The 144179-nt window shown below is 40.1% G+C and overlaps 1 protein-coding gene across 4 annotated transcripts; it reads right to left on the bottom strand.

Annotated features, from left to right (window-relative positions):
* Window positions 1-50347: 50347 nt before the first annotated feature.
* Window positions 50348-141709, bottom strand: ATXN10 (ataxin 10). 4 transcript variants are annotated; one of them, XM_053944039.1, is made up of 11 exons: window positions 141617-141709; window positions 135269-135460; window positions 133748-133830; window positions 116672-116768; window positions 115617-115781; window positions 105495-105575; window positions 98701-98866; window positions 94861-94969; window positions 92933-93102; window positions 67609-67672; window positions 50348-51070 (listed from the first exon to the last, which is right to left on the bottom strand). In XM_053944039.1, the coding sequence occupies exons 1-11, from the start codon at window positions 141697-141699 to the stop codon at window positions 50883-50885; spliced, it is 1398 nt and encodes a 465-aa protein (XP_053800014.1). In that variant the 5' UTR covers window positions 141700-141709; the 3' UTR covers window positions 50348-50882. The 4 variants fall into 4 exon arrangements, 3 of the variants coding, with proteins under 3 accessions (XP_053800014.1, XP_053800015.1, XP_053800016.1); XM_053944040.1 differs by lacking the exon at window positions 141617-141709 and adding an exon at window positions 138667-139112; XR_008431197.1 differs by lacking the exons at window positions 50348-51070; window positions 67609-67672 and adding exons at window positions 71237-71563; window positions 71699-71946.
* Window positions 141710-144179: the final 2470 nt, after the last annotated feature.

Below are 144179 nucleotides of genomic sequence, written 5' to 3'. Positions count from 1 at the left end.
CTGATGACCACCAGCACCAGTCTGGGTGTTCTTTGGGATTTTCTTTCCCGTAGCTTTCCCCACGAGCAGGCTCTGATGAGATGGCAGGATTAGGTGATACCACAATACATATTAAAACCTGCACTTCCAACCTCCCCTTCCCTTCTCAGGAACCTTCCAAGCTTGCCATAATACAAATTGACATAGTATTTTAACAGATTGCCTGTATCTATGTGGACAACCAAACATATGATTGAAGGAATATTCTAATATTCAATTAGTCATATTTTTCAACTGGTATGAGCCTAACACTGTAATCATGACATTACAGGACACTTACATAGTTTGATGTGGTTGTTTTATAATAACATACAAGGCAATGGCATCATTTTGTCCAACTGAAAATCTACGTGGTGGCACTGAATCTAAGTTTTTCCAGTTATCAAAATGAATCTCACTACTCAACAAGAAGAGATGAAAAAGTCCTCAAGTGAATTGCATTTCTGATTTATTGAAAGCTGCATATAAAAGAAAACAACCTCTCACCCAGAACCCTGCAGATTTATCCAGTTTTCCTTGAATGTAAAGGTACAGTCATGAAACAACTGAATTATTCAGGATTTCTCCTTACTGAAGAAATGCACATACTGAAGTACAGAGCAGTCTAACTGCTGCAAAACTACTTCGAAATAAATGAAATAAAGTGATTGAATAAAATGGGAACCAACTTTACCAGTGGGATGAGGTAAGTACACACTGATATACTCCAAATTCTGTCAGGTTTTTGACAGATTTGCAGGGCAAGTCACTTATGCTGTGATACAGGAAAGAAGATGAACACGAAAACAACCCTCTGAAACAACAGAGCCCATTCATTTACCTAGGGTAAAGTTGGAAGTCTTAGAGGGTATCCACCTCCTAGGTGAGTCCTGTAGAATTTTAACGCAATATAGCTTTGGAAAACATCCAGTTTGTGGTTGTAACAGTCTATTCAAGCTTGTTCTATGATCAGAAAACTTGTGAAAGAGCTATTTGGACAAGGCCAGTGAGACAAAGTTCTTCCCTCAGAGCCAAATAAGCAATTCAACAGGTACTTGGCAGCCTCTCAGCCCCACAGCCAGTCAGCACAGCCAAACACCCCTGAACTACTCTGCACCTGAGTCTGTAACTTACATCTTTTCACTGCTCATCTTCCAGAAGGAGCTTTGTCTGAAGACATCAGGAGACTGGGGACACACCAGTTCCTTCAGACTTCTATTGCAAAACACAATTACTCTCATTTAATAATTTCCTTCAACTGCTCTAGTGACTCATTATAAAATCAGTGATACTCACCCACATAAATGTAAGCTCACAGGACTTCAGACAAAAATATGCAAAGCTTTTTATCTCTGCTTTTCATCTGCAGCTGACTTCTCTGCAGCCTTGCTATGGCTGCTTTGATCTCACATTGGCCAGCTTCCATGCCATCTTTCACTTCATTTGGGAAAGACTGCACTGAGTCATTGTCAGTGTGGTTTTATGCCAAGCTCTTTTTGTTCAGAGATGAAACTCCCAAAGTGGTGCCCAATTCTCCTTTCCTAAATTCTTATTTGAGCACGTTGTTACCTGGTTTTGGTTTTCAAAGATTTGGAGTAAAAGGCATCTTCTGACAGGAGCTTTCAGGCGCAAGCCCAGCTTTATGGAAAACATAGATCTTGTTTTCATGTTCCTAAATAGCAAATTAGAATTAGAGGTTTTCATTTGTGGGCTCAAAGATCTTGACAGGAATGCCTATCCACTGTTTATGACCCACACCATTTGGCAATCCACATCATTTGGTAGCAATTGCTCAAGTTGCCATGAGCAGTTTAAATCTTCACCAGTCACATAATTTGCTCATTGGAAAGCAAGTAGCTGGGTAAAATCAGATGGTGCAGGATCAAGATTTGAAGAGGAGTCCACATAACACAAAGCTGGGTCTAATACAGTTACAAGACCTCTAAATGATACCAGAAGTAGGTGAGTGCCACATCACAGTTCCATAATTTCATTCACTTTCTAAGGATTTCTGGACTGCAGCATATTGCTTCAGAGTGGGATTCCAAACTTTCATTCATCTAATATATGCCTGTTCCACCACCATAAAATCTATTTCAAAATATTTAATATATTTACCATTAACTCTGTGAAACATGAACTTTTAGGGTTAGCCTGGATTGTTAACCTGGCTGTAGAGCAAAACTCATTCCTCTTCTGGATTGGCAGTTCTCCAGCTTCTAAATCCAATGGCATTCCGCAGATTCAATGGTATCAACTTAGCCACTTCAAGTGGCTAAGTAATCTGAACATTATCGAGGCACAATTTCCTCTATGGACATTTAGGGAAAAGCACTTCAGCCCAAGGGAAAATAAAACATGGCCCAGTACTCACAGATAGAGTAGCAGCAGGTAAAAGCTTTGCTGTGGAAATGCTCCTAGTGGACTATATTAATTTAGGAGTTCATTTCCTGGACTAACTTGACTCCTGTACCTTGATAAGGACTTTTGTGATTACAGAATAAATTTGCAATGCCTGAAGACCACCTATTTCCCTTCTTAGCCAGTGTCTTCCTTTCTGATCTATCCTTCCTCAAAACTATCCCTGCACAGCGCCACTTCCTGTCACCCAAAACTGCAGCTTCAGGACTGCTGAGCCAGCCAGCAGAACCTTTACAAGGATGGCAACTGAGATGCTCCCAAGACTCTCAGTTTCTAACTCTACCCAAACAGAGGCTTGCCCTCCTGATGCTCCTACTGGGCAGCGTCAACCAGGAAAAGGAGCATTCCTTTGAAGTCCAGCAGCCACTGTGTACCACTGTGCATCCCCCAAGGGACTGCCCTGCACAGGGATGGGATGATTCAATGATGTCACCTGACACTGGCTGCACCTTGACCATTGGGAGGCCTCCAGGAGAGTGGTGATGAGAACAGGACAGCAATGTTCCCACAAAACAAACTGCAGTCCTCTCCATCAGGTTCTGCAACACTGGTGGGTGTGTAAGACACTCTTGTAGCCAAAGCCTAAATTAATGTAAATGGCCTCAAATCTTGTGCTCTTTTTGTGCTACTGTTGTCACTCAGTCTTGAACTGACTAACACTAGACATAACAACCTGACAACTCTCCCCATGAAAAGTGGAAACTTTGTAAACATCCCCAAAAATTTACCCTTAGGGGTAACCTTGTCATCATCTATGATGGAGGCTGTAAGTTAGAAAGCTGCATTAGGCTGATTAGATTTCCTTCAAATCCCTGCCTTTCTCCTTGTTAATCTAAGGTAGCTAAGGCCAATGCACAAAAAAATCTGGTGGAAATGTTAATCTTGATCTCTGCCTGCCAACAAACACTTGTAAGCTGACTGGTACAAGTTTAGGACATTTCCCATATGCCTACTAAAATTAATGGCAAAAAATCTTCTACAAGCATATTCACTGTAGTTTTTTGATGGGAGGTGTGATTTCAAACCATATTGTATTTAATTTCAAAAGCATTAATTAACATTTAATTAACATAGAAAAGAAGAAAACTCTTTACTTATAAAAGAGCCACTGCTCTCTTCTGTCTGAGCTGTAGGTGAGAGGTTTGCTATCATCTCTGTGATATGGGATAACACCTTCTCCCATAGGAACTGGAGTAATATGACTTTATACACTAAGAATTGTCCTTCAAAGCTGGACATTCTGCTCCTGAGTCTGAAAAAAACTGTGATGTTACAAATTGCAGCCAGAGGGACACGGTCTCCATGCCTTTGGTTCCCTGCAGCCATGTCCTGTGTGAATCTAGGGCAAGATCATGTTACTTGAATTACTGGAAAGCTTCACAGAAGTCAGGAAAAGAATTGCCAGTGTTAAGTGAAAACAGTCTTGAATCAATGTTGTGCTACAGCATCAAGATGTTCCAGATGGATTGTAATGACCAAAAGTGCAGCTGTACTGACTGTCAGCTGTACTGGGAGCCTATGCTGAGTCTGATTTGTAGATTTCTCTTCTTCACCCCCACCTTATTTTCATCATGTCCTTTTAATCGTGTTCTCAGAGATCTCCATGTGAGTTTGGTTCCTTTGGAACGGAGCCCTGAACATAAAATTATCTAAAGCAATCTTTCTTTTATTCTAATACTGACATTCATAATCCTCTAAGGACTTAGAAGAAATAGAAGGAATAATATCAATTATGGGAAAAAGGCTTTCATAAACTGAAAAGGCGTTTTGATCTATTAAAAAAAAAAATCAGTCATTTGCATTGCATTTCCCAGGCTAATCCCTATAATTCAAATGAGATGGTTTAGCACACAGAAAATCAGAGAAATCCTTTTTATGGGACAAACCCACAAAGTTTTGTTTACTTAAGATAATTGCAGCTGTGGGATAAAGAACTTTCACTGTACCAAATGATCTTCATTCAGATATTGCCAGAAATTGCTTCTCCTCTTCATTCCTTTTATAAGAGAGAGGTGATTACAAAGACAAAGAAGTCCAGCAAATCTTAGTTGTAGACTATTACAGCTCTTTGGAAGACACAGGATCACCTATACTGCCTTCAAGGATACAGGAAGGAACAAAAAGAGATGCCTTGAACAGGTAAGAGGAGAACATCATCCTCCTGCTTCTCCTCAGACAAGTGTATTAATAGCCCTGGGTGAGATGCCTTTTGAGAACAGGCCTTTTCTTTTATTTTTTTCCCCATTTTTTTTTAAATTAGCTGATAACTAATGCTCCAACTGCCCAGCTATTCAGCTATACCATCCAACCCAGGGAGATGCTCTTTGTGTGGTAGGTATGGTCCTCCAACATATATAATAAACATAATCCTTGGCTCTAGACTGCCTCTTGAAAACACAAGTATTTTAGGAATAAACCTAAAATCATGGTTCTTCTCCCCACTTCTACCTTTGCTTTCACTCTAGCACATACCAACAAAAACCATCATACTTGCAATTTCACTAATGGGTTAATATTTGGGAGGACTTAGCTTAATTCTCTGCATTTTTCCAATTTTTACATTCTTCCGTGTTCACTGAAAGAATTTGTAAAACAAATAAACAAAATATTTAAGTCTTTTTACACTTCCCTGAAGAACAAACTAGGAGCAGTCATGAGGTCTGGTAGCCATATGCTTTTTAAAGCTGGGACAGCTTGAGGAATCATGAGTCTAGATTATACTTTTATACCAAGGTATTCTCATTAAAGTGAAGAGCAGAGCCTTAATCCATCTTCTGGGCATCTGCAGTAAGAGTCAGGACTGGGACTAGGATTCACATTTCTCTGCTCCAGAAAGGGCACTTTCTGCTCCTCTATATCAAAGCACAACAGTCTTAGAATTGTGCATTTGCTGTCAGACCAATTACATTCCCAAAGCTCATGGACCCTGCAAGCCTGTCTCTCTTCCCCTCAAGCCCAACTTGGAAAACTCATGTGCAGTTTTATGAATGCTGAAAAGGGGTGGTGAAACCCCAAAAGAGTTGCCCTAAGCAATTTTTTTTTCCTTTGACTGCTGGACCCAACTTGTCCAGCTTTTCTACTCTGTCCTTCTGTAATTCCCAAAAGAATATCCTGTTCTTGTGCCACATCTACTTCCAGCTGAAAGACAGTTTCCAGGGCAAATACAAAATGGAAAAGTGTGGGAGCAAGGATTACAGGAACTTTCCCAAAGTTCATGCTTAACTATCAACAGAACAAACAGCAGCTGAGGTGAAGGTAAGAGTGATGCATTCACTTTTCATGAATAGATTTCAAACCAGCTCATATTTTGTGAGGGTTTTATTACAGTAACTCTTTAATTACTTTGAAATACTGTCTCTAATTCTAGCATACTCCAATAAATTATTATAAAGTGCGTTCCTATATTCAAGTGAACACCGACTGCATAGCTGACAGTCAAACATACAAAATTAATTGGCATTACCCTATTTCTATGGAGTTGCACTGACACATCTCACAGTATTTGATGTCGATATATTTTATAGCAACTAGGAATTTTTAGAGAAAAATGTATTGCTGAACCAGATAGCTGCAAAAAAATAGCTAAAAAGTGTAACCAGTGTTTATGTCCAAGGGTCAGCCCTGCCAGTTTCACACTTGGCATTTCACATTTTTAATCCAATCATCTTATTATTGTTAGACTCATGAGTCCTGAACATTAAAGGTTCCACAAAGGATTCACAAAGCTACTTGACTGTTGAATTTCTTCCCCACCTTTCACCCACTTCATTGCTATGGAGTAACCAGAAAACTCACTTTTGTGCTGCCACGTATCACACACAACATAGCATGAGCCACAGATATAGTCAGACTTTGCTTTTTTCTTTAACTTTAGCAAATGCAACACACTTAAGAAGCACAGGGCCTTAAAAGTGCACTGCTGTATTATTAGTTTCATCTATGAATACTCTGCAGCCAACTAGGTTCCAATCACTTGCTCCAAAACCTATCAAACCTTTAGATAATTTAAAATGCTGAAGATTTCAGTAAGATTCAGAAGTTCAACAGCACAGGGAACATAAGCAAGAGGAATTGTCTCCATCAAAGGCAAACAGATGTTGCTATAACCTTTTAGAAAAAACCCTTGCTCTTGGAAGTGCTATAGTAAATATGTAAATACACTTTGAAATTGAATATCCTTCCTGAAGTGGAAGGCCTGGAGTACAAGAGCTCTTTGAGAGTGTGTTTTGGTTTCATGGGGTCATATGTATGCAATACTGAGCTGTGCCCGGCAAGGCCTGGAGTCATTGCTACCATATCCTCTGGCAAGAAGGTTGCAGGGAGGAGAGCTGTCCCAGAGAAAGGAACAGGTAATAAATGTGTGTGCACTGTGATGGCATCCACATGCCTCTGACCAGGCACCCAAGAATATATATACCCCCATAATTCTGCCTCAATATAAAACAATCTGAAACATTTTATATTCCTCTTCCAATTTCATTCATGTGGAGTCCATGTTCACCTCACACAGCCTTTCACTTGTCTGTTTCCAGCAATAAAAGCCCTTAGAGCTGGCTGAAATTGCATTGTCATAAATTATATCTGCACTATTAGAAATTAGTTGCACTTTCTTTGTTTACTCTGAAAGAGAAATGAAATTTTTATTCTTTTAACACAGAATCACAGACTGGGTAAGGTTGGAAGAGATCTCATCTGGTCCCACCTCCCTGCTCCAGCAGGGCCATCCCAGAGCACAGGGCACAGGATTGTGTCCAGAGGGGTTTGGGATATCCCCAGTGAGGAGACTCCACACCCTCTCTGGACAATCTGTTCAGTGCCTGGTCACTGCCCAGGGAAGAAGTTCTGCCTCCTGTCCAGGTGGAGCCTCCTGGGATCAGTCCCTGCCCGTTCCTCTGGTGCCATTGCTGGGCCCCCGGAGCAGAGCCTGGGCCCTGCTCGGAGCCCTCCCTGCACACAGGGACACCCAGGCCTGAGGGCCCCTCTCAGCTGGGGCTCCTCTCGAGGCTGGACAGCCCCAGCTCCCTCAGCCTTTCCCTGCCAGAGATGCTCCAGGCCCTAAATCATCTCCACAGCCTCCGCTGGCCCCGCTCCAGGAGCTCCATGGCCCTGCTGTGCTGAGGAGCCCAGAGCTGGACACAGCTCTGCAGATGTGCCCAGGGCTGGGCAGAGGGGCAGGATCACCCCTGACCTGCTGGCACTGCTCTTCCTGATACACCCCAGGGTTCCACTGGCCCTCTTGTCCCCCAGGACACTGCTGGCTCATGGACAGCTTGTCCAGCAGGCGTCTCAGGTCCTTCTCAAACATTTTCCCTTCTCAGAGGTTTCCCTCAAAGGGTTCTGGCTCCAGCCCACCCATATGCTGAAGAAGATTGAGAAGTAGAAGCAGCCTTTGGTCTTTGTCCCCAGGAGACTGTTTCCAACTGTGGAATATGGTGCTGCTATGGTGAGTTATGCCCCAGGTGAGATGCAGGAAAGGACATTTCTGGGCCAGGAGAAAAACAGAACAAACACAAATGTTTCACAGTCTTGGGGGATTCAGGAAGAGCAGAAACACAGGCACCAAGTGGAAGAGACCACATGGTGCTGGGATCAGAGTAAGCTCTCCAAGGAGATGGCACAGGATGATGATAAATTGTTTTCTGTCCATCCAGTGCACTGAACTTAAAAAAACTCTTCAAGGGTGATATCTTCCCTTTGCAAGCAGCCAGTCTGAACAGTGGGTAGCTCATGATCAGCTCAAATGACTGAAATCAAATCATGTTACAAAGCATTTCATCTTCTGTTCAATTCATCTCGTACATTTGAGGCAGGGGATTCATAAGCTACCCATTACTTGTGAAGTATCTTCCACAAATATTCCCTTGGATCACCTCCCAGGGAAGAGTGTTCTCTTTTTCAGTTCTGTCTGTAGCTCCTTCAGAAACCAACAAACGGCATCTGGAGGAGTTCAGATGCAGAAAGATCTAACAACCCTTTGCTTTACGGGTGTAACCCCAACATTTCAAAGGGCTTCTCAGAGGGATTGCCAAAACTTTCTCTTTGCAGACAGGGATCAGGCAGTAACACAGCAGTGCCCACAGCTGTGGGACCAGGGGTGAGGGCTGGGCTGAGATGTCACCCTTGACCAGTATGGGGAGGCTCCTGGCACGACTCCCAGGGCCCTTCTCTGGTCTGTCCCACATCAGGGCTGGGCTGCAGCTCTGGCAGGCAAGCCCTGAGGAGGAGCCAGGCGAAGGAGTTGAAGAAAAAGCTCAAGGAAGAAAAAGTGACTGTTTGGTTTTGCTTTGGGACAAAACACAAGCAAGATAGGAAACAACTGATTTACCTAGCCATGTTTCTAATTATCACAACAGAAACACAGGGCACATTGACAGTGCTGAATAATCAATTGCAGACCAAAATCACCCAAACTGCAGCCTCATCTTTTATTTTTGCCTTTTCTGCACTCATAGAAGGACTGGAAGTTGATAATGGGGGAGGGTCCTCATCTGCACTGTACTAACTTGCAAAGGCAGTCATCCAAAACTAATATTCTGGGTTGAGTTCCTGGAGAGGGATGTTGGGGTTTTGTGGTGGGGAAAGGTTGGCAACCTTGACTCTGATCTGTAAAATTCCTCCTTTAGCCCTTATACATTTATTAGCTTGTTTTCACACCTTGCCCTCTTTGAAGGATTATATGCAGTAACATGATGCAGTCTGGAGCCTGAGTTTTCAAAAGTACATTAAGCTTGAAGCAAACCCTGGCACCCCATAAAATCCCCCCACTGAAGGTCAGATCCACATTGACTGGCTTCCTAAATTTTCCCTGCTGCTCTGTTTTTTGTAAGAACTGTGCAACTTATGTGTGTTCTAACACATCCTTTTTAACTCAACAAAAATGCCATATCTAAAGCTTTAACTGCCATATGTCCTATATAGGCATATGAAGCATATTTCTTTTTAATTCATATTTTATTGGAAGCCTTACAAAGCACACAGAACAGATGCCAGTACATCAAATTCATCATGCCGAGCCTTGATTATACAGACCCAGAAGCCCCAGCACTGCCATACAATCCTTCCTTTCAGGAAATAAAACCCAAAGACCAGTTTTCCCACAGGACCACTTGTGGGTAGAAGCTGAAGCCCTTATTACTGGAGGTTCCTTGGATACGATTTAAAGTTTGAAAGTTCCTCATATAGCTGTTCACTCATCACAGCGCGCCTCTCAAAGCCTAGGCATGCTGCTCCAAGGAATGCCCGTCCAAAACCAGGCAAGCACTCGGCCAAATATCTTCTACTTCAAGCTTAGTAGCAGCAGCCTTCTCTTTTTCTCTGAGTAGGAGTGCAGCAGATAAGGAGGGATATAGGAGAGTGCAACATCACAAACTGTAGCTCCACCAGGAGCTGCTACTATGTGTGAGGAAATGCCATGTCAGTCACAACGAGACAGGGTTGTCACCTGAACCAAATCTACTTTGCAAAGAGGAGATTTAAAAGTTCCCTGAGAGCGTGACATGCTATGCCATGACAAAATACCAATTAAAAATAAAATAACAGAGCAGATTCTCACTGGCCTGGAATTTCCTCCTATAGTTTGTGGTGTAAATCAAAGCATGATATACTACAAAGTATTAGATATGTTTACATGTGTTTGGGCTGACCATGTTTACTCATTCAGGGTTTTCACTCCACCACTTGTTAATGCATTTGGCATGGTCTCATGTAAATACATCTAGGATTTCAAAGGAAGGTCATTCTCTATCCCCCCCTCCATAGAGAGGGAACATGCCAGAACTACACTGAGGATATGGAATGAGATCACTCAAGATCAGAGTCACTGTGGGTGGGTAACGATGAGGTTACCCCTATGGCATATGTCAAAGTATTCCAAACCCTCATTATAGTTATGATATGTTCACAGGAACACAACAAACCCATCTTTGAAACTGTTCCTTGATTTCAAGTCTACTTGCTGCTTTATGGAAGTCACTCCTGCAGTAATTTTCTGCTGGTATAATGCTAAATGCCAGCAAGTAGAGAAAAAAAGGCAGCAGGGGTCGTGAATGGAGGAATATTCACAACAGAGGAGTACAGAAAAGGGAATGCAAGGAAAGGATGGTGGAGGAGAATGGGAGAAAACCAGGGCACCAGCAAGCATTTGAGGGTGCAACTTCAGAACAATTCTAAGCCCCTGTTTGTAAATCACTACCAGGAGTCACTACTAGGAGTCAGTTGTGTGTGTGATGCCAACACCCACATGCCAGGCCAGGGGAGCCTCCCTGCACTCGGATTCACTGCTTAAGAATCAGACTCTGTCATGTCCTGTGCTTCTCTTTCATTATTTAGAGCTTTTCAGTCAAAGCAAAGCTTCTTGAAACTCAGCCAAGCAATGAAAGTTGCAAAAATTTTCGCGGTTTTTGGTCAGAAAGATTTCAGTGCTATATAAGAAAGGAGATGCCACTATCAAATATAAAACCCCTGCATCAATTTTTTTTCCTGTGTGTGTCCAGGCAATTGCCTATTTATTATTGCCCTGGTCCTTGCTCAGGCAACGCTCCTGCAATGCACAAACATCAGTTCTGATCACATGTGACACAGATTTTTTTCATATTTATTCTAAGCTATTGTGGAAATAAAGTCTATGTTGTTTTTTAGCTTTATTTTTTAGACTTTATGGTAAAGAGTTTTGAATTTATTTTTCTTAGAATAGAATTTTATTTCTTTAAAATACATCTGGCTAGTTGGCATAAAATGAAACTATAGCTGGCTCAGTCCCTAGAGTTTAAAGGAATATTTCTGGTCACAGGAGACTTAGCTCAAAATTTATTTCAGGATCATGCACTTGAGGATTAAGGCAAAATACAACCCATTCAACACTTACTATTTTATATTTAAAATTTAGAACTGTTTTGAAAAGTCCAGCCAGAATTTTTTTTTAACTTGTAAAGATTACTGTTAATCTTTCAAATTTTAATGCTGAAATTATCTTTTTAGGAACTGTACATATCTGTGAAACACCTCTTTGCATAAAATGACAGAATTTGTTGAAGTCATACTTCAAAAGGGTTTCTTTGTTTTTTATTTCTTTTCAAGAATGCACCACACTGACACCCCTAACTCTTCTTCTGTACTTAGGATGGGATTTCTGAAAACACTTTTTTTTGCATCTAACTCTAGTCCACCTCAATCCCAGTAGTGGCTTAAATGGGAGCAGGATTATGTCATTTCAGAAGACAATTGAAAATCCAAAATTGATGACTATTATTACTTAATTTAGACCACAATAAATCATTTTTGCAGGGTACTGAACTAACCCTCTTAAGAATACAGTTTTCCATTACTCAAGAGAAATCTAAGATGGAACTTTGACATTTGGACATATTGGGCTTTCACGCAGGTCTGTGTGTGAGACCAGCTGTAGGACGGATGCCTGGTGCTGTGGAGCTCACAAGGCAGGTTTTGAGGAGGTGTAAAAAACCACAGCTCTTCTGAGGCATAATTTTCAGTGAAACTATGGCAGCTGAGCTCCTCATGTCAGGCTTGAAACAATCTCTATCATTTACAGAGTGGTTTATGTTACTCAGGGGCAGTTGGTACCCTTAGGTGAGACCTTACCTGCACAGTGGCCTCCAGCCCTGGGGTCCCAGCACAGGAAGGACATGGAGCTGTCAGAACAAGTTCAGAGGAGGCATCAAGATGACCACAGGGATGGAGCAGCTCTGCTGTGAGGAAAGGCTGAGAGAATTTGGTTTTTTAGCCTGCAGATGAGAAGCTGAGGGATGACCTCATTGTGGCCTTCCAGTACCTGAAGGGAACCTGGTACAAAGATGGAGAGAAATTATTGACAAGGGCCTGGAATGACAGGACACGGGGAATGGCCTCATACCCACAGAGAGCAGGCTTTGATTGGCTGTTAGGAAGAAAATCTTCCTTCTGAGGGTGGTGAGGCCCTGGCACAGGTTGTCTGGAGAAGCTGTGGCTGCCCCATCCCTGGAAGTGTCCAAAGCCAGGGTGGATGGGGCTTGAAGCAACCTGGGAGGTGCCCCTGTCCATGACAGGGGGTGGGATGAGAAGAGCTTTAATGTCTCTTCCAAGCCAAACCATTCAGTGATTCGATGATTTTGACATCCTGATGGTCCTCAGAAGGCACTCCTATAGAGAAGAGCACAAAGCCTGTCACTGACTTCAGGGATTCACAGAAAGCAGGGTTTCCACACCATGGCAAACCTCAATGCTGTCTTGTCGCATCCTCTCCAGCCTTGTGTCTCCCACGTGTGTGTCCAGCTCCATAGCCAGCCCTAAAACTCCTGGCCACACAGTCCCCAAGAGCAGCATCAGCACCTGTGTGCACTTCAACCAGTCCCAGCTAACATTGCAACAGAAAGAGGGTACAGTCAGAATGTCTCTTCTCTCACAAAGCTACACAGCAATGGGTCAACATCATAGAGCAGATCAATACAGGTTTATGAGCTGATTTCTAAAAACCAAGAGCAGAAATGTCAAAATGAACTTGTTTTCTGCTTTCCAGTGTAACACCACTTTCCCTACATCACATTCATATACTATCTTGCCCTTTCAGCCAGCTCCTACTTGAGCTGACCACAGCAAAATAACAGCTCTAATGACCTTTTTTGCCATATGTCAATTCAGCTGAATTAAATTTTTGTATGAAATTATGCAGCTCAGATGAGGGGCACTTTCAATCATCCTTGGGAAGGCAAAAAGCTCTGCTAAGAAGGACACAGCAGTTCCAGAAACTAGCAAAAATTGGAGAAACTCAGAGAAGCTCATCACACCAATTGAGCAGTGTGAGACTTGACAAACCCGTGTTAAATGGAGGAACCATGGTGGCACATTCAGCTCATTGCTTCCCTTCAGAACAGACATTCCATTCTGTAATTTTTTTTTCCTTATCTTTTACTAGAGTTTGATTGAAACTCATCTTAACCAAGTCCATTCACTCACCCACGGCTTCACAGCACAGTAGTTGTGTTTGAGAAGCACAAGTGGTTTTGTGCAGGGTTTGTGGATATATCCGCCATGGGAGGAGGAATTATTTTTAGACATATCCTGATGCATCATTGTGTTTATGTAGAAAATTTAAAAACAGTTGGTTAGAGAAAATTTGATTTCTCTGTTAGCACATGAGTGAGAGCTGACTCACATTTTTATTATCTGAGTGGTTCTCATCTACTGGAACCACTGTTTCCAGTAGTTGTATCTCGTACTTCTCACATCATCAGTTCTTCCTCTGCATGTCTCTCCCACACATATTTAAACGTTCGAGTATCAAGAATAAGGGAAGTGAAAACACCCAATTAATTTCAGGATGCAGAAATAACCACTCTTTTGGGGTTAAAATCAGAACAGCAATTTCAGGATATAGTTACTAGTCAATTGGCATCTCACAAGTGCTTTGTGCAAGGGTTTTCTGGAAGACCAAAATGAAGCAAAGGCTGCCATGATTTTAACGGGGAAGTCTTTGCTAAGCTATGCCAAATAAAGTAAATTATGAGTGATCTTTAAGATATAGGGCTTTTTTCAGTATGATATTTTCACATGAAGATTAATACACTTGAGAATTTTGTTGCATCAGACAAGTAATTACAGAATCGTAAACCTGGAAGCCATTTGATGACAATTTATAATGCACACTCCTATCCTAGGATCAGCCCTAAATTTTTCAGTTCTCCAAAACCTTTATCTAGCCACTCATGTTCAGTGGTAGAAATGACATCAATTTCCTAGGCAGTTTGGTCCCAGTGATTCAGATTCTTACTATTAGTTTCTTTTTCTAATGTCTATTTAAACCCAGTCCTTCTTCTAGGCCCCTCTGGCATAAGGATCAGAGTTTTGCTTCTCTCATTGAGACTTACTACTATGGTAAAACAAAATTTCAAGTAAGAGGAAACATTTCCAGACTGTTTTCCAGAAAACAAACCCAGTGTTTGAGATTGCAAAACATGAGGCCTTCTTAATGTTTTTTCTTTGTTTTAATGTTTGCATGCATGTCTTTTCTCACTGGTTTTAGTCAAAATCATTATGGAAAAAAAAAAAAAAGTTGGTTTTGTTGGTGTTTCAGAAATGGAGTCCCAATCTCATTACGCAATAAATCAGAAAAGGCAAACTACTCTCATGGGACTGAAATGCTGCTTTCTGGACCAGAATGGTTTCAGAAAAGCTTAACATTAAGATTTTTATCTGAACCAAGCTATGTGAGGCTCTCCCATCACTTGTTAGTAGCCTGGTTTTTCACCTCCAGAGACTTTAGTTTAAATCCTGGTTTAAGTCACAGTGAGAATGTGAGTTTGGTGGTTTGCATCCTAGTGGACTTCTGTCAACAGTGAAAAACCACTGTACAATCCTGCACAACCAGAAAGTTCTGCTTAAGAGAAAGCCTGGACTGGAATATCAGAGGTCCTTACAAGTCAGGACAGAAGGGTAATGTCACAGCTGCATGGAGAACTGGGAACAGTACCTGACACAAAGAAGTCCAGGGACAAGCACTATAAATTTGTTGCTGGCTTAAACTGGGACATATTTAACGTTTGTCTAAACTCAATGAGTTTGTCAAACTCATTGTGAAACAATAACTTCACCTATTATTAAAAAAATCTGATGAGAACCTCATACTGAGCAATGGTGACAAGGAAAGCAATCTCAGGCACTGCACTTTAAATTAAGTGGCTTGGAATCTGCTTTACCATCATCTCCACAGAAAATAGCTGCTAGAGAAATGATTTGTTGTACGAAAAGCTTTCTACAGGAAGGACCGTTGATCTCAAGGGAAGTACAGAAAATAAGGGAAATCATAGAAAATGCTGAATTGCAGATCAGAGTATGGATTTTACATTTACCATGCTTAAAAAAACAAGCCTAAAGTAAAATAAAAAACTGCAAATAATATCTTCTTGCCTTTTACTCCCATTGCCCTTTTCTCCTTCAGTCACATACACAAGAACAAGTTCTTCTCAGCTGCTCTGCAAACACATAGACACAAAAAGAAGTAGAAGCACTCTTGGTAAAGGCAGATGCCAAGCACAAGCATCCAAGTGCAGGTGTTCCAAAGCTGCAAGTGAAAGAGCTCACTGTCCTGTAACCCAAAGGACTAAGAGGATTTCCCACCAACTTTCAAAAAAAGTTCACAAGTGCATTTGGACTAGAGATGATAAGTTTCTTTTCCCCATAGGAGTATCTGAGGAAAAAACCAAATGGAAATGAACAGTTTTTTTGCTGTGAGCGTGGAAGTCACTTCAGGTACTGGCAGAAGGCTGGGAATTCAGTCACCTGTGCTGGGCTTTGCAGCTTTTATTAAATAAAACCAGAACAATTGTGGTTTTTTTGTTTTGTTTTGGTTTTTTTTTTTCCTTTTTTTCTTTTCTACCACAGTTGCACTAGATGTTTATACTCCCAATGGCAGGGGATTGGAACTATATGGTCTTTAAGATCTTTAAGGCCTAACCAGTCTATGTTTCTGTGATTTAGAGGACAACATAAATAAGTAAAAAAATAGTTTTATTGAGTTTGTGGTGCGCCAAAAGTGAGACTGGAGTCACGTAAAAAGGCACATGCAGCTCAGCAGAATATCAGCCATGAAGAGGGAAGGTAAGCGTGACCCACATCACCTTTCAATCAAATTTATTGAAAACATGAAAGCAACCCTTATGAGAACTATGGCATTGATTTTATCATTCATTTGCAAACATGAATTCAAAGTATCTATTTTTCTGATGCTGTCACAGCTTTAGCTATAGATTATTTTCTGAAGAATTCAAGTTCAAAATACATTCCACCTTGATAACAGCTTTCTCATACAGTGAAACCTACTGCATAATACAGTAACCCTAACAAACATGTTCTTACAATAATTTTCATCTACTGTTTAAATTTCACATTATTAACATCCACAGCCCATAGCAGGATGTCAGCTGTGGGACTGGACCAAAATTCAATTCTGCAGTCCCTTATGAACAGGACCATAGATATTCAACATGTATCAGCTGAGGAGAGGTAAAAGAGTTTGTATTCTCAGCAACAAGACCGATAGATTTATGCAAACATTGAAATGAAAATTAACATAAATGTAACAAGAGTTAAAAAACATACATTAGTCTATTTAAAATGGAAACACAAGAAAGCAGACCTTGATAAACAAGCAAAACATCCCTAAAATGAAAGGCTCTTGAAAGCCTCTTCACAGCAAAAGCAAAGGTTCTACACAGCTCAAGTTCCATGTTTGCTAATGTCCACCTCAGAAACATCAGGGATCACCTCGATGCATTTGAAGCCAATGATCACAATCCCATTAATTGCTGTAACAGCTGTGTGCACAATTTAAGATCCTGAACCTAATCAGGCCTCAAGCCTTCAAGGAGAGGATTGACCCCAGTAGTGAGCTCCTGCTTCATCACCTCATTTAAAGCATTTGTTTTTGAATGAAAAGTAATAGAAGCCTCGATTCTTTTGAAGCATTCAATTCCTCATGGTGACTTTTTCTGCTAGAATATAAATTACCAGATGGGATTTCTGCACCAAATTCCACTTCAGACAACAGCAGCTTGAAGAGTTAACTTGCACTTTTGGGTTGAAATGCTATTGCCAATGCCTTGCTGTGCTGCCATTTCCAGCTTGGAAGTAGACATTTCAGGAACTGCAAAATGTTCTTGAGCATTCAGGACCTGCAACAATCTGTAGCATGTAGTAATTGAATCAGCATGGTAATCTTCTGTTTGGAGCCCATTAAAGTCAAACTTACAAGAACAGCCTGCTTCCAAATACAATACAAATGTAGATCTAATGCAATGATCAGATAATAAGATCAAAAACACGGAGGAAATGCTTTCTTCCAAAACACATAATTAAATTGTAGACCTCACTGATACAGCAGTCTTTGGGATTGAGATAAAAAATCCCATCAGAGAAGTACAATGACAATGCATATGTCAGTAGCTATAAAAAACAGGAGTGCAGACTGAATCTCTGGCTGGGAGAAGCACCAAGAGAAGTATTTAAAGGAAAATACAAAATTTCAAGGGGATTCCTGTGCAGAGACATGTTCTTTTTCCTGCTGTCCTGTTCAGGAGCAAGTCAACAATCAGAAAGGCAGCACATTGTAGTATGGAAATAGTTGCATAAAATTGCAACCTCCCTCCTCTCTTAGTAATTATGGAAGTGCTAAGCTTTTTGCCTCCAGACCGTAGCTGTCACCTGAGGAGGGGTCATTGGAAGTGACAAGCTTTGTCTTCGAGCCAGGAAGGGTTATAGCAAAGATTACAATTGGCCCCATCATTACTGGCTGTACACATTAGGAGAATTGTCTTTATAAAACAAAAGCATGTGGGGACTAATTGGTTTTTCTTCCCCTTGCTTATCAGTCACACCTGCAGCTGGAATCAGTAGGAACAGATGGGATTGTCACTACCTGGGGCTCCTCCAGTAGCCAGCAGGAGTAAGTTACACACTGTAGTCACTATTTCCTGCCTGCAAGGCACATTTATTGCACATTATTTACAGAATTCTGCAAAGGCAAGAGAAGTCTGGGTCTGCACATGAATTCACTCAGATAAATATACCATGCTACTTCTTTAAAGCAACTTTTCTACTACATTTACTCCCTGGGCCATTCCACAGAACCACAGATTCATTCAGGTTGGAAAAGACCTCCAAGGTCATTGAGTCCAGCCTATGACTGATCCCCTCCTTGCCACCCAGACCAGAGCACTGAGTGCCACGTCCAATTGTTCCTTGGACACCTCCAGGGATGGGGATTCCACCATCTCCTTGCATAGTCCCTGCCAATGCCTGACCACTCTTTTGGTGAAGAAATTCCTCCTGATGTCCAGCCTGAATCTCCTCTGGCACAGCTTGAGGCCATTTCCTCTCATCCCGTCCTTTGTTCCCTGAGAAAAGAGACTGACACCCCTGGCTGCATCCTCCTGTCAGGGAGCTGTGGAGAGCCAGAAGGTCCCCCTGAGACTCTTTTTCTTCACACTGAGCCCCACCAGCTCCCTGAACTGCTCCGTATAGGACTGACTCTCTAGACCCTTTACTATACTCCTAATGGGATATCACAGCTCTTTCAGAATAAATGAGAAAAATCTATAAAATGTAACTCCACCTATATTATTTCAGTGCAGACTGGATGCTGAAGTGTCAGATTAGACAAACAATTAAGATCCTGTAGGCTTTACTCCCAATTATAGAAATGGCTGAATGAGCTGGATGGGGAAAAATCAGAGCATTATGCGACTTATGTTTGTCTTTCTGCAATTACAGGGGAGAATTTAGATGAAACCATTCTGCTGTCTGTGGCTTTAATGAAGACCACTTGCCTTGCCTAATCAAAAAAACAAAAAGTATATAGTTGAGATCCAAAAATATCTTGGTTTAATGACGCACACAGGCAGAAGTTTATAAGTGGGCAAACTTCCTCGCTGCACAGCCTCAGTGCACCTGTGCAACAGCTGGGTTCAATCTGTCGAGGACTGTATTTTAGGAGCCATTGCCGGATTTTATGCTGGAAACTGAATAGTGCCCCACCCAGCCATGTTCCAGTCCACAAACTTTTAACATTTCAGTGAGGGTATAAAAATTGTATTCTGTGGGTTAAAGAAATCCAGGGATGATCTATGTGTTGTTGGGTGTTTAAAGAGAAGAAAAGAAAGAAAAAAAAGAGGGCAATTCAGCTAACAAGAAAACAACCTAATCACCTGGCCTGGTGCAGCAAACAGGGCACCTTGAGTTACCAATAAACATGATTGATACTTGTGCTACATTCATTACAGGACAGTATGGACAAACAGGATTCTGATCAATACCAGCTAGGTTTATAATTTTCAGAGTTTCATTAGAAATACGATCTGCACTTCTTTCATATCTTTCAGCAGTTACAAGTATTAATAGTCTGCACCAACAAACACACAGACATAGACATAAAGATCAAATATTCTGTCCAAAGGCCACGCACAAATAACTATCAGCCAAACGACAGAAGGGTAAATAAACAAGGCTCTAAAGCCTACAGGCTTTCCCAGCAGCGATTTAGGAGACCTATCTTTGGACACTTTTTTCTTCCTCCCCCTCCAGTCGTGGGTAAGATCTTGATACCACTGACCTAAGTGGAGCCAGGTTTTTAACCGTTAGCCTTGCCATACACACCCATCTGTTAAACAGATGGTATGAGATCAGGGTATGATCTCATACCTTCTCAGGCACAATATCAAACCCCAAAGCATCTAGAGCAAAGGATCTGCATGTGACAAGACCATCTCAACACCACTGCTTCATAATGAAGATGAGCAGAGCTCTCTTTTCCAAACTTGCACAAGGCAGGTTTTTCAAAAATGACCATAAAAATATTGGTTGGCCTGCTCTGTAAGATCTGACACTGCAGGGCACTATTCCTAAGGCTGGATACACTCCTTTATACACTGCCCCTTCTCCCTTCTATTTTTGAAGCCACTCTTTTCACATTGAAGATTGCTGGAGTGAAAAGTGAAACACATAATAAAATTAACCAAAGTTATTACTGAAAAAATAAACCCTCCTTAAAACTGTGATTAAACCGTCAATTTATGGCCATGTGGAAAAGTTATTCCACCAACAGTCTACTCATGCTTCCTACCAATTCAGAAGTTAATATAGCATCTCAGTGCTATTTGGCAAAGTTCTCTTCTATAAATCACAAAATCATTTAGGCTGGAGAAGATCTCTAAAAAATGTCAAGACCAATTGTTAACCAAGCACTGCCAAGGCCACCACTAAACCATGACCCCAAGTACCATATCCATGACTTTTAAATATGTCCAGGGGTAATGACTTTACCATTCTCTAGCCAGCCTTTTCCAATGCTTGAAAACCCTTCCTATGAAGAATTTTTCCTTAAAGGCCAACTGAACCTCCCTGGGCACAGTTGAGGACATTTCCCCATGTCCTGTCTCCTGTTATTTGGGACCAATCCCAATCTGGCTTCATCCTCCTGTCAGCAAGTTGTAGAGAGCCAGAAGGTCTCCCTTGAGCCTCCTCTTCTTCAGGCTGAGCCACCCCAGCTCCCTCAGCTGCTCCTGGTACCCCAGACCCTTACCCAGCTCCATTCCCTTCTCTGGACATGCTCCAGCCCCTCAAGGTCTTTCTTGTAGTGGGGAGCCCAGAACTGCCCATGAGATTTGCACTGTCTCAGCAGTGCCAGCACAGGGACACTTTCCCTTTCCATCAGCTACAGATCAACGTCCTCTCATCTGTGGCTCATCTCAGACAAAGTGAAGTGCCTCCTCTCAAGGGACTGATGAAAACTTATTCCGCAAGCCATGACATTCCATTGGTTAGACATCCATCAGGGGCTAGGACCCTGGATTGTGCTCCTTGTTTTGGGGCCTAGTTATGTGTGACCTCAAGTGCCATTGTGACCACAGAAATTAAGAATCCTCCTTAGTCCAGTGACCAGGACCAAGCTCTGGGAGAAGCTCTGCTCTAAAGCTCTGCTTTAGATCAAAAAGGTTGAATGAAGGGAGAGCACTTGCTTTTCATTTTAATGAGTGAGAGAGCAACTAGCTGCAGCTGACCTGAAGCAAATGTTTTTTCTATAAGTTTTGCTGAACTGGAAAATCAACTTTTCACAAAGCCCCTAATCAACACAGGGTTTCATGTTGAATACAGATGGATAAACTCCCCCACTGTATATTGCATTTTTTTCCTTAGAAATACTATTATTTTCTTCCTCAGTTTCAATTTTTCTCAGGAATCAGCTTCGCTTACACTAACTAAAAAGTTTGAGCTTAGACACTTAGAGGTGCAAGATAAGATTCCTAATCCCCCAGTGCAATCACTCCATGGAGATTAGAAACCCTTCTCCTTTTAAAGATTTATCCAGGAGTTTCAGTTAATCAAGCACAATAGAAGGATCTCAGCCTGCATAGAATTTAACATTAGAAGGAAATGCAATTTACCAGACACATGCATTAAAAATTAAAAAATAAGCAAAACCCCAACCCTTTGCCCAAACAAACCAGCAGATTTCTGAGTTGTCAAGGCTGTGGGGCGAGGAGACAATGCTGAATTCCCATGGTGTGAGAATATGTGTACACAAATTACATCTTGAAACATACAACTTGTGGTATTATTTGGAGGACAAAACAATAGAATGTGAAGAGGGTCTTTCTGTCAGTGACAAGCCCTTTCACATGTCTTTACCCTGAAAAGAAAGGAATGCCAGCACACCGAGTCACTTCTGTATCTCCTGTCACCATATTTTTCTTTCCCATGCTCATCTTGGCCAGCTGTGACATTGTCCCAGCTCATCTTTATTTGAACAGCTTGATGGTATTCTGGAGCAGCAAGGAGGCCCTGCCAGGCAATTGCCATCCTCACCCACAGCTCTTGCTGCTCTTGGCCATATTTCATCACATAAATTTACAGGGATAGACAGATAGCTGCCTGACTGACTTACAGACAGATAGCTGGTGGATGGTAGAGCTCTGAAAGTAAACTCAGACTCTAAACTTCATTTGTTTGTAGTTTAGTTCTTCTCAAGGGCTTCAAAGCAAAAAATTATCACATTTTCTCACAAGATTTCCTTAACAACAAGCTCTGCAGAAATTCCTTTTGCACAAATTCCCAAGATACAGTTTCAACACAGCTTTATGCAAATCTCATTTCTAAATGGCAGCTCTGATTCTTCTACTCACCTTTGCTTTCATGAAGCAACTAGAGATTTTGACAGTTGACATTGGGGTGCTCACCATATGTCAGCTGTGACTCTATATTACCATGCTATTTTTTTTCCCCAAATATTTATCTTAACAATACCCCTGAATGGTTAAGAAGTGTTTTGAATTTCCCATCTGTAAAACAGGAATTAGGAAACCTTCCCCAACAAACCCACAATAAAAGGCAAAGTCTGAACATAAGCATCTAATGTCATCAAGGTGAAATTTGGACTTGAAATCTAAGCACATCTTTCTCAAACACATTGTCTAGACAAAACACTTTTCAGTAAAACCAATAAATAAGTAATATAGGTTACAATTAAGTAATGTAAGTATAAGTAATAATTATTAAGTAATATTTAGGGTTTCCCACTATACTTGCACAAGACTGAAAACTTTCTAAAACCTCAGAAAAGAGAGGTTTTATTCTTACCTCATGGAAAAACCTGTTTGGGAGCTACATACTAGGAGGAGCCTTAAGGTCTAAAATCCTTTAAGGAATCTGAACATACCAAAACCATGCTTCCTATATTGAGTTCAATCCCAAACCCAACCAAGTTTGTTTTCAGCATCTAAAGAAAATGTATTCAAATTTGTTCCGTTTTATCTGAACAGGAGACATTGGACATACTTGGGTTGAATAACTGTGATGGGACAATAATTGCATTGACCTGAAGAAAAAAAAACAAGGCTGCATTGCCCAGAAGATACAGGCACTGTAGGGATGGAGCTATAAGTGGTAGATTCTCTGGCCACAGTCAGGTGTAATAGCACGTGTTACTGACCCAAAGCTCCCACCATCAGGATGCTCCTTCCCAACACAGGAGCCAGAACTCCTGTAGAAAATTACTCCCAGATTATTTGCATCTACTCAGGAAATCACATTCAGTACACAAAAATCTTGATTTGCATTAAGAAAAGCAGATCACTTTGGCCAAGACCTCCCTTGCCAGAAGTGACAACTCTGCGTCTCTCAGCTCCTCCATGCCTTGCTCTCAGCTCTCCAGCTCAGTGACAGCTCTCTCTGTATCTCTCAGCTCCAAGCCTTGCTCTCAGCTCTCCAGCCCCTTGTTGTGCCATAGGTTCAGTTGTGACAGAGGTAAGTTGTGTTGTCAACCACCAGCCCATATCACTGTAATTCCTGTGCAGCTGCTCAGAACTCCAGGCCTTTCTACAGCACTGAGCCCTCAATCAAAACAAATTGTTTGTTTCTTTCTGACCACAAGAAGACGTCTGGTTTCATCGTTTTCTTTGGCTACGTGGTCTGACTAAAAACATGCTATAATGCTAGGATCTCCATGCAGCCCTCTCTGGAGCTAAAGTCATACAGTTGCAGTTTACAGTTCTGACTGACAAAGCAAAATAATTCAAAGCTGCTTTCGAGGCCATGGCACTCACCAAGCAAGCCTTCTTTGTAGCTCTCACTTATACATGGAACTCCCCCATGAGCATGAAGATGAAGATACTCAATAAAGGGTTTTGAAGGATGGCATGAGAAAGAGTTTCGAGGGACCTGTAGTGCACAACATAGGAACACTCGAGCTAGCATGGGAAAATGGAATGCCACCCAGCTGGCACAGCATGTGGCATCTGTTCAGCCTGTCCACAGCACCCAAACCTCCTTGGCTCACCCTAGGTTGCACTGCAGATTAGGCTTTCCCAGGCCGAAGTGATCTGCTTCACTATGCTGACAGCAGCTTGAGAACAGAAAGAGAAATTACAATGTTTGGAAACATTATTTTCCAAGTTTATGCTCTTCCTGGTTGCTGGAAGAGCTACCCTGAATCCTCCTTGTTCTTCATACTTTGCTCACTAATGCTGCTGCCTTTGTCTCCACAGTCCCCAGCTCTCTGGCACATCTCGTGCTGTAAAACAGAGCCCACCATCAGAAATCTGTGATAAGCCTCATCACGGGTCCAATCCTGCACTTAATAGAGACAGACAAAAACTATACTGAACTGGGACAAATCTGTAAATTTAACTCCCCATCTTTTGTATTATCTAACAGTATGTCAGAAGACCATAACACAGTCTGAAAGAGGGTAAGACAATGTGGCTTCCTGAGACTGGGAGGGATTGGAGCCAGTGACCCAGGAGGTCTCATCCCTTCCCATGCTCTTCTTTTCTTTCCATGCTCCCTTCTTGCTGCTACACATCTAAATTTAGGCTGTAAACTAATTTTAACTGTAAGGGGCATGGGGTTGACTCTTTTGAGTGTCTGACACATTGTAAGAGCAGGGTAACTAAAACACAAATGCTTATGTAAATCCATCTTTGATTTTGCAATCAATTTAGTTCAGTAATTTGTTGCAGGGATTGGCTGAAGTAACATGCCAGAATTTTTACAGCCTCTCTGCCATAAAACTGACAAGCATAGGTTTTCTGGTTTTGTTTTTACTTCCTTTCAAGTGTAATAACTTCCCTTTTCATAAAATGCCAACATATTCTTTTAAAACTGTCAGGCTGCCATCAACCTGGTCATGATCCAGTGCCAGGCCATAGCCAGACAAGATGAGTTACAAGGTAATCTTTTCTCTGCCAAACAATACAAAGATATTGGCACCTTTTCTCACTGCTGCAAATCAGCTCAAAGGGCCACAGAAATCAGAAACTCAAGAAGGACTTCTTCCGTTTTTTGGGGTTTGCCTTGCAAGGAAAGTGGTGTTCTGCAAGGAATCTAATGTTTTCATTAATAGCATGCTGGCTTCTTCCCTTTCTCCAAGACTTCTCCTCCACAGAAGTCCTGGATATAATTTTAATGAAATTGAGGATACCCTCCCCCTCTCCAAGTTATACACTGGATTCCTGAAGACTGGTTTCAAGGAAATGCTACTCCCGAGATGAAATACAAAGCAGCTGCACAACTTTGGCAGGGGAGACTGCATAAATGCCACCAAAAAGTGAATCACTACCTCAGCCTAACTGGAAGTGTATCAATATCCCTGCTCAGGAAGGTCATGCAGCAGTGGAGACCATCCCTAATATGTAGAAAAAATAGTACAAAAGGCCACAGAACCAGAGGACAGACCCCATTTTCTCATGTAGCTGACATGGAAATTGAGGTTTTTCAAAGCTTCTCAGCCAGTAAATTAATACATGAGCATGGTCAGAGTTTTAAGAGAGATCTATAAAGCAGTGGTATTTGCATGTGACTTCTCAAGACTGCACCTACATTCTTTGCTGCTATAATCCCTCCAAATTTGCTTTTAAATGATTTAAGACGTATGTGGATGGTACCAAACTTCCACCTCCTTTCTCCATCTCTTGCTTGGGTATTCAAAAGAGGGCATGCCAGCCTCTTAATTAAATAGCTCTGGAAGGCCATCAAGAGTTGTGATGAAAACAAGTGTCTCCACGCAGGACTTGCTGGGATAAATTGCAGAACCATCAGGTTTGCACATGCAGACACCAGGTAGGGATTGTAAGAAGATCCAGTTAGTGCTTCTGGGAAAATATTCTTTTTTTAAAAAAACATTTTTAATTGTATGACCATAAAGTATACAGTCAACCTAGAGACATTAGTGTATCAATCCTTCCTCATACCAATCTGTTGTGCAACACAGTACTTATGTTTTGCCAAGCTGAGAAAAGTTCACCTGGACACTGACAGGAACCAAGCTGGTTTTCATTTTGCCTGCATGGCACCACTGGGAACAGAACTTCCAGGAGTCAAACCCTGCTTTCAACTCAATGTGGACAACTCCCTGTTTCCCACAAGGCAGAACAATGTGAAGTTAAAGACAGGATTTGCATCCACAGTAGCAAAATAGTTAAAAATGCCAAGGCATATTTGAAAACTGAGACATCCACACACTCTGGCCATGCTTGTAGCAATAAAAGTATAAATATTAATTTATTTCACAGCAGCAAGCATGTAGGGATATATTATCAGGTATTTGCTGATAATGGTTTGTTATGGAGCGATAATGGTATAGAGGAAAGGTGAATTTTTTTCCAAATGACTTCTCAAAGTAGAAAGCACTGAATTAACTAGTCTATTAATGGCATGTTTTGCTATAATTACTTGATATTAGAACAAATATCCACATATGGTACTTGCAAAAAATCTCATACCATTACAGTATCCATCACACACATCCTTTTTGAAAACTGACTAGGATTGGAATTTAGTCAGCTTTGGGCTCTACACAAACTATTTAGCAACACACAATAGCCATTTATCAGAGAATTCCAGCAAGGTATTATCTTTGGGAAACCTGAATAAGAATCTCCAGCAGCAGGTTACAGATCCCCAGACTGGTAAGGGCACATAACTCCAGTATTCACAATTCCAGTGTTTGCACCTTTTAATCCAACACAACTATCATTGGAAAGGTAACGTTTGCAGTCATGTTGGAAATCCCAACCCCCTATGCATGCAATATTAGAGAAATGGTAGCTGAATATCAAACACATTAAATATTGAGCCATGAGGTTTGAGACAGGCACACAGAAGATGATAGGAAATCTTTCACAGTACTTCAGCTCATTCCGGAAGCATGAAAAGAGTGATTAAAAAATAAAAAAGAAAGGTGACACAGCTCACTGAAAGCTTGGAGTGATTTAGGAGTTTGTCTAGTTCTGCTTAGAAAGCCAAATGAACCACTCACCAAAGGGAAATGATAACCAGTAAGGAAAGGAAATCAGATGAATACACAATTTACACACCGTCTAGATAAGAAATATTTACCTTCAGATAACTTTAAATTCAACTACTGAAATCAAGCATTTCCGGTCTCCAAAACTCTTGTGACTTAGATCAACATCTTTATAGCTCTAATCCATGTACTTGGAGATGAAAAAAAGAAAAAGAAAATTAAACAGAGCTTGAGGTACCTACACTTCAAATTGATCTGTTACTGGATACACAGCAAGATAAGGTACAGTCAACAAGGAAGTCCTCAGGCAATCTTCTGCCTATAGAATACCCCAAACAAAGTAGCCCTCTTTTTCTTGCTCAGTATATTTCATTTGAAATGTTTAACTAGAAAATGGGATTAGATCAAAAACAGATTTACAAGGAGAGCTGCACTTCAGCTGCACTCCAAAGCTCACTGCAAAATATTAGACATGCAAGACATGATGATGGAGAAACAAAGTTTCCACTCTTAAATTTATATAGTGTAATTAGCAACAAATCTACTCAGAAAAGTATTTTAAATATATTTTGGTGGTTAATCAGCACTTTCCTATGTGATTACATAATGCTATTCTTACACCAAATCCAACTTCACCCAAGAGTTGCTTTTCTCTTAAAGTGGAGTCTAGTAGTATAAAAGCATATTAAAACTGATGTGAAGTTGAATTTTATATGTACTTCAAGACATCTTGAAAGAAGTGGCAAAGGTTGTCTTGGTGGTATTGGAACCCAGTTTCTTTGCTAATACATGAAAAGCCTTTCAAGGTTCCACTAAAGAGAACCATTTAGGTTGGGAAAAACCCTTATGTCCCTTGAGTCCAACCACTTCTCCCAGTCTTTCTCTTCTCCTTCCTCTTGTTTCCTGGAAAGCAACAACATACCACCCTAATACTTATCAGTGGATCATGTAAATCAAATGAAAATGTACCCTCTGGATCTCAGTGGGCCAGGAATCAGCACCTGAATCATTCTCCTCTCAATCTCCACAACATGGCCTATCACAATGCCACAACTCAGGAGAACGAGCCCGCAACAACCACATTTTGCACATGGTGCAACAGCCTTGAGATTTTTGGACAAAGACATGTGGACAGGTGTGAGGCAAAGGGGAGAGGCTGCAGGTGCATCCTACCAATGAGCTGGACACCCCTTTCTAGGTGAAAACTCATGTAAAGGGAGCATTGGTTTGATGCCAAAGCTCTAATAACATACCAAGACAATAACTAAGCTAAAAGACTAATCTCATAAAAGACCAACCTAACTCCTCTCTTAAGAAAAGGACTCACTCTTCTTAGGAAAAACCATGTGCTGCTGGATGTATAGAGAGTGAGCATTATTGTGGGCAAGGATCCAGGTGCTGTATGATGTTCTTGCCTCAGGGGACTCCCAAATAAAGAGGTCAAGAGACAAGATACATATTCAGGCAGACAGTCAAAAGACAGAAGAATAGCTTTGTAAAAGTACCTGCAACAAGCTGTAGACGAAACTGTATTTGTAGGCACTCCTGAGGTGCAGGTTCAAGGAAGATTTTGAAGGAAAATAACATAATGTGATTTTGTATAACTATAGAAGAATCCTCTAATATATGAACAGCAGCAGTAGAAGGGCAGCTTGATATATTCAGCATATGGCAGTGCATAATTTTTAAGTGAAAAATAATAAAATAGGTCATGAAATGTCACCAACCTACCTTGAGCACAGGGTGATATTTTTAAATTATCTGTATTTGTTTTGATATTTCTGTATTTACTATTTACCTACTCTTTTACATTAACATTGAACCAATCTGACTTCATTTTAGCAGGCAGCACTTTATTAACACTCAAACTTCAAGTTTCCTCAAAAATGCCTTCAACAGGCAATTTGGATGACAGCCAGGTGTGAAAAGCCACCTCTAACAGAAAAGTACTAAGAAATGGAATGAACTTTGGAATGGAAAATATGTTAAGTTCAGTTATTATGAAAATACAGCAAACATGAAGAGTAGCTGGTGTGCCACAGGGAGAAGTCTTACACAGGCTGATTGCCTAATCCACATTTTTTTTTTGTGGACTCCTAATCATAACATACTGGTGAGTAAAGCAGTGCCAGTGCTGCGAGTTACATTCACACACCAATCCAAACTTTAACATATTTGCCTTAAAGAAGAAACAGTCCCATGGTAATCTCACAGTCTGCCTCAATCCCCCAACCCCAGCTACCCCACAGGTAGCAGAGGATCAATTCCTGCAACACAAATAAGAGTGGGTAAAGACTAATACACATTGAAACATTTAGCTAGTCCCTTTTTAAAAAGTAGTTTACCTTGAATGTGCACCCCTTTCCCCCTCAATGCTGGACGCACATGGCTGAGCTCACAGCACTACTGCAGTGGCTCTCTCCACTTCAGCTCCAAGGGTAGCTGCACACCTTCAAAACCATGTTCTGCCCTGGGTTGTTTGCTCCAAAGAGTAATAAAAAGGGAAAAAAAAAAAAAAAAAGAAAACATAAAATCCAAAACAGGGCACAGCATTAACACTGTCCTTTTCCCTCCAGTGGCTGAGCAGGACCAAGGATTAGCTTCTTTGCAGAAATCCTCTAGAGGAGAAATAATGAAATTTTGCTCTTCAGAGGAGTTTAAAACATGGCCAGATTTTAGGAATTGTACCAGCAGGAGAGGGAAAGTGTTCTCAGAACTGTGTGCCTTCCTTGCATTCTTCCCCAGCATTCATGGGACAGAAAAAGCCCAAAGAAAAGTAACTTCCCTGCCTCACCTGGTCATTATTAATTACAGAGTTAATCAAACTGGAAAGGCCATGCAAACCCATTTAATTAGAAACTTGGAGAGAAATCACTCTTTTTTTTTTTCACTGTTGCTTTTCCATTGCTTTTAGGCAGGGGGACAGTAATCAGAAAGTCTAATTTTCTGACTGCATGGATAGGCAAAAACCAGAACTCACTCATTTAACATGGGAGGAATAAAGGTGAGATTTCTGGTGAATGGTAGGAAAAAAATTGAACATCTGTCACATTAGCTAGAAAGAAACCTGCTAACTACTGAAACTCTGCTGAGCAGAGTAGCATGACCCCACTTACACAAAGCTTGAATTACAGGACATTTGTTGTAAGAAACAGAAAAATTGCAGAGAACCCAAGCTAGGGGTCAGGCTGGGCAGGCAGGCAGGGCAGTATGTCACAGCTCTCTCCCCAAGCTGACAACCCTTCCCCAGTGCAAAGACCAGCCCTGCCAGGGAAACACGTGTGATTTGCCTGGCCAGTCTCCTTTTCCTCCCTTGGCCACAAGACTAGGAGGAAGGCAGTTGTCCTGCTGCTCATCCCATAGGAAGCTTCAGGCTTTCAGGGAAAAGGGTAGGCCTGTTGATGGGAAGAAACTGTAATACACATAAAGAGTCAGTGGACAGTGGCAGAGGGATGTGAGGAACGTCCTTGCTCCTTTCCTGTCCTTCACCTGAAAGAAAAGGAAATTACAACAATGTTGTTAGCATTTGTGCAAGGTGAAAAATCCTTTCTTACCATCCTAAGTCTCTAAATGATCATCTAGAGAAAGCTTCCCAGTCACCAGCTCTCAGCTGGGGAATTTATGACCTCACCCAGCACAGTTCAGGGCTCCTCAGGACAGGAAAGACCTGGAGCAGCAGGTCCAGGGGAGGGTGACATGATGAGGGGACTGGAACATCTCCCTGATGAGGAAAGGCTGGGGGAGCTGGGGCTGTTCAGCCTCGAGAGGCGACACAGCTGAGAGGGGACTGCTGCTGCCTTCCCAAGCACTGGGGATGATCCATTAGAGAGCTAAGGTAGCACAGAAGATGGAAAGGCCAGGCACTGCTTCCCACAAAGAAACTGCACATGCTGTAATTTAACTAATCTTCCTACAAATGAATTGAAACATTTTTTTAAGGCCTAGCTAGTCCTAGGAAGCAATGGCATATATAAGCCACAGCTTTAGTGTAGACTACTTTCTTTCCAGTGTATTTAGGTACCATTATCAAAAGTGGATGCATACAGCTGAACGACAGAACAGCTATAATTGAGGGGAAAATTTGGCCTGGTCTCAAAGATCAAGCAAAAATTATAGTTATGTCCATATTAAGTAGAAAAAAAACCCAACCATTAGTTTCCTAGCTTAAATCTCTTGCTGAAAACACACTTTAAAATCTGATACTAAACAGCCCAGCCATAGTCCTGATACAAAATACAGTACTACAGATGACACACTAGGAAAAATAAAACAAAATTAACATACCAATGTTTGTGGCTGGACCACTGTACCATTACTGGCATTTTGCTTATGTAGTGATTCCATTGGTGTTTTGCATTACATGGCAAAAACATAGGTTCCCCTTCTAAGAAAAGAATTGCTTAATGTGCCAAATGGTACATCTGGAGAGAAGTACTGCCAGCCTGCAATGATAACAACAAAAACAGATTATTCCAATGCTTGCTGGCTAGGTTTCTAAATTATGATATTGCTATTAAGAATCATATATTGGTGTATTACTTAAAGCTTTCAGGCTGGAAAGCATCCTTAATCCATTATTTGATGGCTTTTTATTTTTTTCTTTTGCAAATCCAACAGCTGCAGGGGAGGTGACTGTGGGTTTGGTGAGATATCATGTATTATTAGTGCTTTGCTTTAGCTTTTAAATTAAATTATTCTGTGACCTTTCACTGTCAAAGACACTACCAGGCACAAAAATAGTTTGATCTTCAAATGAGTAACTTAAAATGAAGCCTTCTGCCTGATAGTGTGGATTAAGTGTCATGTGGTATTTAAGGTCCAGCACATGGATAAGGGAAAACAGGCAGAAAGGACCTACTGGATGGCACGTGATCCATTATAATACGTATTTCCAAAGCCTGTTACATTACTACCATATAAAGTCTAGCAGGCCCTTACAAACAAGCAGTGACTTTGCTACTCCTTTGGGAGGTTCCTGCACAAATCAAGCTTCTCCTGGAATGGGTTTCCTGCAGGAGAGGCCTCAGTGCCCCTTGTTTAATTTGTTGCAGGGCTCTGTGTGGCTGAAAGTCTACAGCTGTGCAACTCAACATGAAAACCCACAGTGCAGCACACCTCAGCTGAAGCCTTAAATTTAAATTATGCCTCCTTTTTAACAGTATTTTCTTCCTGACAATTTCACTGAAAAAAAAGACATCCCAAGCATTTTAGATTTCAAAGACTCAAGTTTACACAGAACGATACAAACCATAGCCAGATATGCTGATTTAACCCCAATAACACCAAATACAACCTCTGCCAGCAGAAGGAACACAGCAGATGTTGTTGAAGATGCTACTGCAGTAAAGAACACGACTAATTCAGGGTAGGTTAGAGACATGACCAGCCTCATCTGTCCCTGGAGGTGCCTCAGAGCAAGGCTCTGCTCTGCGACAGCTGTACCAAACCATCAAAGAGCACAACCAGGCAGAGATGCAGCTGTTTCAGCAGCTGGAGGAGGTCTCTGGTTTTGAGGTTTGTGACAGTCGCTGCATTATAAAAGGCCATCCAGAGAATATGGGTGATTTTTTTTTTCCACTAAAGGGGAAAGGTTTTCCAACTGAATACTTCCCTGATTTGGAGGCTCCAGGCAGGCTTTGGGGGGCTTATGGAAAGTGGCCTGTCCTATAGATCTTGGAGCAAAAGTTGCTCAAAATATTGTTCTGGAGTTGTTCACAACCAGTCTGAAATAGCCTGTGGATAATTTTAAATACTCAGTGGTAAAAAAAAAAAAAAAAAAGGTGATTTGAGATAGCTGAAACAGGATACTTAACAGGGCAGTAGAAATGTTTCAGGGATGACATATCAGTGCATGTGGCAATGCAGATACAACACAGGTGAAATATTTGAAATTCTGTAAAAACCTGTGGGTTATTATTACGCTCTGCTTAGAGCTGGAGGGGAGAGAAAAGATGTGGCTTTCAGGGTTCCATCCTTCAGAAGCTGCCTTTATGCTGTAAAACTTCTCATCAGCTAGAACAAAGACTCTGCAGGGTGGGACTGGGTGCTGGTTTTGAACAGCATATGGATGGCCCCACGTTGCCCAAATCCCTTGCCTGTTTGGGTGTATGGCACAGTGCTGTAGATGTCTACCTAGGAGTTACAGTACTCCAGACTTCAACTAGGCAATTACCACCTTGCATAGTATCAATTAATACTGAAAAACACAATTAAGCCCAAACTGAACTTCTCAAAAGTTGCCATTCATTCTCTCCCCAACATGGACAAATTACCAATTGTCACAGGAAGCTTCCATGTTCCATTATGTGAAAAATGTAAATAATTTTGATGTTTACCAGTGCTTCCTAAAACTGAAAGCACCTCCTCTTAAACTGCCCATGCACTTTCAAAGACAGACTTGAAGGTTGCATAGTTTGGCAAACAAACTCCTCCAAATGTATTGACATTTTTCCTCTCACACAGCAATTCCTTTATTTTCTCAAAGATCAGAATTTTTCCATTCCAGCAGATATTTTTCAGGACTGCTCTTTAGTTCCTTCCTGAAGAAACATGTCTGACAATTGATCTTATCTAAGTTATTTCCTTGTCTGACACAGAATATTAATGGAAGTTTGAACAACAAATTCAGAGCAGCATGCCTGTCACCAAGGGGATGAGGAGTGCCTAAAGTTAGACCCAAGTTATGGAACTTTACAAACAGCTTGGGAAGGTTGATCTCTACATAGTCTTATTTGTTTACTTTCAATGCCCAGACTCGTGCTTCATTTTATTGAACAACCAGCCCTGAAGTCTTCCTAGTGGCATTTAACATGCATCTCTTATTTTAGTGTCAGACATCAAATCTACAAGTCTAGCTTGCACAACATACACCACGAATTTCTGCCTTATTTATATGCAGTGAAAACACTGTTTTTCCAGAAAAATGTAATGTAAACAAAATGTAATAGCAAAAGAACAAAGTTCACAGTGAAAATGGTGTGTCATGGTTTTATCCTGTGAGAACACAACAGTTCTTTAATATTTGACTTTGATAACAACAGCTGAATTAGATACATGCTTCCAGAGACACAAACTGTTCCAAGCCTGGCTGCTTGGATGGTGGACGCAGAGATTGACTGCCTGAAAGTAACACTGGAGGTCTGTGGTAAAGTAAAAAACCAATCCAAGAACTCCCAATTCCTCTCCATTGTGTGCACCTCAGGGCTATTGTGCCTTTTGACTAGGGCTATTATTTTGTACCTATCATAGTGTTTGTCCTCACCTGGCGTTGTTAAAATCACTCTCAATACCATTAGAAAACAGCAGCTCTCACCTCCAACAACCCCCATGTTTGGCCTCACAAGTCCTAACCCCCCCTCAAAGCTGGTGGAAAGTCCGGGAGCATCTCCCAGCACAGCTCCCAGACACACAGAACTGACAACTGAAAGACTGTATGGGAGGGATTCAGAAAAAAACAACTGGCTGTTAACCACTCGTGTTACTGCATGTCAGTGGGAAATAAACACCAGACATGTGCCCTCCAAAACTTCCCAGGTGTGATTTGTCCAGAGCTGCAATACAACCAGAAATACAATCTAGGAATTGCACACCAGTGTGTCTTGGCAGTGATCACCACAGAACAGCCACTGCACCTCATGTTCACACAGGACTGCCTCACTTAAGGCCTTCCTAAGTGAAGAGAAATCATCAAATCCAGCTTCCATAAATCTGCTAAAAGTGCTGAAGGAAAAAAATAAAACATGAAAAATGTTTGGAAGGAGCAGTAAATGAATATGGAAGTCTACAGTACATAATAAATCTAAAACTAATCACTATTTTAAAAGCAGTGACAATTTCCCTTTTTAAAACTCCTTAGTTTTCACAAACACACATACCTGTTTTTATTGTTGCATAAACCAGCTCATCCAGATTTGTTCCTATTGTCTAGATTCTATAACTTACAGTAGATGAAAAACAAAAAGCTGGATTCTGTCAAAGGATGCAAGATAACTTGTGATTAAAAAAGATTTCAGGGATGAAGTTTCCCAAGTAACCACGGAAAAGCCACATATTGATCATTTGTGCTCAGAGTTCTCCCTTTCCCAAGGGAAAGGACATAAAAACATGCATCTGTTTATATCAGTTTGAGAGGAAGTGGTAGAAAGGATGACTGTAACAGTGCCCTGTCCAACATTATTTCCTGGCGCTCATCTGCTGTGTTTGAAGTGCATCTGCACAAAGTGTACCTTTGCTAAACTTCTCAAAATACATGAACCCTCAAGTATACCAGAACAACAAAATCAAAATTAGGTGATAATAGATATGTAAACCCAAAGCCACCTTCTCCCTCTCTCTCAGTCCACCTGCAGAAGTCAGCAAAGCATATCCAAATTTGTGTTTGAACCCATCAGCACCAGTGCAAACATGTTTTTCAGAAATCTCAGAACAATAGCATTTATTTCATTAATTTCTAGTCCCCGTCTCCAGTTGGAATAATTCCCACAGCAAACTCCAGAAGCTTTGAAATGGCAATGACAGCAGAGAAGGGAAAGAGGATTACCATCACAGAGACTTACCCTATAGTGATCACTTGCCAATATTAGCATAATACTTTTAACATAGACATAGAAATGACAAGGAAATATTCCTTTCAAACTATTAAGTTATCCCCAGGGTGATGGCTTTGAAAAAGTAGAATACCTTATACTATCCACTAATTTAATTGCACAACATGGAAAACAGCAATGTGATTTTCCCAACAGGCATCAGGCAGAGGGGCCTCTTGTGGAGACTCACGCTGCTCATTGGATTGGTAGTCCCTGGAAGACACTCTGTCATTGACATATACTCCTGTTCAACAACACATTGGACAGCTCGCTGACAATTTCTTTCTCTGAAAACCTGCTGTCACTTCAGGGTGTGCTGGGCAGCCTCCAGCACATAACAGGCTCCAGAAGATGCTCCTAAACTCCCAGTGCCTTGTAGGCTTTGGCAATGATCAAAATAAGAAGGGACAAGATGCTGAGCATTTTCTGTGAGTGTTCTGCATCTTAGCAATTAAAAAACTGGATCTGTAATCCCATTCATTTACCTCACCAATAAGACAAGATATTTTTTTGTTTTAGGTTTATTTACATTGAGTGATAGAGGATAGCAGGATGTCAGTGAGTGAAATTGAAGGCACCTGCTTGGCGTTCAGTGCCTGATAGTTTCTAACGCCATGGGTTGGAAAAGCTTAATCTAGAATTTGTTTTAAAAGAAAGAGGGGGAAAAAACAGTTAAATCAAAAGAGATATATGGCAGTGGTGCAGGGAGCCTTGGGATCTGGCATTTAGAGAACCAGCAGTGGATTTGGCACCCAAGGAGAAGCAGCACTACTCTTGCCTCCATACCAGCTGTCACCAAATCCTCCCTGCCATATCCAGCACAACCTTCACAGTAACAAGTTGTCCTTAGTATGACCCATAGGACTTTTCCAGCTAGTAAAGTCCTCCTCTCTTCAGTCTATTCCCTCAGAAGGCATCAGTTTTCTATTTTAAAAATATCAAGTCACCCTATCTCAGCTGCATTATAAAAAAGACAAACAAAACAACCCAAAACAGTTTCGTGTGTGTGGAACAAGAAAAAAAACACTTCAAACCCAAAGAAGTTTCCAATAAGTCACTCATTGAAATTCAGGAAGAAAAAACCCCAAAGGGTAAAAATACCCCCACGTATCCAAGTTCTCTGAGGCCATTTCTTTCCCTCATCTGTGTTCCATCATCTTCTTCCTTATCCAAAAAAGTTGTGGTGTCCGTGGGAGTATGAAAAAACATTGGTGTGACCACGGAAAGGAACTCTGTGTCTGGCAGCAGAAAGCCATGCGTTATCCCGTCTCCAGGAACTCAGCCTTCCTTCGATGGTCATAAATATTCTCTGATGACAAAGCAGAGGGTAGTCATTCAACCAGACTGAATAATACTGTACAACCCTGAAAAGCACACTGGGATCTGTGTTCTGTCCCCAGCCACAACAAAGATCCACAGGAAACAACTCAACTGGCCTCATGTGTAGGACACCCTGTGCTGTCACATCCACCTTCACGATGATTCAGGCAGGAGTGCTGGACTTCCCTCTTTCAGAGGTCTCAACACACCTGGTGGCCATAAAATTTATCTGAGGACAGTGTCATCCAGAGCAGCCCTTGGTGAAGTGTGGCAAGCACATTTCTCTCTCTCTCAGGATTTTTCATAGAGGTGCACAGAGAGAAAGAAAGAGAAAACAATTTCTATTTCTGCTCCTTGTTTTTCCTATGTGGAATGTGTTTGGAGAATTGCTTACCAGGGGTTATTGCTTGCTTGGGTTCTGGTGAGAATTGTTTGAGCCTGATGGCCAATCAAATCCACCTGTGTCTAGACTATCGAGAGAGGGTCATGAGTTGTTAGTTAGATATGGTAGTTAGAAAAGTAGGTATGTAGTTTTAGTATCTTCCTTTATATATAGTATATTAATGTATTATAGCATAGTTATAATAAAGAAATCATTCAGCCTTCTGAACTGGAGCTGGACATCATCATTTCTTCCCACTGGGTTCGCCTGCATTTTACAATAGTGAAGGACTTGAGGGTGCTAGTGGGTGAGAGCTGGACATGCCCCAGCTGTGTGTGCTGGGAGCCCAGATTCCTCATGTGCTGGGCTGAGAGTGATCAGCCTCAACCATGTATCACTGAATGACACACAAAGGCTTAAGAAAGCACCAAAGCACAGGCTATCTCATCAATGATAGACAGTGTGTGCTATGAATGAGTACACAAGCAGCTATGACACCTTTTCAGTTACACTTTGTCCTTGGGAGTCTTCAAAGTTTTACAAAACATTTAGACACAGGTTTTTTGAAGGGAGGGGAAAAAAAGACTCATTACACCATTGACTTTATACAAAATTGTGTAATCAAAGATCTTCTAATTTTCAGGAGAGCGTTACTTGACATCTTGTTGCATAAATATTTTCTGCTTGTGCAAGCAGATCTGGGAATTATCAGTAATGTATGTCATGGTCTTGCCAAAGTTATTGATGAGAAAATGATCTTCATGACCAACCTTCCCCTAGCCAGAAGAAAAAAAAAAATAAGACTGAAATGTAAGTCACTCTCTTCTGCTGGCCTCCCTTTTCGCTCCCCAAACCCCAAATTAATAAATTTAGAGTGAATAAACAAATAAACACTTTACCTTTACCCATATGCCTTCTCCTTTTACAGTAGCCTTATAAATAAAATTTAATCTTGCCCTTCAAGGTAGAAACAAGTAATAAAACTAACCTGTTTATTAGTCAGTGTAGTTTGAGAATTATACTCGCATTTCTGCCTTTGAGAACGTGAGGGATTGTTGACACAATGGAGGCCAAGCATGCATTTATGGTGCATGATATCACCGTGGGGCTCACAGAGGCAGTTTACTTATTCCACAGATGACTGCCACAAGAGAATGTAATTGCTCAATAATGTGTCAATGTACCCATGGGAAGCATTTAAGTCATCTGAGACCTGTATTGGGAATTTGCCAGGGACCCTAGCACTACCTCTAATTTGCACGAAATGGAGGAATTGTGGCCATCTTCTGCAGTAAGGATAAACAGAACAAGGGAGAAAGTTGGGACAAGTCAAAAAGGCGCCTCTTTCTCAGAAAAATGAACACAACTGGAAGGGGAAAAACTGTTCCCCAAGTTTAGGGAACAAAAGCTGTAAGACTAACAAACTTCTAAGCAGGCGGGTCAACATCAGTGTGGTATACTCCAGTACATGAGATGATCTGCACTGGGGAGAAATTACCTCACCAAGAACTAAAGCCTCCGAAATAGATCTAACACCAGACTGAAAAGCTATTTATAGACAATGAAATCCTCATCTCCACCATGGCTTTATTTTTTAAGTCATAAATCAAGTTAAATGTCCAAGTGATTGGATATTAGTGTGAGATAAATAACAATTAAAACTCTTTTAACACTGCAAATCGAGTAGCATCATGTAAGATCAGCTTAATAAATCAGTCTTTTCCATACTTCTCAAGAATTAAAGGGTCATAGGATGAGATCCAATTTTGTGGATGCCTACTTTTACGTATGTAACTATTCCATTGATTTTGAGAACAAAAACTCAAACAAAACAGGAATTTACAGCCTTTCCCAGCATCCTACTGGAGAATCTTTCATGAACTTTGAAATGGTTTACAGGATGTTTTCTGTTCACCTTTCCTCAAGACACAGCTCTGAAGACCCTGTCCCCTTTTAGCACAGATGGGTTCAGTCCTCAACCCCACAATGAGTCAAAGGATCTGACTGAAGGATGTCCACTGTGCCATGCCACAATGCTCAGCTCAGGGCCCACATGTGACCAACTCCATGTAAAAAAAAAAAAAGCAAAATTCCTAGTTCTGCTAATTTCAGGTTAGTCTTTCAATCTAGTTTTTTCCCCCAGCCCTCCCTCTACTTCTCCCTCCCACCCTGATCTGACTTTTCCCATTTCAAATGAGATTTAGAAGTCTGCCTGATGGCAGGTGGGTGGAGGCACTCCAGATACTATGTTTGTTGCTAGCCCAGCAGTTATTTGTGGTTGACTTTTTTGTTTGCCCACAAGAATTTCCAGGGTGGTGTAAACAGACAGATGTGGGTTCTCTTCTGCTATACAGATCACACCATAGAGAGATATCAAAGGAAAAAACCAAGCCATGAATAATGCACTAGTGAGAGCATTTGAAGCTCTGAACTTTAAAGACTGGCCTCTGAATTTATTGGTTTAATTGTCAGGCATGGACACTTAGCCCGCCAGATAGCTTTTGAAATCAAAACATCATGGAAAGGTTTCCCGAGTATTTATAAGTTTATAAAAAGTGTAAGTGGGCTCAAGTATTGGCAAACTCCAGGCTGGTCCCACCCTGACAGCACTGCCCTAATCTTACATGCTAAACTTGTTCTTTTCTTCTTTCCCTCAGTAGCACAGTGGTTTGATTTTTATTTCAGTGAGGCATCTCAACAACTAGCCCCTGGCTCATTGCTGCTGTTAACACTGGAACGCTGAAGGGGAGGGTTTCAAAGGTATGGATTAGTAAAGCTCCACTGATTTCAGGCTAATTCATACTAGCCAGGAAATTCTTCCCCTTGTTCTCTTTTTTTTGCTTCTACAATTACTATATTATGCAAATGCTACTTTTGCCATGTAATTTCTATGTGCCTTGTCCTCACCCAAGAGATACATCGTGTCGTTTTTAGCTGTGAGACAAACAACTAGCCCATGATTAAAATCACGTTAAGTGAATGGTGCAACTTGCTAATCATTCTTACTCTGGAGTTTCCAGCTAAAGCTTTTCTCATAATTTATTTTTCCAGGAGGATTTGTATATGTTTCTGTCAGTCTATTTTGGAGCAAGGCAGGTTACAGAGGCACTTTGATTCATGGCTGGACATGGATTATTTTAAGTAGAAAGAAAAAGGAGTCTTGGTTTTAACAGCCTTGCACTGTCATCTTGCGGTTGCAATGCTCAGTTCTTCACCCTTATTTGGAAATGCCTTGAACAAGAATTCTATTTGAGCAGGAAGAAACAGTGATAGCCCCGCTCCTAGGGTTTTGGTTTGTTTGGAGGCCTCCTTCCTGACATTCTTGAGACAAGACAGAGTGACCTTGCCAACTGTTTCCACTTCAGTTTTTACCATGTCCTTCCTTTGTGAGAAGAAAGCCTCACCTCCTCCATAAAACCATTATTATTGAGAAGACTTCATCTCCTCCAGACTTACAGCACTTCCACTATGAACACATGCTCTGAGTTTTCAGGGCAGTGTTATTCACAGTCCTCCTTCCTGCCTGAGCTTTAAAGAGGCAACGCTCTGCCCCTGTCAGCTCCAGGTGAGGGATACATCTGTTTCTCAACTGAGACAAATCACTTCCAACATCTTCTTGGCTTTACCCACTAATCTCAACTTGCAAACAGCAATTATTTTTGCCTCTTTTCTGGACTGCTCAAAACACCAAGCATGGGATTATCCTTGTAGACCCTTCCAATAGTTAATTTCCTTGTCCAAAGCTTGTCCAAAAGAAAAGAGAAAGCCCTGAGCCAGGCTTCCCTTCATCTCCAGCAGTGCTGTTCCCAGCCAGAAAACTGGTCTCCCACCTGCTTCCTTATATCTTCCTGTTGGATATAAAGAAACCATATTCTGCAAAGATAGCCTAAATCCATCCCCTCCCCATGAAGCCTGGCCAAATCATCTATCAGTGAATGACCAGAAATGAGGAAATCAACCTAACTAGTTACTTGGATGCGTGCAGCAGGATGTTACCCTAAACTACAGATTCCAAAAGTTGCATCCCTGTCCTCCTCAACAGGTAATACTTAGATCTCCTTTTATACAAAATCCTCCTTACCATTTTACCAATGATAGCTTAAATTTTTAAGCTTAATCAACAGCTTAAAAATCTACATTGTTTCTATTTGTGCTATTCACTTCAGTAATTTGTCTCAGTTTAGAGGTAAAAAATCCTCATAAGGTCACTCTTGTTACATTCAGTTTCAGCATCTCTATTTGGGCTGTCAATACCTTGAGGAAATGTTTATTTTTACAGAAACCACAGTTAACATTAAGATTTAAGGGCAAAAAATAAAATATGGGTTTCTAAGGGACTTAGTTTAATACTTGGGGAAAAACCCACTCTATTTTGATTAGAACTGTGTTACTATCGTTCCCTTGAATGAAACGTAGAGTACAAAAAATTAACTCCCCAGTTTGGAAAGAACTGTCTTACAGCATAAAATGTTGTAAACCATATTTACTTCAACTTTCCTTTAACATGTGAAAATTGTCATGATTTTGCAGACAGATTGCCACAGATAAGATTTGTTTATCAACCCAAAATCTTACTGCCAGCAGAGGGATCCTCCGTGGGCTTTGGAATCCATTAAAGCTCCATTCAGAATATTGAGAGGGTTATACTCTAAAACTCCCAAAATACAAGAAATTTATGCAAGATTTTTTTTCAGCTATAAGGGATTTTAAAGGGTAAGAATTATTATCTATTTTGTCCTCACACTTTCAAAATGACTACATTTTAGTTTAGCTTCAGAGAAAAAAACTTCAGAGATAAAATGTAAAACCACTTCAGAAAGAGGATTGCAAAATAATGGGGTGGTATAGCAATTCTGGGAGCTGAGAGTTGCCAGAAGTGTGACCAATGTTATCAAACAAATGGACTGAAATCACAGACTCATAGAGCCATTCAGGTTGGGAAAGACCTCCAAGGCCATTGAGTCCAGCCTATGACTGATCCCCACCTTGTCACCCAGTCCAGAGCACTGAGTGCCACATCCAGTCATTCCTTAGACACCTCCAGGGATGGGAGGTGGGCCATCCTTACCAATGCCTGACCACCCTTTTGGTGGAGAAATTCCTCCTGATGTCCAACCTGAACCTCCCCTGGCACAGCTTGGGGCCATTTCCTTTCATCCTGTCCCTTGTTCCCTGGGAGCAGAGCCTGACTAACCCCTCCTGTCAGGGAGTTCTGGAAAGCCAGAAGGTCCACCCTGAGCCTCCTTTTATCCAGGCTGAGACCCCTCAGCTCTCTGAGCTGCTCCTGGTTCTCCAGGCCCTTTCCCCAGTTCCATTCCCTTCTCTGGACTCACAAATGTGAAGAATCTCTTTTTTGGCATGCTTAGTAGAGATGTCAAGAGACAAATCTGACTGACAAAGGTGCGTAGGAAATTCCCATGCATGGAGATGCCCTTGAACCGAGGGACTGATAACCTGCAGAGGCAAAGCAAAACCAAACCCACACAGGGACCCAGCTCAGCACTTGGGAGCTAACATCACCCCAGAGCGCAGGAACACACATTCCACAAGGCCAACAGCACCAAATCCAGCTGCTGCTGCTGCTGCTGAAGGGCTCCAAGAGCAGCAGGGACCACCTCTGACAGCAGGAGCAGCACACACTAATTCCATCCTTCCCCTCACTGCCGGCACTGCCAGCCTGGCTGATAATTGGCACTAACTGCGGCTGTGGTTGCTGTGATGTGGTAGCTGCTTGCCAAGAGCTGGACTGAGACCACCAACTCACTTCAGACAGGCCACTAAACACCCATCTGAGGGTAACCACGAGGTCGCTCTCAACTTGGGTTCGATTCAAACTGGGGACTTCGAGGTGAAAAGGCTCCGCATTCAATTACCAGTCCCCTGAGTCATCCCATCCACCCTCTATAGTTATTTCAAAGTGCTCTGGTAAGCAATATCTGAGAACATTACATGTATTCAAAATGCTAAAAATACACGTCTAAGAAGGCAGGGAAAAGTTCAGATCACACAAAAGTACATTTTCCTTTCTCTTTAAAAAGAAAAAAAAAAGTAATTCACTTTTAATTTGCTTTTTCTTTTTTTTTCCAAATATTTTTTCCACACCCTGCTTTGCCATTCCAATTAATTTCTTGAAAATATCTTTAGAATACAAAAGAGAGACTGTTGCTGGAAAAAATAAATGTTCCTTTTACCTTTGATTTTCTAAATCACTAAATCAGTACTAGAAAGATGGTGAAAGTACTTGGGGGGAGGAGGGGGTGTGAGAAGGGTAGCAGGAACAAAACAAAACGTTAAAAGATGGATTAAAAAGGCCTCACACTGAAATGACAAGTCCCAGGGATTCCACCCAGGGTTTCTCAAATGTGTGGATTTGTTTTCAGAGTGACGCTGCCCTCTGGTACCCCAGGATATGGTATTTTCAATGCAGCTCCCGAGGGTCACCAATCTATTTGTGTCACCTATCCTGGGATCTGACAACTCTCCCCAGGGGATCAGTTAAACAAGCCTTCAGTTTTTCAACAAAGTGGATTTTAATTGAGAAGCACCTGTGGCGAGAGTCTACCAGCATTATTAAAAAGCAAATTTATCACAGTGAACCACAGAAGCAGGAGGTGGTGGAGCAGCAGGGAGGGGGAGAGTCCACATGTACGTCATACCTGCAACACAGAACCAGCCCTTTCATAGAAAACCCTTGGAGAAATGTGTAGGATTTGACTGCACCCCACAAAGAGTGTTCTTCCCAACAAGCTGTTCCCAGGGTGCTGAAAAGCTATCATTCATAAAAAATTATTGAGGGGGAAGGAGGTAGCAAAAGGGAGTTCAGGAGGCCAGGGATGCCAGTGGGAGCTGCAGAATGAGACCCTCTGTAAAGCACGCACCTGTTTGTGGCCACCATAAAAGCTTAACTAGAAAGCCTAAAGTTCCAAACTGGGGGGGGGGGGGGGGATGGGAGAAAGGGGGAAAGAGGGAAAACATAATGAAAGCTTGTCTTAATATAAAAATAAACTTTAACCCATGGAGTGCAGATTCACAACAGATGGCTGCAATTTAGAAAAAAGCCCTGGCAATGAGAAATACACAGAACTGAGGAGGGAACTCTTCCAGACACATCTTGGTATCATCAAACATGGGTTTGGGGCAAAGACTGGAATTGCACCACTTTATAAAATATGTGGCTAGGAAACCTGCTTCTAAAACAAAATTTAATGTTGGCCTAGAGAGCAGTTGATAGGAGGTGCCAAGGTCTCTCTAAATGTAGTAATAAGCAATTCCACTAAGGAAGAGTTTACAAGACAAGGAGGAGAGAGTGAAGCCAATGGTTACAGGACACACAAACGTTTAGAGTGACAAGGGATGTGCTGTAATTTTAATGACACTATTAGTAAGATCCCTTGGTGATTTGTTGCAGTGTTATGCACCCACTTTACCCTTGGTGAGGGGCAGAAATGACGTGCTCAAGCCTGTTGGCCCAGTTTAGAAGACTTAAAGTTAAGGGTGAGGCTCCTCAAAGGAGTCACTAAGGATGCTTTTTACCCTCAGAAAATAACTGGGCATTTTCATCCATTATTTCCTTATCAATGTTTTCCCATTTATTGCACATGTAACACAGCCTTTTTTTCCCCCCTTGTGTATGTAAATCAGCCTCACTTCTAATCAAAAGTAGGCACAGACTGTGATGTTCATAAGAAAAGAAATGCATGGTGCAGAATAAAGGGGGCAAGGAACAGAAATATCAGTCACTCTACATCCCATGTCTGGGAAAATGCAGTTTTGTAAATGGTTTATCAACAATTTCAGAACTTGCTTTTTTTCTCTTTTAAAATCACTGCTGAAGTAAAAACCTACTTCCCCCCTGCCACAGTGCCTTGATCTGCAAGGTTTGCTTCAACTTTTTTTGTTAAGACACTATCACCTTGGACTTGTGTGGAGAGAGACTATTTACAAGAACATGATGTGACAGGACAAGGGGGAATGGCTTCAAACTGAAAGAGAGTAGGCTTAGATTAGATATTAGGAGGAAACTCTTCCCTGTGAGGGTGGTCGGGCCCTGGCACAGGTTGCCCAGAGAAGCTGTGGCTGCCCCATCCCTGGAAGTGTCCAAAGCCAAGCTGGGCAGGGCTTGGAGCAATCTGGTCTAGTGGAAGGTGTCCCTGCCTATGGCATGGGGGTGGAATGAGATAAGCTTTAAGGTCCCTTCCAACAAAAACCATTCTATGATTCTATAACTGTTTAGATCTCTTTTTCTAGGGATTATCTTTTTTACTCAGTCTATCTTATCTGTTCTTCCAGCATGCTCTTCTCTTCCTCCATTTTAATTCTTACATTTAACATTAACAGCTCAATAGTTCTGCAGCAAATGTAGATAACTTCCTCCACAATTAATACAGAGGTAATCTGAAGCAGCAAACTGATTCTTCTCCCCCAACTACCCCCCTCAAAAAAGCCCACGTACACTATTTCCATGACCTGTTCCGAGAGAAAAGTGCCAACACAGAACATGCAAATGCCCAGTGTTAAACTGATTCCTAGTCAAAGTTGTTTAAATACATTTAAAAGAATCAATATACATAGGATTTATCATGAAAGCCGAATGCTTTTATAAGCAGTCATTAAACAGCTCACTGTGCTGGCCCTGCTGAGGCACCGTGAATCTGGGAGCCTGTTCTGGGCCCCTCACTGCAAGAAAGACACGGAGGGGCTGGAGTGTGTCCAGAGAAGGGAGCTGGGGAAGGGGCTGGAACACCAGGAGGGGCTGAGGGAGCTGGGGTGGCTCAGCCTGCAGAAAAGGAGGCTCAGGGGAGATCTTCTGGCTCTCTACAACTCCCTGACAGGAGGGTGCAGCCAGATTGGGACTGGTCTGTTCTCCTGAATAACAAGAGACAGGACATGGGGAAATAACCTCAAGCTGTGCCAGGAAGGTTTAGGATGGCTATTTAGGAAAACTCCTCCTGGAAAGGGCCATCCAGCCTTAGCACAGGCTGCTCAGGGCAGTGGTGGAATCCCCCATCTGTTCTGATCAGCTTAACGTGAGGACAGGTGAGTTTTGCCCCAGTCTAAAACTGCAGAAAGAAATTAGGTTCTCAGCATAGTGAAGAACAAGATTAAAACCCAAAGGAGCTTAATGTTGGAATCCAAAGCAATCATTCAGCTTCATTTTTTTTTTTCATAAAGAAGGAAAGAAAGAGATAAATAGAAAAGTAGGAAAATGCCAAGAACAATTACAAGAAGCACAGGAAAGGGGTTACCACCTCTATGAGTCCAGTCCTGGCTCACAGAGTGCAATGGGGAAAACCATGCCCAGTGAAGTCCCTCCAAGAGCTGCCAGCGAGTCAGCAGCAGAGCAGAGCCACAGCAGCAGGACCAGCAGGGTGGGGCACAAGCAGCCTCACAGGAGCAGCCAGGACAGCAAACCAGCACACACAGCAAAGACTCTGACACTTTGTAGGTTTTGCAACCTGTGGCAGGTTGGGCACTTGCTTATAGAGTGGCCATGTTGTATCTACCTTAGAGCAACAGCATGTCTGTTGAGAACTTCATCTTTGCTCCCTTAGAGTTCATTGGCTGCTCACTGGCATCCAGGCAAAGTTCCCTTGATGCAAGAAAAAGTTTATTGCTTGCTTTTCTCATATATCAGAACTTCATTGCTTGTTTGCCTGGTGATTCAACAGGCAATTTTAATGGCATTCAAACAGGGTGCCTTATTTTCTAAAACAAAGCCATTGCTATAATTTTTGTTAGAGGCTGTTCAAACCTAACTTTCAAAACTTAATATTCAGAGAGGCATTGGAGAAACATCCCTTACTTTTTACTTGCTCACTACACCATCCCTGGAGGGGTTTAACAGCCATGTGGATGTGGCACTTGCAGACATGGGTTAGTGGTGGTCTTGGCAGTGCCGGGGGAATGGCTGGACTCAATGGTCTTAAGAGATCTTTCCCAGTCACTACACTCATTTATCTCGTGAATAGGTAAAGCTTCCAAAAAAAAGTTTTAGGGATACTATAGACCAATTCAAAAATCAATGCCAGTTTCTCATCCTCATAAATTGCTGGATGTTATCAGAAACTACTGGAAGAGAAAGGTCCCTTAGAGAAACCCATTAAGCCTAAAGCAGCATGAAACCCTCCCACTGAAATGGTTATGCCTCGGCCAAGCTGCAAGAGACTGGAAGCGGCTCTCGACATGGACAGGCTTGTTGGCAGAGCAGGGCAGCTCGTCAGGACCCTGGACAGCACCGCAGGGAGCGGGCGGAGCACACTGCCGAAGGGGGACGGAGAGATTTTAAGAAGGAACTGGAAAGTCCAGGGAATCATAGAATCACAGAATGGTGATTCAAAGATCACCCAGTTCCAAGTCCCCTCTGCTATGGGCAGGGACACCTTCCACTATCCCAGGTTGCTCCGACCCCCATCCAACTCAGCCTTGGACGCTTCCAGGGATGGGGCAACCACAGCTTCTTTGGGAAATCTGTGCCAGGGCCTCACCAGCCTCACAGGGAACAATGTCTTACTAAAATGCTTCTGCATTGCTTCATAAATTCCCCCCATTTAATACAAAGAAGTATACACTAAGAAGACAGGCAGGGATTTCTAAGTCAATACAACCCAACGACACAGCTCAGGCTTGGTACAAAAACTGAGGGTAATTTTGGGTAGAGCCTCAAATTTTTAGTACTTTCTCATTTGCCAATCAAGTGGACTTTTTTTTGATTCTCACTACACAAACACTTGCACCAACCACAAAATACAAACTGACTGTTTATAAATAAAGGTTGACAATGGCATAAACTGCCTGTGACTTTTTCTCTTTTTTTGGGCTGTATTTTAAAACATATTTTTCAAGCACTTTAGGCAAAAAATCACTTAAATTATTAGAAGCATATTCAGAGCTTGGCAAATATTTTAGGTTATCTCTAACAATTTGCCAGAAAGCTCTTCCAGAATCTCTCCACTTACGATGAAAAACCAACTCCCTATTCTCTTTTAATAACAAATAGACCTTAAAAAAAAAAAAAATCTGATCACCATTGTTTGAAAGCACTTGAAAGCAGTAAGATGGTCACAAGACTTGATTTGCCTGTTCTGCCCCTTTACAAACTCACTAAAGCTTGCTTTTTATGACTGATTGCTGTGCTGTATTAATCCCCAAGCATATAAAACGAGTCTATTGGAGACCAGAACTCCACTGGGGGAGGACAGGGAAGCTGTTGTCTTCTGAGAATTAATCCATCCTGGAAAATCAAAAGCCAGCCACTCACAATACAGTAATCAGCATGTTCTCCACTATGAAAGCCCTACATTTCCCTTTTAGAAAACACAACTATTACTCCATTATGTACTGAAACACACAAAACTCTTTTAATCTTTTTTGTATTTGTTATTATTTGGCTTATATTTATGGGTTCGTGTGTATTCTATTGGTGGGTATACAACCATCAAGTTAAAAAAACCCCACCCTGTCTCTATTCCTCATTGCTTAAAAAGAAAAGGGACTCCCACTGCTTTTTCCACAACCAAAGTTCTCTCTCGATTTGTTTTGTGAACAGGATTTTAACTCTTTATCACCCTAAATAAAAGGAAATTCTTTGCACAGAAAGCACAGGAAGTCCATTTTCTGTTCAGAATAATTTTTTTCGCCTCACTTTGGTAAATTATCTACCATGAGTTTCCCAAGTAGTGGCACTAAAATAAAAGTGTTTGTATTTTTCTAATTACCAAATTAAGAACAATTTCATTTTATTTCAGATAGTGTCATTGTCACAAGAGCACAAGATGCTCTTGTGTTAGCAAAAGTTTAATTTTTTCCTTTTAAAGTTGAATGATGAAGTCTTCCAAATAACTTTATTTCTTTCTTTTTCTGTAATCGTAGAAATTTTTTTTTTCCCATTTAGGTGCTAGAAGTATGAATCTTCCATTGTGTTATGGAGATAAGATCAAAACCCTCTACAAATCCAGCTGTAAATCTTATGTGACAGTAATGAAAACGCTAAATGAATTCTGGCCTAAACACAATCATTAAGGCTTAAGGAAGTCATTGAGAAACCATGTGCTCAAGAAGAACCACAATCACACTTCCATTCAGCCAGCAAAAGCCAACAAACCTACCTGTATACAACAGCACTTCAACACAATTTTAACACCCAACAAAATAGTCCCATCAAGTTATTTTTTAAAAGCAAGCAAATCAATTTGCTTATATTTGTATTTACTCCTTGCTAAAGTAAAGAACATTTTTCTCCCCTATTTATTTTTTAAGTAAAAAGTCACTAAAAGAAATAAGGGTTAGAGTCTTTGTTCCTATTTCCATTATCCCTTTTCAGACATCATATACTTAACAAACAGCTGTAGACAGGAATTTTGTATCCTTGCCTTTAAAACCAACAGGTGTCTAAAATCCCACTGGGTCAATTCCATAGTCCCACTAGGCTGGCATGGCAGACATCAACATCTTTCTGTTAACTTGAAATGACCATAGCAGTCCAGCTCTACTCACCATCAATCTTAAGCAGTACAGTGTGTTTCTCAAAGCAGTGTGTACTTTCTTCTTCCATTTCTAAATAAAAAAATCAGTAGAAGGAGCAAAAGCTCATGCACATGGATGAAGGTCTGTTTACATGTAATATGGAGTTTAAGGACATGAACTTGCATTTCTATTTAAGAATGGGATTAAATGTCAACAAGAGCATGAACATGTTAATTTTTCTGAGACCTCTGAGTTAGACATGGCTGAAGATAATCCAACGACAGTAACTGTACACCAGTACCAGCAATATTAAGCTGTAATTCCTGTTCTGCTTGTGCAGGGAGGATTAAGTTTTTTGGCTTCCAGGGCAAAGCTATGGCACACACAGAGTTAACTGTGCCCTCCTCCCCCTGCCCCCCAGTTTCACCCCCCCTTCTCCCCCATCTCATTCATGCCACATTCCACAGTGGCAGGGTCCAACAACAATATAGGAGGGTACCCAAAATGAAGAGGCAGGGCCTTCTATTCTTCTGCCTCTCTTGAATTAATTAACTGGAAATGAGTTTTGTCAATGTTTTGGAAAGGCAGAGGGGTGAAAAGAAACTGCTAGAATTAATCACAGTGAGAAACTACCTCTTCAGCAGTCTGCCAAAGTTCAGAAAACCCATGAGAAGTGCAAAATAAAAGGAAAGTGGGCTGACTTACCCTCCAAAGGAACAAATAACATTCAAACAAACACCCAAGTCTCCAAAACAGAGACATGCCCCAGTGCAAAGGAATGCAGCATCTGTTGCCACAACAGCTTCAGCTTTGGTTTTAATATACTTGTCATGAAGACTGATAGGTATCAAGATAAAAAAGACAGTTTACTAATAATTCAAATAGACAAAAGCCATGTTGTGTTTAATTCACTAAATATTTAAGTACATTCAATGTTCTCTTGATGCTTATATAAATAGAGATATTTAGGTCCCATGACTGAAAATTGCTTGTTTAGCCCTGACTCAGCACAGATCTTTTACATGGAGAAGGCAGCCTGAAAAAGAGCTCTTTCTTTGAAGAGTTTTTTAATGATAGTTATCTTCAGGTTCAGCAAAGAAAATTATGACAAGTCGATACTGCATGTATGACATTCTTCTACTAATGAAAAAGGAAGTAACGAAACTCCAACTAACTGACAAGAAGGACCTTTTTTCACAAGCTGATTTACCCAGGCACACAGAAAGCACACAGGTAACCTTTTGTTTACAGCAAAAGAAGGCAGAAGCATCATCTGGCAGCTTTTCTGAGAACAAATATAACATTTTCAACAGACTGGGACTAAAATTGAAAAAAATAGTTGCTGAGCAAGGGAAAATGTTTTGTAAGAGAAATCCCCTTTTAGTGATTTGACTATTGCTAATGTTTTTGCTCAGGAGGGCTTTTTCCTGGTTGACCGCAGAATTAACTTGTCATCTCTTTGCTGTATCTCCAAGCCTATCCTCTCGAGGGCAGAGCTGTCTGCCAGCCCCTTGTGCTCCATTTGTGCAATCAGTGCCTGGTTCTGCTCGTTCTGCTCAGTGAGATTCCGGATCGCATAAACTGCCCACTGGCTCACAACTGTTGGGCAGAATTAAGGATAATTTATTTATTTGAAGATGAAACATTGCTATTTTCATTTATTACTGCATTCACCTCCCCCAGCCCTCCCCCAATCTCTTAAACTCAGAAAAGTAGTAGAAATCAAGGATTTGAACAAGTAAGTTTACAAGTTTACAAGTGCTGACACTGAACCTGCAAATACTTGCATACGAGGCAATTTAATTTTAAAAGAGGTTTGCCCTTAAACCTCACGCAAATTTACTAGGGTTTATATTAAGTAAAAAAAAAAAAAAACCCAAGCAAACAAAAAAAAAACAACCAAATGAACTGCAGGAATTAAAAAGACATACTGTTTTAAACCAAAATTATAGTCAATTGGAATGTTCCAATGATCTTCCTAGTGAGTTTAAATAAAGAATAAGTAAATTGTTTATGATCTGAACACTTCAACACTACACTTCCAAGCACTGGTGAACAAAATAAGCTGTATATCATGTACAGGAAAGATGACTATTATTTTCACTGCAGAAGTTGAAGAGATGTAGAAAAAGACAACTTATCCAGGTTAATATCTGAAAATAGCACAAATAGTATAAGAGACACTTAGACTTCTTTGACTTCTAATATTACCTAAACTCAGTCCTTTATGCCTGGGTGCTTTTACACACTTGCCAGGAGACCAGATACTATGATCACTGGCAGGGAGCTCCCACTGATGTTTAAATGGGCACAAGCTGCAACTCATTCACCTCCCAAGGTGGTCCCTTGAGGCCAGGATTGAGGCACATGTCAGGGATGTAGACAAAGGATTTAAATTCCCAGGATTATCAGCCAGGCATCTTCCAAGTGAACTACAGTGTTCCTTTTATGAAGTGTCAGAGATGTTGGTCCCAATTCTGCAGCTGAAAAGTTGTTATGATATAATCTTTCCCAAGTTACCCATACAGGAGCCAAGCCTTTCTGAATCCCATGAGTGGTTTGCCTGCAGGGCACCAATTATTTACTACATGTAGCTTCACATCCAGTAGAAGAATATGTATAATTTACTCATCTCCTTGACGTCTTTTGGGTTGGGGAGCATCTAAGCACAGAGATAAATGTTCTTGTGGGCATTTGCCACAGGGTGACAGGAGGGGAAAACTCAGACAGAGGGGAACTTCAGACAAAACAACAGAAGAGAGGAACTGGACTTAAACAATCTTACACAACCTCAACAGAGAGAGAAGAGTTTAGATCAAGAGTAGCTTGGACATAAACATAAGGGAACAGCCCTCCACTGACATGTGTCAGTAAATCAGCCTTTTTATAGCAGTGTATATTTATTTTCAAATTGAAGAAGTCCAGAATTGGGAGAAAAAAAAAAGTGTTAACTACTATGGAGCCCTTTTCTGATAGACCTCTTTCGACTTTGTCAGGAAGCATGTTGCACACCTTCTTTATTAAAAAAAAAAAATCCAGTGTGAGGTAATGACAGAGGAGAGAAATTAAGACCAAAACAAATTATGCATCTCATCAAAGCCTTAACATGTGAACACAACAGAGAATACGAATATATTCTCTTCTGTCAGTGCATCACCACTAGAATTAAGTAAAAAGACAAGTGCCAATCTACATTTAAGTTACATAAACTTGGTATTTGCACTGAAGATTACATTTGACTATATAAAACAATAAGATGCCGAAGTAATAAAATCATATATGTGCAGACTCTCAGTTATTAGTGCCAATGGTGAGAACAGATTTCAGATCAGCAAAGCATGCAAGCTGATGAATGCAGATAAACCAAGGCTGACACCTACCAGGCCTTTTCCAGGTCTGATTTAGGGCATGTTATGAGTGCCAAAAAAGTAACACGAAGTTCTCCCAATGGACTGTGAAAAACATCCTACCACCCTCCCTGGCTCGGCTCCTGGGATGAGAAGCAGACTTTCCTTGTTGTGTTCCTAAAATACTGCTTCTGCATAAAATACAGCACTTGCATAAAAGCATATTTTCTATAATATTAACAGCAATTTTCAGAGACTGACAGTTTTCAATCACACAAAGTGCCACACAGACAAAAAAAAGTACTACTTTCAAAACTTTTGTGTATGAGCCTTGAGAATGATCCTGCTACTATAGTCTTTATGTCCTTCAACACAAACCCGCTGCTAAACCCCATGGCAAATGCTCTTTTCCTATTACCAGATCCATTCATGCTTACATAATATCTAAGACATCCCCATTCTCTTATGAACTCTATCACCATTGTGGCATTTATCATTATTGACTACTGTAGCTGAAGCTGCAAAATGGTTTCAATAACATTTTCAGTCCTTCAGAAACCCCTTTCTCTGTGTAGGTTTTCCATTGTGACCACAGCCATGAATATTCATCATCCCCTTGTTCGCATGCTGGGGAAGGATGAGGCCTTTGGACAGCTGGGAGCAGACCCTGGCAGACTTGAGTGTCTGCAGAGATTAAAGCCAGTCCCCAGCTAATACTCACATTACCCTCTTGCTCCTCTCCAAAGACAGAGACACAGAGAGAAAATGAAACATATTCGAGAGTCTCTAATCCTACCTACACTTTCGGCACTTTATTGTATGCTCAGCTTTAGAAAGAGAGCTTCTAAAGTTGCCATAGTTACTAAAAATATGAGCGTGAGCTTGTTTGTTGTGAAACTGCACCAAAGAGAAGCAACACAGCAGATTTGATTCCACACACTCGTCTAAATTTTTCCAACTGGGCATATTATACTCTCAAATAAATTAATATTATAGACAAGTGAAGATTATAATATTCTGTCACAGAGAAGATGGCATGCAAAAGGAAGAAAACAATTCGTTTTATCTTGCAGAAGCCTCATCACTAGACTATCTGTGCTTAGGGACTGAAAACAAACATTTCTGTGTATTTATAACAACACTTTTTTGAAATCTTTCAGTACTGTGTGCTTTGGAATTCCTGTGTTATTTTAACATATACAAATAACAAAACTGAATCAACTTGCCCTGTCTTCCATACCTAAGTAACATCTTCATTCCACAACTTAAAATTTAAAATTGTCCTCTGGGTCGTAATTTCAATTGTCAGGAAGAGGGGAACACAAAGAAAAAGGAAGAAAGGTGGAGAAAACTGTCCCATAAGGATGAAAAATATTACTATCTGGAAGCCATGGAAATCTATGTCACTAAATCCTGTCTAAGTTTTGTCCCTGACTGTAAAGGGAACTTTTCACAGTTCTCCCAGTTCTTTTCACTTGGATTCTGCTACAAGAGGTTGCTGGAGTCAATGCAAGAGCACAGTGACTGGTTTGTAAGCTTAATGGGGTGTGAAAATACAACGATGTCCTGCCAGGAACTGCTAACCAATACTGCTGGAGAGGAGGACATACAGACCATTTCTCAGGGAGAGTGTTCCACCTTCTTATTCTTAGTCCAATTAGAACTAAACATTACTGACAAGCCCACTGTAGTCACCAGGACCTAAAATAATTGTTCCATAAAGCAATTGGATTCTATGGATGACAGAGAACAGAAAAAATTATTAATGAGCTTGGAAGCTGATGAGGTGGATAAAAGGGAATGCACAAGTAAACTTGGAAGTGTGTTGCTTGAAAAAGGCAAGTTTTAGAAGTTAATTATTACCATTAACTAATACAGGACACTGAAGGGATGACAAGGAGAATGAAATACGTACATCTGTTTTCCTAAAAGAACACTAGTTATTAATACTGAAGGATCTCTAAATATTACATTCGTAGTGGAGAGTTTGATTTATTACATAGTGTAGGGACTTTTTTTTTTTTAATTAGACTGTTTCCTGCACTACAGTCAATTTTCCATAACTAAATTATTACTTAGGACCTTTCTTCCCTATGAGTAATTAGGTTCTATGCGAAAAAGAGGGTATTCTTTGCCCAATCCCATTACCTCATTTAAATCAATTTTTTTATTATTTAAATAGCAACTACATTCTAATCAAATACAGGAAGAGATACAAAACCTTATTAAGAAAGCCAAGACTCACAGGTTGGAACCCTCATCAAATGGGCTGCTTATGTAATCCCTTCCTTAAAGCCACCCAATTTTTCTAAGACCTATTCTGGAACAGGACTGCATGACTAAAAAACAGAGGTAATGAAAATACAATATTTTGTATTGTACAATAATTACATTTCTTTCTGGCCTTCAACAAGTAATCCAATTATCACTAGAATGACTGCAGACTGGAATGAAATACTGAAGCATCACTTAGAGTCACTTCCACTTGCAGACCGGACTGGACTGCACTGAAAAGACATAAACCATTTTTCTTACCAGTCTTTCAGTCCTTTCAAACACGTTTGTTCCACAGCACCTTGAAGATAATTCCTCCCACCACTAAAAGGGGTCTCTAGACAACTACCACAGCTGTTTGTCACAGTTTGGAGTTGTGATGGACCACACGTAGAAGACAGTCAGGACTTTGGCCCCCCACCATCAGCCAAACTGCTTACAAAGCTCTACAAGTTTCTTTCTTCTGGGGTTTTAGTAGTTTAATGAAGTTCTAGAAGCTGTATAAGATCAGAGTGATTCCTTATAACTCCTCTTTATTTTTATGCAACTTCTACCTGTGATTCAGACATTACCAAAAAAGTAATAACAGAAAATGTAATGAATTAAATGTTTTATCTTATTTACTTATTTTCAGAAAGTTAATTTATATTTTTAGAGTCAATGCTTTAGACTCTGTTTATACTTGGCATTGAATTACCAGCAGCAGAAAACATCAGATTTAGAATATTTTGCTTAGGAGGTAGGAAAGAAAAAGTCTAAATATTTCAGTTGCCTGTATTTTCATTTATTCTGCAGCTGTTCTTATCACCTGTGACTGCAGTCACCACATTCTGTGTTTAAAAGCTAGAAATGGGCAGTACTGTATAAGTTGGGAATGTCCCTTCCTCCCCTCTCTGTTTGACTTCGCTCTTGCAGAGCTGTAGTAGCAAAACCCATCTAGTCTAAAAGCCTCCAAAATATAGAGGCATACCTGTCAGAGATATTTATTCCAGATCACACTTTTTAGGGATAAGATTTGTAACATTAGGGAAGTGAAAGCAGATGTTTCTGCTACAGGCAACTCTCACCTGGTCCAAGGGATCTGTCAGAGGGTTGGACCATCCAGCACCAAACAGGGTTGCATCTCCACCACAGCGTGGCAGCAAAGCTTCACTGGACAGCACGTGTGGCATGAGGAGCTTGCAGCCAGCCCTTTCACTCCTCACCTGCAGCCCTCCCCAAAGGAAGCTGCTTCCACAAAATATTCCAGTAAAGACAGAAAGCCTATACCAAAAAACCTGAACTGGGGTTTGTAGCTCAAATTCTGCCCTGCAGAACATGGCTTTGACAGAGGTTTTAAACTACACCATCTCAGAACAGACAAATGGGCAAAACCATTTGGTTTAAAGGCACTGAAACAGCCTCAATGATGAGGCAATATTCTCTGTAATTCACAGCCTACAGACAACAGGAAACATCCACAGCACAAAATAATTGTACATTAGGTACTTCTTCCAGTTCCGTAGCCCTCACTATCCTCCCATGCCATAGTGGAAACTCCAGTTCCTCTTGCAGACAAACACCATCCTTCTGGCTACTTGCACTTATCTCACTCTCTGAGCAGTCCACCCATGATCTGCAATGATGAATCCATTTCTTAAAGTGTGCCTTGTGGGACACAGGCTTCTTTAAAATGGGACTTACACCTTCTGTATAACCAGACACATTAAACATAACGCAGACACATTAAACCTCATGTATGACTTTCAGGGACAATTCATCCATTTCAGTATCTATGGCCAACAAATATATTCTGAAGACCAGAATGGACTACTAAACCTCTTTTGCCCAACATTTCTACATAAACACGGATGACCAAAGGTCAGCTCCTCTTGAAATCAAGCTTGTCAATTCTGTTTTGTGCACAGGATGCTTTCATGCTTTTTCTCTGAAAAACTTTCAGTGTTGAACTGGAAGATTTCACTGTGTCCCTAAATAAACTTTCCTAGTGGGTAAATATCTCACTCATTACAGCCTGTGATTTATTTCTGGCTTAGATTTGTTTAGAATTGTTTCTGAACACGGCTTTTCAGCATAGATTAAAAAAAAAGTAATTCCCAGATCATAACCAGCATTCGGTAGTTTTTGCATGAACTAAAGAAAGAAACCAAGAGAGTTATTCCAAGGTTTGCATATTTTTGTATCTCTTCCTTCAATTTATGTTTTTCAGCATCCTTCTTGAAGGACAGGCACCAGAACTAAGTAATAAAATCTGCCAAAATTTGCTATGTGGCTGATTACAGGTACAGCATAGTGTCCTGGCCCTTTGGCTGTGAGTAGTTCAGAAAGAGAAAAACAACAGCTCACAATATCCACTTGCTGTATATCTAATAGATAGTTATGAATATATATGTATATGTAATATTTACTGTGCTCCCAGAAGTAAAGTCCAAGCTCTCCAGCCTTTCACATCTTCACCAGTACTGACAGCCAGGGCAGATCATGAGGCTCATTTGAGCTCCAAGGCTTCCCCATTTTTAACTACACCTTCATGTCAGTGATGTCCAGCTAAATGGCACCCTGTGTTCATTAAATGAGGTTTACTACTTCAGAAATTTGAAATTTATTGGACATTTCTTAACTAGAGTCATATAGGAATTTTTCTCCCTAGATCACTGTATTTCTGGGTTAACAGTTCTGAATAGTATTATGCACCCAGATTGCTATTAGCTTTGAATGCCTGCCAACTAAACATTTAATCTATATTCTATGTGCAGCCTTTCATGTTCTGTGGGACTTAAAACCCAATGCCAGAACATCTTAGCATACGATGAACTTGAACAAAAAATTTGGGTCTATCACTTCAGAGCTACAAAAGCCATAGGACAGGTTTAGCTCTGTCAGGCTATTTTTATTATAATGTCTCTTATGCCAAAACTTACAGAACTTTCAAAAAAAATTAAGCCATAACCTCCAGCTTGTTTTCCTTTTCCCTATACTCAGACTTGTAATACTAGCTTAAAACCAAGAATATGACACATTAATTTTTTGCTGTTTAGGCTGCCAATTTTTTTAAAATTATGACTTACATTTTTAATAGAAACCCATAATTTATGAGGAACTACAAATCATCTGGTTTTAAAACAGAAAGAATCATACTCTTGATCGATCTCAAGCTAGTTAGAATACTCAGTTCTTTCAGTCCCTTCTTTTACAATAATTCCATTTTAAGAATTCATAACTAAATCTATTAGCAATCTGTAAGAGGTACCAGAGTTAGCAGGCTGGTATGTTAAAAAGCTTCAACTGCTGTTACCTTACTTAAAAATGCCTTACCTTATCTTCTCTTCCCAAGTACAGGAAAAAAAATGCAACATTTCATTAGGTTGAAACTCATGCATCAAATTACTATTAAAACCTACCACAAACATTGAAATGTGTAGCAATGAAGCACAGGGGAATGGTAACTGTGCTTCAAACTGATCATCAGGCAGTCTGTAGTCCTTTCAAATTTCCTGGGACATGGAAACAAAAAGGCTCCACCTTTACACAGAAATATATTCATGTGTATTCATATGCATACATATAGAAATAAATACCTTTTTTAAAATGCTTTAAAATGGCAATTACAGGAGTCAAATAAAACTTTCAGAAATTTAGCACTACACTTAAAAACCCAATCTAATTCATGCCTGAGATGTGGTCAAGCCAATTATAATTCAACACTCTAAGACAGATGATGAGTTGAGCTGACACAATTTGGACTGAAGCTCTTTGTTTAGAAATGTAAGAGATTCATCCATTTATATAGATCCAACAAGGATTTTATGCTACGTTATCTTTCAGCACAGTACATGCATATTTTATTGATTCAGGATCTCTGAGTAACTTATGTGGCATGCCTTCCCTCCTGCTGCTTATGGTCATTTTCAAATGTCACTCTATGACAAATAATCATAACACTGAAGGTAAATGGAACTCCAGTTCCACAGTCACAGACACCAAATGATGCCCAGTGTGCATCCAAAAATAACAACCATTAAATAAATGGGTGTTTCGAAAGATGCAACTAAATTATAACCAGCTATTTGTTTAGCAAAATAGCCATTAGCCACAATTCTGTCTACAATTTCAGGGAATGGCTGCATCTCCTTGAGGAAATCTCCACACTCCAAAAGAAAGGAACAGATCCACAAGGCGAGTGGAAAGGACTGCAAATATATCTGAGTGAGGAAAGAAAGGTTAGGTTTTAAAAAACATTTGCAAATCTAAAGAACAAAGTTTAACGAAAGATCTGAGGAAGTGAGAAGAAACAATTTAAGGCTCAGGAAGGAGCTACACAGGAGAACACATTCACCAGCTGAAGATAAAACTGTTCTAATTACAGTGATCAAAAATGGGGCAACAGAAAAATGTCAGAATAAAAATATTATTTGAAGCATTGGCCAGATGACATCCAAATATTCTTTGGAGGTATGCACAAGAAAAAATGCCAAGAAGACAGACTGAAATATGATAAGGTGGTTGTAGAAGGCATTCCATTCTCAACAATATTTCTGAACCACTCCTAGCTTTACTTAAAAAAACCAAAAATCTTTGGCTCTCAAATTTCTAGTGCTCCATCTCAGCCCAGAGGGGAATTTTTCAAAAGTAAGTGTACAGAAAAATCAAGGAAGCTGTTTGAGCTATAAAAGCAGTGAATTTTTTTTTTTTTTTGAGGTGTTCCTGATTACTAAAGACCTTTTTTTTTTTCAAGAATTCAAGCCTGTCATGGATTTAAATCCACCAAGAGGATTAGAGAAGAGGACAAATATGACAATATTTGGTTTAGAAATAGAGTTATTAACTTTAATTCCTCACTTTTACATGCATGAGTTGGTGCCTACAAAGATTACTCCTCATAAGGGATTAGAAATATTAGAATGTACCATTTGAAAGAGCCTTCTCACATTCTGTATAGCTCTGTTAGATTTCCTCCAGCTTTAAGAGGGACCCTGTACATCACATGTTTCTTAATAGTGATAGCTGGGTAGAAATGAGATACTGAAAGATAGATTCATATTCACATCTCTGCAAATCTGTTTTAGTATTCTATAAACTCTCAAGGAAATTACTAACACCACCACCACCCCCTCCAAGCTCTGAAGTTCAATATTTTTAAACCATTTTAAGTATTTCCAGTATTTTAATCATCCTGCAGGTGCTTTAAAAGAATGAATTTTAGCAATTACATGATCAGCAACCTGAAATATATCACTAGGATTTGTAACTTTGTTAAATGATAAAACACAAAGTGTGATCTGTAGTCATTTCTGGAAGACAAAAAAGGTTAATTCCTTTAATCTCTCAGAGTATCTATTTCTGTACTGCACACTGCATTCTTTCTGTGGTCTCAAGTATTTTTCATATGAGGAGAATGTTGCATTTGACAGGAGAAAAGTTTTCCTGGGGAACAGTGTGGAAGACAGAATTAGTAATGTAGAACATCTCACAAGAAAACTTCATATTTTTGTTTTCATTTTAAAATAAACATTTTCTAGCAAGAAATACTTGAGAATTACAGTCTTTGTGTCAGAATTTAAATCCACCAAATATGCTTAATGTGGTACGTTTTTCCCTTAATTCTCCACCTTTAACTGAGTTAACCCTGAAGAGTTTGCAGCATCCAGAAAAGATAAATAATGAGTTAAGACATGGAAGCTATGTTATCCCAACTCTTTGGATGTGCAGCCAATGTTTAGTGGGATTTAAAACAAGGTTAGGTTACACGAGTGCCTCCTGTGCTCTTTCCAACAGGGAGAAGCACTCAGCTCCTCCCCTTTTGGAGCTTTATAATAATCCCACTCAGGACACTTTAGGCAATATACTAAAAAATCTACTTGGAGTGGAATCAAGATCTCTTTGGTCATTTAATGCTGATGTAAGAAAAGACTGGATAATCTGGTAATGCTTCTTTCAAGAGTGTAAAAAATACCCTTGATAGATAGTGACAGCAGTAGGCACTGGTAGGCAGGTGACCTTCCCAAGTACAACCAAATATGGTGTTTGGAAATAGCTGTTTGGCTGAAGCCTCTTGGGAATCACTTCAGAAACTAGCCTGCTAAAGCCCCACCCTGAAAAAACATTGAGGGATTCCCTTCTAAACCCATACAGGCTGGTCTCCCTTAGCCACTAACAAAATACAGCTACAAAGAATTCACAGCAACTTGCATAATAGGGCAGGATTTCATCTACTGAATAAAGTGAAAGAAATAAGCCCCTCTCAGACTGTTCTTGCTCAATGAATAACCACACTTGTACCTGTTCCAGCTTCTCGTCTGACCAGTTCTTCTCTGCACCTTAAAATTGCATTCACACAGAGCTCAGGTTTGTGCATATGTCACAAGGCAGGAATCTTCCACTCTCTCCACTCTCTTTAAAAACAATTCTCAGCACATAGGCATTGAACTGGTCCGAACTGGAGCATGGCAATACGGTGACTTCTTGGTTCCCTAGTTCCATCTATGGTGGAATCATAGAATAGAATCCCAGACTGGTTTGGGTTGGAAGGGACCTTAAAGCTCATTGAGTTCCAAACTAGCTCCACCTCTAGTTCCAAACTCATCTAATTCCATGGGCAGGGATGCCTTCCACTATCCCAGGTTGCTCCAAGCCTCATACAACCTGGCCTTGAACATTTTCAGGGATGGGGCAGCCACAGCTTCTTTGGGCAACCTGTGCCAGTGAGAACAGGTAGAGCTGGCTTCCACTCAGCTGTTATTTTATTTTGCCTGTGGCTCTATGAATGAAGGGTTCAGGCCAACCAATTTATGTTCTTAACCTGTGCTGACAAGTCCCATTATTCCACTGCTGACCTCAACCACTGCTTGTTAAATTACAGTGACACATTCAGTACTGGTTGATAGAAAGTAAGATGTTTGCAGCACTCTCTGTCATCTCTGGATGACACAGAGCAACAACAATAATGCAAAAATTGATTGCCCTCTACCAAAGAATGCACTCCCCCTTTGCCTAGGTAGCCTTCAAATTTACTTGTGGAGAAAAGCAAGGGTCACTATGAGGAGGAAAATGGTAATTCCATAGAATCACAGCATGGCCTGGGTTGGGAGGGCCAAGTTCTGTCCAAGTGGGCAGAACTTGACTGGGCATGAGGAGACCATTACAGCTCTCATCAGTATTCATCAGTGGGTCCTTTACAGTGATCATATAATAACGTGATTTTGTGTATGCTTATAAAAATACAGAATCAAATAGATCACATCAAACTTCTTAATGCACAGTCAGTGCCTGAAATGAGCTTTCCTCAAAAAGGCAACCACTGCTGAAGTGACATTGTGCTGTATTTTCTTGGCAACACACATGGGATAGTCACACATGCATGAAAACGCTCAGCTCTGTGATGGCTTACTCTAAAAAGTCAACTCATCTATTTTTACTTTCATTTTGCTCCCATTCAGTGGTGAGGCTGTTTTACAGCATGTGGCCTGTTTAAGGTTGCACTCTGTAACTTTGATGAAAATGTCTGTCAGCTCCCCCAAAAGTCGTTGCTGGCATCTTCCAAAAACAAACTGCCATTGTTGTAGACCATAGCAACTTGATTTCCTCCAGCTTTAGCCAGTTTCATGAACCACAATTATACTTGCTGCTGCCATGAAGTCAAAAGTATTTTCAATCTACCTCTCAGATGACTGAATATAATAGAAGCAGTTTTGGAAGGAGTATCTGGAAATTAACTTACTCTTTCTACATTTTCATCCATTATTCATACTAAGGGATCTGTGTATGGATATTCATATAAACCTTTTCCTTTCCATATCAAGCTTTTCCTTTCACAAATGCTGAAAATTCTTACTCCTAAAACACAGCTTGCTAGGTGTTTGCTTACATATATAACACACACACACACACACACACACATATATATATATATATATATAAATATAAATATATATCCTCACAGCAGGATACATTCATGTACAACTGGTTTCTTGGCTAATAGAAAACTGTGTTGATTAACAGTTTATATAAATTAGATACTTATATAAGGTCATTCTGATTAAATGCAGATATTCACAAAATCAATTTATTGAGACACCTATAAGAATCTCTAAGGGTAACACTGGCAAGCAGCCTGAAAAAACAAGAATATTCCATCTTCAAAACTGCAGTTCACTTCTGACTTTTAAGTTTTACCACTAACTAACAGCTATTATATTGCAGTAGTCTGGATAATATTTTTTCCCCCAAAATAGTAATAAGTATTTCTATGGACAGCCACTGAAAAGCAAAAAAAGGCAAATCTGTGGGTATTACTCATGAGCACAAATGTTAGGAAGCAGTGAAAAACCAAGCAGCTTAGTTTAGGTAAACTGAAAAGTCTTCAATAACAAACAGGTCAGTTTATTTAAAGCCTCTCATAAGCACCTTTTTTTGAGTGATTAAGGTCAAAAGTATTTTGATCAGAACAGGCTGACCTCCCTGCTCATGTTTACCTTAAGGAAATGGAACCTGTGAAAGGGCAGAAATTAAGCTGGAAGGAGCAGGAAGAGCTTAGGATGAAGTAAAAGGCAAGAACAAAAGGAAGGGCTCTTGTCTGATGATAGAGCCAGTCAGAGATGAGGAAGACAATGATTCAGAGAGCAAAACAGAAGAGATTTGAATTTAGAACACCTTTTCAACACAAGTAACCTGAAAAGCAGGATTTGGAGTAAATTTTTTACTGGTATTACCCAGATAGGCATCTGCAACACACTCTGCTATCCTTTAGCAGGTTGAATTTATTTGTTTTTAAGCACAGGTTACAAAGGTAATGCATGATGCTCTCACTTTTCAGAAGCAGAACAAGAAACTGAATTTTCAAAAATAAAGATTAGCTCGTACAGGAATCTCTCCTTAATCTAAAGGCAAATAACTCTGCTTGCATTTTGAAACACCCTGTTTTCCTTTGAAACAGAAGGAGAGTTATGACTAGGACACAGCCGATCCATGGAAGATTTACCAGGTATAGAAAAGTGGTATTAACCTTCTTTCAAGTTTAACTCTTAATGAACTGCATCTCTCCAGTCTCACTCTGTTTACCCTTTGTCCTGTGCTGAAAGCCTAACAGACACAGAAAATCTGTCATCCTTCAGCATCTCTCTGTTGCATTTACATGCAAAGATGTAGTAGCTGGAAAATTAAAATACCAATTCAAATAATTACAGAGGTACAGTAAATTTGTTTTTAACTGTCCATAATAATCTTCTTGTCTGTAACTATTAGAGTGGTAGTTTTCCTGAAGGAAAAAACTTGTTTGCTAGTATAAATGTAGAAGTTACAAGTCTGAGATATAATCAGACAATATAAGAGTTCTCCCAAACTCAGACTGAAAGATGAATTTAAACAATTAATTACAGCAACGCAAACATGTCAGTTGAACTTTGTAAACTACAAACTCCCTGGTATTTCTATGCACATTAAAGAACTGTTCAGGATCTCAAAGAAAGCAATTTTAGGTAATGACAGGTTTACAAAGGGATTTAATTTAGGATAAGAGAAGACCCATTTCCTCTTTCAGTATACTTCCATATGCTACAAATAAAAAGATTTATCAAAGAATTTTTCCTCTCAAATGTAATAGAGAGCTCCTTTAACATCTACTGTGGCAGTCCAGCTTCCCCTGATAAATTGCACACTTTAGGGAAATTATTTTTTTCCCATCCAGAAAAATATCCTATCACTTTTATCACAAAAGTTACAGTTTTTGGTGAGAAATTTTGTATGTGTAATTTGGAGGCAGAACTTTTCTAGTAAAGTGGAGAAAACATAATGACATCCTAAATGTAGAGCTTGGGTGACTCCAAAACAGATTCAACAAAAATGGGCATCTACCAAGACTTACTAAGAAATCTAAGAAGTTATTATATCAAAGGATTCTGGGTGAAACTTTTTCCAGTCAACTTTATGCAAGGAGAAATCCAAGTAACAGTAGGTTTCAGTTTTTGTAACTGAAACCACAAAAACAGGCACTAGGAATAAGAATGTAAAATGAACTTTCTGGACACGACTTCCTGAAGGAGCCAAGATTGAAGAGCTATGCTGAGCTTTTTCTTGAAGCTTTCCACTCCACCTTGGAAAACTGCAGATGAGCCACTGTGGTTCCTTCCAGCCTTACCCATTCAGTGATTCTGATATTTGTGCTAGGCAGGAGTGGAGCACACAAGAAGTGCAAAGAAACTGTCAAATCTCTTCAAAGAAACATTACGCAATGGATTCAGGCATCAGGTGTCCAGAAGTAGCAGAACATGCTGCAAAGCAGATGAAAGTAGAGACAGATCTGAACTGCAAACTTGTCCTCTGCTTCCCTGTGTATGACCTGCTGGGAAGGCAGCAGATGAGGAATGTTAGAGGCAGGAGACAAGCAGGGGAGCATTAACATCATGTAGCACAAGAGCACCTGGAATAGCAAGAGGTCAAAATAATAAACAGAGCCATAGTCAGTGATGCCTAAAGAGGCTAGACAGAATTAAAGAAGGTATTTATTAGAAGGCCTTCAAAGGCCTTCATCTTGGGCAGTACACGTGGCTCTGCCCAATATGGACACAAGATGGACACAAGATGGATGACCAGTCATGAGTTCTCACACTTTTGTAAGTTTTGGTCCATTTACATATTGGGGTTAATTGTCCAATTGCAGCTTCAGGTTATGAAGTCCCATCCTCCCAGATCGCTCTCCTCAATTCGCCGTTGTTTCCACTTCTTGACCCTAAAGCTGTAATGGTGTCCTTGGTTCTCAGGCTGCAAAAGGATTGTTTTGTCTAACTACCCTGTGAAGAGAACTTGCTAACACTTTATATGAAGTTCAGAGTCACACTAAGGCAGTACAAAATCTAAAAAATATGAAAGCTAAAACTTAAGGCATCACCAGGAGCTGCACTCCAGAAGCTGATGCAGCAAACTTTGTCACAGCAGGCAAGTCCTCCCTGTGCCCATGTGCTACTCACTTTTCCATATCCCCCAATACTGTATGCTATGGATCACTGGTGAAAGCTCACATTAAGAGGTGTTAATGTGTTTTTAAAAACCAAGTAAACAAAGTTTTATCCTCTAGTAAGTTTATGGCATAGCCATAAAATGTCAGCCTGTATCAAAAGGTGCAAGAAGTTCCACTTTGCTCAAAACACAGTAAAGACTCTCATGGTATTTTATTTTCTTTTCATTTGAGACCATAAATTACAAGTCTACTCTTCTGAGAGTCTTCAACTTTATCCTCTTCGACTACAGCTAAGATGAAGGATTAATCCTAGAAGTGGTTGCACAGCTGTGCTTTCCAGCAAAGAAGAGTCACCTGGGACAAAAACTCCTTACTAGGTTTTCTCAGGGCTGCTTTTCCACTTCGAGAAAGGTAAATTTCTCTGCCCATCCCACCACATCCAGCAGTGCCCATTACCAGATCTGGACCATGGAATTCTGCCACTCAGTGCACTGTCAGGTCTCAAACTACAGGAATACTGAAGATGTAAAACTTGTGGATATAAAGCATCAAACTGAATAACTCAGAAGATAATTACCACCCGTTGTTCCTCCACCCAGTTTGTTAACATTGTGCTATCATCTACATTATTTCATCATTTTAGGATATATTTATGTGTACATGATGTTCTGCAGGACACAACTGAGAGAATATGAAACATTTTCACTACTCTTTTTGTTTGTTTGTTATACTTGTTAAAAAGAATGTGCTTTTTCTTACATAATCATTTGAAAATCTATTTCATGTGTTCAGTATAAAAAAGCTGATATGACTCTATACAGGAAAGACATTTCATTTCCAAATGCAATTATCAGAAATTTATAAAGAGCTAATGATTAGATGACAGAAAATCACAGGTCAGTCACTGAACACATTTGTATTACTTGAAGAGATGGATAACTCTGCTTAACAACTGCTTATCTGCAATATAAGATTATTTCCCTCTAATAGCAATCTATTTTTGAAAGTTTCTGCTCTTAAATTCCAGGGGAAAAAATCTCTAATATGAAGCACAAAGCCATTTATATTAAAATCTCCCCAACATTTCAGTAATTTGCATAATTTATTTTCTCAACTATACACATTTTTGTAACAGCTTGCTAGCCTTGTCTCTGTGCTTAGAATAAGCTCCCCAATCGGATTTAACAAGCATAAGAATCAATCAGGTACTTATTTCAGTTTCCTGAACAGATTTCAGTGGAAACAGAAGCTCTAAAATCTGATACAATGACCAGAGTCTGAATTCAGATTTCTGACACAGTTCTTTGAATAGGCACTTGCAAACCAGTAATACTTATTATTTTAGGAAACAGAATATAACCACAGTTAACTTATTTAGAATCCAGTTCATGGAAGCCTATTTGTGCCCTTGCTCACTTCTGAACCATTTAAATATAACCTAGAAGCTCATGAGGCCAGTTACATTTAGACACCCTGTGAAAGCAATGCTGGTATAAATCCATGAAACCCCCACACCTTGTATCATGAGTAATATTCAATAAACAGAATTACTTTGTAAAGGATACAAGGATTGTTGTCATCAATGCTGCAATTGTCCAGAATCAAGGAAATGCCATCCAAGTCATACACCTAAAAAAACCCAAAAGTTTAATTTAACAGATGTCTCAACAATACTTACAATGTTTCATGCAATAAATATGTAAAAATGTAACAGCAATGTTACAGCATGTAAAAATGTAACAGCAATGTTTGTTTCATCAAAAATATTAAACATGTTAACATGAATTGCAGAGTAAACCTGGTGTTTTCAGCATGAGTATCACAAAACAGAAACACAAGCAGGCTTGTGTTTAATTACTAATTTAATATTCTCCCTTCATTTAGCAAGTGTTTGACTGAGGTATTTCCTGTTTCTCACACTGAGCCAGATAAGCTATGCTCACTTAAAGCTCCTGCTTGCTTCCAGAAGGAAGAACCATCGAAAACTGTGGAGTAAAAAATAGGAAAAAAAAGAAGTTGAAAGATACACCTCCACACATACACACACATGAGTTTGCATGAGACCACATCTGCTGTACCTTCAGTAGCAATGTGTTACTTATACGTGCCCAGCACAAGTTCTTTATATCAAGTAAGAGCCCTGGATGTTCCTCCTTTGAGAAAGTGTTCCTTCTGTTAGTAGCAAATGAGCAAAGATGAGATCTGGTGTCTTTAGTACCTTGTGCATACACACACATGGGAGCTCATGAATTGCACTGCTACATTTGTGTTTGTGTATGAGATAACAACATATAGATAGACTCCTATAGATAGACTCCAATCCTAATAAATATACACTTTACCAAGCACTTGGGACACACTGATCTCAATAATAAACATGGAGCATTATTATCTTATGGAAAGTATGTTCCATAAGAAATTTATGTAGATTCCTAAGGTACACTGTAACATCACACATGCATATTTATAGCTTCACATGTCCCTTCCAACCTCAACCATTCTGTGATAGCCAAGCTATACTTGTCCAAATCTTAAGTTCTTTTATTTCTTAAAACTTAATTTCAAACCAAGAACTGCCAGTTAAAGGAATTTAACATAATGCCAGTTTACGCCGTGGCTTGATGATGGTGTTCTCTCTTTCATCTTTTTTGCCCCAAAGAAGATGCATTTTTATGTTCCAAGGAAAACAATAAATCTCAAAATTTACACTGCAGGATCCTCAGCTTTCTGAAACACAAGTTTTGTGATAAGAGAGGCAAGTCGAGTAGGTTTAGATGTGAAATCCCAAACAGACTATGGATCAATAAAACTGAATTCAGACATGAAGATGAGCACATGCCTCTTTTAAGTTCCTTTTCAGATAATGTTATTGCAGAGTCTCAAGCTACATGAGAAAGCAGCAGTGACAGACAGACAGGCAATGCTTACATGTATAAGAAGCAAAGAGCACTGCTAGGTCTTAAAACCCACCTTCCACATCTGTGCTAACATGCCTAACTTTACCTACGTGAAATACAGTTAATAATACAAGTTTAAAAATAGCCATTCTTACCACTAAAAGTCTGTGTTTTCTCCAAAGGCCAGGCACAATGCATAGTATCATACTTCAAAGCTTGAACAAGCGGTGACCTTTAGGTAACACAGCAATTGCACATGCTTGGGATATGCTGGTTCTTTGATGTTCAGGCTGTAGCCACACTCTGATGTGCCTACAGTGCTACCTCTTATTTCCTACCAGTGAAATGCTGAACATTTCTGAAATTAATTGGGATCAAGTGCTGTCAACAGAAACAAACCATGCAATAATATGCTTGTTTGATTCAAACAAGATGTCTACTTAACAGAGTAAGCATTTTGGGAAAGTACAATTCTAATTAGGATCCATCAATGCTCCAAAAGTTACTGAGAGAATATGACAAGAATCCTTCAAAGTTATGTGGGAACAGCAGCAACAAACCACAGCATTAGTGATACCTTCATGAAGAAACAAGTTGCTAACTACCACTGCATTGCACCTCCCCCCTTGGAGTTTCTTTAATATCATACAATTTACATACAATTTGCATGAGTTAGGCACAGCTTTTGTCACCACAATGCCAGCTTTCGAATGTCACCTATGACTTAATGCACAAGGAAATGGAGAAAGAAGAAAAACCTTACAATGTACCTATCCAAGACAAACCTATATACTCCAAGTGACTCGTGAGATGAAGAGGTCAAATCCTGAGCAACCAGTATTAGAAAAGTTCCAGTCCACGCCAGCTGTTCCTGAACCTCCAGTGGTCCACTGAAAAAGCATTTTATGGTAACCAACAATTCGTGCTCTGTAATGTAAGCCAGGTCAGCAACTGCTCTGCACATAGCAGAGCCACCTGTGCAACAAGAGTGCCACAGGCAGTCAGAAGGAAGAATCATTGTCCAACCCAGTGTCTCACTTGCATTGCTGAAAGTCTCTCAAATCCTGTTGCTCTCATTTCCTTTCTTCCCAAACCAGCACATTTTGCAAACACTGAGAAATTGTCTTACATCTCAACCTCTCACAAGGACCCATTGAAACTACACTGCCCAACAGAAAGTGCTTTGGGAACTCTTCCAACTAATTCTTGGTCTCAAAGCTTTTGCTTTGAAGAGAACTGTCTGTGAAATTGCCCAGTGCAGAGCAAGCGAGTAGAGCTTTAGCAGGAATCTTCCACAGGGCTTGGGGAAGGAGTTAATATTGCACAAAACCCTAATCATATTTTAAATATGGTGTGAAAGTACCTTGTGAAGAGAACATTTGTGGCTGGTGTGAAACTGGCTGTAATCTGTCTAGATTTCAGAAGAAATTACAGACAGAAACTAAAGAATAGGACAGTTGTGGTGTCTGGTGAACAGAACTGCTCACGGTGGCCTGTGTTACAAAAGATCACTAAATCTATTCTCCATTTACATTACTGACAACATAGTTGGCCAATAGCAGGGAACTGCACTGGACTGTAACAAAGCCACAAGGTTATTTTATTATTAAGAACAGTGTAGTTTAGAATAATACTGTACTCTAAACTACACTGAAACAGAAAATGGAGCTGCAAGGTTACTTAAGACAAGTTTAGAATTTAAACAATCCAGCTCTGTGCTAATGATCTCTAGTGGTTCTGTCAAGTCAGTAATGAATATTTTGTCCTAAAGTTATGATGTCAGTTTCTGAAATAGTTTTCTAAAATAGCAGAAACATAGAACATCCAATATTCCAAGGCAGGTAACCATTCCTGCCAGTTAAAAAGCCTACTTTCACAACACAGCTTCATATTGCTGTCATTTGTTTACTGCACTTGCTTCTGAAACACAGTGAAGGTGTGTGTCATGCCAGTAAGAGAAATTTAAATGTATTACACTGAAGAGAAAATGCCTTTCCCAGTGACAGTGACTGCTAGTTTTTTTCTCTTTCTCTGTATCTGAAATTTAATAATCTATCTTAATTATTTAAACCAGGCTCTAAAACGAAGCTCATGTAAGCAAAGGTGCTATACAAATATAAAATAAAGCTCATGGGAAGAACTAGCCCAAGGCTGTATTTGTCTACTGCTTCCATGGCCAAGGAATGATGCAGTCTTTAATTCAGATAATCTGGGACATGTCAGCCCCTAGGAAAAAGCTATGCTTTTTCTCTTGATAAACCAGTGAAAAAAATACAGACAAAAACGGACATCTTTATGTTATCTTACAGAAGTCACATTTATTGACCAATATATAAACAATGTCAGTAGCATAGTGAAGGATATGTGCCTAAACAGAACTGCTCCTGACAATCTCCCAGTACTTTCTTTTGAAGTACAAAGAAGTAATTACCATTAACACAATCATTAACAACAAAGCCCAGGAAAAGTATAAATTAATTGAGACTACTTATTGAATCTTTCCCTCTAGCAGCAATGGAGCTGAGCTCAGGGGTAAGAATGCAAATTCTCTGAGTATGACAGCGCTTGCTGCTCAATCTGCCTGCTTCTTGTAAAATGCAACTACAATCTCCAGGTCCAGCAACTGTACAGACAAAAATGGAAAAAATAAAAAATAGTCCAGCAAAAATAATCTCTTCAAAGAATCATTAACATTTTGGGCATTAGAAACATCACCTAATAACTAAGAGTACTATTATGCAGAAAAGGACATTCATACCTTTACATAACAACAACTGAACATAAACTACTCTTCCATCAGAATGTGACCAATTTTTGGCCTTCAGTCAATGCAGAATGAGAAAGGTGTTTGTTTCAGTCACAGAAAATCTTCTATTTCTTAGAAGTTGTGTTTCGCCAAACTATAGGTGACCAAAAAGAGTATGTTCTCTCAAACAGAAGTGCACTAGTAACAGTCTGAGTAATGCTGACACTTACTCTTCTTTTAACACATTATTTATAATCACACTGAAAAACAGAAAGACAAATTTCTTGGTTAAAAAGCAGCTGAGGGTGGGAAACATATTCTAAAAATTAGTCAAAAAGCAGGAACAAGCAGGAACCATTTATAAGGAAAACCTCTAGAAACAACATTCATTACAGACCACCAGTTTCCTACCAGACAAAGAATCTGTCTTCAATCACGTTTAGCTCCATAGTATTAACTCTCATCGTGGAACTTAAAAGGTTTCTGGGAGCGATCAAACTGGCAAATTTCACAATTTTATGAACTTGGCTCTTTCCCTTCACTCTTTGTAATGCTTCTAGTTCTGTCATGCAGCTCTAAGTGCCCAAACTCACTCAAGCAGCAGCACCTGGTGCCTAGGTAGGACCGTGCTGGTTGGCTGCCAAGCGCCAGCCCTGCTCTGCAGTGCATCAGGGCTTCAGCAGCCACAACCTGACTTCCCCTCTCTGGAGCACTTCTTTGGGTTTCTCATCTGCTCTATTTGCTGATTCTCACATGGCTAAGAGAAGGAGCATAACAGTAAATCTGATCCCCATATTGCTCTGACAAATTAGACTGGCTAATATAATTAAAACCTGGAGGCGGTGAAATCAGAGAGAAAGGGAACATTAACACAGCTGGGCTGGCATCACCACAGGAATCCTAACGAATGTATTAAGGTAGCAGAACACACTTGATGACTGTATGTATTTTATGACTTCTCTTAGTGCCCTAGATTACTGAAATGATTGAATTGCAACATACTTCTCAAGAGCTGAATCATCAAGATATTAACATCCATGGCACATGCATCAACAGTATGCTGAGGCGCATCTGTGCGAGCACAGCCAACAGAGCCAGGGAAGCAATTTCCCTCCCTGACACTCATGGAACAACCTACTTGAGGGGCCTTGCAGAGAGGCTGAGGGAACTCAGGGTCAGGGTTTGAGCCTGGAGAGGAGGAGGCTTCAGGAGAACCTGCTGGCAGCCTTTTCACACCCCTACAAACCGGTCACCAAGACAGAGCTGCTCTCCTGACTCAGGTTCAAAGTAGTTTAAATAGAGAAAATATGGATTTAAAAGTGCAACTGAGAAGGTTCTGGCTGGATACAAGGAAAAATTTTTTTACTATGAGGATACAGAACAGCCACTGTGGACTCTCCATCTTGGAGGACTTCAAGACTTCTAGACAATCCCTGAGTAACCTACTCTGAATTCAACTTTAGGCAGAAGATCCCTTTCTGAATGGCTGTGTGAGTCTAAGACATTTTCATCTCACTCCAGCAAAAATGAAAAGGCTAAGACCATGGAAAGAAGCCCAAGCCAATTATTTTCCTCACATTTAGTTGAAGACCAGATTCTTTCTACTCTAATATGACCGTTTCCTGGTTATAAAGTTGGAAATAGTTGTCAGAAATTTACTAAAGTATGTAAAATTTGAAAGCAATTCTAGAAAAAATATGATTCTTAACCATTAGTGGAATAATTCTGCACATTCATTGACTTCACATGACAGAGAAATCTTAAAATAATTTGTATTTTGGATGTCAGACCATTCATATGAATTTCTTCTTATAAACTCATATAATTTAATTAATTAATGCCTTAGAGCAAATAAAAAGGATTCCTCAACTGTACAAATGGAAACAACATCATGTTTTCTAGAGTAAAAATTAATAATTTTGTACCATTCAATATAATGAGGAAATATCTGAACTGGCTGTGAAGAAAAAAACAGAATACAAGTAAGGCCTAAACCCCACAATTGATGAAATTTTTAAAAAGGAGCATAAGCAACATGGTTAACCTACAGCAGAAGCTTGTTGGTGAACACAGCAACCTTTAATTAGGAAAATAGCATGTTTTATTATCCACATCCAGGAGGACAAGAAGCAGTTAGCCTAAAGAACAGACCATTCACATTACACATCTATTAATGGTAATGGTGAATGAAGCATTGCAATACACTGACACAAAAGTCTCAGAGTGCTGGAGCAGACTCCAGTATTCCAAGTCTCTGCAAATGACCTAACAAACCTTAGCCATCAACACCCTACGTGGTCCTGCTCTGGACAGGTGAAAGGCTCCAACCTTCTCAAACCCTTCTGTCCCTAAGTCTTCCCTAAGTCTCTGAGACAGAAAATCACACTAGAATACTAAATTATGCCACAGGAAAGGATTCCAATGAAATATAACACTGCGGATTTGTTGCCACCATTCTTTGGCCACCATTAAGGGTATTTTTAAGCTTTACTTGTTCTGAACGCACCGCATGAGACTACACAATGACTTATGTAGTGAGAAATATGTCCTTCAGACCCTGACACCAAACAGGCTGACTAACAAGAGTCAATTTTTCTCCAAGACCTCCTCAACAAATAGCTAATGAGTGCTTAGACATCTGGGCAGAATCCAGCATTCAATGTGGGTAACAGAAGAGCTAAATAAAAGTAGGAACATAGCAGCTGTTACGTTTCCAAGCAGGCTTCTCTGCATCTATGATGATACTGAAAAATGTTACTTCATTTTTTTTCATTTCTGAGTTATAGTTTTGGGCTTTTCATTTGTTTTTCCAAGCAGCAGACGTGACAGGAGGTATACACAGGATATTCTACTGCAAAATACAAAGACTATTTTAGGCCTTCAGTGCTACTGGATTCCAAGGCCTATGGCAGACTACAGTCACTTTGGTTTAGAATACAGGCAGCTGTGGCTTGCGGCCATCAAGTCTATTATAGGAGTTCACCACATTCTGCAGATCTATTGAAATATTTGTGGACAGAGGCTCCCCTTCCAGGACATCACAGCAGCCTTGCTTAGCTGGTCTGAGAGCCCCTTGCACCAGTATCAATGACTTTGCTCATGTCCACTTCAACCAAGGCAATGTCCACAGAACACTCTTCCACCTCTACACCACCTAGGTAAACATGCATTTAACATTTTAATGTCTGAAACTCAGAAATCATGGCAACACTGTTGCACCTGCTACATTAATTTCAAAGATATTTGCTCTCTTTCAGCATTATTTCCCAGAGAGACATGAGGTTTATTTCAACTGTCCCAAAAGTGGAGATCCTTGACTCCTTCTTGGAGGTAAAAAAAAAAAAAAAAAAACTTAGAATCTAAATGTAGGGTACCTTTGTGATGTCCTAAACCTTTCCTCAGAGAACTAGTTTAGAAAAAAGAGGGTTTTGGCCTTATGGAAGAGGAAGGGAAGATGAAGGTCCCAAGCACACCATTCTGAGCCAAAATAAGCAGATGCAGAGTATCCAGCTGTGAGGAAAGGGTAACAGGCTAACTCAGCTGCTGAATCATTTTTTTCAACTAGTCTTTCCAAGAGCAAAACACAGGAGTTTCCAGCCACTGAGATGACAATACAAACACTTGAGAATTCAGAATAGGTTCCCACAAGAGACAGTAACACAACTGGAACGTTTGCTTTTTAAACAATGCAGCTGTCCTCACTCTCCTATGTACAGCTCCTGAACCAGAAGCTCCTGAACAAGTAGATGAGGCCATGAGAAGCAGGCTGTTTGCTCTGGTATGGTTTAGATCTGCGTCTTGACGTGGATAAAAGCGAGGTCCAACACAGACTGATTTTGCTTGAAACACACAACCCTTGCTAGTGTAGCCTTTGCCTATCCTGGCAGCAGTAGTAGAAGAGAAAAATGGTGCTAAAGATCATCCAGTACTCAACACTGCCCTCCAAATCAATTGAATTTGTACAAATTTGCATCAACACTGCAGTATACATTTATGTACTTCTAGTCACACACTCCTCAGTCCACGAAACCCAGTCATCAGACGTTCGTAGTTTGCCGATTTCCAACCACTGCTATAAAAGTGATTCTTAATTCTCTTGTCTTCTTTCATGAGAATAAAAAGAAACTAGATGGAAATTAAATGTAAGAATTAGTTATGTGACTAGAGACAACTTCTCCAAGACCATAAAAAATTCAAAAATTTATTTAGTTCTAAAGCAAAGTGAAAACTGAAGACTTGTCACTTTGAAGTAGTGAAAAAATACAGGGATAAAGGTTGAACAACAAATCACATGATACCCTTCAGCCTTTTTAATCACCGTTGTAATAGGAAGTTCCAAGTCAGTCTGGCAAGCTGCCACTGTTTTGGTGGCTACAGTATTTTTGTTTTCCATGTCAAGCTTTAAAAAGCATTTTATGAGTAGCTCAAAATGAGTGAGCTTGTTTTGTGGGTTGTGTGTACAGGCTTGTTATTTTTTGGGGATATTTTTTGTCTGTTTGTTTAAAGTTTTGTTCTCTCCTGTTTTACATTTTATATTACATCAGAATAACTTTTCTTCTGGAACAGAGTTCCAGAAAATCCATTAAGAAATCCTGATTTTGAAAATCATTGACAGAAAAATATATTACCACTGAACGCTCCTGCTGAAGATTTCCTCATTAGTGTTCTACACTAGTGATCACACACTCTTCCAGACAAAAATGGGCACCACAGCCCTGTGACTGTTACTTTGCTCTACTACTCAGGCCAGCTCTGGTATTTACTTCATTTCTCCCCAACAGCTGGCACACCTGCCTTTCTGCTTCCTCCTCACAACATTTCAACTGCTCCTTGACACACAGTCCAGCTGAAATCCTTGAAAACGGCCAGCTATGTTCAACTTAAAGTGGGTGGAATGGAAAAGGAGGAAAACCAATCCAAAATCACATCCTGTTTTGGTGAATGCACCACCCTCACAGAGGCCATATATGCCATCACTATCACACATCACAACTATATTCTGAAATTGCTTCCACTTCCAATATCCAGGATTACAACTCTTACTTGGAAATTTCTGAATTCAGCAAGCAAAAATAAATGCCAATCAGATCTTCCATGCTCTAATGATGACTTTTGTTGCATCCAGCATTACTTAACATTTTTGCTTAGTTTCACTTTGAAACAAGGATTTAAAAAAAAAAATTAAAAATCAATGTCAGACATATAATTCCATCTGCAGCAAACGCTCAAATGATGAAAACAGTGCGTGTGAAAAAATGCAGGATGATTTCAAAACACATAATTATTTATGCCAGTGATTTCTACATTTCAGGGTTAAATTCTAAATTAAATTAAATTCATGCAGCTAAGTTCAGCAGGCTGAATCACAGCACTTCAGAGTGCACTGACAGACTCAAGGCTAAAAGTAAAATGGTAGCAGTTTCCTGTAATTCCTCAGAGTTTCCTATTGTAATTGTGAAGTGACTTTAGTACTGTTAAATATTTTTAAGAAGCTGTAAAGAGTAAGTTGTTGAGTATAGCACCCCAAACTTCATAGCCAAGGTGGGGGCTTGAGAAAAGTAGAAAAGGAGAAAGCTGGTAGGTTAGAAGATTGGAAATTGCACAGAGACATTTATTAAAGGCATTCACGATTCTCTGCTTCCACGTTCCCTTGTATGCAGAGCTTCCAAGATTTTACTGACGGGTCAAAGAACGAACCATTAATTTTTAGTACGTGCATTAAGGATGTGCACTTTGTTACACATTAAGTACAAAACTATCCTTGATGATAATTAAATTTTTCACTAGGTTAAAGCATAGTAAAACAAAGTGTTTCTGGAAAGGATTGTAAAACGCCTTTTTAGAATGCTGCAGAAACGGTAAATGGGAGAGTGCAGCACCCAGCTGGCTACTACAGTGAGCACACAGTTTAGTGGCGTTTGCCGCTTGTGTTTTACATCAGACCAACCAAAGAAGCCCTCAGAAGCCTCAGCCAGCCACACAACCCCATTTACTGTAGTAAATAATACGTCACTTTGAGCAACGCCAACCTCACACTCTGTTTTATATGAAATGTCATGTTTTCCGAGAAACATACAAATAATGCAAGTATGGGCCTTTTTGAAAGGAAAAAAAAACCCAACAAAAACCTGCCACCCCAAATCTCACAATTACAAAAACTGTTTCCTGTCAGGACTAACAGATGTTGTTTCACTTTACTGGAGAGCCTACTGGGGATGGTTTCAAAGGAGGCCAATGCAAGTACAAATCGATTCCCAAGCTGGAAGAAGCTTTAGACATACACTATTCTGCTGCGACCAATTCATGTCTTTTTCCTAGTATTTTTTGATACCTTCAAGTTACAAAGTATTCTTCATCCAAAATAGAACTGATGACATGTCCTCTCAAATCCAAAAGCAAAGCAACTTTACTTCCTTTAACTTTTCAGAAGTAATTCATTAGCAATCTTTTTATTTTATAAGGCCCCTTCCAACCCAAATCATTCTGGGATTCTATGACTCTGATCAGCTTAACCAAAGAAGTGGGGGAAATCCCCGTGTATGCATATTATTGAAACGTTTCATGTATCTCACTCTGCAGAGCAGAAAGGGATTTACTTTGGTTTGGGGTCTTTTTCACATCTTTTATACATTCAGGATTAATTCCTTGATGATTCCAGGATTTTGTCAGTAACAGTGCTTCATTTTTAACTGCAATAGAAATCTGAATTATGATCTTTTTACCATGGCTCATTTTTGACATGTGCAACCTGTTTTGCTGATGTAACTGCAGTTAAAAGTAACTCACAAAGAGTTTTTCCACTGACAATTTTTACAAAGTGTAACTCTGGCAGCATAAACATTTTGTATCTTTTCCATTATAGTTTTGGAAAGTCCCAAACTGCCAAACCACAAAAGAATTCAGAAAACAAGCCATACATACTGTAACTCTAGGTTACAGTAATGTAACAGTTTAGTATTTGCCCTCTTTGAGCAGGATTTTGGTGGACTGAGGGGAGGAAGAGGAGTATGCTTAGATTTGCATGTGAGCTATGCCAAACTCTGCAATTTGTCCTCAAGGCTAGAAATGGTCCCTTGAACACTTACTTGCTGTACCTGCCATGGACTGGCCCAGCCCTCATGTGATATTGACACTGTTTCTTTGCTGACAATCCAGACTTAAGAAAGCTGAGCAATTATACTCTGCATTTACCTGAAATTCTAAGAATACACATTTCCTTTTAATGATTCATCAAGCCTAACCTTTGCACAAGATCAGACTCCCATATTAATATAATTTTAGCCACCTTGTTGAGATTAAGATCAACTCTACATTTAGAAAACAAGACTCCTGATGTTGTGATTTATATGTCTATAAAAGCCATATATATGGTATGCATGATATACAAAAACTCAGGAATGCATGCTCTAGCACTAAATTTCACGCTGAAAGCTTGCTAATGCCTCAGGCTACTGAGCGAGATTATACATGAAGCTGTACACAAGGAGATTGCAGAGCTGTTTCTTAATTTACCTCTAAATTACAACTACCAGAGGGTTTTCTGACTATTTGTGCCTCTAAATGTCTTGTAGTCTGGTAATAACAACTTCAGGTACTAAGAAAGTAAGATTCCCCATTTCTAGCTGAACTCCTATATCCGTTACAAACAAAATTCTAGGGTTTCAAATTTGCAAAGGTGTTGTTCAAATTGCTTTAAAAACTCTATAATAAATGTAACATTTCATAGGGTTAATTTACCTGAAAATATTATTGCACTAAACAAGGCATTACATATATACTCAAGCACTAAGCCAATTGTTTATACAATTTTGAATGTTCCGTTTTGCTTCATTTATATTGTTACTTATTTTCGTCATTAATTTGATGACAGCCTATAAAGACAAAACTGTATATTTTAACTGAAAAAAAGAAAGAGTTCTTGTTTCAAGACTGCTTCATTAGTCTACACTAAGTATATATACACCATGTTATTAATTATTTAAAGGAAAGTTATGCCAGCAAAGCCAACTCCTCCTAGCAAGTCCATTAACAAGAAAAAAAAAAACTCATATGAGCAGAGCTTGAGGGTACATTTCCATAGATGAAATCTGTACCATAATTAATGCAATCATAAAAACTAGAAACTTTTTCCAAAAACTTTGAATTCTGTAAGTCAATATTTTTTATTATTTTTAAAAAGAAATATGATTTCTATAGGAGTTTAATAACAAACACTTTCATTTGAAGTTGATTTTCAAAGGAGCAGGTCAACACTTTTATAGAAATGCCTGCAGGAACAGGTTGACAGTAATGGTGGGTCAGAAGGTGAGAGGAGAAAAAGCCTTGAATCAGAACCTCAATCAGCTGACACCAGGCTGATCTATTGTAGGAGAATTATAAGCTTTGGTTTTTTTTTTTTTTTTTTCCCCAGCAGCAACAAATTCTAAAAGCACTTTTTAAAAAGTGCATTGAATGGCAAGGTGCTCATGAATCTGCATAATTCAAGAGCTGGAACTAAGAGGTGACACTCCCAACCACCAAATACTCCATTTGGATTGTAGGTTCCCGAAGAACGGGCAGTAGTTAGTGTCCTCTCAAACTACCTCTGCTCCCTATGCCTGGAGCTGTGGGGAACAGGCAGAGCTGAAACAACTAAACAGACCTGGCTGGAAAATACTGAGGGAGTGGCATTCAAGTAGCAGGGAACAAAAGTTAGATGCAGCTTAAAGGGAACCTACCAATTTATGACTAATTACACTGAATTGTTTGCATTTTTCTTTGCAGGCAAAACACTGCTTTCTTTATTATTATTATTTTTAGCTACAATACTGAATAATTGCCTGAAATAAAGGCCTTCAATATTTCCAAATAAAGCCCTTCAATATTTCCAAAGCCAAATGTACAATCATACATTTCCTGGACTGAAGGATGAAGAGATTTTTAGAGAAGTTGGAAACTCTCCTATGTAAAATTTCAAGCCCTGAACAGCTCCATGGGTAGCACCCCTCATTTTCTAAAAAGACAGGAAAAATTGATTTGAAGGTAAAAGTTATAATTTCCCCTTATTAAAATTCAACACATGTTGCCAGCTTCAATATGAATCTACTGAGCTCCATAATTGTGCTTTAGAACAGTAATTGCTAGACCAAAAACTAAATCCTTCTTATTTTATTATAGGTAAGATTAATGTCAAACCAAAGCTGACTGTAATGCTGAAACATGCAGAAAAACAGAGGAGGGACACTTATATTCAAAACTTAGTCTAGTTTATGAAGAACAGAAAAAAATCTATCTTAACAAAATGAAGCTAGTCCTCATCATAGAATCATGGAATGGTTTGGGTAGGAAGGAAGCTCATCTCAATGCATGCCCTGCCATGGGCAGGGACACCTTCCACTAGACCACATTGCTCCAAGCACTGTCCCAAGTGGCCAATTCAATATTGCACTTCAAATATCAGTCAGATTGTAATAATGCAAAAATATTAAAGCAAACGGAAATATTGCACATACAACTCAAAAATTATTAGACTGAAATGAAGCACACTTCCTTTTTTTACTTTAGAGGCAGTAAACTATCTATATTTTTTGTTAAAAGCAACATAGTTATATTTTTTTTAAGTTAGACACGCAGAATGCATAACAAAACTGAAATCAGAATACTGCACCAGCCTTGGTTAAACCCATTCATACTGCACACAGATCCCCCGGGCTGGACATTCTGTTGCACAGGAAACAGTCATCAGGGGATTGTCACTCCCAGGGTTCTTATCATCATGACCTAAATCACATCCCGGGGTACACACACCAGTCAAGACTTGTGCATTATTGTACCTGCACTTTTCAAAGTACTGCTGGATTGCAAAGGAAGACTTTCCAACTTCTGTAAATTCATACCATCTATGTTCATATAATTTTGTCTTATTTTCCAGTGTCTGTGTCATTTTACTTCCTTTTCACATCATTAAGACAGTGCCATAACTCATTTTTAAATAAAGTTCAATAAGAGATGCCAAAAGACATCATCTTGCCAGTAATAAAAAAATGACCTACCAAGGGACATAGAAAATATTTATGGTATTTTTTTTTAAATTCAACAGTGCAAATTTTCTCCCAAGAATTGAAAAAGAGTTATGATTCTTAATGAAGAGAGTAATTAGGATCATATTTGAGAATCTCTTTCACAGTGTATTTGTATAATACAATTTAAACTCTGCTTGTGGGAAGATTATTAAAGGCAAGTAAATCAAAGATGTGCAATACAATTAGTTTAACCAACAGTAATACCAATCTTCTCAATTTTACTCAGAGAAGCCTTCCTGGACTAGTACATTGAGGCAACTGAGGAGTTTGTGTGTGTGTGTGTGTGTGCGTGCATGTATGTTTTTATATAGGTATGTATGTACATTGAATCACAGACTGGTTTGGGGTGGAAGTGAACTTTAAAGATCATCTTGTCCACACCCCCTGACACCTTCCACTATTCCAGGTTGCTCCAAGCCCCAATCAACCTGGCCTGGAACACTTCCAGGGATGGGGCAGCCACAGCTTCTCTGAGCAAGGGTTCACCACCCTCACAGGGAAGAACTTCTTCCCAGTATCCCATCTAACCCTGCTCTCTGTCAGTGTGAAGCCATTCCCCCTGTCCTGTCACTCCAGGCCCTGGTAAATAGCCTCTCTCCATTCTTCTTGTCAGCTCCCTTCAGGTACTAGAAAGCCATGCTATAGCTGCAGTCTCAACAGAGCAGAGTGGAAAAACCAACTCTCTTAACCTGCTGCCTACACTTCTCTTTCAACTTCTATTAATTATGAATTTCCTCATTCTTCAGTTAGGGGAAATAACTCCATTTCATAAATGAGAACAATAAGACAAGAACACCATTTTGACAGAAAGGCAAGTGCGAATAAAATCAGACAGAGCTTTCTTCTGTCCCTCCTCTTCTGCTTTTCCACCTCAGAGGATGTTTGTGATAACCAGACAGAATGACTCTGCAATAATTATTATACTGAACTTGAATCCTGCTCTATCTTGTGAAGAATGGCTTTGGTTAAAACCATTCATTATCTGTGTATCACAACTGCCACGAGTTCCTACACCTATTTCACCCATTTGGAACTAAGACACTGTAGCAGACTGACCTTGCCTTGGTGCCAGGTGCCCAATAAGTCACTCTATCACTCCCTTTCCCAATGGGACACAGGAGAGAATAAGATGGAGAACAACCAGCAGGTTGAGATAAGGCAGTTTTATTACAGGACAAGAAAAAGAAGCAAGATTCTGCATGCACATAAGCTAAAGAAAAAAACAAGTCAATCTCTACTTCTCCATGTTCAGACATTTCCTGGGAAGCAAGGCTTCAGTACACATAAGGATTCCTCTGGGAGACAAACACTGAGGAATCACAAATGCCCCTCCCTTCCTCCTCTCTCCCTTATGAGCTGCCATCATATGGTATGGGATATCCCTTTGGCTAATTTGGGTCAGCTGGCCTGGTTGTGTCCCCTCCCAGGACCTTGCCCACTCCCATCCCCTTTGGTGGGGGAAGGAATGCCAGAGGACAGCACTGCTCGGCAGTAGCCAAAACACTGCTGTGTCATCACCACCTGCCCAGCTACTAATGCAAAGCACAGCACTGGAAGGGCTGAGAACTTACCTCAGTCAGACCCAACACACACAGCAGACATTTGTTTTCACTCAATCCTCTACCCATGTGACAAAGGGCATTTTGGAATTCCAGACTGTGAGGATGTATCTGAAATTTAGGAAGTCAGTCTTGTAGACAGGGATTGTTTGAGCACACTATGTATTATCACTTTCTTTTTCCAAGCAGAGTCCATGAGAGACTCCATCAGTCCTAGAAGGTGGATAAAAAGATGTGCCAACCTGTGGTCTGCTTCCTTAGTCTCCCTCAGGCTAAGCCTATGGGGACCTGAACATACAGTGACTCTCAGTAGTGCTTCCTCTTGCGCCACTGAGTGACACCCTTACAAGCAAGAAGGAAAATCACACTGGTGGCACAGGTTTCTCTTCTGTTAGAGAAGAGTTTAGTGTCAGCATATGTGATGGGAGCAATCAGTTTTGTGGTGTTACCCACTGGAAATGCTGCAGGGCAAGATGGAAGGAATCTTGCTAGCAGTCTTTAATTAACTAAATCTTAATACACACAATCAAGCCATCATCTTGGCTTTTGCATACCTGCCTCATTCTCCATTTCACAAACAGCAGAGGATTAATTCAATATCTTCTTGTGCTCTGACTTTCAGCATAGAGATGACCTGACGTACTTTGATCTTGCTCCCGCTGCTACAAAATCTAAATATAGGCCATGCTCCATTCAAGGAACTTAAACTCAATTGTTTTTCCAGTGTCTTTATGTGATCTTTGGTCAATGTCCCTTTGAAATCCTTCCAGCAAACCACTTCTGCCATAACAATCTGAACATATCTGATTGACTGCAATTATGAGGCGAACTTGGAGGCTCACAGTTCTAAACATTTAAATACTCATGAATGAGGGAATTCTTTGTCACTTCTTGATTGAAATACTGAACTTTTTTGGTTAAAGAATAGAAGGCTTTCAAGCAGCAGTTAATGTGAATTAGCATGCTGAAGATATCAATAGACTGTAAAAGGAATATTAAGTCTGTTCTCTCTCACAACACAGGCAGAAGATCCTGAATATTTATGAAGCCCTTAAACAATGCAAGAACTGAAGATATTTTTCTAAAATCTCCTTAAAGACTGCAAGTTCTTATCTTGTCACCTGTTCTACCACTGCTTACATAAAAAGCTAAGTAGGTTTCTTCCAATCATTGGCTGCGGATAGCAGGCAGATTAAATTGATAAAAGCATGCAGAAGTGACCACCACTTATTTTTGTATTATTGCAGCCCTCTTATAACATCGGGCCTCTTTGAAGAGCCCACATTTCAAGCAGAAAAGATAATTGAATGGAGTTCTGCAAATAAGAGCTGAATGGGCAGAACCTTTGCTTACATGGACTTGTGCAATCTCATCCACAGCCTCTTTAAAAATGAGACCAGTCCTTTGATTCCTTTGGGCACAGGCATGAATAAACTTGGCTCAAGCACTGCCATGCTGAAGAGCAAGAAGCAGAATCCTGCAGGGCTACAATTTAGAACAAACAGCATCACCCAATGGCAGAAATTCAAATCTGCAGATGACCATCACTAGACTTTCTGCCTCCTCTGAAACACATGAAGGAAAACAGGAAAAATGGGAAAAAAAAAAAACTTAATAAAATCAAATGCTTGGTCTCTGTCTGCAGACTAGGTGCTCTGATATGGCCTCATATCCTTCAACAGGAGTTTTAGAAAACAATTAATTAACAGCTGGAAGTGTGTCAGAGGAGGTTTAGGCTGGATATTAGTAAAATATTTTTCCCCCAGAGGGTGGACAGGCACTGAAAAGGCTCCCCAGGACAGCAAGTCACAGCCCCACGGCTGCCAGAGCTCCAGGAGCATTTGGAAAGCATTTTCAGGCACAGGATGGGATTGTTGGGGTGTCATGGGCAGGGCCAGGAGTTGGACCTCATGACACTTGCTCCCTTCTACCTCAGGTGATTCTATTCTGTAATTCTAATTTTCAGGACTGGTAGGAGAATTCAGACTGGTTCAGAGGCACACAGGCAGAGAGCACTGAAGGTTGACAGCTGCTTTTTGACAAGGCAAAGCTGGGCTGAAGCCTGCATGGCATCACATCTCTACTGAACCTGGGAACAGCTGTCACAGGGGAGGGAGTCAATAACTGAACCCCACTGTGATAAAACAAACTGGTAGCACATTGTGAGTTTCTATCTAGCTCAGTGCTTCTCTGATTTTGATGGGAAAGTTAGTAGCAGGATTCAGTGGCATGTGCTTAACATCCAGCTTGCTGATCACCGGGAAGGGCCCTTCCACTACCCCCTTAAACACAACATCTCCTTGGTGCTCTCCTCGCCCTGAATGCAGCACAGTGTGCCACTAAAACCAAGTTACTGCAGTAAATTCACCACAAAATGTAGTCGTTCACATGTCATGCTTCATTATTTTGTCTATGAAGCTATTTTATTTCAAAATGTGAACTGAGCTCCATTTTAAGCAATGACAGCCAAATCTCAAGACTTAAAAGAAAATAATTTCTTTTTTCTTTTTTTCCTCCTGGTTCCTATAAATGTCAGGATTGTCATATAAGTATAAGCTGAGAAACTTTAATATCTCACAGTAACCAAAACTCAGTCACTTCTCAAGACACAGATGAAAAAATGAATGATTCCTGTGCCTCTCAGGGTAATTAAAATAGCAAGCATGACCTCTTTTAAGTGGAAAGAGAAGAAAGTTGTATATCCAAAAAGGATCACATTCAACACTCACAGCATTATAACATCAGCCCATTGTGAAGTCTGGTGCAGCTTTAAAAAACCCCCAAAACCCAATAAACAAAACATCCTGAAGAGATTGTATGCAGAATGGCAGTTCAGAGAAGATGGGGAAATTCAGTTCATGTTGAGGTTAGGACAGTGAAAAACAACACAGAAAACTGATGAAACTTCTTGTTGTAATACTGGAAAACATGTCACTTGTATCTGATACCAGTAAAAGTGGGAAGAATTTGTATTAACAGCTCAGATCTGAGCCAGAGAAGAAGCATTCAGAAAGGGAGATGCTCTTCCACATATGGGGTTCCTGCTTCCAGCAATCTATACCACTGGCAAACCCTAGGAATCACAGATAATCCCCTTCCTGCAATACAGGGTACATTAGATCTTCTGAACCTCGTCAAAAAAATATTAACTTAACCACATCAGAAGGTGTTGCTTTAGCAAGTTTTTCTAACATTGTGTATTCCAAACAAATTCAGTTCTTCACCACCTAGTCAACTAGCAAGAAATGTTTTTAGTTGATATGGTGCTCTACACTTCACTGAGTATCATACAGATAACAAAAAAATCTATGAAAGCATCTCTAAATATTTCTCAAGTGACTAGAATTTTAATAACTCACGCCTTACAGAATCATTTGAAACCAAGACAAAGAAAGCAAAGAGCAACAGCACAAAACCCTTTGGTGAATACCAAGCTTAATGCTTGAAGTAGTTACCACAGGTATGACAACTACTACTCAGCCTGCTGGACCAGGAAAGAAGTTCCAGAAATTTCTTGAGAACTCTTTCATATAAAGGTCAATTACCTTAGTTTTAGATTTTTGTCTGGGAAAATGGGTATTTTACACCTTCAACAGGCACATTAAAAAGAAATGCTACAGATGCAGTTTCAACACTTAGGTAAGTGCTGAAAGAGGTCTGGAAACACTGTTTGACACTGGTGTACCAAGCTTTCCTTTAAAAAGGGCTGGAGTCCTGTGCTGTACCACTATGATGGTAAGGTTCAACACCAAAGAGGGCTCAAAAAACCCCACCAACATCCAGAATCAAATGGAAGCCAGGAAGCCTACAAGTTGGTACCGACTCTTTGGAAATGCACACAGAGCCAGCTTGTTCTCTTTTTTAACTTTCCATTCTTCCATCAAGGTTTCAAGTGAAATTAGCCAAACTGGACAAGTCACAATGCATCAACTGTATCTATCAGCTGTCAACAACTGGAGGGGCAGAAGAGGGAATAGGAGCAGGGCAAGAGGGAACATTAACTTTCTGCTGCTAAAGGGGCAGCACAACAGAATAAAGTTTTGTATTATTCTCTAAGGACAAATGAGTCACCTTGTTACAAAAATAATCCATCGTTTTACAAACAATACTGCACACTATGCATTCATCTCTGACCTCAAGGCAAAAACCTCACACCAACCCTTTATTGCTGATATTGTCCTACCCCTTAAGAGAGAGCCTGATTCTCTTTTGTTTACCCGTCTCTAGGCTTTGATGGAAATCTTAGCACCTTATTAAGGCTTCATGATTGCAACAAAGCTGAAGACTAACATAATAACAACATGGGACCAGGATTCCAGATAGTTCCCATATATGTCCCAACAGATACTCTGAAAGACACTCTTGAGCCACAGACACTTTGCTACTTGGTGTACTTCTGTATTAGTTAGGTAAAGCCCCCATCTCCACAGCAAAACCCCAGCTTTTAAAAGGACTTCTGTCAGAAGGGTCATTTTCAGCTTTCCTGCTGACTTTCACAGTACTATACCCAGACAAAACTTACCAATTACAGAGCTCAGTCCTGCAACATGCTGAAGGTTTTGTCCTTACCTAGCAAAGAATTAAAACATACAGAGAGCTACACGAGAACAGCCCCACCCAACCAGTGGAACCACGCAGAATTTTTGGTAGGTGTGCAGGAGCTCCACTTCAAAGCATCCAGGTCCAAAAGGCTCCCTCTTTTGTTCAACTGTAAACCAAGAATCTTTCTTCCATTTTAGGCTTCTCTTTAACATTAGGAAAATATAATAATCACAATGATCCAAGTTTCTACTTAAGAAATCCAATAGGTTTAGTTCTGCTCCCACCACCTCTGAATAGCATATGAGTTAAATGTGGGATGATCTTCACTGCAAGTAATTTCAAATTCTCCTATGCCAGAATGTAATTATTTTTAAAAAATTACAATAATCCTGAAGAACAGATAAGCTCATAGAGTTTTTCTAAAAACTGTAGGTGAGGAGAACCATTTGTTAAATAACTTAGTGTAGTGAAAGGTCAAGGGGGAATGGCTTCAAACTGAGAGTAAAAGTTTAGATGAGGTATTATGAAGACATTCTTCCCTGTGAAGCAGGGAGAAGCCCTGGCACAGGTTACCCAGAAAAGCTGGGGCTGCCCCATCTCTGGAAGTCTCCAAGGCCAGGCTGGACAGGCACTGGAGCAACTTGGGATAGTGGAAGGTGTCCCTGCCCATGGCAGGGGGTGAAACGAGATGGTCTAAAATCTCTTGCAACCCAAACTATTCTGTGACTCTGCAAAAACAAAGCATGTGTCCTTAGTATGAGCTTTTCTATTTTACATTCACTACAGGAAGAAGATGAAGTTGAGGATCTGGGTGGTCACAGTTTGGTCTATGGATGTTGGCACCTTTTGCTAACTAAGTGGATTCGTTGCACAGCTTGCCCCCATGAAAAAAAAAAGGAATTGAAAACTGAATTCCAAACAAGTCAAATCTTGTTCATATTTTTAGAAGCCAGTGTCATATAAAACAATTTGGCTTAGAGATCTATATATACATATAAATCCAAGCTAATGTAGATACACTAAATAGTATCCAGATGTTTTACTTGCTACGTTTATTAATTTTAACAGTAGAAGTTTTTTCTTTTCCCTTTCCTCCCAGAAGACTTCCTTTTTTCATCTCTGCATTGATAAAAAAAACAGTATTACAGCATTAGAGAAAGCACTGCTACCATCTCAAATAAATACAGGCACATGAAAAAAAATATCCCTCATAAATTGTTCATCTCATTACAGTGACTCTACCTAGGTAAATAGGTGCCAGTACCAAAGGCTACTACATATTTAATTTTTCCCCCTATATGAACAACTGAACAGCTTTACCAAATAAACAGATTCCAAGATTAGGATGCTATGATTGAGTTCATCAGCATCCACAGTACCTAAAATGTCCTTGGCAGCTTTAGGGACAGGAAATGAGGTTGTGCAGAGCAGAGCTAGGTGTCACAATAAGGCAGAGATCAGTCATCTTCCCTTCCATGTATACGATTCTTGTAAAGGAACACAGAAACAAGGGTGCAGATTAACTGCTATGACCTATTTTGTATTTGTTTCATTTCTACAGTAAAGAACTATATCCTCTATAACTCATTCATTAGGTTTCTTTTGTAAGTTTTGCTCTTTATTAAACAGTTCTATGCTAAAGCAGCAGAATGAGCTGAATGAATCCATCCTGTCATAGCTCTGAAAGTTGGAGTGGAAAATATCTAAAGCTGTCCCCCAGGAAACCAGTATCAATTCTGCCTGGATGATAAAAGTGAGGTGTTTAGAAGGCAAGTCTAATAAGGTAATGTGAGTATGGAAGAATTTTCACTTTTTCCATCTGATAGCTTCATTCATCACCTACCAGCCAAAACCTCCACCCCTTGCTCAGCCTGAGAACCCACCTCCTTCCTTCCAATGTATTTAATAAAAACATACAATGCATCTTTGTGAAGGAGATGGAACACAACACAAGCCAGAGGAGTGCCCCACATTTATGACAGTAACTCTTGACAGCTCTTCCCCCTACACAGAAGGAAAAAGGAATGGAACTGCACATGCGTCACAGGCTCCTGGCAGAACTGACACGGAACGAGCTCATCCCTTGGCGTCCCAAGTACAGCACTTTTGTTTGTTGTTCTCTCCTGTTCAAGGGCTAGTGCAACTCAGGACATGAAGGGACCCAACATGGGTCAGTCCAAAGAGAATGTTTTATCTTAAGAATACCAACTCATCCAGCCTTGCAAAACATGCAAATGGGCATCAAGCCTGGCAAGACCCATGCTAGTAACTGCTTACAGGTCTGCCCACGTCCTTGAATCTTAAGGGCCTATCACAACAGTCAAACTAAACTATGAGGAAGAAAGGAATTAAAGAATGCATTCCTAATGCTAACAGAGTACAAGCTAAAGAATGCATTCTAAAAGCAAAGACTGATTTTAAACAGAAAGTGAAGAAGCAATAAAGCGCTAGTAGGGTATTTCTCTGTTCCAAAGCATTACAAGATTTTTCCCCACTGCCAACAAAGCAGTGCAACTAAACACCTGCATTTATTGTTGTTATAGCAAGTGGAGACCATGAACAGAGAGGTGGAAAAGCAGCCTTTGCAGAGAGATTATCATCCCCCTCCAGACAGTCTGTAGCTTTAGCTCTGTTACCAACACCCCGTGCAGTTGACTGCCCCACTCCAGAATTTGGAGACACGCACTGCAGGACCCACACCCAAGCGAGCAAGTAGCCTGGGTGTCACTCGACTCAGGAAAGAGCTCCTGGACGCACTGGTCCAACTCTGTTCCATGGTGAGCTTGCCTCAAGTCGCTGTTCAAACCCCAGGTCTTTGGGGACTGCTTTTGTTTCCAGAACAAGTCAGGCAAACCAACATCAAGCACTAAGGCTGTATTACAGATTCACAGAATAAAATCAAAGAATTGCCTGGGTTGGAATAGACCTTAGATATGACAATGATGTTCCAAGCCCCCTGCCATGGGCAGGGACATCTTCCACTATACCAGGTTGCTCCAAGCCCCACCCAGGCTGGCCTTGGACACTTCCAGGGATGAAGCATTCACGACTTCTCTGGGCAGTCTGTGTCAGGGCCTCACCATCCTCACAGCCAAGAATTTCTTCCTAATTTCTCATCTAAACCTACTCGCTGTCAGTTTGTAGCCATTGCCCCTTGACCTGTCCTTGTCACTACGGTTCCTGATAAAGAGCTCCTCGCTGACTTCCCTGTAGGCTGCTATGAGGTCTCCACACAACCTTCTCTTCTTCAATTATATATTCTCCCCATATACATAGGCCCTATATACATATAGGGGCTATATTTTTTAATTATTTATTATTAGCAGTGTACTATTATTCCATTTACTAATTCATTACCATTGTTACTGGAGAAAGAGCTCTACTGGGATTGGAAATTTGGGAAAAATATTAGAGAAAACAAGTATGAAAACCTCAGTTCATTCAAGAGCCTGAATTCTAGGAGTGCTGCTGGAGAGCCTTTGCTAAGGCTGTTTCCAGGCTTTTCCTGCCATGCAGCCCTCTCCTCCAAGGCACCCATCCAAGCTGTCCTGAGAGAAAGCCACTTCCCCAGCCCACGCCTACAGCTCCCACTGTAAGTCACAGGAGAGCAACAGGCACTCGTAAAGTCCAAGGTCTCTCACATGCACTGCTCACTTGGCTTGTTACACAAACCCCACAATCTATCCTTTTTACATTGCTTTTGATTAAATACAGACAGCAAACTCTGTGTAAATCCAGTAACGGATACAAAATCAGACCTATATTGTGAGATACAAGTCTGAAGAGAGGTGGGAACTCAGTTCTAGGTGTGAGCCATGCACCGCTTTGAACAATTAACTCATCTCAGAACTCTTGTCTGTGCAATGATAGCAGCTGCTTGTCCTGTCCTTACAAGCATGTGTTTTTGTATAAAAGCTGCCTTACAAATGGCAAGTGCATGTATTTGAACCAATTTAAATATATGAAATAAACTGAAGGTGCAGACAGGATATGATACAATTGGCATTTCTGAAGTTTCAATGGCACTTAAGTAATGTACCATGATATCACACACCAGAATCTAAATATTTTTAATGACAGCATAAGGCAGTAATATTTTCAGGCAGTTATAGCCACTTAATACCCAACTTCCACTGAAAACATTAAGCCTGAATGCTTAATTGCTCCAGGGGCCTTTGAAAATCCCAGCAAAAAGGACAATAAGCTGTAAATCAACTCTCTCAAAATGAAAGCAACCCCCTCCCCTCCACTATCTTTAGGTATTCCACAAAAATGTATTTCACTTCCACAAACACATAGTACATCATAATGGGTCAGAGACACAGCTAAGCAAGAGTGATTAATAGTATTAATAATATTTTTCAGACACATTAAAAGCTTTGATTAGATACTCTTAATATGAATGAGGAAGTGGAAAATTATTACCATATATACCCATCCCGAGAATCATATTACTAGAATTTGTCAGAGAAAGACACTTTGGAAGTGTTTTTCTTGCTGAAGTCTAACAAATCCTGGAGGAGAGTCACATTTTTATCACTCAAAAAAAAAGAAAAAAAATTAACATTTAAAGCTTGCTGCTGTTTCCTCTTTTTCCCCACCGTGGAAATGAACTGATTTTCTATATAGGAATTATAAGATAAAGGGTTTCAAGTAATTTGATAAAGGCAGACCTCCATTTTTAAAGTGACATGAAAAAGGGAGAAAAAACATTAGAATAATTCAAAGATTTAAAATTAAGTTCATGCAACAAATCACATCCATTTCCCTTCAAAGTAAAGTTGAAATTTAGTTTGAGACTTTTCAAAGAAAGTGCAAAAGTGAAAACCACAAAGGAATTAGGCATTTGCTTGCATTCTACAGGGCTGAAACAAAAGGTAGGCAGGCAAACATTACATTGTTACTAAAAAGTCAGCATAATTGTGATAGCAATCCATAGGCACCAAAAAAACAAAAAGCCTCCTTTGCACGATTGATTCTACAATTTAAAAATCAATTTCTAGACCAACAACATATTTCAATGACCTTATAATCAGGCATCTCTTTACATATCAGAGTTCTGCCAGAAAAATGTAAAAGCTCACCTTGTCTTGGTTTTCCTTATTCTTGTAACACAAATTTCCAATCAAACGAATGAGATGAGATTTGAAACCAACAGCTGGATGTGAAATTTCCTCCTGCCCTGTCACAGCATGTGTGGCAGTGAAAATATTTACAGCCTGTTTCCCAGCAAGGTGAGTTAATCTCAGGGTATCTAGAGAAAACATTTTAATACATTACCATGAGAAAATTAGTCTCACTTGGCACAGAACTTTATTATTAATTGTTGAGTTCAACACTAAGCAACATAATTTCTGATATGCAACATCATGTCAAAGAACTTCGAAAGTTTCTCTCATTATGTGATTTGGGCTGATATAACCAACCATAAAGACCAGCCCAATGTCAGAGAGCATATTTGAGTACTTTTTACACCCTTACATAGTTCACACATGAAGGCTGAAGGCTGCTGTTATCAATCTCCACCTGAAGAATTAGAATTTGTAAGCTGTTGAGAATTCCAGCACCATAAATATATTGTTAAAACCAAGATTTTTATAAAACTTCCTGCAGTTTGAATTTGTCACAGCAATACATACTAACCACAGAATCACTTTTTCCTCTCTTCTTCAGCCTGTTCCTGTCACTGTAGCATGAGGAGAAATTTCAAGGACACAGAACGACAGAACAGTCTGGGTTAGAAAGGACTTTAAAGATCATATTATCTCATCTGCCATGGGCAGGGACACCTTCCACTATCCCAGGCTGCTCCAAGCCCCATCCAGTCTGGCCTTGGGCACTTCCAGGGATGGGGCAGCCTCAGCTTCTCTGGGCAACCTGTGCCAGGGTCTGCCCACCCTCACAATCTAACCCCACTCTCTAGCAGTTCGAAGCCATTCCCCTTGTTCTGTCACAACAGGCCCTTGCCAATAGCAACCCTCCATCTTTCCCATAGGCTCCCTTCAGGTACTGGAAGGTGTCCCTGAAGCTTCTCTTCTCCAGGTTCAACAATCCCAAGTGTCTCAGGCTCTCCTCACAGCAGAGCTGCTCTATTCCTCCAATCAACTTTAAGTTTCCTTAACACACGCACACACATGCACAAAATAAATCCTGTTGTTAGTCATCTTACTGTAAGCCATAAATCTAAGAACCCATCATCAAAAATAGAGGTTTGGTTGCTTTTTAAGTTTTTCTTCTGTTTTTGTTGGAGGTATTTTCTTTATTTGGCTTTTTATTTGCTTGTTTGGGCTTTTTTACAATAAGAACCCTCCGAACATCTCAAAAAAGTCACCACTAAGAGCTGTTTCAACCTTTTTATTTATTTTTTACCTATTTGTCTCAAAAATACACAAACTTTTACAATTTGCTCCCAAAATGGTAGCATACCTCAGTCTCAAAGTGCTAAGATGTACAAAAGCACAGGTCATGTTATGTATCAGCCCTCCTTCCTCCCTTGAGCATCTCTAGAATATCTTGGCGTAATTTTCTTTAGAGTACAGTACTTTATAGTGTACAGTCCTTCCCTTGCTGTTTCTTAGCTTCTTTAAAGCTGACCTTTAAAAGTCACCGGATTTGGTTAATAACATTCAAACTGCACTTAAATTTCAGAAATTTGGGAAACAGAAGGGAACAGGCATGGAGGAGAAGTCCTTTTTCTGCTTCTTGAAGAAACTCTTCTACGCATTCAGCCACTGGAAAAACGTAGGAAGCAACTGTCCCTTGCAACACTTTCCCTAAGAAAGGAACATTGCTGATACATGAATCGAGGCTCTGTTGGGCAACACAGGCCAACAGAGAAAGTAGAGAAGCAGAAAATTTCCAGGAACAAATCAAATATTTGGAAATGCAGATTAACCCCATCTTCTATTTATTTATCTCATTCAAAGGTCAGAATTATAATTACCACCAGTCATGAAAAACATGTTTTCATTCACTGAGCACCAACAGTTAAGCCTTGTGGCTGTTCACTCACCTACAGCTGTTTCAAGCAAACCAGGGAATGCCTGCAGATGTTCCAGCTGGCCGTTGTTTGAGGTCATTTCACAAAGCACATCGAGAAGACGAATTGTCACCAGTGCTTCCTGGAATGAAAACTGCATTTCTGAAAATGGCTTATGAAGCTTAGCATAAAAACATAAACCCAGAAATGTAAACAGAGGACAGGAATTCTCAGCTCCTCAGGTTCTGTGCAGGTCTTCCAAACTGCCAAGAATAAATTTATATAAAATTATAAAATAACAATAACGTATTAGATTGCAATAATTTCTTTTCTACAGTTAGTGTTATATCTGCCTGAAAAATCATGGGGAAACCAAAACAGAGCCATAAGGGATAAAATTTTAACAAAAACACAGTAGCTTCCAAAAGCAGAAATACAGAAAATTACTAGCTGAGAAAATTATTTCTGTATAAATGTTTTCTTTGAGTTTATTCAGTCTGAGTGTTCCACTTTAAAGACACAAACACCGCCTGCAAGACACCAGTTTGTTATCCGCAGGAATTCTGTAAAGTTCTGTGGTCAAACAAACTTTGGCTGTGAGAATTTACATTATTCTTGGGTAAATAGGATTGCAATCAGAGAAGCAGCATTTTGGTTAGGTACAAGACACAATTTCATTTGCATATTATTTATTCAGCCAGAGAACTATTTTTTCTCACTGACTATGTTGGTCCTGCTTATAATGACAATCCAGCACTTACAGAAAATACCTTAAGAGCACATGACAGAATTTGGAATACCATGTATTGCTCAAAAGCCAGGCTGTGACTGCAAGATGATCCCACTCCAAGAGTGTTACATAAACTGCAAGTAGTCATGAAAAGGCTCAGACATTGGTCACAGTAACTATTACTGCCTTGTCTGGTCCAGGAAAAAAACAAGGTTTACTTACCAATAATGTAGTATTTTAGATCTATATAATGTTATTCAAATCATCAACAATAGTGTTCAGTAATTAGGTAGTACAATTATATTCATTTGTTGCTCCTTGAGAACACCGAGTTGCTGTAGGATCCAGGTACTAAAGCTGTATTTTCATTTTTTGACCCATACAGGTGTAGGAAAGTGCAAGTTTTGCCCTAAATAATTCAATAAACTGCTTTCATCAGCACAACGACACACTCTAAATACATGAGCCATTATCCTGTTACAAAGTAATAATACCCCAACTGCATTTCAGACACAGTAACCAGCTTTTTACAATTTTTAAGAGGAACAGATTATTTAAAAACCATAAAAGAACTCCCAAATTTTCATGTATATTTGAAACTTGTTAAGTTCGAAAAAATTGTTCCTTCACTGCTGCTGACTTTCCAAATTTTTTTTTTTTTTGCCCTCTACCTGTACAAAAGAAAGGCAGTAAAGGAAAATACTTCCTTTTGAATTTTAAAACCTAAAATAGTTTGACCTCTGACAGACATCTTGATATGGATATAATCTGAAAAGTAAATAAGGAAATAACTGAAGACTTTTAAAATAAACATATTTAGAGAAAGATGCAGAAAATATGTTCCTTATGAAGATATGAACTTAGTCCACGGAAGGGTTTTATTTTGCAAGTACGGTTGAAAGTTAGTGCAAGCAAACTGATGCTCATTCAAGTCAGGCTTCGAATGGAAAAGCTATTTTAAACATTGGTTTGAGCACTGCAAAAGCAAAAGCATATGATTAGCTTCTCATGGGTTTAAGATGCAAGCTACAAGACCTGATGTTCCTTAAGAAAACAAAGCAGTGTCTACACATAACAAATTAAACAGTGGATGGGACACCCAGACAACATTCTGGGAGTAAGGCCAGTCCAAGGACTGTTCCCAAAAGTTTTTAAATGTGGCCTCAGAGTTCTGGAGTCTAAGGCAGCTTACTACTACAGACATGGCCTGAGCAAGGCACTTGGCTTGTGGACCACAGAAAAGGCCAGGCAAAGCCAAGCTGAGCATCACAGATGCTGCCTAAAGCATTTTTAATGACAGACTCTACATGCACAATCACATTTTTTGCAGTTAAATACAACTGCTACAAAAAACCTAAAAATACTTATACAAATGAGGTGAAATTGGTGCACTTCTTTAAAGAAAAGAAACAGTTTTTTGAATTTAGACTGGCATTTTTCTTTTCCCACGGCAAGCATATGTTGTGAACAAATGTATACACAGACATGCATGCACACATACTGCCCTCCATTTATTCATCTATTGGGACTTATATTTTCTGTTCATTCAATGAGCCCCATTTTCCCACCCAACAGTGATACTCAACTTATACATCTTGTTTATGTGAGAGAAGAATAAGAAGTCCATGTCAAGCAGGGCAAGTTATGCAGTAATATTCACAATACTGCTGTCCCAGCACCTTCTGGTTGGACAGAGACCTTCTTCTGGTGTGCAAACAAATAGTTTTTTTCCATGAACTGAAACCACAGAAAATTGTTTGGAAAGTAACCACAAAGGAAAAAAAAAAAAAAAAAAAAAAAAAAAAAAAAAAAAAAAAAAAAAAAAAAAAAAAAAAAAAAAAAAAAAAATAAATAAAGATGGAATTGTCTCAATGTATGTCCTCTCACTGCCAAGTTAGTACCTTTTCCAGAAGTAGTCAATTAAGTTATCTGACATAACTTAGACTGAACAGCTGGGGCAGTGGGAGAGGCTGTGTTTCTTGGACAGATAAGAAGAGATTGTGTGCCTGTTGGTTTGTGTTTTGGCTTTTTTAACACATCCAACTACCACCTCCCCATAAAGTGATTTATGGTATTTTTTCACAACATGTCTCAAACCTACTTTTAAAATTCTTGTGTCTATTTAAACAAAACAAAACAAAAAAAAAAAACAAAACAAAAAACAAGTCCAACAATTTTTAACATTATCATAGAAAAGTATTTAAGATAAATGTTTTTTTTTTTTTACTTTGATAATAAATTATTGATACTTCTTCTCTAGAGTTTCTAGAAGTGAAACTATTGCATATTAGTTTTGCATTAGCAATAAAATTATTCTGACTACATGTATATTACTGCTTCCCATCTATGAAGAGAATAAATATTTTTGTTTTGGTTCATATTTGAATCATAGGTCATCACAGATTCACAAAATATTCTGAACTGAAGGGTTCATCAAAGGATGAACAAGGATCATCAAATCCAACTCTTAGGTGAATGGCCCATTCAGAGATCAAACCCACAACCTTGGTGTTATCAGCACCATGCTCTGACCAGCTGAGCTCATCTCAGGTCATGGTCTGAGTTGGAAGGGACCTTAAAGCCCATCCTGTTCCACACCCTGCCTTGGGCAGGGACACCTTCCACTATCTCAGGTAGTTCCAAGCTGGCCTTGGGCACTTCCAGGGATGGGACAGCCACAGCTTCTCTGGGCATCCTGTGCCAGGGCCTCACCACCCTCACAGAGAAGGATTTCTTCCTAATATCTAATCTGTCTTTACTCTCCATCAGTGTGAACCCATTCCCCCTTGTCCTGTCACTACACACCCTTCTAAATTTGAATGAATTACAACTGATGACTCAAATAAATTATAGACGTGATCCTTGGTAAGATAATAAAATATCCAAATATGTGATAACTTGAACTTTTTTAGATTTTGAAATATTTAACAATGGGGTAGACTTATTTTGATGTACCATATCCTTTGCCATCCTCAAATTAAAAGCAGAAGTTGCCTGCTGTCCTACAGACTCTGCTGTGTGCTCTGCTACTGCTTTCCCAAGGTAAACTGGAAAAGATACTGTTATGTGTGTCCCCCTGGGCAACAGTGCCAATGAGGATTTATCACATCAAATTCTAGTACTTAAATGGTTATCAGTCATACCTCATCTTCCACATCTGCTGCAGCAGTGAACTTGAGCACAGCTCCACATTTCTCTTGGAAACAGTCTGCGAGGAAGTCAGCATGTCTCACAAACACATTCATTTCTTCACTGCTAACTGAGTTCTTGTCACTTACTTTCACCATCATCAGCTCTAACAAAGTAACTCTGGAGACAGAAAACAATTTGTTAGTCAGATTCATTGAGCCACATACAATTATCAGTAGAATAAGCAGTAGTTAAAAATGATAAAAACAATTGTCATGCCAGTAATAGAGAGGATTTTTAAAAATTAACAAGCTTCATGAATACTGGCAATCAGTTTCTGTCTGCTGTGGTTTTTTTCTGTACAGGATTAATTTAATTCATCACTCAGTTAATACAATCTGGTCAGACAGTCAATATTTTTTTCAAGTCTATTTCAATTTTTATTTTCCTATGTCCTAACAAAACATTACTGAGATTGCATATTACCTATATCTAAAATTTCCAGCAAATCAGCTCTTACAAGCTGTTAAGCATAGCAAAATAAGGACAGACTATTTGACAGTTTCTGTTTGAAAAATACAGGTTTTCCCAGCCCTTGCTTTGCTCACAGTCCATCACTAACTCTTCCCCACAACCCCAAACCAATTCTGAGACCAAACAAGGAAAATAAAAATTGATATGCACACTCTGTTCTTTACAGTCATTTTATAATTGTTACTAGAGGGACTAAGCAAATCCAAGATAATCACTCATGTACCAATCAGAGATATTCAATGTATTAAGCTGGCAAGTAACGAGGTACATAATGAAGCTGTTGTATGAAATCTACTTGGGCTGGGATTTTAACAGCTTTAATGCTATTTTATTTCTAATGTTCTTTCATGTTGTCAGGCAAACTAGAAGCATTTTGTGGAAGCAGGACTAGGACATGGCAGAGGCCCTCCTACAGGTCCCTGCTCCAGTCCAGCACACAGGGACTGGTGAAATCTCACTGTCATTCCCTCAAACTGTAGGAACACTGTTTATTGAATGAATTCAAAAGCCAGCTCAGGATTTTCTTCCAGTGGAATATTTGAAATTCAGATGGAACGACTGACATTTAAACATATGGAATAGCTCAAATGCTTTTTCTTTTAAATTTACCAAGCAGGTTGTCAGAAGAGGAAGAGAAATGTCTTTTTTCTGTGGAAAAAGCTCAGTCACTGCTTTATTAACCTCCAAGAAGCCACCTCTATTAATCACAAAACAGCTACTTAGTCCTTGATAAACTGAATTCTCAGTGTCATTAATACAGCTGCATTAAACTATTATCTGAAGGAGAACAAAAAGCTTTTTCAACACGGCAGCACAGAAGTGCTGCCGGCACACCTGGCAAAGGGCAGACTCGGGGCAGGAGGCTGGAGCAGCCTCTCTCAGGGGCTCTGCTCATGGTCTGTTTGTCCTGCAGGTTACAGCCAGGTGCACCCTGCCAATCTCCAAACAAGCAGAGTCCAGCTCCCCAACACCCTGCACTGACCAAAGGCCTTCCCATTTGGCATCCCATACAAAACCCCAAGCCCATAGATCTGTCATTTGCTCCTGACACAGGGCTAGACTTGACATGTCAGTTTTTACCAAGTTTAGAATCTTTCAAGTATATGCTCAGCTAAGAACACAGGCTGGTCATAGACTTGATGAACAAAGGAATTATTCCAGTATTTCAGTGGGTTGACCCTGGCCAGATGCCAGGCACCTACCAAAGCCACTTTCTCACTTCCTTCCCCTCTCCTCCCCCCATCAGCTGGACAGGAGAAAACTTCACAAAGGGTTCATAGGTTTAGATAAGGGCCATGAGAGATCACTTATCAAATACTGTCATGGGCAAAACAGTCTTGAAATTGGAAATTTAATTCAAATTTATTATTAACAAAATCAGAGCAGAATAATGAGAAGTAAAATAAAACCTTAAAAGCACCTTCCTCCCACTCCCCTCCTTCCCAGCTCTATTTCCCACCCCAGTGGTGAAGGGGGACAGGCGATGGGGGTTATGCTCAGTTCGTCACCCACTGTTTCTCCTGCTACTCAAGGAAAGGAGTTGCTCCCCTGCTGCACCGTGGGGTCCCTGCCACAGGAGACAGTTCTCCATGAACTTCTCCAGCATGAGTCCATCTCACAGGCAAAGATCCCTGTGAACTGCTGCAGTGTGAGCCCATCCCATGGCTAACACTCCCATCAAACTGCTGCAGCATGGGTCACCCTACCACAGGTACAGTCTTTCAGGGACAGGCTGCTCCAGCATGGGCTCCTCCTTCCCACGGGGTCACAGCCTCCTCTCAGGCATCCCCCTGCTCTGGCAGGGGTCTCCTGCACAGGCTGCAGGTGGATCTCTGCATCCCCCATGGATCTCCATGGGCTGCAGGGGCACAGCTGCCTCACCATGCTCTGCACCATGGGCTGCAGAGGAATCCCAGCTCCAGTGTCTGGAACACCTCCTCCCCTCCTTCTTCACTGACCTTGGTGTCTGCAGAGTTGTTTGCCTCACATATTCTCACCCCGCTCTTCTCTGGCTGCAATTACAACTGTGCATAAACTTCTTTTTTCCTTTCTTCTTAAATATATTATCACAGAGGCTTTACCACCATTTCTAATTGTCCCAGCCTTGACCAGTGGCATGTCCATCTTTGGAACTACCAGGAATTGGCTCTGCCAGACATGGAGGAAGTTTCTCACAGAAACCACACCTGTAATCCCCCTGCTACCAAAACCAGGCCATGCAAACCCAAAACAAATACTATCTCCTGCTTGACAGGATTCTAGTCAGCACTTCTTGCGCCAATAATCCAAATAATAAATGTTTAAAACTGACAAGCTATCCTTCTGTAAACAAGCTGGAGAGTCATTATACTTCCATAAACCCCATTAAATAGATTAAATGGTTGCGAATGGGGATATTTTCTTGCACTACTCTTTCCCTTGCAATATGAACGGATGCCTTTTTCAACAACTGCAGTCCTTCTTTAAAACACCACCTGAATGCAATTTCTTTTGAAGTTTTCTGGTCTCTTTAGGCATTCAAGTCAAACCATTTTCCTGAGTGTTCTTCCAGGCACAGTCATTCAGGACATGCCCATATTTCCCTGAATTTCAGGCAAGTCTTGCCATTCAGTCAGTAGTTTCCTGAGAGTGCAGTGCTTTGTTCTGGTGCAAGTTCCCTTACATTCTTTTTTTCTATTGTTTCTCTCAGCTTTCTTTCAAGATTCACCCTAATTTTTCCAAATTAGTTCTCCCAGACAATGCAATTTGCCTATTTCTTTTAAATGATCTCACAACTGTTCAGCCATTCAAATGACAGCATTTCCTCCTACTTGCTTGCCTGCAGCTAAATACAACAAATATGACAACTGCCAGTACCAGCTGAATTTTTGCAACACTCAGTCCAGTATCTCTAATCTAATTCTGTGTATTATATTTACAACTATACTTACTTTTGGAAATAATCATGCCATGTCATCTTCCTTTTCTTTAGGCACTACTGAGGGAGACCTTTTGTGAATCTCTTGCAGTTTTTTCTCCCCTAGCCAAATTTAAACCAGTTCTTCCTGAAGCTGACTAAATTGGCATAAACTTAGAACAGCCACTATAAGGTATCTGCAGTCATCAGTAAAACAAACTTCTGTTTCCTGTAACTTGCAAATAAACAACAGAATTCAAATGCAATTTAAATCTGGAAGCTCATTACCGCACAATAAAATGCTGCCTCACTAAGCCTAAAAGTAACAATGTAAAATTATATTGATTTTCTTAGCATCAAACAATGTGCTTTGTTTATAACCTCTTAGCATGGGCCAGACATTTGGGACATTCTTCCTCTGTGACTTAGGCTTCTCCTTCCTTAAACACTTCCCTGACAGCAATGGTTCCATGAGACAAATTAGGCCCTTCCTCAAAACTTTCACTTCTTTCATCTTCAAATGATACTTGCAAGCATCATATTAAATGAAAACTGGTAAATTTGTAAGCAACTGTAGTTCAGTGCTACCTTCAGCTACTCTGTGTCTGTGAGCATTGCCAGGTACAAAAGCATTCCAAGCACTGACAATGGCAGCCCTGTAGTTGAGCATTATCAAGAAGTGGTGCTGCTTACAGGACTTGAGTGTCCATTTCCTGGCAGGCAATTCCATCAAAGGCTGCATCCTTCACTCAGGACACTTCACCTGACAACACTAAAATCAAACCTAGAGATGCAAGTACTTGAGCATCTTAAAAACGCATGAAGCTATTCAGCTGCACTTTTTCATGCTGTTAATTAAAGCAAAACCCCTTCTTGGAAGGGACAACAACAGATGTGCTCATTTTTGAAGACTTTATAATTAAGACAAGCAAGGCATGAACTTAGTGTGTCCATGCTCAAGGCTAACTTGGATGAACACAAACCAGGCTTTTTCTAAATATTTCTGCCAAATGCCTGCACACACATGCAGGAAAAATCTCAAGTCTGGCAAAGAATTCAAGAATCTACACTCTTTTACCTCAATGGCCATATCCTTCTACAATAATCTCTTCCAGAGAACCAAGAGGCATTGTCACAACACCATGCACTTCTCCAGGCCAGAATAACACTAAAAACCTGATCACATTGACACACAGGATTTATTTCAGGCCATTTGCACACTCAGGCATGCAACACATTAAATTTGTTAGGAAATGAAAGAGAAAATTGTCCAGAAGGCAGAAATTTTATTTTAATTGAAAATTCAAATTGCTAATCCACTTGTACAAGAACTGCCTTGAGGCAGGCACCATGGAACACAAATGCACTAGATTTCAACAGCAGGAAATACTTTGAATAGTGCAAATACTGTGAATAGTGCAAATAACTGTGGTTGCACAGCCATGTACACTCTGGGCATGCCAGGCAACTGCAAGCTTTGGGAGTCACCACTAATGGGCATATTCACAAACTTCCTCAGCACAGCTAACTTCATTTCAGCAAGCACACTACCTGTATTTACTGTGTGTGACAGAGGATACTGTACCTGAGGGCTACCATATATTCATGAGCTGCAGCTGCCTTCCCCAGACACCTCAATACCATTCTTCATTTCTAGGACTTGGTCAGCCTCACAGGACACCCAACACAACAATGCTTGCAGTGAAGACGCCTCGTCTTATTTTGAAGCAATGAATTCCCTATGCTTTGGGATTTATCACTACTTTTTTCTCCAGTTCATGACAGTCAAAATGTTTTTATCTGAATTGGATTTGTCTCCTCATGTATCTCGAAAGAATGCATTCTTAAATACACTAACACTGCCTAGGAAGATGCCAAGGCAGGGTATTCTTCTATAGCTTGGATGCAAAAAGATTATTTCACAGCACTTCCATATGTTTGTCAGGAAATTAAGTAGTGTCCAATTTCTAACACACTGTACTGTGATTATGTCTTTGAAAAACTTAATGGAGTTGCCTGACAGAACTCTTGGGACTAATAATAAGTTCAGCAGATATGCTGTAACTGGTGATCCCCTGTGATCATCTATGTCACACCTACACCAAAAGCCTTTGAGGAGAGGAATCTGTACTATGCTGAGACCTTTCCAGAAACTGGTTACACCTACTTTTAAGTACAACTGAACACCCTAACCAGCCTGCACTATCCTCAAAGGCTTTATGAAAACATGCAAACTGCCATTCATGATATTCCCCAAAAGAATTCAATCTAGCTCATTCACTTAAAACAGTTGCACAGCACCTACCTCCTGGTACACTAAGCACACAGCTCAGCTTTGTTCCCACTTGGTCATCCTAAATTATGGAGGAAAACAGTATTTCCCTCCTTACCATTCCCATCCCATCCCTATACAGTAATGGTATTTTATTTACAGTTCAAACCTATTGCATATTCTTTCTTTGTCTGATATCCTTTCAGTTTTCTAATAATCTCCAATCAGTACCTGAACCCTGACCCGTGGTAACACTGGAAACAACACAAAACACAGAAAAAAACACAAAGGCACTGTTTCATTTAGTGCTTTGTCTTTCACCTGCAAAAACTAGAAAGGAACTTGCAGCTTCCCTGGGTGGATGCAGAACAACATAGGCACATTAAACAGATAAATGAGACCACAAATCTTCAAGCAGTTGGAGGAGCTGTAGAATTCTAGCAGTGTTTCCCAAATTTGATTGTCTTAATAAAATATCTTTTTTTAATCTTCCTTAATTCTCTATTAAAGCAATGAGCACTTTTCCATTATAGCAGTGGTCATTTCCCATCAATTCAGCACACATTTACTCAAACACTTGAAGGAAGCTGTCAATGCTTTTTCAAGGTGAAGGTTTGTTGAAGCTTTTCAACAGTGGAAACATTAAAGACTAAGTAATCACAGGCATCTGCTCATCTATGTTTTGTAGGTTCTGCTAACCAGTATGAGACACACTTCCATCTTTCTTAAAGCCTTCCTCTTAATTTCTGGACATAACAGCAGAAGTATGAAGAGCTGAGGACATTTCTAATCGAGCTGTAAAACTCTGCAGGGTGTGGTGCTCTTATGAAATCAAGACCCAGGCATGAAATCCTGTCCTTTTTTGTGTGTGAAGTATTTCTTTACCGAGTAATGGCGCCAACCTGGATTCTGCAACCCTACATAAATCACTGCCAGTTGTGGCTAAGCTGTAATGTTAACCAACCAATTTAAAACCATTACTGACATAGAAACATGTATTTAGAGATTTTGTGCCAACTATGAAACCACACAGTTTTTCAATCATGTGAACAGGATACTCTATATGGAATGCTAAATACTAAAAGCCGCATTGGTTTTGGGGTTACCTTTCTTGATTGCTCAGTTTGGCATAGAGGGCTTTTACCAGCTCTGGACATTTCAGCAAATGTTCTGTAACAATCAGGAACCTAAGGGAAAAGAAAAAGAAAGTCTTATTGGAGCTATAAAAGCAGTATCCGCATTTACTTCAAAAGGTGCTGGTTAGTTTTACTTGCAGATTAATGTGTGTTGTGCTTTTGGTCTTACTCACTAATAGATACAAATTGGCATAAAATAATTGCACATTGTCCTGCAGTTTTTTCCCTAACATAGGAATGACCATTTCTGTTCAGCACACTTTTACTCACATGCTTGAAGGAAAGCTGGCTGGAGTCTTAGGCCAGCTATATACACCACAATTCAAACAATGAAACACTCATTCAATCATTTATGCATCTAAGCAAAAAGACAAAGATCAAGCTTGAAAATTATTATTCTATTCATCACAACACTGTCTGTAAGCCCAAACAGTCAAAAAAGTGCCCAAATAATATATTGATTTTTCTTCAAAAAAGGAAAGCTAACAAAGCATCAAAGCAAATAGGAACTTCTTTGTCAGATGCAAGGCAGCAAAGTACTTTTCTCAACTTCAAAAACATATCCTCCTTGTGTAACAGATGCCTAAGCTAAGAACTAATTCTAAGTCCTTGCTTTACAAGGCAAGTAGATATAGAATCATAGAGTCTCATATTCTGGAAGGGACCCACAAAGATCATCGAGTTCAGCTCCTGGCCCTGCACAAGACACCCCCAATTTTAACACAAGGATCTTGCCAGTCAAAATACAGTGAAGTATATTCTGTAATAAATTATCACCGCCTTCCCTTTCTCACACCATATTTGGGGCTTCTGTCTGGAATACAAAAAGACCAACAAATGACTAAAAGTTGACAAACCGGCCACTGCTTCCCTCTTTCTCTTCACCAAAATGTTGCAAGGGATCTATGATACCAACCTTCCTCCAGAAAGAATATCTTTAAAAAACAATCTATCCAAAACTAGCAATGGCTCATTCTTTCTTCTTAATACTTTCTCTGGAAAGTATGGTCAGTCTTGGCCTTGTGCTAATGCCAGTATTTTCATTGTTTGCTTTCCCAAGCACCATCCATAGCAGTCCACAGCAGGTGACAGTCATTTAATTTCAACCCAGACTCATGCTCTCAGTTATGGGAAAAAAAACTAAGTGGGTAGAAGTATTTAGCTCTTCAAATCACATGCTCAGGAGCACTAGCAGAGATATTTATGGTGCATAGGTACACTCAAACTAGATGATCCATTTTTAAAGTCACTTGTCTAGGCTACAATACTTACAAGTTAAGTCTCAGAGCATCCTTTGAGCTGATGAAGTTACGGAGAAAGAACAGTTAATATTAAAATCAAGCAATTTCAATACTCCCTCCACCTCCTCCCTAGTTTTCCCTTTACTGACAGCCTTTATTTTGCATAGCCATAATCTATCACATAGCTAATAAGGAGATCACAACGAAGCCTTCCAGCTGCAACAAAGTATTTATTGGACAAATACTCAATGCCAATTGGGCAAATAGGAGAATAAGAGGTCCAAAAGATTAATAGCTATTATATTTCTAATCCTGACTGTGGACTTAGCCAGCATCTGATTCAGTTACTGAAAACTTGACATTTTTAAGAGAAGGAGGAAGAAAAACTATTTTCTGCTGTACTTCTTTTTACTGATATTTGTACATTTATTCATAAAAAAAATATGCAGAGGTGTAATCATCAATTTAAAATTGGCATGCTGAGGAGCGTAATATTGATGTAAGAGTTTTTCAATACAAATTTCAAAAAACACAAAGACTCGCCCAAAGTCAGCAGCATGAATGTATCCAACTGAGCTGCACAGACTCAGCTGTAACACCCAAGTTGAGCCATCAGCAGGGCAGTCAAGGGGAACTCTTCCAGAGTTCCCAAACTAACATGTCACAGCCATCCACAGTTAAACCTTCAGAACCATCACAACCAACTTCATTTTCCATGGATTTAAATACAACCACAAACTTTTGTGGGGAGCTGCAGAAGAAAGCAGCACAGATCAGTGCTGTGCAGAACACAGAACTTGGCCTAAGAATGTACAGACTTCAGATAACAATGCAGTAGAGTAAAAAGTGCATTTGAGGAGATACCCTGAAGCTCGATTTTTCTATTTTGCAATTGGAGCTATTTAACTTAAAAGCTTAATTTTCATGTTTAAGATTACGCTGAGGAAACCTTCTTGCCTACTTATCTTATAATTAAAAAGTGATCAATAATTATCAGAGAAAAATATCTGCTTCTACTAGGTTCATGCTCCTGATCACTACTGCAAAATGGAAGGCCCATAGTTCAGCCCCTACTTGAGTCAGTGCTCCTGTATGCCCTCACATGCATTCTGCACATTCTGTGGACTAGACCTCTACTGCTTGAGGGGCTTGGAATATTTTAAGACTAAAATTTCTGATTCTTACCTTCTGGTTTCATGATGTGATGCAACACCTCAGAAAACAAAAAGCTCTGGCTGTCCCATCCCTGGAAACATCCAAGGCCAGGCTGGACAGGGCTTGGAGCAACCTGGGATAGTGGAATGTGTGCCTGCCCATGGCAGGGAGTGGAAGGAGATGAGCTTTAAGGTCCATTCCAACCCAAACTAGTGTGTGATTCTGTGAAGTATCTGCTTCTGTATTTAAGTGTCCCTTTTACCTTATCCACTTTCTGCACTACTGTATTATGAAGAACAGAGCATGAGCATCATCACCAAGAGATAAAAGAACTAACAGTGGAGTAAAGCACTTCCAACTCCTTCACCATGCCTAGCCATTTTGGAGGTAGCTAAGCAAGGATGCAGCAAATTCAATGTACTATCTTTAGTCCTCCCAGCACTCCTGTTTTTCATTTGTGGCACGGGAAAAGAAGAGGAAAAGTAAGATCATCCACAATTCTGAAATATAAAAAGATATTCAGTTTTGGGTTACTGACTGAACATGGCATTTCAAATGCACACAAAAAGCTTTGGTAGGAGATTTAAACTCTCTTTGGGGGCCAATAGCAGAACCACGGGAATAAACTGAAGACCACTGTAATTTAGTGAAGGAAATCGCAAAAATTAAAGCTGCTATGCAAGCATAACACAGTAAGAAATGAATGAGTGTTAAATATGCCAATCTTCTCGACTCTTTAAAAATTGTTTGGCTAAAATCCTAAAAAAATCAAGTGCTTCCATAGTAGATAAATACAAGAGGAGATGTTCAAAGACTTTATAACAGCACAAGGGCTGTATTGTACCAAACTGGAGTTCCGAAGCAGCCAAGACAAAGTGGTATGAGCTACATTTGCACTCAGTATATTCCAGATGGCCACTAAGCTTGCTCCAATCAAAGCTGGGTGTAAGCAATCAACTTTATCATCAAATGCCATGCTCCATATTAAGTTGATTATATCCCATTAGCAAATTTAGGTAACAATTTCCTCAGTGTCAGAAAAAGAGGAAGACAACCCCACATGTTTTCCACATACAAAGAACAAGACATGGCAATTCTTTACTTGATCAGCAACCTTCTTTTTAATCTCAAAACCAAAAGCATTTTTCATCACCCTACAATAATGCCACTCTATCCAAAATATTTAGTAAGAACTGAATAGCTATCTTTTTACTGTAAGTTAACAAACAAATGTAATAAATCATCCACATTTTGAAGAAAAGTAAAGAAGAATGTTCAGCTACTTTCAGCCAACCTTCAAACTCTCATCACCAGCCTTTTTAAATGCTAAAAAAGTAATATGCCTCATGAGGAATTATTTGGAATCAGAACATATTTTAGAAGAAGCATATTTCATCTTTGCACAAGAATAGAACACTACCAAAACCATTTAAATAAACAATTACAATTATAAAGCTATTCAATTACAAATGGAACGTGTGCTGTCATAAAATCACTAGAAAAGAGGTAATTCACCCCATTCTCACACCAGCACTTCTCACTCAGAAGGAGAACAAAGAAACACATTTTCATATGGAAGGCTTGGTCCTAGTATCAAACATCACAATACTCCTCTCCTGTGCTGAACCAAGCACAACAGTCAACATCCTTCCATCTTCCAAAGGCATTCTCCCAATGAAAGCATCCTCCCTACTGGCCATGATAGCCCCCACCAAGCAGACTCTGAGGTCTAGAAGACTAAATTCAAATTATGTGCAGTATTTCTCTGATTCAGAAGACACTCCCACTGATTTTGACAGCTACATCTGAAAGGCACTAAAAAGAGATTAAATCTAACTTATATGTAAAACTGAAATAATCTTTTTCCGGAGTGCTACCAAGAAATAAATGGAAGATGATTAGCAACGGCTAATAGCACTTCCTGCTCCCCCCTCTCCACAATATACACAAGAAGAAATAGGTGACAAGATAATTAAATGTATGAGGCTGAGCTTTGAAAGATTGCGGAAAACTGTGCCAATTCACTCCTACTGCAAATAGAAAGTAGAAGTTACTCAGATCTCTAAAATTAAGGAAACTTTTCCAAGTGTTGGTACTATTTAAAACCACAGCTGAACTTGGAACCTGCAACGTAACTTCAACCTTCCTGCAATTAAAATATAATTACCTTCTGGAGAACAGAAGAAGGGAGTGGAGGGCATCCTAAACTGTCCGACAGAAGAAACTGAGTTGCCAGCCCAAAAAAAAAAAAGTTACTTCACCCCCTACACCCCCACATCCCAATTAAGCAAAAAGAGCAGTACTGAAGAGTTCTATCCTTGCCTTTAAATCTGTGCCCATAGGTGAGACTCCTTGCCAGAAGAGTACCAGTTTCTGTCCACACACATTTCCGTAAGCCAGGACAAAAAACCCAAAGGCAAAAAACTGGGGAGGGGTAACCCCACATCCTAATCTTTAAAGTAATCATTGAGCTGTGGTTTCAAAAAGAGAAAGTGGATGTTCAGCAAAACTTACTTCAATGCCAAACAGCTGACCACACTCCTAATATCATTTTTCTGAAAGCCAAAAAGCACACTATGCCTCTTATTTTAAAATGGAGGACTTTTGTCCTTTGCTCTTCAGGAATCAAAAATACAACCTGTTTTTCCTAACCATATTGGCTGAACTGCCCCATGCACACACTTGGAAAAACTGATAACACAAGCTATACTCTCATCTCTAATGGAGCCACCAAGGTATTTCTAAAATAAACAGCTTTTAGAACACACATTGATCTTGGTTAGGATAAATTACAATTTATTTTTTTACTACTTTTTCTTAATTATTTTTAAAAGACACATATTTTTCCAGGTTCACATTCTAAAACTGATCTCATGTGGCATTCTCTGTTGGTTTCTCTTCTAAATTACTGTACCTTCTACACTGTGTGACATACTTTGCCACTGATTAACACAAAATCAAGAGGGAGTGAATGTGGATGTACATGGAAACACAGAGAAACAACTTTTGAAAGGCTCCACAATCTTCCACAGCCAAAGGCTCTCTGCATGTGTTTAGGAAAAGCTATTACTGAAAAAAAAATAAGACAGAGCATTTATTTGGAACTGCATGGGAGTTTGTACAGAGGGCTCGTCAGGTCTCGGTAGGATTCACACAGAAATAGAGTAGAAAATACATATCAGTTATTGAACAGTTATAGTCAGTTATATTCCAGCTTTGTTTCCTAAAGGATGGATATGTCCAATTTCTTGACAGCATCTTTTGGTGGGAAGTGGCTGTTGAAAGCAAGCAGCACCAGAACAAGAATCAGCTTATGGAGCAGGTTTGCTTATGCGTTTAAGATATTTAAACATTAACACATTTAAACTGTTGGAGCAAGTCCAGAGGAGGCCACAAAGTTGATAAAGGGACTGAAGAACTTCCCTTACAGAGACAGGATGACAGAGTTGGAGTTGTTCAGCCTGGACAAGAGAAGGGTTGTGTGGAGACCTCACAGAGCTTTCTAGTATCTGAAAGGGTTACAGGGAAGCTGGAGAGGGACTTTTCATCAGGAATTGCAGTGATAAGACAAGGGGGAATGGATACAAACTGACAGAGAGTAGGTTCAGATTAGATATAGGGAAGAAATTCCTCCTACAAGGGCAGTGAGGCCCTGGCACAAGGTGCCCAGAGAAGCTGTGGCTGCCCCATGCCTGGAAGTGTCCAAGGCCAGGCTGGACAGAGCTTGGACCAACCTAGGAGAGTGGAAGGTGTCCCTGCCCGTGGCATTGATACCAAAATCGGCCTGATAGAAACTTTCTAACACAGGCATTCTTTATGGCAGCGCTGGGGACCCAGAGGGATCCCTTTTTCAACTGAGTGCCCCAAACATTAGATGAACATAACTTTTATCACACACTCTGATTACATATTCATGAGCTATTTCCACTTCCTTGACTTGACACAGTCACACCCCTTATTAGAAGTCCTTATATGGTTCTTTGGGGGTCTGTCTTCAACATCCAGTGTCATTTTTATGTGGCTGTTCCTTGACCCCCACTTTTGAGTAAGTGCAATATCATTGTTTTGCATGAACTTCCACTTTGTCAGCCCTGCAGAGCCGAGCTGGCATCCTGCTTGCATTGAGCATGAATTCTGTTTTGTCTGTTTCTCCAAGGCTACATTGGCTCTTATTCAGTAAGAGTAAAATGCTGTTCTGTTCTGCTATCCTTATCAAGTGAGTAAAATGCTGCTGGGTTCTACTTGTTCTTATCAGCAGGGAGTTGTAACTGGATGAGCTTTAAGGCCCCTTCCAACCCAAACCATTCTACAATTCTTTATATTCAATTATATAATAATAAATTCTTTATATTCAACTCTTTATATCAACAGTTCAGAATTAAATTTGTGTATCATTAGAGATACTTCAGAAAGATGGAAGATATACAGAAAATAAATTACTGTCACACAAGGGCTTGAAAACCATGCTCATCTCTTTGAACAGAAATATAAGATGGAAGAGAGGGATGAAGAAACAGACTCAAAAGATGCAGAAAAACCATTAAGAGTTCAGGAGACAGCAGCTCATTTTGTAAAGAACAGCATGTTTTCTAGAAGACAACTGCACAGCAAAGAACGATGGAGAAGATAGGATCAGTTAATTAGGGTATGCCAGAAATCAGATCCAAGAAAGGAAGCAAACTTGTTTCTGCAGAGTTAGTGTCTTTGCAAAGACTTACACTTTGAAGTACGTTCTGTATCATCATACACCTTGCAACTTTCCAAAGCAGGAAGCTCTGGGCACTCTCCACAAGCCCAGCTACAAAGGGGTACGAGCCAATCAGACAAATATTTTTAAGAGCCTCAGCTGGAATTATACACCATCTGCTTCCTCAGACCATTGCTCTTGAGAGTCAGACCAGCAGCAGCAATCTCAGATGAGCTCCCAGCATTCAAGATTACAGGACAGCTAGCCTGACACAAGCTCAGGAGCTGTACTGAACAGAAGTTTAGTGGCAATGTAAAAATACATAGTCTAATATATGTCAATTAATATTATTTTAATATGCCATTCAGCATCTAACATTAAAAATGGCAGACAGCAATATGTAAATAATCCTGGAGCTGTTGAGACGATCAAGCTTCTAAAAGAGAAAGAGAAGGATGCATCTGTTCTTAAATCATTAGAATATTTATTAAATGTGTGCATTACATTCTCCAGCTTCACAGATTTTAGAGATAGAAGTATTTCTGAGGCTGACAAGTAACCACAAGCTTAATGAAATGAGCCTTCAGACCATCTGATCCGGAGAAACACAATCACAGAAGAACTGAACACAAAATGTGACCAGGGCATTCCTTAGAAAACTGACTTCTCCTTTACTAACTATTTCTTAGCTCACAGCACGCCACAAAAACGCTTAACTGAATGTGTATCACTCAAGAAACACACTTAGATGTGCATCACAGCACTGTTACCTCTAATTCTTTCAAGTTCTAAGGCAACTTTTTGTTATGTTGTCAATGTACAAACATTTTAAAACTGCATCAGTGCTTAGTCTAAAAATTCCACTATGCTGATCTGCAAAACAGCTCTTCTCTGTTTCAAAAACTGCTTAGGAAGTGAATGACTTGGCTTTCCATCAGTGATTAGAATCAGAAGTTGCTGAACTGAGATCTTATTTCCCATGACCCACCCCTCTCAGGTAGCAGAGCCAACACCTCAGATATTTCCTCTTTCCTGACCCAAAATCTTAGCCTTCTACCAAAGGTGCTTGCATTCCTGTGACGGGTGAGGAATAAAGAACACAAATGTGCTAGCTGAATGGAGCAGTGAGCACTCCATGGAAGAGACTACATTTCAGCCAATGGTCTTAAATCCAAATATTTATCCAGGATATCCTCTCTCTGTCCTAAGAATTCACAGCAGCAACTGCAAAAATAGTTTGAATATCATAGCTGTTTACTTGTGGAATGCATTGGGTACCGTCTTAGAGGAACACTAATTTCATAAATTTCAGTGCACAATAAAAGGGAACAAAATAATGAATAGAAGTTCTGCCTATGACCAGAACTTAACTAGTTATTCAAATAAAGAGTTCCAATATCTAAAACCAGCAATTGACAGCAAGAAAGCCCAGTCAATAGGAAGAATAAACACACTGTGGCAGTAACTTCTTATTTGTTGTAACACTAAATCAGATGCTCCAGCTCAGAGACAAAAAGATAGGCAGGAATTAAGTGGTACTTCTAACTTTAGGTAAGAACATCTTAATTTAAGTCACTTGTGAGTAAGCATTGAGCATAACCACCAAGAATAATCTGTATTTCAGTCCAGTCATATAATACCATAGAATGGTATTATATGCATTTTTGCCAGCTGTGGCACAAGAGACCCAAACCTTTCCAATGGGACATTCACTCTCTGCAAATGCCACAGCCATGTAAATTCCTTTCAGCAATCCTACTGGGATGTAGATATACTTCAGTGAGAGCTGAAGTACAGCTGCAAATTTTCAGTGTTAGTCTGCCCCTTTTTCATTTCGAGACTACTCTGAAAAGAGACCATTTCCCATCCACATTAAACATCCACAGTGGAGGTAAGACATTTTCATCATAACATCAACTGAATCTATTTCACACTAGAGAGATCAGGAAAATGCATCCCTCAGCAATTATTTTGATCCTGCATTTATTCTGCATTTACCTTCAATACATAAATTTGCCACTACAACTTTGGTATCTCAGTCAAAACAAATTTCAAAAATTAAGGACAACCAGGATAATTATCTGAAAAGCAACACTTATTGACAGATGACAAAACTAAGGACTCAGTTTGTCACTTTTGAAACTAAAGTCTCGTTGTCTGACCCTAAACTTACATTTTACCTCTTGAAAACTACTTATGTCATAAACAAATTGCCCTTGCCATTAAAAAAGCCCAGCCACAAAGAAATTTTGGGTCATTTTTTTCAGTACAAAAGCAAGCTATAAAATGACATTTACTGTTCATTCAATCATCTTAAGTCTGTGTTGAGACTTTCCATACCACTTCTAAAACATCAACAATTCTTCCTAATTAAATTTTGAATTTAAACACGACCTTAAAGAGAATGCTACAAAAACATACAATTAATTATTCTCCCCTTGGAATGCATGGTGTAACAATTAGCTGAATGTGCATCCTTGCTATGTAGGGCAGCACATTTATCAAAGGCATAACTGACAACAATATTTAGAAGAATGGCCATTAGTAAAAAATATAAAAGTTATTTAAAGTATCTTAACGTATGAAATGAAGATTCACAAAAAAAGTCTTCCCTGTTTTGCATAAAAATGACTGCATGTTGCGGTAGAAAGCAGCTGTATTAAAAAAGGAAGAAAGGAAAACCCCCAGGTTTTATGTAGCACTCCCAAGCAATAGACATACAAGTCTTCCTAGCATGATCTGTCTGTGAGATCATGATTTGAAAATTCCTCTGAAAACCAGACCATGATTTGAAAATTCCTATGTCCTCAACAAAAAACGGAGTCTTAATTTAGCAAGAATCAAAAAGAGTCATGAAACTACCATGGAAATTATTATAAACTACTAATTTCTAATTAGATCTTCATTTACTGCTTTGCAGTGTCACAAGTTTAGACATTTTAATACAGTGATTTACACCAGAAAAACACCTAATTAAGAGGTGAGAAAAAAAAAATTAACGATACATACGACCACTCAGAATCCAACTGTTCTTTGTAGACTCTCAGGACATGAAGAGCCACAGTCAAGTTTCCAGGATCCAGCAGTTCTCTCACTCGCTCTGAATTCAGGCAGGTGAACAGAACCATGCAGCAATAGGTGACAATTTTCTCATCGCTGTATGTCAGACATGTCCTTCAAGAGAAAATAAGGAGTTAAGGGCAAGTTGAAATGGACCCTGGAAAAACAGGCAAGGGGCACTGAGCTTGCTGAGTTGCCCTTTGCTGTCTTTTAGAGAACAACGAGTTTGTCATTGCCTAAGAAGGATAAAAGTCACCTGCAAGGAAAAATATCCAACTCACAGCTGAAGGTCAAACTTGACAGGAAGTCTACAAAACTAATGCTAAATTGGAACTGCTTTTCTTACCGTAAGGTCTTCCTACACTCAGTGCTGACAAGTGGGCTCCAAAAACCCATGGAGAATGAAATTATCAAATTGAATCAAAGTGCATTTGTTACCAGCTTATTACAAAAAATCTGGCTGAACACATCAACAATGCTGTTATGTGTCTGCACAAAATAGCTTATGTAATATTTCCTTACACGTATGTCATCAAATCCCCAGAAAGATATTCTGGTGAGTTTAGAAGGGGGATGGAAGGATTGAAAGAGATGAAGATTAAGGAACTTTTATAGATTACATCTGATCCACCAATACTGACAGATCTGCACAGCAGCAACATGAGAAAAGAAAATGCTGTGTTGTTGGAAATGAGTGCAACTACTTGAAAACATGTCTGAAATAAAGGTTATGTTGGAAGCTCGTCATTCGAAAAAGTTTTCTTCCAGTTTCTGTTAAATTAAATCAATTTACTGATAGTTTAGAACAAGCAGGTTTTTAAAGGTTCTGACTCCTGTGGTTGACTAACAAAAAACATCTACAGGATATGGTCTCAACCAATTCATTCTCACCAAAGTTATTTTTCAGAGTTTCACAGTGCTAGCAAAGGCACAACTATCATGTACAAAAGATTTGAATACAACCACAGAAATGACACTAGAAAAAAACCCGCATCCATGCTTACAAGAAGAGATCTGGGAAAGCACACTTCCAAATGCTATTCTGGGAATCTCCATTTCCTGCTGCAATGTTTCCAAGAAACTGAAGACTACAACGAAGAGCTGAAAGAAACCCAGAAAATACGTTAACAAGAATTCAAAGCAACACTAACAAATTTCACAAAAATGGCATACTTCAATATTCCAGATACAGACTACAGACTCCATCTCCAGGAAGCTTTAGGTGCAGTATTTCACATCTACTGTACATAAATATTTGCATTTTCTCTTCTAATACAAATAATTTTAGTATTTTAGAATTACACCCAAGCCTTGTCTGAGTATTACACACTGGCTACTAGTGATTACAAGAACTAATTGGCAGGTTCTTGCTTCTCACATTATATTCTGGTTAGCTGGACAAATCATTATAGACGATTATGATGTGCTCAATATCTTCCATTCCAGAATTTCTATCCTAGAAAAATGAAAGTCAGCTCTCCAAATATCTCTACCTCCATTTTTGACAATGAATTTAATATGGCTGATTTCTGTTCTTACTCCAAAGGATTTCTTTTAGCCTCCTCTCAATATAGGTATAAAATACGAGAAGATTTTATTTCACCACACAAGTTAATATCCTAGAGCAGCCACCAAAAGGTGTAAAGTCATAAAACACAACAGCATGAACCCAAAGATTTCACAGAATTAAAACACTTATTTTGTCCTTATCGAGAGCTCTCAATAGCCTGACCCTTATTAATAAGTTAGCAAAGAAACTTGAAATTACATGTTCAAATTCAGTTTAACACATAGTACAAACAACAGCCTAATACATGTGGAGGCAGCTAGTATTGCCAGGTTCTGCACATCTAAAATTAGGTCTCTTGGAAAGGTGCTGTGCCAGCTGGCAGCCAGATTTTCTAAACAGGTCTGGGCATATGTCCTCTTGAGAACAACAAGAAAGCAAGTCTAAAAAGTGGCCACTTGGGCTTAGAAAAAAGTAACTTTTTTTTTGTCATGTCATATATATATATATATATATATATATATATATATATATATATGCCTAAAATATATATGTATTCCCCATAATGCATCTTGAACTATATTTGCCTCTAGTTATTAAGATCTCTGTCCTCTCCCCCTGCACATCTGCACTGGTTTATTATTTTCTGCTCATCACTGTGCTTCTGCTTCTCCCACCCATCTGCTTCCCATCCTGCTGACTAAGGAGTTTCTGAAGGACAGCAAGCATGGGCATGCCAGCAGACATTTTATGGAAATACTTCCCTGCTAGAAAAAAAAAAAAAAACAAAAAAAAACCAAGGCAGTAAATCCTAGGAACAGGGTATTATTTCCCTTGGTGAATTCCTTACCTATATAGCAATAACAAAGGAACATAAGGTTGGTTGACTATATTCCAGTCTTTCCCTGAAATTTGCTTGACCTTTTCCAGCTATTACACCTTGGTTGTTAGAGATTAGTCTGTCCAAAAAGTTCTACAGACAAAGGAAAAATGTTCAAGTTCTTGTAAAGTTACGATTCTTACTGTAACAAAGAGGAAATGCCATGAACACATTATGAACACATTTATAGTACAGTAATAAATATTTATAAATTTCAATATTTGTGAAACCAACCAACATTGCCCTTGTCCAACAGTGATGTCCTGAACAAGGAAGGAAGATACAGGAAAAAGGGACAATTCTGTGGATGCACCCATGGAAAAAAACAGTTTCATCACTAAGTGCTTGTTCTTGACCAGAAAGAGTTACAATTTTTCTTTTAATTAGAGGACACAAATCAATATACGGGCAAGTGGATATTCTGTAACCTATCACATCTATTCCCAACTAAGCAGAGAAAGAGGATGCCTTGATAATGCAACATTTTGCTGTACAAATACTCTCACACAAAGAATCTCAGCAATTTGGAAGATGTGATTCTACAAACAGAAATGAGCACCCAAGGCAGCCAAGCAAAGCACAGGATCCAGGTCACACACCATGTTCAGCAGTCACAGATAGAAAGGCACAGATGAAGAGGCACAAACAGCATGAAAAGCCACCATGCCACACCTGGAGTAGCTCATCACAGCATGTTCTCTGAACCACATCACAGCAATATCTGTATGGCTGTGTTTAAAAAACTGACACCTCTCCCCCAGAGCTCTACAGGTGGTGGTCTTGGAATACATAAATGTCTCACGCAGCGCTTCTCTCCAAATATAACTCCATGGAGAATGTACTAGCCTATCACCAAGCTACCAAGAGACAGGCAATTTTGATAGAAGCACTGAAAATCTATACTATGGTATTTATGCTTTATGTAAGAAATTCCCCAAAAATCCAACTAGAGAAGTTAACTCACAGCGAGGTGTGTGTGTCACAAAATGCAAACACTGCCATAAAAGGCAAGCATTGCATTTTGAACTATGGAACTCTTCTCTTACCATTCAATTTCCATGTTTTTCGTTTCTGTTTTACCTCTATTGGACTTGACTGCTGCAACATATGATTGAAGTATGCTTAGATATCTGTACAATACAAATCCTGCTTTTCTCCTCTTTAAGAATTTCTTCATCATAAACTCAAAGAACTAGAATTATCGAACTTGGAAAAGACCTGTAAGATCATGAAGTCCAACTGTCAACCCAGCACCATCAAGTGTACCATTAAAGCATGTTCTCACCTTTTGTCAATACCTCCAGGATGGTAACTCCACTGCCTCTCTGGGCAGCCCATTCCAATGCCTGCCCACCCTTTCCATGAAGAAATTTTCCCTGATCTTATCTAATGTGAACTTCCCCTGGCACAAGTTGAGGCAATTTCCTTCCATGGCCCTTCCATGTCCTTACAGCAAAAGCAAGAAAATGTAGAAGCTCATGAAGACAGACTTCCATTCTGCCATCCAATCAATAAGCCATGAGCTTTCTGAAAGGAGGGAGGGGAAAAGATAAACAAAAAAGAGGGGGAAAAAAAGACAAGACAATTTCACTTATCCCTGAAAATGTACAGACTTTTACAAAGCTAGAAACAATATTCTTAAACAACTCTGTAGCTATCAGCATAGCTATATTTTACTATAAAAAAAGGTTACTTCGTGTGTGGTCAAGAAGAGTATTTTTAACCTGATGGTCAACCACCGGGAAATTGCATGTATAAGATGTAACTTCTGATACACAAATCATCCCTGGAACTGAAGAGATCTCCCCTCACCAAGATTTCAACAGCTCCTGTAAAAGCGGGTGTTCTTTAGCAAATACACAAATTACATGTTGCTTTCACACCCAGTCTGTAATGGCTTAAGGAGATTTTTCTAGGTTCTACAAAAATAACCTCTTTACACAACAGGGCAAAGGGCACAAGCAGAAACACTGACTCTTCACCTAATGAATTCTGGTACCTAAATGTTTGTCTGCATGTAAACTGAACATTCAGTGACAAAGGTGAGATAGCTGATACCTGTATGAATATGGTTTAAATGCACTCCAGCAGTTCAGTACCTTCAAGATCACAGCTCCCTTTCTTCCTTTCAGTCCTTTATTATCACAAAACAACTGAGCCAGACTCCAGTGCATGCTTTTCATTTAATTATTATTGACATTATCTCATTTAACTTACCTGATATGGTCTAAGGGACCACAGTGGCTCATCTGGTCCCACCTACCTCCTCCAGCAGCACCATCCCAGAGCACAGGACACAGGATTTTCTCCAGAGGGGTCTGGACTATCCCCAGTGAGGAGACTCCACACCCTCTCTGGACAATCTGTTCAGTGCTCAGGCACTGCCCAGGGAAGAAGTTCTGCCTCCTGCCCAGGTGGAACCTCCTGGGATCAGTCCCTGCCCGTTCCTCTGGTGCCATTGCTGGGCCCCCGGAGCAGAGCCTGGGCCCTGCTCGGAGCCCTCCCTGCACACAGGGACACCCAGGCCTGAGGGCCCCTCTCAGCTGGGGCTCCTCTCGAGGCTGGACAGCCCCAGCTCCCTCAGCCTTTCCCTGCCAGAGATGCTCCAGCCCACACAAAGACATCATTTCACACAGTGCCATTTGCATAATCAGATTGTGTATTAGATGAAAATCAAAATCCCTGAAGTTCTTGAGGACAAAGATTTTAAGCATTAGGATTTTGAAATTCAGTATTTGTTTCCTTTTGTTCCACATGGTTAGAACAGGAGCCCACAAACGTGCTCAGCAATCATTTCAAAAAGCCTTGACAGCAACTGTAGAGGCTTAAAACAGTCCTAAGAGACTTCCATTCTCTTTATTTGGGTCAGAACACAGTGATAGTTGTGAGTACAAGCCTCTGCCTTTACTGGAGTTATAAAACAAATAGAGGTATAAAATAGATCCAACCAAAGCACATACAAAACTATACAACATTGCTTGTCAGATTACAAACATAAGACTTACAAACTTGCATCTCTCTTAATGCTCTAACCAGTAATAAGGCAGGAAAATAGAGCTGGAGTGCCCCCTCTGCACTGTGGCAGACACAAATCCTAGTAAGTCCCGGGACCACATCCCAGGCTCCCAAGAGCCTGCACACTTTTAGTCGCCTATGAGCTTTGCAAATCTAAACTGTGGGCTGTGAGCTGTCATGCAGAGCAGCTCTGGCTGTTTGTACATAATGGCAGAATGCTTTGTGATAGACTGCCCGTCCCGGAAAAATAAAACCTCCTACTCAGCATAAGGTGTAGACCTCTATTACTATAAAATGTGAGTTTCCACCACTATCATCCGGTCATTGACTTGTTTCCTTGTGGCTGCAAGTTAAAGCAACTTCCAGTCATAAAGAGTTATTTGCCTCTTCACCACCATGAATCATACCACAAATACTGATGAAAATGTATTTTCCTTGGAAAACAGTCTGTCTAGACTACTGAAATTGAATGTACAATACATATATGGGCTCTGTCATTTACTGTTATTAAAATAGTACTTAGTATTTTATTGCTGTAAATAAAATTATTGTCTAGCTACCTTTTATATTTCCACCTTGGTGTTACTGCACTAGCTGCCGTGCAGACTAGTAACCCATTTTTACCATCTGCGGAATACCAAGAATGTTGTATTTAGTCAGTTTCTGCTCACCCTCCCCTCCATCTCCTCCACCTCAGAAACAAAGTTGCACTCTTTTTTTTTTTCTTCCCCTTTAAAAGTGCCAACTCTAATTTTAACAGAACACTATGTGCATTGATTGGACAACCCTTGTGTCCTTGGAAGATAAATGTCTAGGCAAAATATCAACATTGTTCTGACTAAAAAGGAGAATTGGATTATACGGCAAGTTAAATTCTTGTCACTCTATTAAAAACATGGAGTTACAAATAAATTAGAAGGGAGCTGGAAGAAACCATTAGACCACACATCAAATTAGCCTCTGATGCAAATTAAGTTCCAGTGAGGTCTCATAATGGGAGATTAAAAAAAAACTTGTGCATTTACTAAGAGTCAGTTTGACAGACCTCTTGAGATCAGGTTCAAACCAATGACTCATACAGCACTAACAAGGCTTATTAAATACAGCACTAGAACAATTTTCTCTATCTCCTGTTATTTTAATTGCATAATTTCATTTTTAGAAAGTAAACATAAATGTGCTCATTTCTTTAACAAATTATCTATTAAAATCTAAAGGCATATCAAACGGGACTCTTGCTACATCCTCACAAGTAGCAAAAGCACATGCCTGAGATTACTCTCCTTATGTGAAGTGAAACACTTTTAAGTGCTTGCAGACCTGGGAACTACCTTTATTAGTTTCTGCATGCATTAGGATGTAAAATCTTGCTCTTGAATCAGCCCAAAAGCTGAGCCTAAATCTAATGCAATGTCTCTTTAAAGATCCTGCAGCAGTGAAATCAGCAAGTTTGAAGTACTGGGGAGTCTCAAACCAGGCTTAAACCATACCAGGAAACCAAGAAAAATAAGAAGGACTGGCCACCCACTATGCACTATTAGTGGTGTCTGACTGTGAGACACACTCCTCCTACATGATACTTTGCACAAGTCTGAATAAAAAAAAAAAGAAGAAAAAAAAATTATTAACATGTAAAATACTAACCAAGGTTATGAGCAAATTTCTCCAATTACTTTTGATACCATACTGTGTATGTTGTTTCATTTAACCCAAAATTTCCACTGAAGTGCTTATATTTGCCCTCAAAGAGCTGAATGAACTTTTTCTGTAAGTCTGTGCAAAGAGTATCAGACTTCCCCCCACTTACTTGTACCATTTATATTCTGTACCTGGCTAATAAATGGACCACAGTCCTTTTGGAATACAGAATTACTAACAAACTTACACTTAGTATTTTTACTTGCATAATCACATTAATGTACAGCAACAGTTTTAGCATCAACCTTTTTGGGCATTACCATTTACTTTAATACCTGTAAAGGCAGCTTACCTCTTCTCATTGCCATGTTATAGTCCCGTTTGTACCACAGGTGGTATATGCCCAGATGTTGGAAGAAAAGGAAAGAACTCCATGTGTCTCACAAACTTTCTTGATGTCTCTACACATCATGTAACTTGGCAATATTCCTTAAACAAAAAGGGAGACACACATTTCTCTCCAGGCCAAGAGCTGCTAGCAAAAAAGGGTGCTGCAGAATGGGAAATAAAAACCTTGTAGCTTTGTGTCTGGAAAGCCATGGTTAGACAACTCCCTCTTTTCCACCAGAACAATGCTCCTGTAACTGGAGAGCATGGAAGTTGTGCTATGGCAATGATAATCAAACAGTTGAGAGAATGTCCTGCATAATTATAACCACTTGGATTTTTATCCCAACAGGCAACAGATGCCTCCCATTGCTCCCTCTGCCCAGATCTTCCTCTAGCTTCTTTCCATCCCCCTTCCATCTTCACTCTCCCTGGAGGAAAAATTATAGCCCCGTTGGGGCCTCTGGGAGACTCTTTAGAGGGGATATTTCCTCTCAGCACATGTGAAAAAGAGTTAAGCTTCTTCTCCCAGCTTTAAATTTATGATGCTCTGTCTTTAGGAAGCTCTCTGCAATTAAAAGATTTGTTTGCCCCTTTCTTCCCACCTTTATCTTGAGATCCTAATGTTCCTGCTGCAAAAAACATTGCAACCATCTTAAATCTAGGGATGTTTCTGCAAGGTTTGATTCACATATATTTGTGTAGAACAGAAACCTGCCTCATTATGAATCTTGCTGACATTATTTGCTGGGGTAGGGTAGGGGACACTAAAGAGCAAGGAAGGAAGGAAAGGACTTACAGAACACTGTATTTAGAGATCCACAGCAATATAGGCATTACCATTCATTTCAAGCCTCAACCAAAGTAACCAGAAACCATTCTAATTAAATAGACATCAGCAAACTCCTATTTCCTTTGTGCTCCAAGTGGATATCAGTCCACATTATAAAACCACTATGCATGTGGCATAAATCAGCAACATCTTGGCAGGCTATACTAAAAAGCCTCCAAATTGCAGGAGCAGGAAAAAAACAAACTAGTTCTACACTGTCTAAAAGCTGTACCAGCAATGAGACCAGGGAAGCCCAGAGGGCAGCCCACTGACCTACTAATTGTTCTGACTTAGAGACATTTCCTCAGGTTACTCTCTCTCCTAGAAGAAGAAAAACTATTTACAGTGACAGGCGAACCTCATTAGGTAGGATCTGGTCTGTAATTCAAATTGTGCCTCCACAAGTTGTTGCAATGGAATATTTTTATACTCACATATACACAGTCAATAAAATAATTCAGTTCAGCACAGCTTAAACAGAGAAAGACAACTTACAAGGGCCTGGACTGACAGGACAAGGGGGAATGGCTTCCCACTGCCAGAAGGCAGTGTTAGATGAGCTATTATAGAGAAATTCTTCCCTGTGAAGGTAGTGAGGCCCCGGCACAAGCTGCCCAGAGAAGCTGTGGCTGCCTCAGACCTGGAAGTGTCCAAGGCCAGGTTGGATGGGGCTTGGAGCAACCTGGGATAGTGGAACCATGGAAGGGGATGTGGACAAGATGATCTTTAATGTCCCTTCCAACACAGGCCATTCTGTGATTCTAAATCAGACCTCCACTGCAGAAGCAGCAAGACTCAAGGAGAGAACCAAGCCCACAGTAGGGAAAAAAACCCACTACCATGAATCACTGCATTCAAACAGTAGGACACTTAGACCAGAGTTAGGAAAAGGTTTTAAAATGAGATGAGAGCCTTCCATGGGACTAATAAAGGATAAACACAGCAAACTGGAGCTTACTATATTTGGACGCAAGCGCCTACAACTACAGTTGCCTGTAGTAATGAAGATCCAAACCCTGCTGGAAGTTGGAAGCCCAACTCCCTCTTCCTTTTTTTTTTTTGCCATTAAGATAAGAAAGTGTTGCATTTAAGTAGAGTCCCTGGTCCGACAATGGATCCTACAATGCCCTTCTTCAGTGGATCTAAACTCTCTCAAACCCCACTCTACTCCAAATGTTAAAAAAAGAAAAAAAAAAATTAAGGAATGCATCAAGTTCCCATATTAATACCAGAAGTCACAGCCAGCATTACACAGACATGTCAGGTTGAAAACACTGGTAACACTGGCATTTACCTGAAATCTCAGTTCCTGCTGCATGACACAAATGTACACAAATACCCCAGACCTGCAGGGCATAGGGAGCTGTGCCCATACGCACTGTGCAAGATCCAAAGTGTGGGAACTCCCAGTGAATGGGGCAAGAGCTAACCAGGGCAGGCAGGGCCAGTACTACATGGACAAGAGCCAAAGAGAATTCTGTATTTGCTAACTCAGGACAGCCCATCAGTTTGAGTGCTATTGGTCCAGGTTTGGCTCTTTTTCTTTCACAGACAGCTGGAAGTGCTGTAACGGCTGGTTCCCTATTTTGGAGTTTCTGCAAAAAGGCCAAAGCACAAAGCCTTGGAACAATGACGTGAACCAAGACCCACCCAAATCAGTCTTTCCACAAACTTCAATGAATTTTGGACCAAACTACAAGAACCAAGAGAATGTTCTTGCCCACAGGAGGTTGCATCAGGTTGACATGATTTGGGAACTTGAAGTCGCACAACTGGAATCCTTGCTGTAGGTGTTCTGAAGACAGTTAATTAAAAATCTGTGGCATCTGTGCATCTGGTAACTTGCTAGTGCCCAGCAGCAAATTCTGCTGTACCTTTAACCAGCCAAGGGACAACTGCCTATTGCTAGAAAACCTCACAACTGCTTCTTACCATATATATTTCTAGGAGATGTTCACACTCACTTTTAAGAGGAACTCAGACTCATTAAAAGAAAAAAAAAAAAAAAAAAAGAGTAAACACAAAGGAACAGCAACAACAAAACCTCAAATGGTACAAAAGAATAAACCAATTACTTAAAACATTCCTGTTTGGTAAAGTAGCAAAATGCTCTGAGCTATAGTAATTAGGGGATAGCAAAACTCAAGAGGATTTTCTTAAGCTATGGAAACATGAAACCAAAATCCCAATACAAGTGCAACTAGCAGTTTACTTCCACCAGATAGCATATCAACTGATTGTTAGGGCACACACTCTGCAAATGCTAGAGACCATGAAAATCCCAATATTATTTTTACAGAATGGAAAAACATAAAGGCCAAAAACAACACCAATAACTCAAATAAAAAACTCATGCTTATGTTTACATAAAAGTTTGATGAGTATAATATATTCATCACACTCCCACAATTATTCCCCAAAAATACTATAAATATTATTTTGACAATGTAATTATAGTTTTTACTTTTAACAGTGGCAGCAAAGTATTGGCACCAGTCCCTCATACAAAAATCCTAACAGACAAAGCAAAGATCACACATTGAAACTGGCAACTCTTGAGGTCAGGGCTGTCCTTTATTCCTATGTCTAAAAAAAGTCTGTTTAAGTTAGCAGCTGGTTTATTTAATCTGCAATACATACATAGTTTTAATTATGCCAGCTGTAAGCAAAAGGAAACCCCAAATACAAAAATAAATGGTAGTGCAGATTTTTAAATTCTCTTTTCTTGCATTAAACTGAGGTATGTTCTTTCATGCTGCTTTTTGGGAATTAATCCCATGGACTGTGGGTAGACTCAGGACCTGCTTTCTCCCTCTTCCTCTCCCTCAAAAGAAAAGCTAATGTGAACCTAAATTGAGAAATGTCAACTATCAACCGTTCATGATGACTGTATGACAGCTAAGTATTATATTCATAACCACTCACTCATTCCATGTTAAATCAGCAAGTAACATGACTAGTACAAAAAAATCTGCAGCATAATAATTTACTGTGTTTGGTCACAAACACCCCTAAGATCTCCAACATAACAGTATGCCTTCTTCTTCATAGATAAATATTTGGGGCACTGACATGGGAAGAGAGGAAAGATTAACTTTCCTTCCTTAATCCTGTTGGTTTAAATTTAGTAGCCATTGTCTATGAGAGTCTCCAGGACACAATTTAGAAATTACACCTTCTCCAAATCCCTAGAAACAAGCCTGTGTGAAGACACTTGCTCAGACACTTACAGACCTCTTTTTATGGACAATAAAACTTGACAATGGTTTCCCAAATGCATTGGGTGAGCTCTGCTATGATGTCTGTCTAGCAAAAAGTGTGTTCCACCACACTATCTAAGCAAGTTTTAAAATATTTCTTTTTTATATAAAAAACATTAGTAGTAAATTGGAAATGAAATCATTCAGGGCAACATGATTAAAGAACTACAAAAAAAGTGAAAGCAAAATGCAGTTTTTTAAAGGAATAAAACAGAAGAATGAAAAATACTGGACAAGAGAAAAAGGGAAGCACAAAAGATGAGAGTTGACTATTTTGGTCAATATTGGCATTCATTTAAGAACATTTAGCTTCCATAATTGACCACTCTGTTTCTCTTTCCTGTTGATTTAAAATACTTTGCTGATTGACCAGGCATTTCAAATAATTTCAAGAATAGGTGAAAGCTAGTTAGACTGTGATGCCAGTACCTAAGCCTCTAATGCTCAGATTTTCAAACTAACTAAGCCTTAAATGCCCAGATTTTTCTACTCACTGGTTCTGCAAAGGTACCACTCCAATGCACTTCCAAAAGTCCAGGTATTTATTTCTAACTTATTCTCCTACTGCCAAAATAATCTTTTTAAGGGGACCATAGCCTCAGGGGAAGGGTTCTTCCCCCTTTCTTCTAGGAGAAGAAAATAAAGAAATAAATAAATATTGACAAGAAACAGTAAACAGTTAAGGACACATGGCTGTCCATTTAAGAAGGAATACAGGAAAACCAACTCAGTGTGCTTTGGCAAGTTTGAAAGCATTTCCTTCCCTTGATCTTCTGTACCTTCAAAATTAGCTAATTTTGGAATTTCCACTGTAATTCCAAACTGCCAATCCTTGAGTGCAGAAATGGAAAAGGTCAGAGCAAAGAAACATCTCCTGGCTTTTTTCACTGAGCGAGGACAGAACTGAAAGTTTTGTTTCCCCTATACCCTCCTGAAAAAGTAGAAATCACTTCACTGGTATTTACCCATTTTTGTTTTCAGGAATACTTTTGCAAACATAACAATTTGACCTTGTTTTACTCTTCTCCAGTAAAACAAAAGCATTTGATTAAATATCTCTTTTTCTGTAAACCTTTGAAAAGTACTTTGAGCTAACAACTTTTTAGAACTGAGAAGGTACCCAATTTAGCAGCTGGAAATTTATTTCCTCTTGCCATTTATTCTCAGCGATCTCTCCTAATGAAATGTCAACGCGATTTTCTAGTACTACATGAGCACTTACAGCTCATGTTTAGTGGCTTTTGAAACCCAGCGTGTCTTCACCTTCAAAAGCTTACCAAAAAAATCAAATATCCTTCTCTGCTCAGCCATGTGATGTTATCCCATACACATCAGGGGAGCTTTTGTCTTACGTCATCAAAGATGAAATGCTTCCATCCCATTTGGCTTTTGCAAGAAAATCTCTGGAAACTGTAGATAGGCCTAGGTCCCTTACATGTCATTTCTGAAGCACGTGCATACCCCTATGATTTTTATAATTTATTTTTAGTGTCTATGAAGGAGTGATATTTTTATTTATACAGTGTTCTGAATTCAAAGGTAACTCATTGACATCTCTTCTGCAGAGTTCTTCTCCTCCACACTGATGAATTACAAAACACTTCCAAAGGCACTTTCTTCCCAGACTATGAGCAAACCATAAAGCACCAATGGGTCAAGAACAACTGGGTTTTCATTAACTGGAAGAAAAATAAGCATGAGAACCAATCAGGTCCAGAACAGCTGGAGTAGTTCAACAACACTGACTGAGGATGAATCCATGGTACTATTAACAGTCCTGGTGGACAGAGGAGAGAGGAAAAAAAAGGTGGCTGAAGAGAGGAAAAAAAAAGGATAAAGGAAAAAAGGAGGATAAAAATAGGAGAGAGAAAAAAGGAGAGAAAAAAGAGAAAAAGAGAGAAGAGAAAAAAATAGAGAAAAAGGGAGAGAGGGAAAATGGAGAGAGGAAAAATTGAGGGGGGAAAAGAGAAAAAAAAAGGGGGGGGGATTAAAAAAGCTCAAAGAAAGGAACATTTTTTTATAGCTCCCTTATAAGAACATGGCATTTGTAGTACTTGAAAAATATTTAAAATAAGATATCACATATTTTCCCACACATCCTCCCTCACAAAAGGAAGCATGAACAGGTGCTAGACATATGATATTCATGCTGCTGAACTTCCTCCAGAAAATGCTCAAGTTACTGTAATAAGTGCAGTATTAAAAATTTTACATAGTCATCTTTCATCACTGCTCTTAAAGGCATGCTGTAATTTCTGTTCTGAAGAGAGTACCTGTAGCTGTTTAACTACACCTGAACACATTGCAGAAAATTGGAAGCAAGGTCAAATTCCTATTCATGGATTCAAGCTACAATCCAATACATTTTATCCAAAGTTTCTGGATTTTGTAGAATTATGAGCAGAGAACACCCCAAACCTTGCTCCAACAGGCAGCACACCTGGACACAGGTTTTGGCTGAGATCCCCAGCAGTGCCTGTGACATGAACACAGGCTCCAAACATTCTGTATCAAAAAAAATCTGTACCACCAATAGTGGATCAGGGCAGTGACTGTCCCCTGTACCAGCACACTGCTGAGGCACCTCCCATCCTGTGCCCAGTTCTGGGCCTTAACCTAAAAAAAAAGACACTGAAGGGATGGAAGCATGTCCAGGGAAGGGAATGGAACTGGGGAAGGGTCTGGAGCACAAGACTGATGAGAAGCAGTTCAGAGAGCTGGGGGAGCTCAGCCTGGAGAAAGGAAGGCTCAGGGGGGACCTCCTGGCTCTGCACAACTCCCTGACAGGAGGGTGCAGCCAGGGGAGCCAGTCTCTGCTCCCAGGAAACAAGGGACAGGGTGAGAGGAAACGGCCCCAAGCTGTGCCAGCGGAAAGTCAGGTTGGGCATCAGGAGGAATTTCTTCACCAAAAGAGTGGTCAGGCATTGGCAGGGACAACCCAGGGAGGTGGAGGAGTCCCCATCTTGGGAGGTGTCCAAGGAATGACTGGATATGGCACTCAGGGCTCTCTGGGTAACAAGGAGGGGATCAGTCACAGCTGGTCTTTCCAACCTTGGAGGTCTTTCCAACCTCAGCGACTCTGTGATCCTGTGAACTCCCAACAGCAGTCATCCAGCTGCTGGCTTCTTCATGCAACTCCTCAGAGCAGGTTCCCTTGTCCAAGCAGTACAAAATACACACTGCTCAAGACAGATTAGTTGTAAGAAAGATTAGTCTTAAGAATGTCTTAGATTACTACAGATGTAAGCCATTATGGGAAATAAAACTAGGCTATGGAGCTCAACTCAAAGTAACATGGGAAGTAAGCAAGGAAGAGTAGGGACAAACAGCTAACTCTAGCAATACCATAAAAGAAAGGACTAAAAATGTTTGTGGGACAGCTGGCTTGTACATGGGATTGAACAATCTCTGAATGCTGTATGTATGAATTAGCTATTTTTCAACCTACTTTAAGTTTCAAAGAGCTATTTCAGGACGGACATTCTAACTCACCTCCATGGATTCTGGCCCACTGCCTTATATCATGTAATCAAAACAGCAACTTTTTCCACAGCTAACTGGGACAAGTATTACAAACATACAGTAATTTATCTCATTTTTTAAAGCATTAAAAAAAATAAAAAATAAGATGTATGGTGAAAACATGCAGTAGAGTTGTTTCAGTAAATATACTGAATTGAGGAGCCCAATTAACCATGTGTATAACCCCTGGGCAACTATTTTTAAAGTATTACTCATAGCAGAGAGGATGCAAAGGAGTCTGGATTTATTTGAATAAATATTAGCAACTGTTTTTATTCATACCACTTTGCACAACACCTCCTTTTTTGCTTATTTGATCATGTTCTCTCCCTTAACCATCACACTGGTCACAGCACTGGTCAAACAATACATACTTCTATTTAATTTCTGATTTTATCCATTTGAAATTACACTGCATTGAACTTTCTTACAAAAATTACCACACCACTCACTTACTAGCCTTAGCAGCTACCAATAGATTAGAGTGCAAACCTGCCATAGATCAGGTTAAATGAATTTTTCAGTCTGCAGAAAGAATTTTCAATCTCATGTTTGTAAATACGATAATGTTGGAACTTCAGGTTTATTTAGCCTACAATAATTTGTTCTGGGAATTTTTCACATGAACGCGATCCAAAACATTATTTAGTGCTGTTCACCCTTCAGTACAGCCTTACCTCCTCCTCCTTGTACTTTGTTGCTATGGAAGCAATATAAAGGTATTTTAAAAACCTTAAGAATATACACAGGCACCAAGAGGGATCTTCCAATCCAAGCAGCCGTTTGAGGGAGGAAATTATACACACCCAAATGAACAATTTGAAATATTCCACTTAACACCTAATTATCTGCAAGAATAAAATACACATGCTACTGTAGCCCAGTGACCTGATTTCCTATATGAAATGAGAGGAGAATCACGAAACAGAATTACAGTTAACAAATACAGCACCATTTACTGATTTCATGGGTCTCTTTTGTTTCAACAGTGCTATCCAAGTCCAATTTAGCAATTCGCTTCAGTACAACTAATAAACCACAGTCAAATTGTTAACTTCTGAGGTAAAACCTGCAGAAGGAACCTGTGGTCTAGGCACTACATTAATTTCCACTTACAACAAAGTTCATCAGATCACTCAGCAAGGAATTAGCAACATTTGCTTAGTTTTTTTGTTGTTGTACTAACATCCGTGGAATACATAAGCCATGCTCATTGCAGAGGTTCCCCAAGGAGATCAATGCTCCTTACAGCATCAAATGAACCACCTACCCCAGGCCAATACAGCAAATCTTAGTTATAACTCAGATGTATTTACTGAATGGCTATGTAGAGTAGCAGTCACGAAACAACTTCTACTGAAATCCTGTTAAAAAATATCTTGTCAATGTCACCCTTATATTCAACTTTGATAAACAGAGATTTTTACACCATCCGCTGGCTAGGAAAAAGTGCCTGAAGCAGATAATCAAATTACTGGGTTTTACCCCCTTTGCTTTTTGCCCAATAGCATTCCCTCTCCTTCTTAAAACCCATGAGCAAAGAACAGCACACACATGTGACAGCCCAGCAAGGATGGGCCAGCAGCCATCAAGCCAAAGGGAAGACCTCAGGTCATGTATCCAACACTGAGCACACCCTACTCCCTCTCCTGCAGGTGCTGGGCAGCCCCTCTGGCAGGTGGCATTCTTACACAACGATTCCAGATGCTTTGAATGGGCTGAAGGTGGCAAGCCCACTTTACCAGTACAGCTTTTTGAGCCCACTGCTGTCCAAGGCCCCAGCACGGACAATGACAGGCTTGACAGAAGCAACATTTTGGCTCCCATCACTTTTCCTTTTATCTTGCTGGTCTGCAAAGCAGTTCAAAACTGTGGGGCAGGACACTCTTGCCCACCATGACCTTTCCCAGTCCTTCCTGTAACACGGCTTGAAAGCCACTCTTGTGTGCCATCAGTTCCTCCTCGTTAGGGTGACTGAGCAAGCCCTTTTTGCCGCCCCCAGAGCTTATAGTCCAGCTCCTCCCACACTGAAGGGCTGTGCTGGCATCACTGACCCTTCCCTGGCAGCAGGATTCCAGCAACAAGCCCAGGAGTGAACCTGGCTTAAGCACAATACCCTCACGTGCCCACAGGGCTTCATTTTGAGCCAAACACAGCAGCAAAAGGAAACCAAGTCTCCTGGACTTCACTGCTCCCTCACAGCTTCATAGAGGTGTTCAAGGGTAAGTTACTGTGTGACAGCTGTGTCACCTGCTTTCACAAAACAGCAGAAAAGCAGCAGGAGAAATCCAGTAAAAAATGTCATCTGAAGAACAGGAGTGAAAAGAAATAACAGACACACAAGAAAACAAACATGCTATACTGCCTGCAACCACAAACAGTCACAACTGGAGTCCAATGCATAAAGCTCCACATGCACACACCAGGAAACAGATTGTGAGAATTACTGAAAACCCTTAATATCCAGTGAAACGAGTAGCAATAACTACCACTAGTACTACATAGTCACATTTTCTCTTCACTGCATTGAAAGAAAAAACTCATCTGTTAAGGAAATGCGAACACTTCTCAAATCAGTACTTAATTCTTGGCAGATACCATCCTGGCCACCAACCATGGTACCCAAATGGAAATTAAAAATAATTTTTAAGAAGTCACAGCCAAAATTTGCTTCCTGGAATCAGATAAATTATCTTAAGTACCAGCAAATAGAAAGACAGTAAAACAGCAGAATGTATTCTGAATGGAGGTACTTTTCCTTTTATAAAACGCAATTATTCTGCTTCATATTAAAAAAGTTTCCAAATATCTTTCCTCTAGCAATCTATAAGAACAGTTCAGTGAAAATAGAGCTGAACTGGACTTGAGACTGAGATCTTTTTCAAGCAGTCTAAGAAAGGGCCGATTCTTAACTGCAATTCAAGAAAGAATTAAGCTTATTTATAAAATAAGTGCATCAGTACAGTGACATCATACTTTTTTTACACATGTAAAACAATATAGTGCAGGCTATACATTTAACAAAATCCCCAGCCTTACCAGTCAGTAACAATTCTTCTTTGATTTGTATTCCATGAAGCAACTTTATCAAATGGACAGATGTAGAGATGAGACCCAAGTTCCTATTATTAAATTGGGAATAAAACACAACAATTCACTTGATATGAAATGCACTCAAAAGGCTTTTCACCGAAGTTAACAGGAAATCTTTAGCATCTTCAGGACCTCTGAAACAAAAATAATTTCTCCTACATTATTGCCTGCCTTTTAGTAGCTACATCACTACCATCAGAAGCAAATCAAAGGGGTTTATTGCATCATCCTGCATTTTACCAATTTTGGGCACAGAACCTTCAGAGATAAGTACCCTTTCCTCCCTTTTTGCTATTCTTCCTCTCAGACATTCAGGCATCAAGTTATTCCTATAATTTAAACAGCTTTATTTCTGTAAAAACTTTGCTTTGTCTGGATGTCAAGCATCCAGAACAAGAGTCATATCTTACTTCATAATAAACTTGGAGGATTTTCAATGCCAACAAAGCAATTAGTGACAGCTACCAAAAAACAACAGGGCCAGCTCAAAGGGAAACATACACAACTCTCAGAGAGAAGCAGAGAAGACCAAGTAATCATTTATCCTTTCTCCAGTGAGAAAGAATCGTAAGTAGACTTTCAGAATGATTTGCACTGCAATTTCTGTGGCATTAACAGAATTCTGCCCCAGCACAGAAACTAAGACTTGGTCCCATGTCAAAATTACATTTAGTTCAATAAATCAAATTTGACAGGTCCCAAGAAGCCAATTTTTATGACTGTAGTCCCTAATAATTCTTTTATATAACCAACTTGTGACAAGTTTGGGCGATTTTTTTGTTGGTTGGTTGGTTTGGGGTTCTCATGGGGCATCCGAGCAAGGAGGGTATTTGCTGCTATTTTGCTGTGTTTTTTAAAAACATCAACCAGACTGTCAGGTTTTCACTAACTACAGCTGGTTGTAGCACAAGCATCCCTTCAATGTTGCCACAGACACAGGCAAAGAACAGAGAGGCTAAATAACTTAAGAAACCAGATTGATTTAATATCCTTTAAGCTCAACTTGCCTGTATATATGTATCAGGATTAATATGCACAGTTCTATATGCTGTGTTTTGCCAGGAAAGCCAGACAGATTTAAATGAACCTTAAAAGACACACTAATTCTGTAACTGGTTATTAAGACCATTTATTTATTCATTATGTTATAAAAAAAATTAAAGAAAGAGAAAAAATCATAGTTCTACAGTCAGGCTTCCAACAGATTTAAATCATTTGTGTAATCAACTTGTATTATGGACCCAAACACTTTGTGCTGTTACTGAGCAGGGCCCAAAACTGACCTACAAATAGGTCAACTATTTTTGTTTCTTGCATATTTGAATTCAAGTGATTCCATCAAGCAGGAAATGCCAGTTAATTAATCAACTAACAGAGCAGTGTAAAATAAGAATCTCTTGTATAAAAATCCACACAAACATCAGAAGGTGGTACTTTGGTATGGGCTAAAAGGGTTCAGAACTGTACCTCAAGACATGTTGATTCTTGGCACACTCAACACAGGCATTCCTCAGACATCTGAAGCACTCTGCTATGAGCAGCAGGCAGGTGTCTAGATCTGTCAGTCCACAGGAGTCCTTACAGGTCTGCTCAATGGCACTTGAGGTGCTTGTCAGGATTTCCAGGACATCCTGAAATACACTTTCTTCTGCTGTTTCTCTGAAATACATAAATTTGTGAAGAAAAAAATAAAAATGCACTCCTACCAAAAAGCCTATGACATTGGCACTTCTTATTGTAAACACAAATATGTTTCTGCAGCAATCTTTAACTATTCTGAGTATTTAACTACTCATAGTCAAAATTTTAAGTAGAAGGAACAAAAACATCACACAATCCTCCCATCAGCATTTTCAGAAAAGGGGCTGTAGAAGAATGGTGTTGCCTTAGTATTCCTTCTGACTTTTCAACAGCTCTTTGGAATTTTAATGAAAAGGAAACAAAAAATTCTCCCTAATACACATAGCTGGTAGGTTTAAACATGACACTGCATGCTGCTTTAAGAGGAATTGCTTTAGTTCATGAACACAGTTGAGATGTCCAGCATGAGATGTTTCAGAAGAATGAGGTATCAGAAGCTCCAGCCTGCTGCAGATTTCCTCAGAGGGACAAAGGTCACGGAGAAAGCTGGTGGCTGCACAAGCACCATTCTGAAGTGTGTGAATCACAGTCAAGAGAAAATGCAAACTCTGTCCCACCTCAGCAGACAAGTATCCAACACAGAAGGTACCAGGCCACTTCAGGAGCACCAAGACCAAGGAAAACAGCATTACCAAACCATAAGCATATGCAGAACTCCACATGACTGGATGACAGCTGATGCTGCTGCTCCATGAAGATTCACCAGCCTCCAGGACTGATACACACATCTACAGATGATCTGTCACACAGAGATAAAAACATTTCCAAACTACAGCTATTTGTCTACACTCTGCCTTGATTTTATGTCCACAAAAGCGATGAGGGCAGCACATGACAAATGTTGCTTACTCAGTTCTGATACCACATGCTGGTGGAGAGAAGCCACACCAGAGAGTGTTTATAGCACTGCTACAGGGAAGTTCAATAAATCTGCTTGTCTAATACTTCTGACCAGGGTCAGGAAAAGGCAATCCAGATGCAGCCTCCTTGAACCTTAAATAGACTTGTCCTGTACTCAGGATCAAACAGAAGAAAGTGAAACGAGAGGAAATGTAAAGTAGCATTAAATAAAATGTTCACGCAGAAAACTCTTCTGAAATGAGAATTAAAAAGCCTTGATCCAACACTACTGGGTGATATGGTACTACCTGCATTCTGATGTTCACTCAAATGCCTACACATTTGTACAATTAGACATTCTACCTCCTCTTTCTTAAGTGATGATGACCATAAATCAAACCATAGAATCACTAAGGTTGGAAAAGATCCTTAAGATCATCAAGTTCAACATTAACCAAACACTGCCAATCCACCTTGTCCCGAAGCACACCCTCAGACATGTCTGCAGACATTATTTCCCACCTCTGCTCCTGCCATGTTTCCTTTTCTAGACTCAACAAAACTCTCTTAGTCTTCACTCACAGTTCACATTTTCTAAGTTCCTTATGAGTTTTGTTGCTCCAATAGTGACACTTTTATGCTAGGCTACATCTTACTGACAGTACAGTGTCTCCCATGTTGAGGTCTGTTAGGGCATGGAGGAGACTTACAAGGAAGGGAGAGTGTGGTAAGAAATACAACAACGTACACTAATGTCACTAAATTACCACAACATTAGGTTTCAGATCTCCAGAAGTATGTATTTTATTCTGCAACCTCAGAGTTGATCAAGACCAATATATTTACACATTCTCCATCTACACTGAAACATTAAAAAACCCACCACTATATCACTTGAGAATTATGGGGAAGAAACTGCATTTTACAGTGGTGCAATACTGAAGGGAAAATATTGAAGTGGCACAAAAAACAATGACCAAAAGCAGAGCTGGCTCTCAGTCTTAAAAGAAAAAAGTGGAGCTTACATAACCAGAGAGAAAGTTTGGAATTTGGTTTTGGTTTCAAGACCGAAGAAAATATATTCATGGAACTTGAACCTTCAACTTACAAGAAACAGTGTAGCTCCTGCACTTCATGATGTGCCAAGAGAAGACTCAGTGGTTGATGTACCACAGTCTCCATGGGAAATGCACCAGAGACAAGTTTTTCTAAATGTCAGAAGAGCTACAGTCTGGTAAGGTAGTCCCCAGCCAGGGAGTGCTTTCTACATTGAGCAGAACCATAAGATGTTCCAAGTTCTTAAACTCTGACATTACTTTAAAATGGGACCACTCAGCCTACTGTAGTTTCCTTCATATCAGCCTGTGCCTTTTTTTGGATTATCCCATGAAACCGATAATTTCCTGACACAACTGCAAAATACAGAACCCAGTGGTCAGTGCAAGACATACTACTGTACAACATTCACTTATTTAAATTGGTAAAAGAGAAATTAAAGAAGCCAGAAGAACTTTTGTGCACATTTTTGTGACTAAACGGGTAAAAGGACACCTTACAGTTATTCTTGTGCTGGAAAAGCTCCACTCTCCTGGCAGAGCTATGCAGCAGAACAGAACTTTTAGTCAGACACTGGATCAGAAGCATGCTGAGCTGCTGTGACAATTTTTCTTTTAAAATTAGATTGAAAGTAAAAGAAAACCTAAGAATACAGACATTTCCAGTAAAATACGAAGATGAAAACCTTGTGTGTCCTAATGGAGCAAGTGTGGGGTACACAAGGGAGTGTCTGTCCTTGGTGTAAATGTGGAAGATGTTGATTTTTTTACATCATTGAGGAGAGACAGAACTCCAAATCTCTCTCTTAAACACTATGAAAGAAAATCCAGACTGCTCAAGCCAGCTCATTCCAGGCAGAAATCAAATCTCAAAGCCTAAGCGAGCAAGCAAAAGGTATTCCAAATGACCATGGACTGACTTAAATGTTGTTTGATAGAGCAGGATTCTGTTCTGAGAAAATTTACGTGTGACTCTTGTACCTAAGCATTCAAATAGCACTGCAATTTGAGTGTGTACTACAAAGGAATTTAAATGAAAACTGTTCTTCTGAATTTAAAAAATCCTCAAATTAGCAAGAACAGCACAAAATATTTAGGTGATATTAAGAAACTAGCCAAGACTGACCCCAGAAAACTGTTCCACAGCAATGCTTGCTAACAGTTTTTTAAAAAATAATCTTTTTCCAGCAGTACAACCAAGATTCACATACAAAGTAGCAGCTATAAATATTTAAAATGTATTTTTGAAATGGAAAATATCTTTTCCTCAATTTTAATTTATAAAACTACCAAAGACCCTCCTAAGTAGATTTTAGATTAAAAGAATACCTTGCATTGTAAACAGCCCTTGAAATCCATCCAGAACAGCTTTGTGGACATTCCATAAACTTCTGTTTCCTATGTCTGGTTGCCTAACACAGCAGCTCCACAATTTGCTATTGCTACATGTATTTCATTTCCACATCAAGTTCTGCAGGAATACAAAAGGAAGCAGAGGCAAAGGGTACAGCAGCCCAGCTCTCGGACAAGGAAGACATGCACAATTTCTTGTTAAGTCAAAACAAAGAGTCAGGATTCCTGCACCCATGCCAAAAGGAAGATTACTGTCACTCCTTGTAAGACCTGTTTAATTGTTAAAAACTGAAACTCTACAAGATACCACTCTACTAAACACGGAGTTAGAAACAGTAATGAAACTGTGTTCAAAAGACCAGGGCTCCAAAACATCACAAAATTAGTCAGGAACGATGCGAACACATCCACAAATTTACAATTCTGCATCACGCACAACTCCATTCCCGTAAGCAGTTCCTAAAAAGCCTTTAAAATACTTATCCTCACAACATTCCCAGAAACAAAATAAAGCCATTTTCTTTTCTTTTTTTTTTTTTTTTTTTTTTTTTTTTTTTTTTGTAGCTTAGTAAACAAAGCATAAAGAAATCAACCAAAAGCACTGGAAGTCAAATGCAAGTCTCCCAAATTCCACATCATGGTGTCACAATAGGGGCATTGTTGCCTCACTTTATTTCCTTCTGAGTTGCAGAATACCAGAACTCACATTTTTAATGTGTTTTGTTTCCACAAACACTGAACAGTCCTGTAATAACACAAGAATTGTCACTAAATATCACACCTTCAAACACAAAAAATCCATTGGGTTGTGTCTTCGTGATGGAACAGCACCAACAACAGGATTTGCCAGAGTTGGCAAATTTTCCGACACAGCTGCTCTTAGACCCATTCTGCCACATCCTATAGGATGTAAGATAATGCTGCAGCTTTGTCTTTCTGGAAGGGCAACTACAGTGTCTCTCTTTCAGCCTACCTGTACCCACAAAACTTGGCTAATCTGGGGAATATCTACTCTTCTTTCAAACACAATGGCAGAGGTTACACGGAGCAAGACAGAGAAAGCATCAGTATATAAGCCAAAAATTTGTACAGGTCCTCCCTTCTTTTCTGAGGAACTGAGATGAACACCAGAACAAGGTCTCCTAGGTCTCCTGCACCCACACAGATCACAAAAAAATATCTGAAGTACATCTTCCCCCCGAGCCCCCTGACTTTTAAATATGGATTTGAAAAACAAAATTGTACTGAGAATTTAAACAACCAAAACAAAACAAAACACCAAGCTTAAGTCTGATTTCTTCATTCTTAGGTGTCAAGATGTTCAAACAACTACTGTTAGGAGTGAGCGCAAGCTTCCCACCGTGCTGTGCCTTCTCCCTCCTTCCAGGAAAAGCAAAACCCATTCCTCTAACCCCAGTCTCCCAGCTGAACCTCTGCAAGCCCAGCTTCTGCCAAAGCCAGCAGTGCTGTGTGGTATTGCAGAAATCTCCCTGACCTTACAGGCACTGCTCCATACCAGCCCTGTTCCTCCAGTATCCCCACTCTGTCTTTACTTATCTTAAAGCTACTGAGGGACATCCAACCTTTCCTCCCAGTGAAGCCAGTGCAGCCCATCTGCCATGCTGTGCACGCCCTCTGTCCCTAAGGCCCACAGTCACCACCCTCATCCCAAAGCTTTGGCCTCACATGGGAATGAGACTGTCCCCCAGAAGGGTCTCACACAGGCACATCTCACCCACTTCTGGACACCCTGCAGGGCTTCCATGTTTTTTTGCCCCAGAGCAGCTACTCCCACAGCTACATCCCACCTAATGTGCCTGCCCAGAAAGGCACCACAAGCCCCAGAAGTGGCCCATAGGAATCCCATGAGGTTCAGCAAGAGCAAGGGCTGGTGCTGCACCTGGGTCAGGACAACCCCCAAGGATCAATTCAGCCTGGGGATGAGCAGATGGAGCAGCCCTGGGAGAAGGACCTGGGGGTGCTGGTGGTGAGAGCTGGACACGCCCTGGCCATGTGTGCTGGGACCCAGAACCCCCCTGTGCTGGGCTGAGCCCCCAGCATGGGCAGCAGGGCAGGGGGGATTGGGCTCTGCCCTGCTCAGGTGAGACCCCACCTGCAGAGCTGCCTTGAGCCGTGGGATCCCAGCACAGAAAGGACATGGAGCTGTTGCAGAGAATTCAGAAGAGGCACCAGGTTGTTTAGACAGATGGGGCAGCTCTGCTATTAGGAAAGGCTGAGAGACTTGGGAGTGCTCAGCCTGGAGAAGAGCAGCTTTGGGCTGCCCTAAATGATGCCTTCCAGTACCTGATGGGAGCCTACAAGGAAGATGGAGATTATTTACACAGGCCTCAAGTGACAGAACAAGGGGCAATGGCTTCAGCCCGACAGAGTAGGTTTAGACTGGATGTTAGGAAGAAATCTTTCCCTGTGAGGGTAGTGAGGTCCTGGGACAGGTTTACGAGAAAAGCTGTGGCTGCCCCATCCCTGAAGTGTCCAAGGTCAGGCTGGACAGGGCTTGGAGCAGCCTGGGCTAGTGGAAGGTGTCCCTGCCCATAGCAAGGGTGGGATGGGATGAGCTTTAATGTTCCTGGACCGCAAGTCATTCTGTACCTCTAGGATATTTTATGCCACCCACGACTAAGAAACAAACACCTTTCCTCCCTGCTACAGGCACAAGGACTGAGCACACTGCAGCTCCTCATGGACCCCGTGGGGCAGGACAGATCACCCCCCTACACGCACAGCCCCAGGAGAAGGCTGGGGGTGCAGAAGCTCCCCAGAAGGGACTTGATTCGCACCCCTATGGAGGTACTGAGAGCCCCTTTTCCGGCCCGCAGCCGACTCCACGAGGGGCAGGACCGCGCTGGGAGCCGAGGCGAGTCCTGCCCGCCATCCACCGGCAACGCCGCTCCCTGCTCCCCACTACCTGGGCTGCGCCTCCCGGAACAGAGCCGCCAGCGCCCGCACGCTCTCCAGGCGGGCCGCGGGCAACGCTTCCGCCGCCGCCATCGCCCGCCCCGGCCCCGCTCCGCCCCCGCCGCGCGGAAATGGCGGCGGTGCCGCCCCGCCGGGCGGGAGGGGTGCGTGAGGCCGGCGGCAAAATGGCCGCTCTGGCTGAGGGGCGTGCTGCCTTCCCGTATGAATCCATACGAAATCCTTTCCGTGTCTGTTTCCTTACCGGGTCCTTTGCCTTTCACTTGTTTTTCCTTCCCCCCCCCCCCCCCCCACCTTTTTCCCGTAGGAAGCTCACCGCGGTGCCGGCTCCCATCACGTAGCTGCTGCTGTGCACCCCACACCTCACCCCGTATGCTCTTGGGGATACTCGTCTCTAAACAAAGCAAATATTAAATTAATATAAAAATACATAAATTGCGGGAAGAATTATTTAATGCTTACTATCTTAATTATATACAGATTTCCCAGCCTGTGGCAGGGATGTGAAACTAGACCATTTCTAAGGTCTGTCCCAGTCCAAGCCTTTCTGTGATTCTGTGATGTAAATACTACTTTGCTTCAGGTTTTAAAATATTTTTAAATAAAATTCTACATTTTTAATATTTCTTTTTTTAAAAAATATCATTCAGCATTTTCTAAACATGTATGAAAAATTAATCTGTATGTGTGTGGGTGGGAAATTCGCTTCCAATGGTTAAAAAGAGTCATTGTGGCCAAATGCTATAGAAAGCTTTATTAGACAATCATCATCAAATCACAGACAGTCAGGTCTGAGTTGGAAGGGACCTTAAAGCCCAACCAGTCCCACCCCCTTCCACTAGCCCAGGTCGTTCCCAGCCCCATCCAACCTGGCCTTGGGCACTGCCAGGGATGGGGCAGCCACAGCTTCTCTGGGCACAAGACACTCTTAGAGTTCAACCATCCAGCCAATTCTTATATAGATTATAAAAGTTAGTACTTTTTTTTCCCAGATTACGCACAGATATTGTATCTTAAGCTCATCTGATCTACCTAATTCTGTGAACAACAGGCAGATGCCTTAAAGATGCATCTTTTCCCCCAGAGAGTTTACAGTCTAAATAACATTTATTTTTCTTAGCACAGCTTTAGGGAACTACAAGAAGGGAAACACTCCACCTAGAGCCAATTACAACTGAAAATAAAGCTATGCAGAACTTACTTTAAAGAATTCTCCATCCAATCAAGAGATAGACTATACTCTTGAGGCAACAGTGTTTGAAGCTGGAGACAGAAGGACTTGGCTTAGCTAAGACTCTGGAAGACAATTGCCCCACTCCAGCAAATTCTGGCTCTGCAGGAGGCAAAGCAAGTCAAAGATGTTGCATCCCTCCTATCTCAAATGTTGTGAGAGGCCACTTGCTCTAATCACAATAACTATACTGACTGTGCTCCTTTTTTATTGAGGGCAACTTCCATCAGAAGATAAAATTTGGACTCTGGAAAAAATTACTTTACAGTAAAGAAGCAAATCCTGTGGCATAAATATTTTATATGTTTCCGGCATAAATACTAGTTTTCTGACCCTTATTTTGGGCCTGCATTATATTAAGTATGACTACAGCTTTGAAGCTGTAGACCAAAAGCTTTTATTTTTGTTCTGTCATTTAATAGGATCTAGTGAAATTGATCAATGCGCTTGGAAAAATGCTTTTCATTAGCCTCTCTTGCTAAATCTGTGGAACACACCCTGCCATCATGCCCTCAGTTTCCTGCTTACAATGGGCAAATTACAGGCATTCCTTACCTTGCCAAGGAATTCTGAACACCTATATTAAGATGAGGAAGAGCAGACCTGAGAGGAGGTGGCGCCATCTTTTTAAACACCAGAGGTAAAACAGAATCCATATGAAATGGATACTGCAGACTCTCTCAAACCCAAGAATAACTACTGCAATATGAAGCCAACTACAGAGTTTATTTGGCTTCAGGTGAGGTGTTACACATGTGTCTGAAGGCCATAAAAGAACAGTTATTTTTGATGTTGAGATTTATGTGTCACTCGTTTGTTATGTAATATCATAAACAAATTTAATACTTTATAAGAAAGAAATCCCTCCATCTGTACAAAAAGCCCACAATGCCTCAGAGATGTTCAAAGCCCTTGCATTTTGTCCTGGAAACAAATGATGTCTTCTGAGAAGGAGACACAGATGAACTGCTGTCAGCTGCACAGCTGTCAGGCTCCAAGTCACTGCATGGACTCTTGCCTCATTTGTTAGATGCAGTCCAGTTTTTAAAGGCAACGAGGAATTTTGTGACTGTCATCTGCCCTTCACAAAGGTTTTATGCCACAGTTGCATGGAGTGTTTTTGTTTTTATTATCCTCATCATATTAGCCAATGGCATAAGCATGTGGAAAGACACTATCCTTGCCCTTGTCAGCTGGATCAAAGAGATGCTACTGAGGATATCTGGTACCCAAAGTCTAGTTCCCTGGTAGCCTGGGGAATTTCATGATACATGAATTCATGTACCAGTTGATTTATAATATGTAGAATTTAGGGTCATGGTTT

The sequence above is a fragment of the Vidua chalybeata genome, chromosome 5, assembly GCF_026979565.1.
Source record: "Vidua chalybeata isolate OUT-0048 chromosome 5, bVidCha1 merged haplotype, whole genome shotgun sequence".
Lineage (NCBI taxonomy): Eukaryota > Metazoa > Chordata > Aves > Passeriformes > Viduidae > Vidua > Vidua chalybeata.
Note: the sequence above shows the minus strand (reverse complement) of the source record. Positions and strands in the feature narration are given on the sequence as shown.

What these genes read in the sequence shown, in the direction of transcription:
- ATXN10 (XM_053944039.1), bottom strand. Translation starts at nt 141,699, where the DNA reads ATGGCGGCGGCGGAAGCGTTGCCCGCGGCCCGCCTGGAGAGCGTGCGG. An exon ending in AGAAGAATTGTTACTGACTG is followed by an intron (nt 116,769 to 133,747) that starts GTAAGGCTGGGG and finishes GGTTTCTTTCAG; the next exon opens with CTCTTCGTTGTAGTCTTCAG. An exon ending in AAACTGAGCAATCAAGAAAG is followed by an intron (nt 98,867 to 105,494) that starts GTAACCCCAAAA and finishes TTCTGTCTCCAG; the next exon opens with AGTTACTTTGTTAGAGCTGA.